Raw genomic sequence first — 144,179 nt, 5'->3', positions numbered from 1 at the left:
AGCTTCTTAGAGTATTTGATAGTTAGTAACGCATTCCATATGCAATCATTGAAGCAGTGATTCAACAACCCACTGTTGGAAAGAATCCATATTAATGCTTTGCACGAAAGAATCGTTAGTAGAGCGGAGTCCCTGTGATGCTAAAACCCAACATGCAGATGGAGTCAATAAAAGCTCACACCGGGCAGATTCAGCGTGGCATATACACTCTCATCATTTGCCTGGACAAAGACATGCTGGACTAAGTGTGTCAGCCACGTGTCTTGTGCTCAATAAGCGCATCAAGTGCATGAACAAGAGGCTTTCAATATTAGTGGGGGTTCCATTTAATGTCACAGATGACTATAGAAAATGCTTTTCAACCATATGCACTCGATTGTCTGAGGATGTCAGTATATCCAGATAGAACCAATTGAGTTTGTATAAATTAAAAAGATTGACTGGTTTGATCACCTTTTTTTGAGTGAAATAAAATAATTTAAAAATTGCATAAATGATTTAAGACAAAATATATATATATATAATAGATATATATAAATATTAGAAGAACCTCGAAAGTGGGTAAATGCCACTGTGTCCCACATTAGTGCAGGCTATACCACTGTACAGATATATAGCTACAAAAATACACAAAAATAATCCTGATGCATTATAATCACATGATGCATTACATCATGCTCCAAGGCGTGGTAGAGAAAACCAAATATAAATATTTTGTTTTCAGTGAATAACAAGAAACTATCACATTGTGATTTGGATAAGTGACCTCAATCTGTTCACTGGTTTGGTAATCTTAAGCCTAAACACATTAGAATAACTACAGATTATATGAGAGTAATGTGATACTTACCTGTGTCTTACCTGTACTTACCTGTGGACTGACATTAAATGCAAAAAAAAAAAAATCATAGATAAGCAATCAGCAACCCAAATACCAGGAACTAGTGATGGGTAGATGAAGTATTGTGAGACAGTATCGCAGGGTAGATGAAACCATGTGTCACGAACGCCCTCCGTCTTGTCTTATTGTTTTGAACTTCCTGTTCCCGCTTTCTTCTCTTCCTCTCTTCCAGGATTGTGCCTGCTCTTCATTGTTCCTCTCCCACAATCCTGTGGATCGTGCCTTGGACGCTGGTTTTTCCTTCCTTTTGGACACTTGTTTTATGTTCCTGGATAGTTTTATTTTATTTATTGGACTCTGTCTCCCTGTCGTGCAGAAGTCGAACGTTGCTTTGCTTGCGTTGTTTAGTATTTGATTTATGTTCATTGGACTCTGTCTCCCTCTTGAGTAGAGGTTGAGTTTTCGTTTGTTTTATAATGTCTTTAGTATTTTGTTTCTTTTTGTTATCTTGCCACTTTCTTGTGCAGAAGTCGAGTTTAATTCTGTTTGTTTAACTTGTTGGAACTTCTTTTGTTCGTTTGTCTCGTCCCTGCGGCATATGGGTCTCCCGTCTTAAATCGTTCCACCATGTGAACCTAATTCTCAGAGGCGGCTAGATGGCACTCTTGATTTAGAAAGCAAGGTTTCATTGAATTACTTGTTGAAGTCCAAACATTTTAAAGCAGACAATGCCGTCTGGTGGCCTCTGAATCTGTCGGATTTCTTCTCCAAATCTAGGGCTCTGATCGGCGATAACCAAACGTCACATCTTCTGAGACTGTGATGCACATGTGACTTTCAACCGTGACTCTAAATTGACTTTGCATCTTAGTCACATTGAACGCATGCATCATGTTCGGTGTGAAGGCATCTTTAGAAGCATTACTCTGCATGTGTGACCAATTTTTAGATTTAGGCAGTGGTTAGCTTGTCTCAGGCTAGGAACATGGCTCATAGCTTTGGCTACCAAAGCTATAAAAATGACTTATTGGTACAGTTTAAATGTATTGTTGGAAAATGTATAAATTGAGGTGTGAACCTTAGTCATGTGATCAGTGGCTGTGTGTGTGAGCATGACCAACATTTGAGACCAGAAGGCAACACGATGATCTTAGTGTGTGTCTCCAAATATTAAGTCCCGGTATGTGCACTGCCACAATTGTTATGAGCCAAAGAATTTCATTTATCAAGTGCGGGCTGGTGCTCCTGGAAGAGATCACTCACCAAACACACTGACATCTAATAATAACTACTGGAGGCTTATGAGGAAGTACAGCGGCTTTTGAGAAGTCCACTCTGAAGAGAGGACGTTGATCTGAGAGGCTGGTAGTGGCACAGGAAGCGGGTGAATGGAAAAGAAGTGACGAAGGGAAGGAATCCCAGGCCTCTGGTGCTTGTCTGTCCACACAAACTGTACTAGAAATAAGCAAGCTTGGCCTCTTTGAACATGCATGTGTTCCGAGTTCAGGGGCTGGTCAGGAGGAGGGCTGGGCAATCACAGCAAGGACAATAACACTGCAGTGGACTGTGGACACCTCTCAACTGGCAGCTAAGCAGGTCTGAGGGCAAACAAAGGGACTACAGGGCCAGAGCACACAGCTTTATTATGATTAAAACATGGTCAAGCTCTCTGTCAAGCTCTCATGGTCTGACCATGCTGCATTTCTCCTGTACATGGGGCAGTGAGATGTGTGTTCTGGGCTGGAAATGCTTTGACACTGAAGTTTGGGGCAAATGAATGTATCATATGTGAATGTTAATAAAGAAACCAGACAAGACTATCCCAAATTGGCAAAGTGGCTGAATGAGGAAACAATGATCTGAGTTAATCATTTTATGCAAAGAAAATAACAAAAAAAAATACAGGAAGGCATCAAAAAACAAAGAGAGGGTATGATAGAGATGATGGAAAAGTTTGCTACAGTAGGGAGGAGGTTTGGTCAACACAAGGGAACGCACCAAAATTGAGTCAGCAATTACACGGCCAAATGGAGTAAATTACTGAAAGGCCGAACAATATAACAGCAGAGCACTTGCCACAGAAAGATATAGTTCAGGAGCGAGGGATTAAAAAAAATTCATGCCTTAAGCCTCTGTGCTGTGTGAACAATTGACTCGATTAATTAATTTAAAGAGGAAATTTACACAAATAGAAGCCAAAATAAAAGCAAAGATATGACAGTATATTTTGTGCCAAAAGAAATGGCTGTAATTTTGGGAATTTAGAATAGTTTGATTCAATAACGAGGACAACCCGAAGGATCTGACTTTTGTGACAAAAGCATTTGTTTTCAAAAGTCTTTCGCTCCCATTATACTCTGTTTTAAAATGACTGCTTTGTAGATTGAATGTGACGTCACACTGCATAACACAGCCTCCAGCACAGCTCTAAACCTGCCCACCTTCTCATTCGGAGCCATGCTGAAGTGAAGCAGAGTCAAGTGTGTTTGAACGTGTGTGCCACGCACTACAGCCCTTCCATCCAACCATCCTCATCAGCTTATCCATCGCTGGGTTGCGAGGGCAGCTGCTTCAGAACGCCCTTCACCTTTGAAACATCCACCAGCTCTGACTGTGGGATCCCAAGACGCCACCAGGCCAGTGAAGAGACATAATACCCCCACTTAGTCCTCTGTCTCCTCACAGCTGGCCGTGCCTGAATCACCTCCAATGGGAGGTGTCCAGGAGGAATCCTCATGAGATGTCTGAACCACCACAACTGACTCCTCTCAACGCGAAGAAGCAGCAGCGCTACTCCAAGTCTCTCCCGAGTGGCAGGACTCCTCACTCTATCGCTAAGGGAAAACTCATTCCAGCCGGTTGAATCCGGAATCTCATTCTTTCAGTCATGACCCACATTTCATGACCATAGGTGAGGGTCGGGACAAAGTTTGATCAGTAAATAGAGAGCTTTGCCTTTTGGCTCAGCTCTTTCTTACACACAACAGTGCGGTAGAGCGACTACAAGACTGCACCTGCAGCGCCGATTCGCAGACCAATCTAAAACTCCCTTGCCCCCCCCACTCGAGAACAAGACCCCAAGATACCTGAACTTCTCCACTTGAGGCAAGGACTCCTGGAGAGAGCAATTCACCTTTTCTAGTTGAGAACCATGGCCCACTGGACCACTTTGAGGTGCTTGATCCTTGTTCCAGCCGCTTCACATTCAGATGCAAACCGATCCAGCGAGAGTTGAAGGACGCACTGTGATGAGGCCATGAGAAGCAAATCATCTGCAAATAGCAGTGACTGGATCCTCAGGTCACCAAACCGCAAAGCCTCCCCACCAGAGCTGCGCCTCAAATTCCTCTCCATGTAAACCAAAAACAGGATTGGAGACAAAGCACAACTCTGGCAGAGACCAACCCCCACCGGAAACACATCGGACCCAAGGATCCGGAACTCCTGCTTCTGGAGAGAGATTGAACTGCCCTCAATAGGCAGCCTCATCCCCCATACTCCCAAAGTGCCTCCCACAACTTGTCCCTGGACACCCGGTCATACCCAACTCTATAAAGCACATGTAGACTGCCAGATCATACACCTAGGCACCCTCGAGAACTGTTGAGAGACTAAAGAGTGGATCCGTAGTTCCACAGCCAGGACGGAACCCGCATCGCTCCTCTTGAATCTGAGGTTCGGATGATCGGACAGTCCTCTCCAGCACCCTAGAGTAGAACCTATCAGGGAGGCTGAGGAGTGTGATTCCTCTGTAGTTGGAACACTTTTTAAATCGGGAACCACCACCCTAGGCTGACACTGATCAGATACTGACCCAGACATCAATGCAATGAGGCGTGTCAGCCAAGACAGCCCCTCAACACCCAGCACCTTCAGTATTTCTGGACGAGTTCTTCAAATAGCTTTTTCCAACAGCCAATTACATACACAGTTGAAGTCAACAGTGTTCCATCTTTACTGTAAACAGCTTGGATATTCTGCTGTCTCCCCCTTCTGAGAGGCTTGACCGTTTTCCAGAAGCGTCTGACTAAATGTCTTCCTCCATGGATTCTCCAAACTCCTCCCACACCCACTGTTTAGCCACAGCAACAGCTGAAGAAGCAGCTCTTTGGGCCAACCGATACCTTGTAACGAGACACAAGGTCACGATAAGATTCCTTCTTCTGTCAGACGGCTTCCCTGACATCTGTCCACCAAGATGTCCTTGGGTTACCTCAACTTGAGGCACAGATGACCTTCATGCCACGACTCACCACTGAAGCTTCAGCCATGGCGGCCTTGAACATCGACCACTTGATGTCTCCAACCTCCACAGGGATGCAGGAGAAAGCTTCCCTGAGGTGTGAGGTGAAAACCTCTCTGACAGTTTCGTCCTCCACACATTCCCAGTTCGCCCTCACTACTCACTTACCTGGTCAGTTTAGAGGCTTCTCTTGCCATCACAGCCAACAGTTAACAGTTTTGCCCTTCACTTCACTGCAGTGACCATAACATATGGCCACAAGTCAGACGATACAATTACAAAATCGATCATTGACCTATAACCCTGGGAGCTCTGGTAACAAGTACACTTATGAGCTTCCCGATGTTTGAACATCGCACAGAAGTCCAACAACAAACAGCCACTCCGGTTCACATCAGGCAGACCGTTCTTCCCAACCACTCCTCTCCGTGTTGCCCTCGTGCATCGAAGTCTCTCAGGAGGAATCCTCCGGCGGGGCCCCACACAAGACCCCACCAAGGGCCTCCAAGAAGGTTGTATACTGCAAGCTATGCAGTACAGTTTGTACTTTATATTATCTCGGATTTACTGGACTACGGTGACATCACCAGCCCCCCTTTTTCTGTGAAAATTTTCCTTCAGAGTGCAAGTGATTGCAGAGAATGAGATTTCCCCTCTTCAGCTTTCGATGAGTGTAACTTCTAATGAACTTTTCTAATGTAAATATTTCATTAAAAAAGTGGTTTGTGCAAACAGACATGCACTTCTATGATCAAATATTATTTTTAGATTAACATTCTGGCGTCTGCTTCATGTCAGTTAAACTGCTTGTTATCGGTGATCAGGGAAAACAGCATCCAGCAGTGTTGTGCCCAACCACTCCTGAGTGAAGAGGGAAACAGGGAGTGTCCACGGACACTCAATAATAGGGGAGTTTTTTATAGTAATGTAGTGAGCCAGAGGTCTCCTTCTGTACCTTCTATTTGATAGAGTCAGCAGCGATCACACCATTCAACGAGAGAGCGATGTGTTTTGTTTTGCTGCAATGAATTGTGGGTCACAAAACCTATTTGTTCTTATTTATTATTTGTTATTTGTTCTTAATAATGCAGGTAGGGAATATCATATTGTCATAATATACATATATTGGTGGCATCTGGTCAATGATGATGATGATGTATCAAAATCATTTAGGCCACCCTAACGGGAGGTGATGGCTCAATGAGGTTGCATATACAGGTATAACTACTAATCCCAAATTCGTAACAAGTGAGATGAGCTTGGTAATATGTCATGAAAGACAGCCAGGCAGCAATGAACCGCCCCCTCATCCTGATGCGAACCACAGACTCCTGAAAAGGGATGGTTGTGGCTGGTACCAACTCGGAGGTGCTCATAGAATGGGCCATCACAGCCTTTCGTAACAACCAGTACACACAGGAGGAGCCTTCTGGCCCGTATGAATGCGTGATGTACCACTTACTCAATGAGATGACTGTGTCTGTATAGGGTGCACTGGAAAATGGAACAGGATTAATTAGTCATTCTTTCAACAAAGGTAGGTGGTGTTTTGTTTTTTATGTCAGTGTGTGTGTTTGACTATAATTAGAATTTGATATATATATATATATATATATATATATATATATATATATATATATATATATATATACTGTCTGGCCAAAAAAAAAATGGATTTAACTAAGCAATATATATACACACACGCATAAAGCAGGTGGGGGATTTCAAGTACTTCGGCTCAAATGTCCGGGATGATGGAGAGAGCGACAACAAAGAGGTGACAGCAGTGTTGTATAGTTTGGAAACAGTGGCACTGTGGAAAAGACAGGAGGCAGAGCTGGAAGTAGCAGAGATGAAGATGCTGAGGAGTGAGCAGGATGGATAGGATCAGGATCCAGTATGTCACAGGACAGCACATGTCAAGTGTTTAGGAGACAAAGTCAGAGAGGCTAGATTGAGATAGTTTGGACATGCACAGAGGAGAGATAGCCAGTACATTGGCAGGAAGATGTTGAGGTTGGAACTGCCAGGCAGTAGGTGGAGAGGAAGGCCAAAGAGGAGATTTATGGAGGTGGTGAAGGAGGACATGAGGTTTGTAGGTTTGAGAGACGAGGAATCAGAGGACAGGATGAGATGGAGGAAGATGATCTGCTGTGGCAACCCCTGAAGGGAGAAGCCGAAAGAAAAAGAAGATATATATTTGAAAGACATTTAGTTATTTAACGTTTCTATTCTTTGCTACATAATTCCATAGATATGTGTTTAACACCATGCAGTCTTCACTAGTCATGTGTTTAGTGATATTCTAAAACAATATTTGAGCTGCACAACTCCATTTTTTAAACACCACTAGACAACAGAAATGAGGACAATATGGCGGGCCCTGTTTCTTTAAAAATCAAAATTCTTCTTCAATGCACAAAGCCTGAAAGGATTATTAAGATGGTCATTTTTCATGTGGTCACATCCTCCACTCCTCCTCTAAAGAACAACACATGGCCTAAATTACACTCAAAAAATCTGAAGTAATAAATAAAATGCAGCAAAAATCTAATCTGAGTTTAAATATTTGGTGACCTGAGAGCGTAATCTCCCCCCAAGCACTCAGTCTTCCAATATTAATCCCACTCGTCTTCATCCTCATCTGCCTTTCTCATCTCCATCTTTAGGCCCAAAACACACAATCTACTAGATGGAAACAGGACGAGCACTGGCTCTAGAGCCATCAGGAACATCACTACAGTCAGAGGGTCTCACTTTGTGTCAGAGAAGGGCACTTCAGTGACATGATTCTGGGCATGATTGGAGATGTCTCTGCCAGACTTCCCCAATTGACTTGTGTCATTCAGAGGCGTTCCGGGAATGGAAAGCAACAATTTCTCAGCTCATTTTGGACCATCAGACTCGTCCAAGCAGGCTTAGATGGTCCTTGAGAGTCGCAAAGTGAGTTGCATTAAAGCAGTGTCCTTGATGCTAACCCAAGAATTAAGACAAAGAAATATTCCCCATTTTCTGCAGCAAAAAAATAAATCTTGACTTACATTAGTAAGAGGTCAAACGGGTTGCGTAGAGGCATAAAATCCCCAGTAAATTTCCATGGGAAGTAAAGATAGGGGATTTGGGAAATGATCCATATTGGAAACTTACGATGGGAATGAATGGGAATTTAGGGAAACTCACTTGGAATATATTATATTTAAACATAAATATCAACACAATAACAGTCATATGACAAGATCCATGCAAAAAGTGTTCCAACTGATTTATCTGAAAGACGAACAGAACACATTTGAATTACTTGAACAATGATGGATGAACAAGAACAGGAATATTAGGTTCAATATTACCAAGTGATGGGGAGACGAAGTATCATGAAACAGTGTTGCAGGGTTGATTACACAGTGTCGTAGTTTTCAGAGGCCACTAGATGGTGCGCTTGGTTTAGAAATTATGTGACATGATGTGTTTCATTGAATTAGTTGTTCAAGTCCAAACATTTTACAGCAGGCAGTGGCTTATGGGCCGAACAGCAGCGCAGACTACCCGGCCTTCTTGGAGTAACTGGGAGGGGTACTTGACAGTGCCCCAACTGGGGACTCCATTGTTCTACTGGGAGACTTCAACGCCCACCTAGGCAATGACAGCAAGACTTGGAGGGGCGTGATTGGGAAGAACGGCCTACCTGATCTTAACCTGACCGGTGTTCAACTACAGGCAGTGCTGGTAGCTGGTAGCCTCTGAAAATCAGGACATGATAAGTAACCAACCCTTGTGCTGTCATGATGGTGTCATCCGCAAACTTGATCAGCTTCACAGACTCGTGGCTGGCGGTGCAGCAATTGGTGTACAGGAAGAAGAGCCATGGAGAGAGTCCTGAGGAGACCCGATGTTGGGGCTCTGACTGTTAGAGACAGTCGTCCCCAGCCGCACGCACTGACTCCAGCTGGTCAGGAAGTCTGGAATCCACCTGCAGAGGGGGTCGGGCACGTTGAGCTGGCGAAGCTTGTCTTCAAGCAGAGCTGAAAAAAAATTTAAAAAGTGTTAAAAGCAGAGGTGAAGTACACCAAAAAAATCCCGACATAGGTTCCTGGGGAGTCCAGATGCTGCAGAATGAAATGAAGGGTCTGATTCACTGCATCGTCCACAGATCTGTTGGCTCTGTAGGCAAACTGCAATGAGTCCAGGTGAGAAGCAGTGATAGATTTCAGGTGAGAGAGAACCAGGCGCTCAAAGGACTTCATGACCACAGACGTCAGTGCCACCGGTCTGTAGTCATTCAGTCCTGTGATCCTGGCCTTCTTGGGAACAGGAATGATAGTGGAGGATTTAAAACAGGAAGGAACATGACAGGACACCAAGGAAGCATTTGATGTCCATGAGCACTGGAGCCAGCTCAGCAGCACAACGCTTCAGGATGGCAGGGGAAACTCTGTCCAGACCCGCAGCCATCTGAAGGTTCCTGAACCAAGTGAGCATGTCCTGCTCCATGATGTCAGGAGGAGGGGAAATGGGAAGGGGGTGGCTCATCAGTGACTGTGTTCGTCTTTGCTGTCTCAGTGACACCGTTCGTCTTAGTTGTGTCACTAAGAGACAGCATAGTCCTTTGTTGTACAGTGGAACATGGGAGAGGAGAGACCACAGAGGTCACCTTCACCCTCACCTTCTTTTGCCGCTTATCCGGGGTTGGGTCGCGGAGGCAGCTTCGGAGCACGGAAGCCCAAACTTCCCGCTCTGCACAAACCTCCTCCAGCTCATCCCGGGGGATCCCGGATTCCCAAACCAGATCCCCTCCGACCCCTGGCTGCGCCTAGAAATTCTGTCCATAAAAGTAATGAACAGAACCAGTGATAAAGGGCAGCCCTGGTGGAGGCCAAAATGCACTGGGAACAAGTCTGGTTTAGTGCCGGCAATGCGAACAATGCTCCTGCTCCAGTCATACAGGGACCGGACAGCCCCTAGCAGAGGGCCCCGTACCCCATATTCCCGGACCACCCCCCACAGGACACCACGAGGGACACGGTCGAACGCCTTCTCCAAATCCACATGACTAGTACCCTGGAATAGACCTTTCCTTATGAACAACCTTGGTGACTTTGGCCCGGGTGATGAAAGAGTCATCCGAGTCCTCATCCCCCGCTTCCTCAATGGAAAACGTGACAGCGGGATTGAAGAGACCCTCAAAGTATTCCTTCCACCAGGCCAGCAGTCTCCCCCCTGCACTGTAAACAGTGTTGGTGAAGCACTGCTGCGACGGACGGTTTGCCAGAATTTCTTCGAGGCCGACCAATAGTCCTCCTCCATGGCCTCTCCGAACTCCTCCCAGACCCGAGTTTTTGCCTCCATGGGAAGCGGCACGCTTGGCCTGCCGGTACACGTCAGCTGCCTCAGGAGTCCCACAGGCCAACAAGACCCGATAGGACTCCTTCTTCAGCCTGACGGCAACCCTTACTTTCGGTGTCCACCACCGGGTTCGGGGATTGCCACCACAACACGGACCGGAGACCCTGCGACCGCAACTACGCACAGCCACACTGACAATGGAGGAGGAGAACATGGACCACTCAGACTCCAGGTCGCCTACCTCCCTCGGGATCTGGGAGAAACTCTCCCAGAGGTGGGAGTTCAAGACTCCACTGACAGAGGGTTCCGCCAGGCGTTCCCTGCAGACCCTCACAATACGTTTGGGCCTACCCAGTTTGACCGGCTTCCTCCCCTGCCAGCGGATCACACTCACCACTAGGTGGTGATCGGTTGACATCTCTGCCCTCTCTTCACCCGACTGTCCGAGACACGCAGCAGAAGGTCAGATGACACGACCACAAAGTCAATCATAGACCTCCGGCCCAGGGTGTCCTGGTGCCATGTGCACTTATGGACACCCTTGTGCTGAAACATGGTGTTCGTTACGGACAAACTGTGGGTGGCACAGAAATCCAGTAGTTGAACCCGCGTCATCGGGTAGGCCGTTCTTCCCAATCACGCCCCTCCAAGTCTTGCTGTCATTACCTATGTGGGCGTTGAAGTCTCGCAGTAGAACAATTGAGTCCCCAGTTGGGGCACTATCAAGTATCCCTCCCAGTTACTCCAAGAAGGCCGGGTAGTCTGCACTGCTGTTCGGCCCATAAGCCGCGACCGCCGTGAGACTCCTGTCCCCGACCCGAAGGCCTAAGGACGCAACCCTCTCGTTCACTGGGGTAAACCCCAACACGAAGCTGCAGAGCTGCGGGGCTATGAGCAAGCCTACGCCAGCCCGCCGCCTCTCCCCACGGACATCTCCAGAAAAATAAAGAGTCCAGCCTCTCTCAAGGAGTTGGGTTCCAGAGCCCAGGCTGCGCGTGGAGGAGAGCCCGACTATATCTAGCCGGTACCTCTCAACCTCCCGCACAAGTGGTGGTGGGTCCGCAGGAGGGAAGACCACTGAGGTGTTGAGGCAAAACGTCAAAGTTGTTCAAGTCCTGTGCAAGAGCGAGGTTGTTCAGGGTGGGAGGGGCACGTGGATTGTAGTTTGGGACCGCCTTGAGCCCTCTCCACACTGCAGCCGAGTCATTGGCTGAGAACTGATTTTTGTCAGAGTAATACGGCCTTAGCTTTCTTCAGCTCCAATATAAATATATATATACAGAGGACTGTCTCAGAAAATTAGAATATTGTGATAAAGTTCATTATATTCTTTAATGCAATTAAAAAAAACAAAAATGCCATACATCATGGATTCATTACAAATCGACAGAAATATTGCAAGCCTTTTATTATTTTAATATTGCTGATTATGGCTTAGAGCTTGAGAAAACTCAAAAATCCTATCTCAAAAAATTAGAATATCAAGAAAACGTATACCAGTGGGCTAGTCAACCAATCACTTGAGTCGTCTAATTAACTCAAAACACCTGCAAGGGTTTCCTGAGCCTTTAAAAACACTCAGCTTGGTTCAGTAAACTAAATCACAAGTATGGGGAAGACTACTGATCTGACTGCTGTCCAGAGGACCATCATTGACACCCTCCATCAGGAGGGTAAGACACAAAAAGAAATTTGTCAAAAAGCAGGCTGTTCACAGAGTGCAGTTTCAAAGCACTTTCATAAAAAGTCTGTTGGAAGGGGGAAATGTGGCAGGAGACGCTGCACAACCAAGAGAGATGACCGCAGCCTTAACAGCATTGTGAAGAAGAGCCGCTTTACAATTTGGGGGAGCTTCAAAGACAGTGGGCTGAAGCTGGAGTCCAGGTATCAAAAGCCACTGTTCACAGACGTGTCCGGGAATTGGGCTACAATAGCCGTATTCCCATGGTCAAGCCACTTCTGAACTCAAAACAACGGAAGAAGCGTCTGACTTGGGCTATGGAAAAGAAGCACTGGACAGTTGCAGAATGGTCCAAAGTCCTCTTTTCAGACGAAAGCAAGTTTTGCATTTCATTTGGAAGTCAAGGCGCCAGAGTCTGGAGAAAGGCTGGAGAGGAGCAAAATCCAAGTTGCTTGAAATCCAGTGTGAAGTTCCCACAGTCTGCGATGGTTTGGGGAGCCATGTCAGCTGCTGGTGTTGGTACACTGTGTTTCATCAAGTCCAGAGTAAATGCTGCTGTGTACCAAGAGATTTTAGAGCACTACATGCTTCCGTCTGCTGAAAAGCTCGATGGCGATGATGATTTCATTTTCCAGCATGATCTGGCACCTGCCCACAGTGCCAAAACCACCAGTAACTGGTGTACTGACCATGGCATTACTGTCCTTGATTGGCGTGCCAATTCCCCTGATCTGAACCCCATTGAGAATTTGTGGAGTATTGTGAAGAAGAAGCTGAAAGACACCAGACCCAACAGTGCAATTGACCGCTATTGAAGCATCCTGGGCATCCATAACACCTCAGCAATGCCACAGGTTGATTGCCTCCATGCCACTCCGCATTGATGCAGTAATCCAGGCAAAAGGATTCCCAACCAAGTACTGAGTGCATTAATGGAGATTTTCAAATGTTTGATTTTGTTTTGCTGATTTGCTCAGAATGGGAAACACCTCACAAGGTGATGGAGAATAACCGAGCCAAGATCCTGTGGGACTTCCAGATACAGACCGATAAGATGGTAATGGCCAACCAACTGGACATTGTGATCATAGATAAACAGCAGAGAGAAGCCGTTGGTGGATGTAGCCATCCCGACCGATGGGAACATCAGGAAAAAGGAGCACGAGAAACTAGAGAAATAACAGGGGCTCAAAGAAGAGTTGGAGAAATCCTGGAAGGTGAAGGCAACAATTGTCCCTGTGGTGATTGGAGCACTCGGGGCAGTGACCACCCCACACTGGAGAAGTAGCTCCAACAGATCCCTGGAGAAACATCAGACTTCTCACTCCAGAAGAGTGCAGTCCTAGGAACAGCTAAGATACTACGCAGGACCCTCAATCTCCCAGGCCTCTGGTAGAGGACGTAATAGGAATAACAACAGCGAGGGAAGAGTATATATATATGTATATATATATATATGCGCACATTGTAATGTATAAAACCCAAAACCAGTGGAGTTGGGACGCAAATCCCATTCAATTTATATTCAATTGAATACACTTTGTTATTTTTTGCAAATATTAGCTCATTTGGAATTTGCAATCTGCAACATGTTTCAAAAAAGCTGGCACAAGTGGCAAAAAAGGCTTAAAAAGTTGAGGAATGCTCATTAAACACTTATTTGGAACATCCCACAGGTGAACAGGCCAATTGGGAACAGATGGGTGCCATGATTGGGTATAAAAGCAGCTTCCCTGAAGCGCTCAGTCATTCAGAAACAAGGATGGGGCGAGGGTCACCACTTTGTGGACAAATGCGTGAGCAAAATGTCGAACAGTTTAAGAACAACATTTCTCAACGAGCTATTGCAAGGAATTAAGGGATTTCATCATCAACAGTCCATAATACCATCAAAAGGTTCAGAGAATCTGGAGAAATTACTGCACGTAAGCGGCAAGGACGAAAACCAACATTGAATGGCCGTGACCTTCGATCCCTCGGGTGGTACTGCATCAAAAATCATCATCACTGTGTAAAGGACATCATCTATGAGGGTGGGAGGCAGTTCCAAACATCCAAACAGCAACTCTGGGAGGCTCTTCTGACATCCTGCAAAGACATTCAAGCAGAAACTGTCCATAAACTCATAAGTTCTATGGATGCAAAAATTGTGAAGCTGCTATCAAACAAGGGGTCCTATGTTAACATGTAACTTGACCTGTTAAGATGTTTTGGATTGTTTTTATTTTAGTAAACATGACCTTCTATTGCTGTAAATTCAACAAATTACTATTTTCAGTTCTTTACAAATTAGAAAATGTCTTGAAACTATGTTGTGCATAATAATTTGGAACAGTGCGTTTTAAGTTTTTTATTTATTTTTTAAATACTGTTTTCATTAGGAGTTTTGTTCAATAACATTTGAAATACATTTCGACAGCTAATGACTTGAAAGTTATGTTGATCGTCATTTGCATCAAGTATTTTGGAAAATCAAACAAAAACATAATTTGCATAATACTTTGGAATGCAATGTAGTTCAATCATTCCCTAAACTAAAGGTATGGCATGTGTTTCACCTATTATTCATTGTTGATCGTCGTGAGGTCCGTTTAATTCAGTAGAGTGAAGATGAGACGCTCCAGTCAGCAGCGTCGCTCACACACAATGTGCTTTAACATCCTTTTACTGCTGCTAAGTCACGTGACCAGCTGTTCATGTGAGCCTTACAACCCTACATTTTTGTAAGATGTGGCTCTTTTCAGCAACACAGCAAAACAATGTGGCTCTTAGCCGCTGACTGGTTAGCCTCTCCCGCTGTATATCCTTAAAGAACATGCTGCGCCGTACATAAGAAGACATTTTGGATCAGATCATTGCATTTTCCAAAACACAATGCTGCTGGAGCATGCATGGCATTCAAGTGTGCAAAAGTATATTTAGCTCAACTGCATTTTAGTTCGCTATCAAAAGCCAATCTTCAATTTTGAAAATTCCCAGTTCCCAAAAATTTTAAGTTACGCGTTACTCTTATATAATCACTACATGTAACCCAACACGTTGCTATTTCAAACCCAGAAATCAGATTAATGTTACTTATCTAAGTCGACATGCATTACTATTGTTGCAATTGTCAGGAAGCAAAATATTAACATTTGCTTTCTTGTGAATTAGTGTCTGCCACGGATGACAGAATAAACACTGCAGCGTCCATCAACGCGCAGAAATGACCGGTTAAAATGAACGAAAAAAGGAAACTTGCAAATGTTTTTTTTTTTTTTTTAGTCATTGCGATTGGTCAAGTTGAACGACACTCATGATAGATTTTTAGACTTTTCTGGATAATTTTTATTTTCCTTTGCAGAACGAAACTGTACAGATGAGATTTTCTGCTTTCTCTCGCAAGTCTTAAAAACAAAATGCTCCTCCAGCACCACAGCAGCCATCACTAAAGTGCAGCTACTGTCTCCAGGGCCGCAGTCGGTGCAGGTTTTTGTTCCAACCCAACAAGCTCACACAGCTTCTCCAATTGTGATCAGTTGATTGTCAGTCTGGTGTTGTTTGGTTCAGCTGACCCGTATTGGTTAAACTTGATTAGTTGGAACAAAAAACAGCACCCACTGCAGCCCTTTCTGGAACAGTTTGGACACCCCTGCATTAGAGAGTAATCAGTGGTAATTGATCACCTGACCTGGAATGAATTTTGTTGAGGCAAACAGTGGTTGATCGGGATTCTCCCAACATGGTTGTTCATCTGATGAAAGGATGACCGAGGATGAAAGAAGTTTCTTACATGTGGGACAATGGCAAGGTATGTGAAGGTCTGAGAAACCACCAGAGGTCAGGAAGCTTCGTGAGAGTTCTGGAGACCAAAAATGTGCAATGGTCCATAGTTGTTGTCCTTAGGCTTCTGCCTGGGGACTAACAGACTTTAGGCCTGAGAACTTCAAGTGGGATTAATCGATGTATAGCAGGTGCAAATCTGTTGAAAATCCATTCATGAACTGAGTCTGTTGCTGTATCACTGATGAAAATTCATGATGATGTTTTGATAATAAATGGGGTTTTTGTTTGTTTTTAATCTCATCACACAAATAAGAAATTAATGCAACAATATTGAAGGATTGGTGAGGTTTCATGAGACAGTGTCCTGATTTTCAGAGGCCACTACATGGCACTGTCCGCTGCTCACTGTCTACGCTTGAATAACTAATACAACGAAACCTCACATCATTTCTCAACCAAAAGCACCATCCTCTGTGTCATCAACCCTGCAATACTGTTTCATGATACAATATACCCATCGCTACATGTCAAATAGCTGTTTATGGCACAATAATACTTAAAAAATAAGTTAATAAAAATAAAAAAATAGAAAAATGAGCAAGTAGTAGTTCATAGTTACAATCCAGTAGGAGGACTGCAACTACTGTTGTTATCTTACTCAATAATTTATTACTACGATGCATCTAATTGTCCTCACTATGAGGCTCCACAGCACTAGGGAGTCAGCATTGACTGGAAGGTTGACTCATTGGACATTGGCAGGCACACAATGGACTGACTGTTTGTAGGATGTACCATGCCAGTCACATTTAAAGAGTCACTTGAGCCGCTCAACACCGAGAGCATTTGCATCCATCCATCCTAATCCGTTTTTACGTTGCCGGGTTGCAGGGGCAGCAGCTTCAGAAGTGTCCTTCTGCTGGGCAACATCCACCAGCTCCAACTGGGGGATCCCAAGACGCCGCCAGGCGTGTGAAGAGATACAATCCCTCGACATGGACCTAGATCGATCCTTCTGTCTCCTCCCAGCTGGCCGTGCCTGTAACAGCTCCAGAGGGAGGCATCCAGGGGGCGTCCTCATGAAATGCCCGAACCACCTCCACTCAACACGGTGAAGCAGCAGCTCTACACAGAGTCTCTCCCGAGTCACAGAACCCCTCACCCTATTTCTAAAGTCGAGGAATTCTGCCACCTGTCTGAGAAAATTCATTTGAGCCGCTTGTATCCAGGATCTTGTTCTTTGGTCGTGACCATAACTGAGAGTCTGGATGAAGGTTGGTCAGTAAATAGAGAGCTTTGCCGTTTGGCTCAGCTCTCTGACACACAACAGTGCAGTAGAGGGACTGCAATACCGCCCCTGCAGCGCCAATTCATCGACCAACCTCCAACTCCCTTATCCCCAGATCTAATCCACTTCTATGAAAGTCTAAAATAAACACAGTCAGGGCAAAAGGGGCATCGTTTATTTTGTTTTTATTCACAACAGAATACATGACAACAAGATGCCAACAGTTCTTTCCAAGTATGGTGAAGCATCGTGTTCTCTGTCCCATTGTTGAGGTCTAAAGAGGACACACGCTGCAGATCTTCTCTGATTTAATGCATCACCACTGCCGGTGGTCATTACAGAGTCTCGTTCAGAACTCAATCTACTTATGACTGTTTTTGACATTTCTTTTTTTTTCATACACTCCTTGAATCATTTTATTTAATTCACAATGACAATCTGGACAATCGTAATCCATCATGGGTTTAAACCTTTTCCCATACGCTCGACGGCACACCCCCGCCATCCCCCTTTAGCTAGCGTCAAATAATCACAATGATTTAGGACTTTGAGATGAGACTCAAGGGGGATAGAAAGAAAAGAGCAGCAAATGAAATAAGACTAACAAAAGAAGAGGGATGAGATGAAAGAGTGCCGGAGGAAAAGTGACAGATGAATTGTAGAAACACTTTTTCGGGGGGAAACTGTAATCAAGTGCAAGGAGTCAGACTGGAGTTTAATATTCACAAATGGCCCCAGAGCTACGGAACGCTACACACCCCGCCCCTACACATGTGTTTTTTTTTGAATGATAGTATTAGAAAAATGAAAATCTTCATATTAGAAAGATTGGAAAAATTGAATTAGTGTGATGGCCGAGTGGACAAGCAGGACAAATCTGAGATGGAGGAGGAGGGGCCGGCCCGGGTGAGCATGATGACAAATGAGACGGGCCACATTTGAGGGGTTTGTTGGGTAAAAAGGTCGGGATAAGAAGCTGGGGTCATCAGTTGAAGGCTTCTTTCAATACATCAATCATTTAATAATGCACACACTGTGAAGTCATCAGGAGTTAATTCACTAAAGATGCTGTTTCAATATTAAACCATAACAAATTGCACTTTTTGGAATGGTGGATTGAGCAATATGTGTCTCCAGACTTCTACAGACACTGCAAAACTCCACTACCAGACATTGCTAGTAGTTGTTAAACTACAATTCATGTTTATCACACATAATATTATGATTACCTTCATATTGGTTGAAAATGTATTTCCCTTCAACCTTCATGTGAATTCAAATGAACCATTTGTGGTCAGTCAATTCATATAAACAACTTTAACTCGAGATTGAAATAGTATATAGGATTGGTTGACCAGAATATTATCTACAAGTGTGATTTCCATTGAGTTCACTACTGACCAGCATAACAGGGTTGTTTTGTTTTTAAGAATTTAAGATCTGCTGAGTGGCGCACAAAAGTGAAGACATGCACATGATATTGATATTGCACATGTAGGAGTTTATTCTAATATTCACTCTGTCCGTTTCTCTGTTCACTTGGAAGAAGACTTTATCAATGTCTATGATTGTAGCTGTTCAATTAGCTGTTACTTATTATTATAGTTTTTTCATTAATTTTATAATACAATATAATTAAATCGTTTTTGCCTGCGCCTTCATCAAACTGTTGTTTTAAGAACAGCAGCAGCCTCTTGAGGGGAAATATTTGATTGCAGGGATTCGTGCCTCCATTTCATTTTTACATTGAAAACGCTTATGTTTCACATTACAAGATGAAAATGACACATTTTTATTTACAACCATTTACATACATATGGACCTTAACCTTAACCAGGTTAAATGATGCGTGTTAGACACCGTTGGCCACATAAATTACAAATGACAGTTGTTGTCGAACTGAAATCAACACGTCTTTAACTTTAACTGGTGAAGAGACGATATGTCAACTGTTCAGCTCCCGCAACGACGTCAGTTTGGCTGGAGAAGTGCTGAGCCGGGTAGGACAAAAAATTCTTAGGAGAGTGACGTTTAATTTAAGTGGTGGCTTTTTAAAGTTCTATAAATATTTATACTTTATCATGATGGTATCCCTCTCTACTGAGACCTGCTTTTGGTCCACTTCAGGCCACCGCAGATTGGGCTACTTGTGCAATCAGGCTAAAATAAATAATTACTTTTATACATGGCAGTCGCACGTTGCAGCTAGCGGTGCTTTTTATGTATTATTCCGCTCTCTTCGGTGAAACTCTGATCTAAATATCCGTGCTAATGTTGCGTTCAGGAGCATCTTGTTTTTCTATAATACTGAAAATAACCGGGGTTATGACGGTTTACAGGATTTCGCAAAAAGTGACGCTGATGCCACCTAGTGGTGAGCGAAATCAAATAACAGGCCAAATGTAAGGTCTGCCAGGGAGGTTTAGGCTGTCATTGACCAGAAGGATCCACAACCTCCTGGTTCTGGTCTGTGGAAATTGGGTCGGATCGGGCACATTCTATTCCTCCATTACTGAGGTGCCTTGAGTCAGATATAGCCAAGGCATGTGGGTGCCCAGGCTGTTTGGTTTAGGTTTGGTGAGACCATGGAGTAGAACCAATGGTTGGCCTCCAAGAGACCTCATGATCTCAGATTGAGAGTGAGATTATGGGTGTGTCTTCTTCTCCGTGTAACCGGTCCCCTCCTACTGACCGGTGCTCTGTGTTGTGTTCTGGCACGTAACCGATTGTCGATTTGTCTCCCAATTATTTTTTTTTTCTCTCTCTCAGCTCACAATACTGAAGTGATTGAGAAAATAAAATCAGTTCCGAAAGAAAAATAGAAAATCAACGATCCAGCAGCCATTTTGATGCACAGCAAGCAACAGACCCCCAAAACTCACTGAAACACTCATAACTCTCCACTCACAAATCCCACTGACACGTCTAAATAACAATAAATAATTAAATTCACGACATTTGACAATATTCATACTCTGTGACACAGATACGCACAGTAACCTTTCAGCTCACTGTACAGACTGAGTTGAAGACGGAGATGTCATCGTCAACCAGTAAAACGGAGTCAAAGTAAAAGTTTTACAAAGTAAAATAATTTTGGTGAAATTTATAACATGTGGCATATAGTCTTTTGATATTGACTATCTGCATCAGCAAAAGGATAATTGTGGTCTGGAGTAGATCAAAGCATACACACCTCCATATAATGTACTGTAACACGACTAGTCTCATCTGATATCACATTACAAAATTACACACTCATCAGAATACAAAACAAAACGTACAACAGAAATTCAGCTTCAAATAAATGTTAAATACAAAAATAATCACAATTCTCCATTATTATGGAGAATTGTGGTCAGGAGTAGATCAGGGCATGCGTACCTCCATATTGTGTACTTGCAAAGAAATATAGTAGACAAAACAAGTTCTTTAGTTCTTCATTTTACTTACACAGGAGCATCACGAATCCTGTCTGTGCCAGTGGCTCCTTTTTTGTGTCTTTCAATAGAGGGCGCTACAGTACAGCCTACTGTGTGTAGTGCAAGTGGAATTATATATAACCTGTTGTAAGTGGTTATAGGTTACAGATTCAGACTCTACACACTGCAAAAACTAAACAGGAAACATATTTTATAGTGCTCACTGTGTGTGTGTGTGTGTGTGTGTGTGTGTGTGTGTGTGTGTGTGTGTGTGTGTGTGTGTGTGTGTGTGTGTGTGTGTATTACGTACTCTTCTTTGTGTGGACAGTGCATCTGGATATTTTCATGTCACAGTGATGTCACAGCCCATCTGCCGCGGCTATCTCACCGAAAATGGCCGCTTTACAATGATACTGGCGAACAAGAGTGTAGGATCAATCCGCAATGACTGTTCAGGTTATTGTTAATGTCAACGCAATATCTTCAGCTAATCTGTCATTGTAATGAGAAGCAGCCGATCATTGTGATGCAGACGTGCGGTGGACATGTGAGCATCAGAGAACTATTTTGAGCTAACGTTTATTTACTCACACCATAACCAAATGCCATAACCTTATGGTACTGAAATCAACGCTGATTTCTCCCAATATGTCGCAAGCGTGAAGCAGGAGACCACTGCTGCTGAAAACACTCGAAACACACATCCTCTGTCGTGTCTCTGAAGACTTGAAGGTCAGTGTTCAGTAACTCTAATCAAGACTCCCCTTCAAGACAGCAGCTCACACAATCACAGACATGAAATGGTCACATGATACAGAAATCCATGCATTCAGCACCCTAGAATCTGTTGTGTAGGTGCATGACTTTTATTTCTTCTTCACTTGTCTAGTGTTTTATTTATTTATTTATTTTTGCCACCACTGGTCACAAGTAAGTAAAGAAACTCAAATGTAAAGTAAAGACATGTATTGTTTTGTGGTGGGTAGATGGTGTCATGTCACAGCATTAAAGGGTTGGTGATTCCTGAAACAGTGCCCTGATTTTCAGAGTCCACCACATGGTACTGTCTGCTGTATGTCAAAGGAGAAAGTACAGTATAGCATCGCACAACGCTGAAGTTGCGACACTGACGTCACATTAAGCAGTTTGTTTACTTCTGCTGCGTAGCTGAGGCTTGCTGCACAATACCCATTCCAGTCATAATACAGCTACAGGGCCACAAGTTAGCTTAGTCCAGCTATTTACCGCATTACCCAGGTCATGTAGTCCGACAAAGAGAAATTTCTCTTTTAACTTATGCAATAATTTGGTTTTCTGGGACATCATGTGACCATGTAAATTTGGACGAGGTCTATGCTAGCAACTACTTACAGAGTGAAGACCTCAAGGATCAATGAGAGGAGCAACTGAACACACGTGATGACACAACACAATAAAAAAAAAAATAATAAAAAAAAACAAGCATAACTTTGTCAGTTAAAAAGCATCACTTTTTATAATTTATTTATTGGAGTGTTAGTTGCAATCATTCAGCACTAATTTGCTTTAAAGGTTATTGTTCAACGAATATTTGACGCTTTTATGATGATCCACAGCCAGTCATGTCGATAATTACCGACTAGAATATGTTGTCGGAATTAATCTGAAATCATGACGAGAACAAAACGGGTTTTGAACTCAATGAAATGAATGGCCTGCAATGACACCTACCAGGTTATACCGCTAGGTGACGCCACTCACCTATTAATATTTTTAGAAATGCTTCACAAATCCCGAGGAAAATGCTCTCTCGCTCAGTCATTCCTTTTTCATTCAAAAATTGATGTAGGAGTGGCATAAACCAAGAATAAAGGCTTGACTAAATCATGTACCATAAACACAATCACGAAATATCTTCCTCTCTAGTAATGTCTGTTGGGTAAATGTGGGGATATGATGGATATTAAGTCAACATGGACTTACTTATAAGGCATAATATTTGTCTCATAAAAAATAAAAAAAAATAAAAAAAACTTCACCCACTCAGAATTGCTTCACTATTGATCTATTCTGATGCGATTCCTCAGTCACAGAGGTGCTCTTGTTCCCACACACTCTTCGAGTTGTTTTTACCGGTCTTAAGGCAATCCGTCATGTGGTCACCTGCATGGGTCACGAAAAAAACCCTTTTTTACGTTCCGAGGAACATGAAAAAAAATCGATGGGGCTCCAATTGTGGCTCATTCGTGTGCTACAATGTGGTACTGCTGCACTTTATTTGAGCTTCTCTGACCCCTGTTACAAAATTACATCGTATTTGTTGGATCAGCAAAATAAACATCATTATGCTGTCTTCTATTGAGATGAGAAAAATATTCAGGATGACAATTAATTATTTTGCTGGGTGAGAACAACCTAAAATTTAAGGTACTGCAAGTCAAGTGAGCCACCAGGGGTCCTCGTTGGTCAGCCTGGAGCTGAGACCTCAGCCTTGATAGTAAACAAGAGCCATTTCTGTATTTTGTCACGCAATGGCGACAATGATGTAACAAGCCAGTGTCTCCATCACATGACTGATTAATACGTCTCATAAGATTAATGACAGAAATTAGGGCTGTTTGCTTGAAGTGTACGTATGTTTGAAAAAGCTGAGCATCATATGTTCATTCATCTTCCCACCATTATTCAGCAGAACTCATCTGCGGTGGCACGCAGAAGCAGAGTGACAGATTAGAAAAGCTCATTCATTGTATCCCAAAGACAGATTGACAGGCTTTAGCTGTTGTGTAGCTGGCTTGTAGGACCAAATCCGCCCATGTCAACAATGTGAGTGGTTTCTGTCCTCTCATGGGGGAAGATGAAACAATAATTCTGACACTTATGTAATCCAGCAGACGCACGCACCAGTGCACGCAAGGATTTAAAAACCTGAGACGACCTCTCTATGTGTGTTACCCGAGACAGTTGACGGCAAGGGAGGTCTGCACTTCCTGCTGATTTCTGCTTTCAAATGACTTGCCCCCTGCAGGGTGTGGAAATGTAAACCCAGATAAATAGGTCATTAGGAATCCTCCAATCCTTTTCATCCAGAAAAAAAAAAAAAAAAAAAGATTTATGCTCCGATTCTCTCTTCTGCTCCCTTTGCCAATACTGCGGACAGACCTTGGGGGAGGGGCACATTGAGACGCGGGACATAATAAGTGACTAAACCAACTAGATATACTGGTAGCACCAAGCAAGTACTGTATGTGGCACTGCCCAATGACAGTTAAATACGACTTTGTCCAAAAGACACTTGTCTATTAAATAAAAACACATTGAAATTATAAGAAATTTTAATCAACCATTTAAATAGGGCATAATATCTGATTTGTTTAAATATGGACTCATGATCTTCCTCTCAGCTTCTGCTTCAGTCAGTAGCAGTCAGTCTTTGTCGGAGCATGATATCATGCGTGTGTAGGTACAGAATATAATATAAATAATGTTTTTAGAAAGCTTTAATGAGCCAGAGAAAATTGAAACGCATCGTGATTGTATTTGTCATTGCTTTCATTTGGTATCACAACAAAACCATAATCAAATCATTAGCTGACAATTTCAGACAATTCAGACAAAAAATTGCATCAATGAAGGGGTTATCATCCTTACCAAATTCTTCCTACCACTTCTGGGTTGGTTGACATACGGGGTACCCTTTCCTCCTTCATTGATGTGCAACATACCTCAGCTGTGCATAATTGTCTGCTTAAGAGTTCATTCAGCACTTCATTTTGGTGCGATAAACCCCATACATGTCAGCCAATCACAACGCACGGTCTGAGCACAGTCTCCAAACCCAGAAGGGGAAGGACCAATTTGCTATAGGTCAAAACTCCTCCATGGATGCACATTTTCCCCTGGCAAATGAATAAAACTATTTTCAGTATAGGTGTAGAACTGTCTGCTGATGAGTTGATATTTCTGTGTTCTGTGATACTGATAAAAGCAATTGCCAATACATGCCAGCCAATCACAACGCAGAGAAGAACAGACATACACTTCGCAAACGATGACAAACACAAGCTCCCTGACGTTGCAGTTGACCACTCTGTCATTCGGCCTGTTAGTTATCGTCACCAAACAAAGCGTTTGTTAAAGATGAAAAGCCATGTGATAAAAAATGTATTAAAACAAAGTAGAAAAATCTGAACAAGCACAAAACACAAAGCTCACCATGGAGATGGACGTTTTTGGTTTTCGCCGTGTTTTTAACGGAAATAATCATGATAGAAACACGAAACTAAATTGTTGTGACTTTTAGTCAAATAAAACCGGACTAACAAAAATGACATGGAAATGACTAAATATGACAAAGATGAAGAATTAACTTTGGCACAAGTATAAAAAGGGGCTTTTCGCGCAGTGGGTATCGTTGGGGCAGGGAAGACAGAGGGAGCAGGCTGGCCTCAGTTTGTGGTTCATTGAATAGAACAGGGACAGGGGCGCAGAAAGAAACGATAAAAACAAGTTCATAACACAGCTGAAAAGTTGACTCGTGACAACAAAGGGGTGGGTCAAGATCAGATTTTTCAGGACTCCATCAAAATCTTTTTTTTATCTTAATGTTGTTTCAGCAACAAGTGCTGGAGGAACTAACTGTGGTCTTGTTGGTGATCAGACCCACACTCTGGGATTGTCCTGTTTTGAAATCCTTTTGGACTGATGTAAAAGGAATATTGGATAATTAAAGTGAACTTTACTATGGATCTATTATTATTTCTACTGGACATTTTCCTGAAGGTATGTTCCATGACCAGAAATGTATATTGTATAATGTATAATGTATAGTACCTTCTCTGAGGACTCTGAGAAAGATGATAACAATGTTTCACATGAAGCCTGAACTTTCTACGGCTGGGCATTGGATTAAAAAAATTAAAGTTAGTTTAATGGAGCAGTTAACAGCAGTTGAAGACTCCAATCTCTGAGAGAAGATGGAGATCAATCTTGGAGAGTATATTTGAGCTCTGGTTGTCTTCTTTTCTTTTTTCTATTGAAATGTTTTACATCTTACATGTTTTATATAGTAGCATTTGGCCCAATCTCAGGAATAGTTTTTGTGATTGCATATTGTTTTTTATTTTCAATAAAACTTCACGCACACACACACACACACACACACACACACTCACACCCACACAGAATGTGTATGCTGTGTAATTCTGCAACATCTTCTCTGTCACATCACTGAGTGAGGCACTACTTAAAGTCTGTGTCTTGGGGATCTCAGTCTGCATGTTTAGTGGGAGATTACATAACAGAATTGGTCTGCAGGAGCCTGAGAAAGAACTCTCATTGTTTTCCACTATGCGAGAGGCGAGGAGACCTTGTGGCACGGAGTCAGAGGCCCGCTCAACAGGGGTGGCAACATGAGACCTGGACTTGTAATGAAGCACAAGACATTGTTAGACCAGCCTTAGTTTTGCTCATCAAGAAGAACTAAAAGTACACATTAGTTTTTCCACAAAATCTTCGATAGAAATTTGACCACATTATTCAATTAGCTGCATGCAGTATGTATATAATGTTTTTTTTAATATGCAAAGGAAGAATCCATCAGCAATAGTCAGTGAAATCCAGTGTATGAGTGAACTTCTTTAGTTCACTTCCACTGCAGTGGTTTGCTGCTCACTTTACAAGGGTCGTAAATGCCAGGAAGGGAGAGGCAAGAGTCAAATTTATGACTCGGTCAGTCTGCCCGAAACTAGCTAAATTGTCAGAGCTGCCTCGACTGGCTGAGCCTTTATCCCTGCCAACAAATCTCTGGCATTGAAACACTGTACTGAGGACTACACCAGGAGAAATCTGGAGGGTGGAGCTCAAAGAGAATCTCAACTTTGTTCTAATCACAAGAGAGTTTGGAAAAATCCATCCTCAAGTCTCCATTGATTCCAGGGCAAAAACATATGAAGCCAAAGTCTTCTCTTCTTCCTCTGGTTAAGTTGGTTACGCCGTTAGTCGTTCAACCTCTGAAGACCAAACAGCTTGGTAAATGAGGATCAGAAGTCTTCTTTTACTGAGCCAGATGTCAACCTTCTGGAGTCCAAGGCTCCTGTATAGGTTTTGCTGAGAAATAATTGGCCCTTTTCACACGCCTAGTTGAATATTTAGCAAGAGGTACTAAGTTGCACTGATGTCCGAATCAATCAACATACATATTAAGAGTTTGTTAATTTGAATATTTGCAATTGAAAAATTCAGTGATCTAGATCACACAATGAAACAAAACTAAACTTTCAAAAGGTTCAGTCTATTGGAAAAACAATTGAAAAACAATTCACAGATTCCAATGAAATTCTAAAGAAATGATGATCCCACTGTGGGACTCCTGAAGGCCATCTAAATCTAAATCTCAATGGGGCAAAGGAAACAGTGATTCAATTTAGGTGGTGCTCTGGAAGTTTCTGAAAGGGTTTATTGAGGAGAACTGGTGAAAGAGCATTTGTGGTCCAGTGGTTTGTTGTCCTGGTGAAACCACAAAGAAGGTGATCTGTGTTCCTCGTTTTTTTGTTTTTTTTGTTGTGTTGACAGTTTTGTTGCTTACAGCTTGCATAATGCTCTGTGTGTTACGGTGCACTGTTGTGGGAGGACTGTGAATTATTTCACAGGTAAGGTGGCCTTGAAAAATGGCCAGGTCTGATTGAAATGTAAGCAGAAAATTAAAGGGCTGTTTGATAGGCCAATTGCAGCTGATCGATAGCTATTGGGTGTGTGAAGAAAAAGATCTAGCTCAATAGATTGCCGCCACATTAAGAGATACTATGACGGCTGGTCCAGCTCAAATTGCCAGTGACTGTTGTGTATGGAGAAATTAAATAAAAAGCACTCAAACTTGACAGCAATTTGAAAATATTGAATTGTAAATAACATATTTAATAGGACATGCAAAGACTAGTTAAATGAGACACATTTTCTGAGATAAGAAAAATAACAACAAGTATATTTACTGTGATTTTACTTTTGGCATGTTGTATCATACAGATGGGAAATCTGTCCTTAAGAATGCTGAACAATAAGCTCAAATGGCAACAGAGCAACCCTACAATTATCTGGAAGACTCTGACGACAAAAAGTTTCAAGGTGATCTGCGTATTTATTATAAGATGTGAGCAACACAAGGCATGTGTTGGAATGGGAGGTGTCTTGCTGCAGCCATCATAGTTCTTGCACTGCCTGTTCCCATTGTGGAGATCTTTTGTTGAATTTGCCAGGCCTCTGCGACTAAGTCAAACTGCTCAGCACAGTTTTCAGTATAGTGTCTGGTGTCTGTCTTCTGCACAGTCAGGGCAAAACATTGAAGATGCCATTCTCGGTCTGTGACATCAACAACGTGTGCAGTGACACCAACGTAATTTGAGTTGCTTACGGAGGTCCAATGATCCCCAGTCAGAGCCACAAATTCGGCTTTCTGCAGTGCATCCAGCTTTGCTTGTTTTTCGGTTTCATAAAGCTGCTGAATTTTGCTCGAAATAGTCTTTCTGCAAGGCAGCTGAAAAGTTGGATAAGATGTTGCTATCTGTAGCACATTTTCTAAACCTTTATCTTCTACCACGGAAAGTGGTACAGAGCAATCCATTTCGCCATTGAATTTGTGAGTTTGTCAGACGTCGACTTACTCCAGTGTGAGTTGCCCACACTGCTTGCTTGTACTTGGTCCAGGATTTGCACAATGTGTACAAAACCACATTCTTCTCAAGGCTTCCATCAGGCAGTTTCTTAAAATGAAACTTGCCCCCCATAAGTCCAAGTTGTGTATTCTCAGCAAAATCCTTCATGTTTGTTGTCGTCATCATCCAAGCTCCGACGTGTCTTGTACATGAGTGTAATCAGTGGACCAGGAACTTGTGCACTTATAAACGTTCTGTGTTGTCGGAAGAGCAAACTGTTTAAAATAAATTAAGTTAAATTAAAACGATTAAATGCTTAAATATTTTAACACATTTTTTGTAATCAATTAATCGTCATTATAAATAAATTAACGTGTAAATAAAGTCCCACCCCTAGAAAGCACACCAGAGGCAGGACAACTAGATGGTGTGAGACCTTTAGATCCTCACCAGTCCGTGGCGTAGGCCCTGTTGGTGGCCGGTGCTCGGGCGCTCTGCACTGTTGAAATAATTGCATTTGACTGACCCATGTTAAGCAATTTCAACCTTTCGACATCCAAACCTTGAGAAGACGTCCTATCATCAGACGGGCTCGACATACTCCTCCAGCTTGGATCAGCGCTCTGGGAAAATCTGGGATTGGCCAGGGAGCCTCTTATGGAGGGGAGATGAGTCGCTGCCCTCGTCAGGATATGAACCAACAACTCCAGCAGGTTGATGTGAAGCAGCCCAAGAGGGATGCATCCTTGAAGACGTGCACGGATCGCTGGACGCAGCCCATACAGACCCCGGCCTTAAGGCACGTTCTGCAGTCCCAGAACGTAATCTCCTGGCGAGCTTGAATCGTCAGGTTTAATCATCTATTCTTGTCCTGGACCGGGTGGGAGACGACATGCAAACCAGCTCTGGACACGTCTCATGTGTAGCAGGCCCAGCTTCACCACTGGGTGTGCCACATTTTTGGATATTCTTGTTGTAGACTATCGTTATTTATTTTTTATTTTTCATATATTTTGTTAGTTTTAACAATATTTCAATTTGTTTCATTATGATGCAGATTTTTTATTTTTCAAGTGTTTTACTTTGCTTCAACGTTGTGTTGTTGCTTTGTCTTTAATGATCGTTTGTTTTTAGTTTGTCAGCAAACTGCCCTAACAACCAAAATTGCCAACTGTGCGAAGAATAAAGGCAATCTAATCTATTCCAAGAGAAAATGCCCCCTGTTTTCGAAATAAACAAAGGGGATATTATTGTAAAGGTGGTTCAGGGGACTAGACACAAGTGCTAAGATCGTTGGCGGGAAAACAGAGAAGTTGACCCAACGAGAGTAAGGAGTACAATACTTTAATATACAACAAACAAAAATCAAACACAAACAATAATCGAAGATGTCACCACCAAAACCTGGAGGGAGAAACACGCAGTGACAGGGAAAAAAACTGAAAACAGAAAATAGAGAGAACAAAATCGCACTTGGTAAAACTCACTAGGCAAAAAGAATTGAAAGCGTTCCATGTTGGAAATAAACATATGAGGGAGAAAAGCAGAGACACCAAAATGTGAGTAAACAAACACTCACCCAAGGAACACAGTAAAACAGCAAAGGAAAAACTAAGTGAAGAATAAAGTAAGAGGGCGGCAGAAAACTAGCATGCACGCACGACCCAATACTATCAATAAACATGAGAATAATAAGACGAGGCGATAACTTTGCTGAAAGAAGCGAAGTAACCGTCTGGAAGCATGGTGCAGAAGAAGGGAAAGTTCATCAGGAGAATTGGTTCCAGCCGTGTGCCTGAAAGACTGGGGCAGGGGTGACAAACACAAGACAACAAAAAAAACACAACCGGGGAACAACAAAATAAAAGCACTGGCACAGAGCATGACAATGCTGTCAGTAAGTACTTCATGAATATTTTATCTGGTGTGCTCAGCCATCTGGGAGTGCTCCTACTGATGGTGAACTTTACAGCTTTTTCTCACCAACCAGTCATTCATCTTCCATTCCTGCCAACATTCTCATCTGCCTTCTTGATTACATTATTGCAACATTCTTCAAGCAGATGGATTATTCAAATGTAATGAATTTTCTAAATGGATGTGTATTCCACCCCTTCATTCAATATTTTATGTAGCTTCAAGAGGAACAGCTCAGATTAAATTATTCTTTGATACTGTAAGCTTTTTGATGCGATCCACACCCACCTGGAATGCTAAGTCCTTTGAAACAGCTCCAAAAATTCCTGTCCCAAAATGAAACTACTCCTAAGTTAGCCAGTTTTGGGGTCAAGCTTGTGTCAATTTTCTCAGAATTCTTTTTATGACTGGTCCCATACAGTATCTCACCTGAACACCTTTATTCATCGCACTAATTGCTTGCGTGTGCGTTTGCGTCCTCCCCTACACAGCATGACAGTAATGTGGTTCACTGGAATTGTTGTGCAACATTGTGCAAATGGATGTTTTTATTGAGTAGAGATGTCAAGAGACTTCAGATTCAGCATCTCACGCAATTATTTATTCAGAAAGATGCTTGGAATTGAGTGATAAATGGCCCCTCACCTACTCTCATCAGGGTTTTGTTGTGTCAGCTGAAGTGTTGCTGGCAGCACTTTCGGACTTGAAGCACATAAAAAAGTTCCTGATGGATCAGAGCTTTGCAGCAGCAACACTGCCGCATGAGTCGGTGTCTGCAAGCCTCAGAGGAAATCTCCACTGCAGACAGACACTCCCTCACAACACACACCCTGCAGTAGAAAGAGAAAAGTGAGGTGGGGTCCGGAATTGATGAGAATCTGCAACAACTTCACCAGCAAATCTAAGGAATAAAAAATGTCCTATGAGTCAATGTCAAATCACCAGGAGCTGTTTGTGCAAATGTTTTGCCTCATCTGTCATCAGTGCTGCTGTTAAGGTACAAGTCCACAAATCCTGTGACGGATTGTTAAATCTCTTAATGTCCCAGCAGAGATTTGTCACTGCAGCAATCTGCTTGGGTTCCTCAGCCAGTCAATTAGTTAAATGGTTTAATTATTGTCTATTTATTTAAATAAAGTGGATATGTTTGTCAGTTTCAGAGCCTGTTGTCTGTTTTTTTGAAGATCTACTTCAAGAACAAGAATACACCAACATTTTCACAGGCACAATGAGAGCATCCGGCAGCCTCACATTTTGACATTTAGTCAAAACATTTTAGTCATTCTTTTCATTCCAGTTGACTTCTGTTCCACGGCTAAAATATTGACTGAAAATCTGGAATAAGCATCTAAACTGAATGAATGAATGAATTGTTAATGCAACATTGCTGTTAGTGTTGACTCAAATAATGATACACTTTTTTATATTTCAGAAGCAGAATCAAATTTATTGCCATGGTCAGTGGGGATCCCACCAACTAGGAAATTGTTTTGGAATAAAGTGCTGGAAAAAAAAAAAAAAAAAAAAAAAACATAGCCTCCTGCTAGAGGGAAAAGGAACAGTCCATGTCCAGGGTGAGAAGGGTCGGCTCTGATCCGACCTGCACGTCTCTGGGTCCTGGAGAAATACAGGTCCTGAAGAGGTGGCAGGCTGCAACCGATCACCTTCTCAGCAGAACGTACGATGCGCTGCAGTCTGCTCTTGTCCCTGGAGGATGTGAGGATGGACTGGATGATGGCTGGATGAACTCCACCAGCAACCTTGTCAGCAGTCATAGTGGAAGAACATTCTCTGCTGGGCCTTCCTGATGAGGGACCTGATGGTTGGCTCCCATTTGAGGTCCTCAGTGATGGTGGTTCCTAGGAAGCAGATGGAGTCCACAACAGGAATGGGTAAACCAGCCAACATGAGAGGAGACAGGGAAACTGTTACTCTCCTGAAGTCTATGACCGTCTCAACTGTCTTCTGGGCGTTCAGCTCCAGGTTGTTGTGGCTGCACCAGAACACCAGCCGCTCCACCTCCCTCCTGTAAGCCGACTCATCTCCATCTGAGATGAGCCCGATGATGGTGGTGTCATCCGCAAACCTGATCAGCTTCACGGACTCGTGGCTGGAGGTGCAGCAGTTAGTGTACAGAGAGAAGAGCCATGGAGAGAGAACACAGCCCTGAGGAGACCCGATGTTGAGGATCCGAGTAACTTTAGAGCTAGACTTTTGTAGTTCAGCATCAACGGGTTTAAAGAATATACAAACTTAAAATGTAGGGCTACCAGGATTTTTTAATCCTCCTCGAATAAATAAATACAACCTAAATGGAAAGCAGTCAATCAAGAAGTGAAGTGCTGTTTTTTAAAACATTTATTTATTTATTGAATTGATGACAACAATGACAGTAATTTTTAATCGTGACAAATAAATCTGGCTCCAGTCTGCAGCCGTCCTCACTGGTCCGTATCTTCATTTGTCCGGCTGGATGCATCACTTTAGTTCCATGAGCTACATTCCTGTCATTTAGTTAGGTTTCTTTCATATTCTTCTGCAAAATACATGCTAAAAATGACGACAATCATATTCAGATCCCTGATGCATTTATTGTCATGGGATAAAGGGGCGTTGACGAACATATTTCATCTCATCTGATGAAATTAGCATTATCGGACAGTTCAATGTTTGAGGGAAATGACATTAAGAAAACAAAGCAATGGAGTGCTGAGGCTAAGAAAACATTTCATGTAGGAAAAGTTGACTAGTTCATTGACAAACATCACAAATATGACCGACACATCCCAGGTATAGTGTCATCATGGGTGCACACGTGTTGACAAAGGTAGCATCCATCCCAAATCATCATTTAACTAGTAACTCACCTGTGACCAGCATCGAGAAGTGAAGCCGGGGCAATGAGTTCCGTTGTCCGTTGTGTTCCCGGGGTTCAGTGATATTCAATATTTTAGATTTTCCCTTTTCAACTGATTTCCCCTGAATTATGGATTGTGGTGTGTCATTGTTTGTTTTACAATATTGTATAATTATTTTTTGCAATACTCATGAAGCGATTGATGGACACTATTGTTAAATAACCAAATGTAAATTATATTATGTACGTCGCCCACAGGTGGGGCGGGTGAGGCTTTATAAGGAACCATTTTGAAACATGTAGAGGGAAGTTTCCTGTTGGAATTGAGAAGCGTCAATCTGTGGAGCACCAGAATTGTCTTGATTATGCTGGAAAAGGACTATATATACATTGAGTACTTTTGTCAAATAGGAAGTAGCTGTTAGCTTCAATATATATTTTTTGTCAATAAATCACGTGCACTGAATCTTCTGAACGTTGCCATTTTATGTGAGTTACAGGATTCTGGAAGAATGAACCTTTGACAGTTGTTGGGTTCTCCAGGACTGTCCAATAACACATTCAGCATGTGAACACAGGCTGAAGGTCAGACGTGCTTCTGAGCAAAACAAAATGCATGAGGGGGTGTGAAGTCATGTGACAGCAGTAAGTACGTGACTCAGCTGAATATTTCACTTTTCATTGCAGTCCAGCTCCTTGAAGGGGAGGGGCTTGGCACGTTTTGCTGTTCATTCAGCAACAGCACACACAGACTCTCCACATCCATCACTGTCTTGTCAAAGGAGGACGCTGTCTCCACTATCAGTGCTAGATACTGATGCGACAAAAGCTCATTTTTAACCTTCAACAAATGGCATTGTCTTATTCTACATGACACAGAGGACTGAATCAAATCGATTGTAGACAGTCAAGCTATGAATTATTTTCTCCGGTCCTAAAGCAGACAACATTGCCCAACATTGTTTTGCACAGCAAACATGATGATGATGGTGACAAAGTTCTCATCAATGTTCCAAGGCTTCAGAAAACTTTGGCCCCATCCAATTTCTCACCCTTCACACGAGCACTGGGCTCCGAGTACCCTCACGATGACGTGCCCTCCAACAATGAAGTGAGAAGTGATTGACCTCCCTAATAATTGGGATATCACTTCATGACTTTAAGCTTTACTTAAGTCACATGTCAAGACAACGTAAGCGTCAATGGCTGGCGTAGTTTGCTTTGTTTACTGTATATCAAGTGTTGGAGACATTTTGGAAATGACAACTCCAGCTTTTTTGAGAGCAGCTTTAGTGTGCCGTGAGTGACTATCAGGTGGGAACTGATCCATGTTCACCTCATATGTCCGGGGATTGTGGTGGACGATACGATGACATTAAATCATGAAAAAGTAGAACTTGTTGATGATCTACCAATGTGAGCACAATACATGGATTTGGTCACATTTCTATCTGCAAATAGCATCTCAATAGAGCCGAGTGTCAGTAGCTACAATTGTTCACAAATTAAAAGGAATTTTCTACGGGACTTTTGATGAAGCTCAGTTGCGCTTTGGCAAAGATTCCTTTGATTTTTCGATTTTTTTAAATGAACAAAGTTTGCTGCGGCAATTTTTTTTTTGAAAAACGCTGTCTTAGAAGTATGTTGACACTAGCATTAGCCTGCTAGCTGATTGTTGTTTGAAAAAGAAACAGTAAAATACTCCTTAAATTTGTTGGACACGGTAGACCCTTTAGTTCAGTAGCATGTGATACGAGGAGAAAGTCAACAAATGGAAGACAAGTCCTTGTTACTAAAATGTCCCCGTTGTTCTTAAGTCATGGTGTCAATTTGAATGTTGGTATCCTGGGAATCTATCTGCTTTTCATCTTCCCACTTCATATCAAGTCAGCTCCGGAGCCCCCTCGGTTTGAAAGGATCATTTCAAGAAATGAACAGCGAGTGCCCTCGTTCTTAAGAGTATTGGGACACCTGAACATGCAAAATCCAGTCTTAGACAGAGAATTGGGACAGGCCTTTTGCCTTCATTTTGTAACAAAGTTTTGTCTGCTGAAGTGCTAATGAATATTAATGTGTTTGGACAGTGACCTGATTATGTTTGTGTTCAATCATTTAAGGTAAGAAGAAGTGGCTGAAATCCTGAGGCCAGAAAACAAACGCAAGCAGATGAAAAGGAAGCAGGATGGAGAGGAAAGTCTGTGTGACCGATTGTGCCAATGTTATCTTGTTAGCTTGCTGTCTCCTCTCTGTTCACGGGGGAATTAATTAACTTCATCGGAGTGAACCACTTTCATACTCCTCCAAAATTCAGCATGGGCGGGCATGTGTGCTTCTAGTCTGGCTCGTTAGGAGAACGGCTCGGCTCCATGGCGCTTACTAAGAGTAAAAATAGACATCTGTGTTAGTTTTAGCTTTTTATTTATTTTTTTATTTATTTATTTTTCACATTTCTGCTGCTGAGTAAACAAAGCAACTTCTTTTATTGCCATCTGGGATGAGGTGGAGACAGATATTTTGGGAATTGTTCCACCCAGACGTGTGCATGGCTCGTGTCCTTGTTTGTGTGGGTCAAATTATTATCATAATGCTCTCTATATCGATAATGCAACTGTAACTAAAATAGGTCAAACAACCATGTCATACGAAGCTGGAGAATAGAATTTTTCATTCTTTCCTGTTTTCATTCAGGAGTGGTTATTTTTTGCGTTCCTCCCTTCTTTTTTCTCAGTGAAATGGCTCTAATGTTGTTGACCAACATGGTGCGGGCCGTGTCCTGACAAAATTAAGCCATGAAGGAAGTATATTGTGGTAACTGAAGCATCTTTGTCTTCTTCCCCCTCCACATTGCCATTGTTGACACAGCAACAGTGTTTTATCAAGATTAACACTCTCAATCAAAGTGTATTCGGAAAATACGAGACGTTAATGATCTACAGAGTGAACACTTTTTCTCAATGGCACTTAGCTGCCGCTTCTTCAGCTGATGATAGGGAGAATGAGAGAGCAGAGGAAGAGAGATGAAGCAAAGAGGAATTAATAATTCAAAAGGGTGAAATTTCTTTTTTTTTCTCAACATTCAAAACAGATCTGTGACCAGCACTGGACCAAGATTGAAGATAATTTCTTACTCAAGCAGCGCCGCTTCCTCTACCTCTCTGTTTCCCCCAATTACATCTCCATCTTCCTGCCCCTGTCCCTGGTTTCATTTCCCTCTGGCTCACTTTCATTCTGCTCATCCTGTGTTCACACCTGACTGCACTCCAGTTCCCCCAGTGGTCCAGTTTTCTCCAGCTTCAGCTCCGACTCCTCTCTCTCTCAATTAAGTCTTCCTTCTGTCTCTCCACTCGGAGCAAAGCGGTATTCATAAATGTAGCACATGTGAACCAAAATGGAAGATGCAGCAGCACCACAAATTGTGTGCGTGTGTGACAAAACACTACCCTTGTGAGGACTGTATGACTTTGTGGAGACATTTGGCTGGAGCCCACAAAGTTAAGCCTCAATTTGTGGATGAAGACTTCAAAATGGCTGGGTCATAATAACTGGGTTTCAGTTTGGTTCAGAGTCCTGGTTAAGGTTAGCCATGTTTTTTGGGGGGTTAGGTTTAAGGGGAGAGGCTGGGGAAAGGGTTATGGTAATGAGAAACCACCATCAGACACCACCACCATCACTGTCCGCGCAAACCAGAAGCCATGCCTGACAGGAGAGGTCCACTGGTGCGTTCTGAGAGACTGTGCTGCTGAACTCACAGATGTCTGTACAGACATCTTCATTACCTCACTGATCCAGGCAGTTGTCCCCATGTGCTTCAAAGTCACCACAATCATCCTGGTACCAACGTACTCAGCTCCCTCCTGGGTATTGTCAGCAATGCACCCCCCACCATTACACTATTCATAATTACATCAAGTGCAACTAGCATTAAGCTACTGCACTGTGCACAAGTAGCCTTCATACTGCACACTGTACTTTTCACTACGGTTGACCCCTCTGCTGCTATTTCTCATTTCTTTATTTGTCATATATGCTATTTATGTTGTATTTTAGGTTGTATGTGTCACCGGCGAGTAATGACATTTCAGTCCTCCGAATGTAATGCATATGGCAGAATTGACAATAAAGCATCCTAGAACCTAAAGTAGAAAACAATTATACTTTGTTAATATGTTGTCCCCTCTGTGACCAGACACCAAACAGACCCATCATGACTGACAGTCTGATCTCAGTCTGATCTCTGTTCCCAGGTGAGTCCCAGACTCTCCAGCTCTCTGTTTAATGCTCCCTTGGACTATGTAACTTTCTCTGTGTGAGCCGCCCGTAAGCATGTTCTGAGAGTGGCGTCACTGCCCCAAATCCACTCCCACCCCAACACTTTACGGCAGAATGGCAGAGCGATCTGAGCAGCCAGCTGAGGTCCTTTGTCTACATCATGACAGAAGAATGGAATGACAGAGCAGGATCTCGGACAAGTGTTAATATAGGAGATGCATTTACAGCCTGGCAATAACTGACCGCTACGAAAGGCTTTCTTCTGATCCTGAAGTGGCAATGTTTCTACTCGACTTGTAAGTCAATTTTGTGTTCACTGTTATTCGTTGTGTTACTATATTATTCAACAAAAGTGTACACGCTTGTTTGTATATAAGTGTAGTATATATGTTTGCAGACAAACATATGAACAGTGGTGCTAAAACAGGTGCTAGATATACTTTGTGTGTATTCATGTTCTAATACAATTATGGATGTCTGGTGTTTGCCATATTGTGCTGTTGAAGAGTACAGTGAACATAGTTGGCCTTAATAATCACAATTACGATAGTCAATATATTGTAGTCCACATATTGTAGCGAAAAACAGTGTTTGTACCGGACTTGTGTGGCATTATTTGTGTTTACCGCTGGTCTTGGGTGTGTTATCAAATGTGGGGAACTTATTTTTGAGATGCTAACAAATGTGTCAGCTTCCGTTACTCATTTTATTGTGTTTAGTGTAGATATATATAGATATATATAGTGTAGATATAACGAGCAAAATGGATTAGATCCGACATTAGCCACTAGTGGCTATCGTCCGCTAGCATTTATCAGACAGAAAAATAGTCGATTCACTGTCATTAGCAGTGTTTATGGTCCATCTGGTTTGGACAAGTGTAACATGGTATATCTTGTGTTTTATCTGTAGATGCTGCAACTGAGTTCTCTGTTCTGCAGACCTGCACGGAGCTGGAGACAGATGCGACCAGCGCCAAATTTCATCATCCCCGGCAATTGTGCTGAATTATTGTGCTGGAATTATTAAAGAATAGTTTCTAACTCTGACATCTGTGTCCAAAGTCAACTCAAAATACTCAACTCTGATCGCTGTATACTTGTTATTGAAACACGAGTTGAGTGATGATGTAATAAAGTGAGTGAGGACAAAAAAAAGAGTTACTGAACATAACTTCAGTTCTATGAATACGTGCGGAGCTTAAATGAGAGCTGCCAGCCCTTCAGAAAAAAATTATCTTTTATTGTAGATGTACTCTCAAGTGATAAAACGTATTTAAGCAAAGTGGAAACATCAAAACAATCAGATAGGACAAAACACATCATGTGGGTGGAGATGAACATGGTGGTTTTCGGCATGTTTCTCACAGAAGACTCCCACAATGACTGATGTCTGTTGCTTGCAGAACTCCACTTTAGCATTCCAGCCAGACATGTGAAGGAGACAGACCCGAGGTGACTGCTGCATCTTGTTGCACCTTATTTATTTCTCATAACTAAAAGAGTAGTTTGTTGTCACAAATTCAGTAGATGTCAAAACTTTCCCCTTTTCTTCTCTCTAAAACGTACAGTCGAAATGAAGTTTTATTATGTGGGTCCATCGGTCTTGCAGTTGCTTCAGCCACTCACTGGATCCTGGCTCTCCTCACTGGCTGAATCACGAAGTTTGGTTCCTGATGTTGAATGGTAGATGTTTCTGGAGTTCACTTTGCAAGTATAAGATTGACAGTGTTGTGTATATTGTCATCTGAGATTACATTTTTCGTTGTTTCGCCACGGTCTTTCCCCATAAACAAATAAATGTGGGATGGGGGCAGCACTGGACACCCAGCTGTACAACAGCTTGCAATTACACTCATTTACCAGCTGCACCACCAAAAGCAAATATTCTTAACTCCGTGGTGCCGCTTTGACAATTATTTGTGCGAATATAGAGCCTTAAAAATGTTCCTCCAGTCGACGCCGTCCACCTTCGCATACGGTTCGTAAGCATCGGCTGGAGTCTTGGCGGTCACCGGGGCCTCCATGTCCGTCTTTAAGAATCCCCACAACGACGGAATCTTCGGGCACGTTATCGAAGGCCTCCTCTTTGGCTTAGATTTGAGCTTGTGCACCGAACAAGTCAAGTCCTCTTCCGCAGGGGGCTCTGGCTCCTGCAGGGGTTTTAATCCCAACCGCTCCATTGCCGACGCAATGAGCTCCATTCATTAAATTAGTCAAATATACGATTGTAAAATAACAGAAACTGTGCGTCCACTGAACAAACCAACACGTCTTGACGCTATTAACCATCGTCCCATTAACATACATGCATATGAGCGAGTAATCTCCTGTCTTTGGTGACTTATTTTGCAGACATTCACATGTTCAGCGCATAAGAGACGTATCTAATGTTCTAGAGTCACCGGTGCTACATTGTGCTGTCCTTGGTTATTTGAATAAAACAGCGCAATATCATGACGTCACTGCCCAGAAGATTGCTATTCTCTGACTGGAAGGCTGAGGCTATCAATATCAAATAACTGGAACTCATGGTTGAATCTCAACAGAATGATTGAGAACTTCATGTAATTTTAGTGAGTCTCAATGAGTCTAATTTTAGACTCATTAAGCTTATTTAAATCTAAATAGTTTTGAAAGTTTTTTTATACATATATGTACCATCACAAAGTCTTAATATATTTCAACATGTAACAGTTGCAGCATTTTTGTCAGTTTGCATTTCATTTGCAATTGTATAATGCTTACAATACTTTGTGATTCTGTTATATTTTAATTGATTGTCTTTTTTTTTGCTGTTTTTCTTGTGCAGATTGATAGTGACGTCATCTCACTCATGGATGATGAAAGTCTTGCCAATTGCATCTCCTGTTATGGAGACCGAATTGCTCTCTTCTATTTTTGCAAGACAAAACAGCCCCCATTAAAAAGAAAAAACTGACTTTTGGAAAAACTCCGTAAAAAAATGAAACTCAGGAATGAAAGTGCGAAAGGGGACACTGCCTCAAAAACAAAAATACAACAGAATAAGAGGCAGAAAACCACAAGAAATGTAGCGACTGGATGGATACACAATGATGGAAAAATAGCAAGGTGAGGGAGAAGCAGGGAGGAGGTACCAGAAAGGTTAAAATGTCCACAGAAGCTGGGTTAAAGGACATTCTTGAGGAGGGAAAAAACCCTTTTTTTCCCTGGTGTAATTTTTCCTAAAGGATCTGAATTGGACTTCGAGTTTGAGGTGTGGGATTTCAAACAGAATTGCTTCACTGATGACACCTGCCAGTCCATTGGCAATATGTACGAGGCAGCAAAACTCACGTTGTTGCGTTTTTACATTGCAACAAGGCGAAAAGATGAGCAAGATGATACCAGCACAACGACAGGGGAAGTCTTGGCTTTGTCACACAATGGCAGTGAAAACAACTCTGCAGAAATTGAGGAGGTCAAAGTTGAATCAAGTGAAGTCTAGTCATCTTTGGACATTTCTGTTGATTCAGAAATTACTTTCGGTCCCACATATGATGCAGAGGAAGATACAGAGGTCACACTGATCTACGATGGTCCAGCTATGCCTCTCAGTCCACCTGATCCACCAGATGCGATGACAATAACTGTTCAGTACTCTGACACATTGAATGATATGATTACAGCTTTCTCTGATGACCACCATTTTGAACAAATCACTGAATGTGAAACACATACTACCAGATTATAGAGAAGAAGCAGGTGTTGGATGTGGAGTGCTGAGAGATGTTCTTAGCTGCTCCTGGCAAGAATTCTATGAACGATGCACCTTTGGTACAATAGTTAAAGTGCCATTCATCCGCCACCATTTTCCAGAGGAAAAGTGGAAAGCAGTTGGGAGAATCCTTGTTAAAGGTTACCAAGATTGTTGCTATTTCCCAAACAAACTTGCATTTCCCTTCCTCGAACAAGTTCTTTTCAACTGTGTTTACAGTGATCCGAAAGCCCATTTCTTGCAGTTTGTGGGCAGCCAGGAACGAGATGTGTTGATCGAAGCAATGAAGGACTTTTCTGAAGTGGACCTAGATGATCTTGTTGAAATACTTGACAGCTATGGATGTAGAAGGAGAATCACAGCTGAAACCTTTCCCACAATACTGCTGGAAATAGCACACAAAGAGCTGGTCCAAAAGCCCATGTTTGTTATCGACTGCTGGAGGGAGGTTACTCTTCAGCATATCTCCATCAGTCCTGAAGCATTGAACAAATTGTGCTCTGACTTGCAACCTCCAACTTCAAAAAAAGTCTGCCAACTGCTGAGATTTGCGACTAATTTAACCCCAAAGCAGAAAGAAGTGGCAAGTCATCTGAAAAGGTTCATCAGAGAGTTGGATGAAGTCAAGCTTCAGAAGTTTCTCCGGTTTTGCACTGGGTCTGATCTTGTTGTTACAGACACCATTCTTGTGGAATTCCAGGAAATGACAGAGTTCACTAGAAGACCCGTGGGGCACACCTGTGGGAAAGTTCTGCATATTGCTGAAAGCTATGAAAATTTCCCAGATTTCCGATCAGAATTCAATGCTGTTCCCGAAATCAATGTTTGGGTGATGGACATTGTTTAATTGTTTTGCACCCTTAACTAGAGGAATGTAACGATCTAAAAAGTTAATGGGCTTCATCTAAAAGAAAGCCTAAGATGTTATTCTTACTATGGCGAAGTTGTTTCAGCAGCTGCATTGTTTTATACGGATATATACCATGCTGCTACTATGAAGAGTAATATTTTATTGCATTCAATAAACTCACTCTTCCACAACTTTGTATTTCTGTCTTCACCTGAGTGCTTATTAAGTGTGTAAATATGAAGTGTCTCATAATGTTGTTCATATGTTTTCTAAAATGTATTTTGCAATTGATAGTACTTCATAAATATTTATGGAACCAATCGAAACAAAAAAACGACATTGTAGACAGCGAATTAATACACAGGAAAATATTTTCTGTCACTCATTTTGGTAGGTGAAGTTTTACATAGATTCATCACAACTCAGGTGAAATGTTTAATGCCCTTTTATTTATTTGTGACTTACAGAAAATACATTTAAAATGTCGTGTGAAAAATCACAATACATAAACTCAAAGGACAAAAAAGGTGTCGAATTCATTCTCAGTTAGATGCACAGTTAGATGCTGAAGTTTTAATAAATATTGCATCAATAGACTTGTCATACAATCTTCAATATTTCTCCCCTCAATGTAATGTACAAATCACTTGCATCTAATGGATCTAATGGAGCATGCCATTCATTTTCCTCCATGAGCAGACAACACAGCTCAAAAACAGTGTCATCACAAGGAAACTGGGCTTTTGGAGTGGACTCTTCCATACATACAATGACCTCTTCCATTTCAGCAGATTTCAGTCGATCCGCATCACTGTGAATGGCAGGGAATGAATACATGACGACTGCCCGACCTGAATCACCGGTCAACCTTGATCTTATTTTGTGGGAGTCCCATGTGTTCACCACTTCATCCAGCTCATCCTGCCCAAAAAGCAGAATAGCTAAGTATTGATAATATTGACATTTTGCCCAGCAACTTTATGAACATTCAATTTGCTTGAGTCATCCCATACAGTATGTACTATGCAAAATGGCAAAAGTATCTTTAGTACGTCTGACTGTCTTACTTCTAGTAATTCGGAATTACATTTTTACCATTGATTAATTTCAATGCAGAAAAAATAATATGGACAGACAAAGTCTTTTACCTGCATGAGATTGAGAAAGCAGAACTGGATGAGGCTTTTATCCAGAAAGTTTCCTGTGAAGTGACCATCATCCTGAAGAGTTTGAAATAAATTCATCCAGAATTGTGCACTCTGTTTACGGAGGGTGGTCCACCATCCTTCAATGCGCTGATTGGCGGTACTTCTTCCATAAAGGAAACTTTTGTCCCCTGCAAAGCTATCCGAGTGGTTTCTTCGCAAAAATATTTGCATCTGTTCAACAAGGCCATTTTGTGTTCCCCGGTCAGCACGGATCCTTTCTGGGCATCCACCAATGCGTGAAACTGTTTTAATAAAGTAACTTGCAAACACCTTTGTATCATTGTTTGTGGTGTAGGCCTCTGCCCATAATACATATCGGCTAAACCCATCAATGCAGCCATGGATGCCAATCCCATAGGGTTTCAATTTATCATAGCCATCCATGTGCCAAACAGCATTTGGTCCTCTGCAGCTGTATTGCCGTCTTCGTAGGCGTCGTGCTCTTCTTAATTCCACACCAACGGGGTCAACCATTTTTATAATTTGCCGTATTGTGTCTTGTGACACAACAAATCCTTTCTGAATTGCTCGTAGATGAAATAACTGCTTTACCTACACTAAGAGAAGAGGGAACAAACATTCCCTTTTGTTCCCTTTTCTCTTAGGGAACAAAGAGAAGAGCTTTGGGTCCTCCACAGGTCATTTCATTTCGGAGGAAGACTGTTTCCTTGCATGAAGAGAACAAGGAACAAGGAAGCCCAAACTTCCCGATCTGCACAAACCACCTCCAGCTCATCCCGGGGGATCCCGAGGTGTTCCCAGGTCAGACCGGAGACATAATCTCTCCAGCATATCCTGGGTCTTCCCTCGGGTCTCCTCCCGGTAGGACATGCCCTGAACACCTCCCCAAGAAGGCGTCAAGGGGCCATCCGGTTCAGATGCCCAAGCGACCTCAGCTGGTTCCCCTCGATGTGGAGGAGCAGCGGCTCCACCCCGAGCTCCTCCCGGATGACCAAACTCCTTACCCTATCTCTAAGGGTGCCCCCAGCCACCCTGCGGAGGAAACTCATCTCAGCCGCTTGTATCCGCGATCTCATCCTTTCGGTCATTACCTAAAGCTCGTGACCATAGGTGAGGGTGGGAACATAGAGGGATCGGTAAATCGAGAGCTTCGTCTTGTGACTCAGCTCCCTCTTCACCACGACGGTCCGATACAGGGACCGCATCACTGAGCCGCTGCACCAACCAGTCTATGAATCTCACGCTCCCCTTTTCCCTCACTCGAGAACAAGACCTCGAGATACTTAAACTCCACCACATGGGGCAAGAACTCTCCACTGACCCAGAGAGAGCAAGCCACCTTATTCCGGTCGAGAACCATGGCCTCAGACTTGGAGGTGCTGATCCTCATCCCGGCCGCTTCACACTCGGCCCCACCACCCAGTGCATGCTGAAGGTCCCGGTCCAATGAGGCCAGCAGAACAACATTGTCCACAAATAGCAGAGATGATATTCTGTGGTTCCCCTCTGACCCCTGGCTGCGCCTAGAAATTCTGTCCATAAAAGTAATGATCAGAACTGGGGCAGCCCTGGCGGAGGCCAACATGCACCGGGAACAAGTCTGATTTACTGCCAGCAAAGTGAACCATGCTCCTGCTCCGGTCATACAGGGACAGGACAGCCCCTAGAAAAGAGCCCCGTACCCCATATTCCCGGAGCACCCCCCACAGGACACCACGAGGGACATGGTCAAACGCCTTCTCCAAATCCACAAAGCACATGTGGACTGGTTGGGCGAACTCCCATGAACCCTCGAGTACCCAATGGAGAGTATAGAACTGGTCCAGTGTTCCACGACCGGGCTGAAAACCATACTGTTCCTCCTGAATCCGAGGTTCGACTATTGGCCGAAGTCTCCTCTCTGGTAGCCTGGAATAGACCTTTCCTGGGAGGCTGAGGAGTGTGATCCCCTGTAGTTGGAACACACCCTCCGGTCCCCCTTCTTAAACAGGGGGAACACCACCCCAGTCTGCCAAGCCAGAGATACTGTCCTTCGACTGCCACACAATGTTGCAGAGACGTGTCAGCCATAACAGCCCTACAACATCCAGGGATTTCCGATACTCAGGACGGATCTCATCCACCCCCGGGGCCTTACCACCGAGGAGCTTACGAACAACCTGGCTGACTTCGGCCCGGGTGATGAAAGAGTTGTCCGAGTCCTCAGCCCCCACAAAATATTTGCTCTTGCATATGTTATGACTTATTTGATTGCTCTTCCTCTACAGTCATAGGAACCGGAAGGTCTGAAGAGCTCTCTGTGCCACCCCTTAACCCCCTAAACTGGGAGAACATGACACAATTGGATTTGGCAGATTCTCTGCATGGTCCCGCAGTCAGTGTTGATAGATGTTTCCTCTGCAGGTTTTCTAGACTCTTCAGTCCAGGCAGATGTAGACGTAGTAGAGCCACAGATGCATCTCCATGGTGCAGTCTCTTGCTCTTTTTCTCTCACTCTCTGTCAGCTCCTCTTGGCATCACTGCTCCATCTCTGATGCTCCAGAACAGATGGCTATGAAAATAACAAGATCTATAACAAGAACAGGTGCCGCAGTGAGATCTCTTTCTCGATAGAATGTGTGCTTGCCTCTTCTGAAAGACTGACAAACCAGATCACACGCACCACCAACACACCTTTGTATCTCTATCCTTGTGGGGACCATTCATTGCCATAATGCCTTCCAGACCATAGCATCTCACACTAAACCTAATCATCCAAAAAAAGTGTTCATTTTAACCAATGCAAATTCAATCTGAGACCCGATAATAATTATTTAGTTGGTTTGAAGTTTTAAAACTCAAGCCAAAGCCTTAATCCTGCCAGGACCAGCAAAATGGTCCTAACTAAGCCAAATGACACCGCAAGGAGGTGTGTTTCCCAGAATTAATGCTCACAATCATAGATAAAATCCTCAAATTGAGGCTGAACCTAGTGGGATCCAGCCAAATGTCCCCACAAAGTGACACAGTCCTCACAAGGATGGATACGCCTAAACACACAGACACGCACATATTCAGAAGAGATAAGTATTGATTCTCTTTTGCACCACAATTTAGTTTCACATTTTCATCATCATGATAAAGACAAATGAAGCAGTTTCTGTTCATTATGATATGAAAACTACGGAAGTGAAGTTTGGATTACAAATCCTCTCATTAAGATGACAATGATGCAATTCATCCTCTGCCTCGCTCGCTCCACCACATGCCCTTCCCCCTTCCAGAATAACTGTCCTACTTTTTCAGCCACTAGAAATCATGCAAGAAATCATGTTTTCTGAGTTGTTTTAATGTTTAGCACCTAAATGCTATTTACATTTTTGATTGGCTGTACGTCATGCATAACAACCAATGCACACCGGTGTCTGATAGGACCAAAACAGGTCAGAAATTATATGTCATTTTGCATGGAAGAAAATGTAATTATCATTTCTCAACTTGAAGTTTAATGTGTAAAGCTTTTAGGAAAACATTGTGCACGATGATAAAAATTACTAACACAGCAGAGAAGCTTGTTGCTCAGGTGAGGCAACTTAATCAATAATTTTCTGAAGCCAGTCATGAAGATGGAAACAAGAAATTATGTGTAATAGTCTTAAAGCGCAGGGCCTTTGATGTTCATTTCCTTGATTGATTCATTCATTCATTCACTGAACTAGAACACAATGTAAAAAAAAGTCCCACTTCTTTCCTCCATCAGATTTTTGCTACACTCGCAGGGTTGCTCCAGAAATCTGTTTTGTTTGGGTCAGATCACTCTACAATCATTACATTTGCTCCTGGAGGGCTTCTAAAGTCAATTGGTTCTCTTGAAGTCAATGTTGCTGCTACAACATTGACTTCAAGAGAACCAATCACAGTACGTTTTCTTTTTAGATTTCAGAGAAAAACTGAGAGGTGGAAAATGATGTCTTTAAGGATGTGTTGCCTACTGTTACGAGCCCTTGGTCGTAATTTGATCCATCCCTGTCTTTTTTTTTGGAATTGTATTCTTCTCTTTTTTTTGTGCTGCTGCTCTCAGTGTTTGCAAAGTGAGCGTGACAGGTTCCTGTAAGCAGATGGGGGGATGGGGCTAGTTGTCCATTGTGCTGTCCTGTCGATCTGTTTTGGATTATAGGAACTGGTAAATGGTGTATTGTGGTTTTGAGTTGTGCCAGTTTGTTGTATATTTCCACAGCTGTTTTTTGTACCTGTGTTACTGAAGCCAAGAAGCCTTGTTATGAGTTTTGTTTGAGTTAGGGTATTTTCCTGTTCATTATATTATGCCAGTGTGTGCAAAGAGTTTTGAGAATTTTGAAAAGTTATTTTTGTTAATAATTGGTGCCAAAGAAACTCAAGCTGGCTTTATTTAGGTTGAATTGTTTGAATCATTGAGGCTGGAAAAAGGCCATTTGCCATGTGCTACACTGTCTTCACTTGGCACGTGACACGACTACATCATCATTTAAAGATGTATTTTAGAGATAGAATATACACTGATTAATTGCCATTAAGAAACAGAGGCAGACAAATTAATTGTATATATTCTAAAAAAAAACAACAGAACATTTCTCTAAATTTATAGTTCAGTGGTCACATCTCAGCTCTGATGGTAATTACTCAGCTGAACACTGTGTGAACCTTCACAGGAAGCAAAGTTAGTAGAAACAGAAGGTTCTTTGTCACTGAACTTCACAGGGCCACAGTGAACTTTTGTTTTGCTCCTGGGGCCTCTCTTGCATCGTAATTACTGGGGAACCTGAAAATCACACAGAATGAGTGAGAGAGTAGAAAAGAGTGTAACCAGGCGACAGACAAGACATGTGCCTCATAAAACAGTATAGCCAATTCAGAAGTTAATTCAATTTTATGAGCTTCAGAAATGCCTACAATTCCACTGAAAATGATACACCAAGTGTGATAAAAGTGAAGACAATTCCATCATCACACATGCATAATCTATCTGACCTGGATCCTGTGTGTGTGTGTCTGTATGTTCAAGATTCAAGATTTAAGACATTTATTTGTCACACATACAATTCTTTGTGTCCTTGCATCCAATAAAAGAAAAAGAAGTGTGCACACAGGATGCATACTATGATAAGAATAGTGAATTATAGAAACAGCAGTATGAAGCAACAGTGCAAAGTAAAAATAAAAATAAAGTCATAAGTGCATAGTGTATAACTCAAAATATGTAAAGTGACAGTATGACAACAGGTTATCCGGCTTCGTTGAGTAGCCAGATGGCCTGAGGGAAGTAGCTTCTTCTCATCCTCTCAGTGTTGGTCCTCAGCAGGCGGAACCGGTGTCCTGGTGGTAACAGAAGAGAGAAAGTCCAGGGTGGTGGGACTGACCGAGGATTCTCCGAGCTCTCGACCGGCATCGTTTGGTGTAGGTGTCCTGCAGGTCTGGAAGTGCTGTTCTTATTGTCCTCTCAGCCGAGCGGACTACTCACTTCAGAGCCAATAAGTCCTGTCCAGGTGGTGATGCTCCCAGTCATGACGCTTTCAATAGTGCAGATGTAGAAGTTCCTGAGCACCTTGACCAGGAGTTTGAAGTCTCTGAGGCGACGGAGGAAGAAGAGACGCTGCCTGGCCTTCCTCACGGTCTGGTTGATGTGGCGTGACCATGAGAGTTCTTGTGCAGCAGGAGGCTGATGGCATTGTCCGTGGACCTATTCTTACGATATGCGAACTGCAGGGGGTCCAGGTCTGGTGGCAGAGAGGGGGTGATGAAGGTCTTGACCAGTTTCTCAAAACATTTCATCGCCACGGGCGTGAGAACTATTCGTCGGTAGTCATTCAGGGTGCTGGGTTGAGTTGTCTTAGGGACATGGACCACCTCAGATTTTTTGAGACAGCTGGGAATCACACCCTGTGAGAGGGAGAGGTTGAATATTGTTGTGAAGACCGGCGCCAGTTGTTCTGCGCAGAGGACCTGAGGACCCGGCCGCTGATGCTGTATGGCCTGTATATGCACATGTGTGTGTGTCTGTGTGTGTGCATGTGTGTTTGTCCTACTCTGTGGGGACCAATTCTTGACAAAACATGAGCCTAGTGCCGACCATATGGCTTTGTGGGGACATCAGCTTGGACCCAACAAATCCAAGCCTCAATTTGAGGATGAAGACTTCAAAATAACCAGATCATTATAATTGGGTTCCAGTTTGATTCAGAGACCTGGTTAAGTCAAGCCATGTGTTTTGAATGGCTAGGTTTAGGGGTAGAGGTTGGGGAAAGCATAACTGTAATGAGAAACCTCACAATGTCACCACAAGGATAGCAATACAAGTGTGTTTGTGTGTGTCCTCGCTTGTGAGGATGAATTCTGGTAAACACACCTACTTGTGAGGACATTTGGCTGAGTTAGGACCGTTTTGTCTGTCCTAACAAATTTAACCCTGAATTTGAGGGAGAAGACTTCAGCATAACTAGGTCATTATATTTTGGTTTAATCCCATGGACCCATTACCTTTGGGAAACATCTCATGTGTCGGGTGCACTGTCATCTGGGTGACAGTGGAAGTGGGCTGCGTCTGCATACAGTGCATGGGCTGCATCAGCCAGCTCTGGGGATGTGATACGTCAGATCACTGTGAGGATGATTGATGGATGGATATAGTTTGGTTTACGTTTGGTTCAGAGTCCTGGTAAAGTATAGCTGTTTCTTTTGGATGGTTAGGTTATGAGTGTCGATTTCTCGGGCTGAAGTCGTTGTGGTAGTCATAAAGCTCCAAGAGTTGAGGATATATGTCCAGAAATGCTTTGGGCGCTGGGTGTTGAGGGCCTGTCTTGGCTGACGTGTCTCTTCAACATTGTGTGGATGTCTGGGTCAGTACCGGTCAAGTGGCAGACTGGGGTGGTGGTTCCCCTATTTAAAAAGGGGGACCAGAGGGTGTGTTCCAACTACAGAGGGATCACACTCCTCATCCTCCCTGGTAAGGTCTACTGTAAGGTGTTGGAGAGTGTCCGATCGATTGTTGAACCTCAGATTCAAGAGAAGCAATGCAGGTTTCGTCCTGTTTACTCTCTCAAAAGTTCTCAAGGATGCCTGGGAGTATGACGTGTAGTGATGTGTCGTTCGCTAACAAAGCCGGCTCTTTGAAGTGAACGAAGGGAGCCGGCTTCCCACCAATCAGGAGCCAGCTCCCTTCGAGATGATTTTTTTCTCTCGCTCACGTTTTTTCTCTTGAAGGCACACGTGATTGGTCAATATGCGTGGTGCCTTCTCTGTGTGCTGCTTAGTGCGCTGAGCAGAGGGGGGAGGGGCAGCAGCCTGGTCCACACACAGACAGGAGCAGCACAGTGAGCACAGGAACGGGTCAAGATAGGAGAGAGAGTGCAATACGGAGGACGAAAAGAAAGAAAGTAAGTAAAAAAGAAATTCGTCAAAGCAGGAAAAGGAGCCACATTTGGACCCATTTTAATTATATTGATGGCTCCAAAGCACAGTGCAGCAAGACCAAAATTTCATATAGCGCCGGCTCAACCAACAACCTCCACAGGCACCTGAGAACTGTCCACCCAACAGTTCCAGTGGAGATGTGACCAGTTGAACCTGGTATGAATGAAGGTGCCAGTGTGTCATCTGTAAGTCTAAATTGGTAAAAAGTTGAATTGTAAATAGTTAAAAGTTCTTGTATTTCATAGTTTATTCATATCACGGAAGAGTTAATATTTTTAATTTATATTTTGTTTTGCATTTTTTCAGTGATTCTGTGTTGTTGTTTGACTTTAAATTTGTTGAGAGTATAAAAAACTAAAATTGTTTTGTATTTTATAATTTATTTTTTGTGGATCTGTTTTTATTTTTAATTTATATTTTGTGTGTTTTTTAGGGGTCCTGTGTTTCACTTTAAATTTGTTATGTATAAAAAAGCTAAAAGTTTATTCTTGTATTTCATAGTTTGTTGTTGCACTGAAAAGTAAATATTTTTAACTTACATTTTGTTGTGTCGTGTGTTTTTCAGGGATTCTGTGTTACTTTGCTTAGTATAGTGACTTGGTATAAAAAAGTTAAGTTTAAATTAGTTACTTAGTTCACTGAGGAGTGAAAAAATAAAGGGCTGGTTCTCTAAAAAGAGCCAGAATTCCCATCACGAATGACCTGCCAGCTTTGTGGACTTGGAGAAGGCGTATGACCTCGTGCTCAGGGACAAGTTGTGGGAGGTGCTTCGGGAGTATGGGGTGCGAGGCTGCCTATTGAGGGCCATTCAATCTCTGTATTCCACGAGCGGAAATTGTGTCCGGATCCTTGGGTGCAAGTCTGATGTGTTTCCGGTGGGGGTTGGTCTCCACCAGGGATGTGCTTTGTCTCCAATCCTGTTTTTGGTTTACATGGACAGGATCTTGAGGCACAGCTGTGGTGGGGAGGGTTTGCAGATTGCTATCAGAATCAGAATCAGAATCAAATTTATTGCCATGGTCAGTGGGGAGCCCACTGACTAGGAAAGTGCCTTGGAATAAAGTGCAACAAAAAACAAATAAAATAAAATAAAATAAAATAAATAGAATAACATAACAACACGAACTGTTCACGAATTTAACAGTCTGACCGCCGAGGGAAAGAAGCTGTTCCTGTGACGGGAGGTTCTGGTCTGGATGGACCGTAGCCTCCTGCCAGAGGGAAGAGGAACAAACAGTCTATGTCCAGGGTGAGAAGGGTCGGCTCTGATCCGACCTGCACGTCTCTGGGTCCTAGAGGCATACAGGTCCTGAAGAGGTGGCAGGCTGCAACCGATCACCTTCTCAGCAGAACGTACGATGCGCTGCAGTCTGCTCTTGTCCCTGGAGGTGGCACTGTTGTACCAGACGGTGATAGAGGAGGTGAGGATGGACTGGATGATGGCCGTGTAGAACTCCACCAGCAACTTCGTCGGCAGTCGTAGTTTCCGTAGCTGCCTCAGAAAGAACATTCTCTGCTGGGCCTTCCTGATGAGGGACCTGATGGTTGGCTCCCATTTGAGGTCCTCAGTGATGGTGGTTCCCAGGAAGCAGAAGGAGTCCACAATAGGAGTGGATAAACCAGCCAACATTAGAGGGGACAGAGAAACTGTTACTCTCCTGAAGTCTATGACCATCTCCACTGTCTTCTGAGCGTTGAGCTCCAGGTTGTTGTGGCTGCACCAGGACACCAGCCGCTCCACCTCCTTCCTGTAAGCAGACTCATCTCCATCTGAGATGAGCCCGATGATGGTGGTGTCGTCCGCAAACTTGATCAGCTTCACGGACTCGTGGCTGGAGGTGCAGCAGTTAGTGTACAGAGAGAAGAGCCATGGAGAGAGAACACAGCCCTGAGGAGACCCAATGTTGAGGGTCCGAGTGTCAGAGACAGTCGTCCCCAGCCGCACACGCTGACTTCGGCTGGTCAGGAAGTCTGTAATCCATCTGCAGAGGGAGTCAGGCACGTCCAGCTGGCTAAGCTTGTCTTCAAGCAGAGCTGGAAGAATTGTATTAAAGGCAGAGCTGAAGTCCACAAACAGGATCCTGGCATAGGTTCCTGGGCAGTCCAGATGCTCCAGAACGAAATGAAGGGCCTGGTTCACTGCATCATCCACAGATCTGTTGGCTCTCTAGGCAAACTGCAATGAGTCCAGGTGAGAAGCAGTGATGGACTTCAGGTGAGAGAGAACCAGGCAAAGGACTTCATGACCACAGACGTCAGTGCCACCGGTCTGTAGTCATTCAGTCCTGTGATCCTGGCCTTCTTGGGAACAGGGATGATAGTGGAGGACTTAAAGCAGGCAGGTACATGACAGGACACCAAGGAAGCATTGAAGATGTCAGTGAACACTGGAGCCAGCTCAGCAGCACAATGATTCAGGATGGCAGGGGAAACTCTGTCCGGACCTGCCGCCTTCCGAAGGTTCAGCCTCCTGAACTGAGTGCGCACGTCTTGCTCCATGATGTCAAGAGAAAGAGGGGGGAGGTGAGGGGGTGGCTCATCAAAAGTGACTGTGATCTTTGCTGTCTGAGTGACATCGTTCGTCTTAGTTGTGTCACTAAGAGACAGCATAGTCCTTTGTCGTAAAGTGTAACATGGGGCTGGAGAGACCACAGAGGTGTTGGTGCAAAATGGCTGCTCAAAGCGACAATAGAAGTTGTTAAGGTCCTGTGCAAGAGCGAGGTTGTTCAGACTGTGGGGGGCACGTGGCTTGTAGTTAGTGAGCACCTTGAGCCCTCTCCACACCGCAGCCAAGTCATTGGCTGAGAACTGCTGCGTGAGTTTGTCAGAGTATGCGGCCTTAGCTTTCTTCAGCTCCCTCTGAAACCGATACTTCAGCTCTTTGTAGCAGCTCCTGTGCCCACTCTTGCGAGCTGCCTCCTTCTCCCGTCTAATCTGGCTGAGTTTAGTTGTGAACCAAGGTTTGTCATTTGCATAACTCACCTTGGTGCACGTTGGAACTATGCACTCTTCACAGTAGCTGATCCATGAAGTCACAGTGTCTGTATATTCATCCAGATTATTGGTCGCAGCCCTGAACACCTCCCAGTCTGTGGTCTCCATACAAGCCTGCAGCTCCTCTTTAGCGAACTCACGTGGGGAGTAAAACGGCTTACAGTTCACGATCAGACATTCCAGAGAGGGAGAGCAGTGCTGGAAGATCACCGTCACGTCCGTACACCAGCGATTGTTGATGTATAAACACAGTCCTCCGCCTTTGGTTTTGCCGGTGAGCTCCGGAACCCGGTCCGTGCGGTGAAGCTGGAAACCCTCCAGATGAAGCGCAGTGTCCGGGATGAGATCGCTCAACCACGTCTCCGTGAAACACAAAACACAAGAGGAGGAGAAGTCTCTGTTCCGTCTCAACATCAGCGCCAGTTCATCCATCTTATTGCTGAGCGAGCGGACGTTGGAGAGGATTATCCCGGGAAGTGGAGTGCGCGATCCTCTTCAATGAAGGAGAACGAGCGCACCGGCACGTTTCCCTCTCCTCCTCAGTTTCTTCTGCCCAGCCAAAAGATGAACTAACTCCGCAACTGACACCAAAAATACTGGTAGTAAGTCAGACGGAGTCATAGCCCTGATGTTCATCAACTGATCTCGTGTGTAAGAACACGCAGATGCTCCATCAAAACACAAAAATAAACAAAATAACATGCACGGTAATTCCAGGCCAGCCTTCGTCGGCGCCATCTTGAAAATATATTGCTAGCTTGAGGATTCAGTCACTGCTATTTGCAGATTATTTGGTTCTCATGGCCTCATCATGGTGCAACCAACTCTTTCTGGATCTGTTTGCATCTCAGTGTAAAGTGGCTGGAATGAAGATCAGCACCTCTAAGTCCTGCTCTCAGCCTGAAGCCACACATATCACTTGTACATCTATGTCAGGTAATGTTCGTGAGAGTGCTCAGTTATCCGGGTCATTGCACAGCAAAGGTTTGAATCAGGTCAACCGGACAGTAATAGTCGAAGAAAACGTTTGGCCTCCTTACCAGGAGGCTTCATTAGTTCTAATGAGCTGGGTTGGAGTTCAAGCTTATATTAGGCCAGTTGAAAGGGCAAGGTAGGCAAGGCAGGTGTTAATGGAGAGGAGTAGAACCAATCCAGTATGATGGTTGACAAAGGGTCAGCATTATGCTAATAGCGATGTGTTTATAGGTCCCTGCCCATTGGGGATGGGTATTAGTGTGCCATGCTGAATGTAGCCCAGGTGGCAATTGGGGCTATTCAGATGTTGATGCCACACTGTACAGGTGTGCAAGACCAGCCCAAGCCTAGATCAGTGGCTAAATCTGCCTAGGGAGGGTGTTCAGGACAGCATCGTATGAGGATGAACGATGGTGTCTCAGTCATCCTCCTCTGTTTAGAGAGGGTTTTTCCACTTTGACAAAAAAAGGCCTCTTTTACCCCTCTTTCAAACCATCGGTCTTCTTTTGCCAAAATGTGGACATTGCTGTCTTCAAAAGAGCGTTTGAGGTAACTAAGAGTCAGTGGATCTCAGCTTTAATCTCATCAAACGACCTCAACACACACAGACACTCTCTCTCTCTTCTGACTCTCATCCCGCGTGTGACGGTTTGATGATTCAAACACGCACCGGCCCTCAACGGACAAACAATGTTCCCCTTTTAGAGCATGGCACACTTTAATTTGCCCTTGCACCTGAACCCAGTGAACTCACCTGGAGACACCAGATGACCAAACGGTCACTGAAGTGTGTATTTTGATCATCAAGCAACGCATTTGGAATGCATGGAGAGGCATATCTAATATTTAAACCAGCCTTAAAGCTTTTGACCCTTCAGTTTCATGGTCATCATTTTAACTAAAGCTTTACTAGGTCTGTTCTTTGTCTGTTACCACAATTTCCGGACTACAGGGCTTCTGACATCACTACATCCACAATGGGGCGAACAGCAACTAGAAGAGCTGCCATTTCAAGTGAACTATTGGAGCTGGCTGATGTTTAAGAGCTGATTCCTCTTAAAGACACTTGTGATTGATCAAAATGTGTGCATGCACTGAGCCAATTGGGTGGCGGAGTTACGCACAGGAGAGAGAAACGAGAGAGAATCATCGCTCAACTTGGTCCAGGTGACCGCTCAGAGACTTTGTGTGTTTGCTCAGAGACATTTTTTTTGAGGGAACATTGGCGATATGGACAAAAAAAAGAATATTACGATAAATGTAATTCCAGGGTAACGAAAATTGTCATGATAAATTCTTATAAAATAAAATAAAAATAAAAATAATAAAATAATTTCTTTGTATTCTATGTGTTGGACTCTCTTGAAACGGTTTTATGATCAAACCAATTAGTGGAGTTTGTCTCCAACATCATTTGTTTGTGTTCAAATACAATAGTTAACTATGAGTAGAGATGAGAAATTCAATGTTTCACGTCTCTGGTAGAACCCACTCATGTCTGACAGACTGCTCTGCCAGCTTTTGTCTGTGTCATGACTGCTAATCTAAGGTTGACCCAAGAGCAGATGATTCTGAACTCAGGACTCGGACAAGCAAGGTTAACAGTTAACCAAGTTTAATACAAATAACAAATACACGAACAATAAGGAGAACAGAAGTCGACGACACCAGAAGCGGAGCACAACACACGAAGGAGAGGGAAAAACCTAAAACAGATGTGAGATACACAGCGCTGCAAACGGGGACAACAAAACTATGCACTTGGATATAACTCTGACGAGGCTATTACAAAACTAAAGACGCTCGGTAAAGAAAAACACTAACAGAGGAAATAAGTAGCACAAAGGCTGAACTAAAGTAGCCAGTAACAAACACTCGAAGAAGCTAACACGGAGCTAATGACAGGGAGCAAGCGATGGGAGAGCTAGATAGAGTGAGAAGAGAGACAAAGGTGACAGAACAAGGAGATGAATGTAGAGCAAAACGGACAGATAAACAGGGTTACAAGCGAACAGAGCAATCAAGAGAGAACGTACCATAAGAACAAAAGACGATCTGGCAGCACATGCTGGTTCTCCAGGTGTATAAATCTCTGCAGAGGCAATCAGTGGAATGAGAACCATCTGCGCTGCCATGAAGCTGGAGGGGTTGAGAAAGCAAACAGGAAAACAAAGAACTGGAACACAGGAAGTGACAAAGTAAAAGCACGAACCACAACAGTAATCCCCCACCCCTTAAAGAACACATCACCCGGTCAACTGGAATTAAGACTGTGGAAGTCACTGAGGAGCCTCTGATCCACAAGGGAGCCTGGAAGCCAAGAGCTTCCTTCACAGCCAAAACCTTCCCAACTGACCAGGTACTGGAAATCCTCACCGTGCCGTCTGACGTCGAGAATACTTTGCTGTCTGATGGACGGATCGTCGAAGACGAAGGGAGGAGGAGGCTTGTTCGAGGGACTGAAAGAGCCTGACTTCTGTGGCTTGGATGGCACGGTGGAGTCTTTGGGGAGTGCTGGCTCAGACTGGAAAGACACGCTGGAGTCCTCGGGAGACGGCGGCTGGGAAGGCACGCAGGAGCCCTCGGGAGGTGGCGGCTGTGATGGAGGTGGTGGCTCGGACTGGAAACCAGGGCTCTGAGGCTTGGAAGGGGCTCCTGACAGGTCTGCCTTGGATGGTGAGCTGGGGTTCCGGAGCACTTCTGGCTTTGACGGCGCTCTGGAAAGCACCATGGTAGCCTGACCGGAAACCCCTGAGATGAGTGACCTACGGCCCCAACCTGGGTCTGAGTCACAGGAAGAGAACAAGGAGTCTTGGGACATGTAGGACAGGTCCCAAGAACGTGACCAGCCACCCCACAGTAGAAGCACAAGCCATGAGCTAACCGGTATATCTATCTATTGAGCTTCATGGGTTTCCCAGGTTCCGGTGAGTGACCAGAGGAATGGAACTGTTGTTTCTTGTGTTGAGAAAGCGAAATGTAACCGACCTGAGTAGCAGTCACAGGAGAAGAGCGAGGGTTCTTGGAACGTACAGGACAGGTTCTCAGGAAGTGACCCACTACACCACAATATAGACACAAACTTTGAGCTAACCGGTATTGACACTGCTCTGGAGTCAGTCTCGTCATCCCCGCCTGCATGGGCTCAGGAGGATCAGTGTAGGTAGGAGAGTCGAGCTGGGAACTAATTGCAGGTGGAGAGAACAGAACTGGCAGCACCACATGACGAGTGGACCGTCTCTCTGGGGCATGCTCTCTAATTCAGGCGCCGACGCGAGTGGCAGCCTCTCCAGCAGCTCCGTGTGCTTTATACTCTTTTTTTGTATTTTTCCTCTGCTTTCTGAGTTCTTTGGAACGAATTATTGTATCCTATGGATATGGACCATTCCTTACTGATAGCATACCAGATGCTAACATGGAGCCACCGGACTTCAGTGCAGTCAGAGCGGACAGAGACACTAACGCCTGTGGGAAGCATGAAGGAGGAGGACTCGCACTGTATGTGAACAAAGGATGGTGCAATCCTGGGCATGTGAGCATTAAAATCTACACCTGCTGCAGGGATATCGAACTCATGGCTGTGAGTTTTCGTCCCTACTACCTACCCAGGGAGTTCAGCCATGGCATTGTACTCATTGTCTACATTCCCCCGCGAGCCGACTCGGACGCTGCGTGCGACGTCATCCACAGCGCTGGTGAACTGAACGACTTCAGGCCGGTCGCCCTGACGTCACACGTGATGAAGACCTTGGAACGGCTACTGGAGTACATTTTTGGACTTCTCCAGGGCCTTTAACACAATCCAGCCACTGCTGCTCAGGGACAAACTGACAGAGATGGGAGTTGAAACACACCTAGTAGCATGGATCACTGATTACCTGACCAACAGACCTCAGTATGTGAGGCTGGGGGACAGCAGATCTGACACTGTGGCCAGCAGCACAGGAGCACCGCAGGGAACTGTACTCTCTCCGGTCCTGTTCACCCTGTACACCTCCGACTTCCAGTCCAACAAGGAGCTCTGCCATGTGCAAGTTCGCAGACGACACGGCCATCGTGGGGTGCATCAGGAGTGGACAAGAGGATGAGCACGGGAAACTGATCCAGGACTTCGTCACATGGTGCCACTCCAACCACCTGCGCCTCAACACCACCAAGACCAGAGAGATTGTGGTGGACTTTAGGAGACCCAGGCCGCATCCAGAACCAGTCACCATCAAAGGAGATTGTGTGGAGGTGGTCCACACTTACAAATACCTGGGAGTGCAGTTGGATGACAAACTGGACTGGACTGCCAACACTCATGCTCTTCAGAAGGCTGGCATCCTTCAACATCTGCAAGAAGCTGCTACAGATCTTCTACCAGTCTGTGGTAGCGAGCGCCCTCACGTATGCAGTAGTGTGCTGGGGGAGCAGCTTGAAGAAGAAGGAAGCTGCACGCCTGGACAAACTGGTGAGGAAGGCAGGCTCTGTTGTTGGCACAGAGCTGGACAGCCTAACATCAGTGGCAGAGCGACGGACATTGAAGCGGCTTCTGTACATCATTGACAATCCTAGTCATTCTCTGCACAACACCATCTCCAGACAGAGGAGCAGTTTCAGTGACGGACTGCTGTCATTGTCCTGCTCCACAGACAGACTGAGGAGATCATTCCTCCCTCGCGCCATTCGGCTCTTCAACATCTCTCGGGGAGGACGATAAAATGGACAAATACTCTCTGGACTCACTACACACTCACACCAAAGACACACATGCACTTTAGTTCGTGACACACACACATTCACATGCTGGACTGTTGTTTTTTGTTTTTCTTATCTTATTTGTAGCATTGTTTTTTACTTGCTCTTATGTTTCCACCTGTCATGCTGCTGGAAATGGGAATTTCTCTTCGGAGATCAATAAAGTATCTAATTCTGTTGTCCATTTTAACAGCAAGAAAAATAAGCTCCTCCAGAGAGTTAGGCTCGTCATGGAAAGACAGCAGGTCTTGGATATTTGGAGCAGAGCCGTTAGAAAAGATGGACATTAGAGCAGGTTCATTCCACCCGGCCTCAGCAGCAAAAATACAAAAACGAATGGAAAATTCAGAGTCCTGAGTGATAGAAGCCAAGCACCTGGAAGCGATTGGGCAGATCTTAAAAGGAGCATCAAACACTCGTCGCATCTCAGTGGAGAAAGACTGATAGTTGCTCAAGATTGGAGAGTCTGATTCCCAAAGAGAGACCGCCCACTGACTGGCCTTGTCGCGGAGGAGGTTTATACAGAATGCAATCTTGGCTCGGTCGGTCTGAAAAAGGAACGGTTGAGAGTCAAAAACAAGTGTACATTGGAGAAGAATTTTTTTACACAAGCCAGCTTTACCTGTATAAACCTGCGGCGTGGGGATGATCGGTTCTCGGACGCTGGGAACAGGATGGACTGAGGCTGAGGCAGTTGCAGAAACCGTAGCTGGAGCTGACAACAGAATCAGCTCTAGCGGATGGAGTCAAAAAGCGCTTGAGGATGGGTGAAAAATTCTGCAACTGCTCCAGGACACTGAATCGCTCTCAATGGTCACAATTATTGAGCCTACAGTCTTCTGCAAGTTCAAAATCATTGCTGAGTCAGCTACAAGACCAGATGATTGTAATGACTGCTCATCTAACGTTGACCCAAGAGCAGATGATTCTGAACTCAGAGGACTCGGACAAGCGAGGTTAACAGTTAACCAAGTTTAATACAAATAATACAAACAATAAGGAGAACAGAAGTCGACGACACCAGAAGCGGAGCGCGGAGGACAACAGACGAAGGAGAGGGAAAAACCTAAAACAGAAAACAGGCGTGATACACAGCGCTGCAAACGGGGACAATAGAAAACTATGCACTCTGACATAACTGACGAGGCTAATACAAAACTAAAGACGCTTGGTAGAGGTGAAAACAAAACTCTAATCGAGGAATTAAGTAGCACAAAGGCTGAACTAAAGTAGCGAGTAACAAACACTCAAGGAAACTAACACGGAGCTAAAGACAGGGAGCAATTGATAGGAGAGCTAGATAGAGTCAGAAGAGAGACAAAGGTGACAGAACTAGGAGATAAACGCAGAGCAAAACGGAGAGATAAACAGGGTCACAAGTGAACAGAGCAATCAAGAGAGAACGTACCATAAGAACAAAAGACGATCATCTGGCAGCACACGCTGGTTCTCCAGGTGTTTAAATCTCTGCAGAGGCAATCAGCGGAATGAGAACCATCTGCGCTGCCATGAAGCTGGTGGGGGTGAGAAAGCAAACAGGAAAACAAAGAACCGGAACACAGGAAGTGACAAAGTAAAAGCACGAACCATAACAGTCTGTCTCCTGTGTCTCACATCTCTTAACAGCTTACTTTAACTATGGACCAGTCCGGACACATTTCCTAGACGCTGTTGAAGAAATATCAGAAATAATGTGAACAAATGATCATATGAACATATTCTATTCTCGAAATCATGATACAACTGTCAGTCCTTCGTATTTTGTGATGAAAAACCTTTTCAGAATTCTCTCTCCTAAATTGGTTGTTTTCCATTGGCTTATTGAAGATTTCATTAATACTTTGATGATTGCTTCAGAATTTGTTGGTGTCTAACTGATGCCGGGTCGTAACATTAGTGTGCCTGTGACATAGTGTGGGTGATCAGTGATCCCAAATCGGGGACGAGGAAGAAGACGCTGCCACCAATACTGGAGCGGATGTTCGTCCAATATCCGACAATTTTCACCATGGTGTTTTGCCGAGGAGCAGCGGGAGACCTGCATGTGTTGATGTGAACCAAGGGTGACGGCCGCGTCAGCGGACCACTCGAGCCAATAAAATAAACACGGATCCAGAGACCCAGAGTCGACCAATGACATTATCAGAGGTTCCCTGTATTAAAAAAATGTTTAAAACTACGATGGTGAACCAAAGTCTGCCACAGTCTCCACATCTGTCACACGCCGCAGAGCTTGAGAACATGACATGCTGTCATGGCCTCATCATGTTCATGAAAGTCCAATGCAGTGTGAGATACAGAATCGTGGAGATTCTGTTTGGCAGTATATTGTATCGGATAAGTTATTGTCCATCCCGAGTTGACACTTATCCGCTAATTCTGGGAGATGATATACCTGGCTTGACACAGACTTGGACAGATCTTCCCAGAATCCTGTCTGCATGAGAGCTGAAAACACCCACCATGGTCTTCAGCAGTGGCGCTCCAGTCCGCCAAGTAGCCGCCTCATAATTCAAATGGATTGAGAATAAGAAAAGCACCTGGTGTCATTTGGTGGCGAGGTTGTTCTCCATCATTGTCTGGAGTGTGAATGAGAAGATTAATTTTTTAAAATATATTTGAGGGCGTGTGACTCCAGGGGATCCTGTGCAAGACTAACCAAGTTAGCTCTAGCATCTCTGCAGTGACGCACTTGTTGGATTATATTTTGACACCAACTCATACTATTCATCTAGTGAACTGAAAAGACCTCAAAGCTAGAAATATTTTATAATGTCACATTAGACACTTCTTTTTCAACCTGTTTTAAGGTATGTTACACTTGGTTCATTTGAGGCACAGCACCAAAGGAACCTCAGCCAAAATCCTGCAGAACATTTTAGTTTGTGAAAATATGTGTTACAATTTTATCACAATCTCACCTGTTGTGACAAACCTGCAGGTTTCTGGTCAATGTCAGTCCTAAAGGAAAAAAACGAATTTGAGGTCAAATAACTTTATTGTGGTTTGGGGAATTTGTAGAAAAATCTGAAGGAGATTAGTGATTGTGGACAGAGATAGACATGGGAAGGACTTACAGCAAGTTAGGGTGATCAAGGATAGAGAGGTAAATGTCTTGACTGATAACAGAAATGTGTTGGGAAGATGGAAGGAGTATTTTGAAGAGCTGATGAATGAGGAAAATGAGAGAGAACAAAGAGCAGAAGGAGTGACCATCGTATATCAGGACATGGCAAAGATTAGTAAGGCTGAAGTGAGAAGGGCATTGAAGAAGATGAAGAATAGAAAGGCAGTGGGTCCTGATGATATACCTGTGGAGGTCTGGAAGTGTTTAGGAGAGGTGGCCGTAGACTTTTTGACTAGAACATTTAACAAGGTCTTTGTGGGTGAGAGGATTACTGAGGAAGGGAGCGGAAGTGTGCTGATGCCCATCTTCAAGACCAATGGTGATGTCCAGTGTTGTGGCAACTATAGAGGGATAAAGATGATGAGCCACACAATGAGGTTGTGGGAAAGAGTAGAGGAAAGTACACTAAGGGCAGAAGGTAGTATGGCTTCATGCCAAAAAAGAGCACCACAGATGCAGTGTTTGCCTTGAGGATGTTCATTGAAAAGTACAGAGAAGGTCAGAAGGAGCGCCATTGTGCCTTTGTGGACCTGGAGAAAGTGTACAACAAAGTGCCAAGAGAAGAGTTGTGGCATTGTACGAGGAAGTCTGCAGTTTCAGAGAAGTATGTTTGAGTGGTGCAGGACATGTATGCCAGGTGTAAGACAGTGGTGAGGTGTGCTGCAGGTGTAACAGAGGAGTTCTAGGTGGAGGTGGGACTGCACCAAGCTCTGAGCCCCTTCTTGTTTGCCATGGTGATGGACAGGTTGACAAGAAGCCCCTTGGACGATGGCATTGTTATCTGTGGTGAAAGCAGGGAGCAAGTGGAAGATAAGCTTTAGAGGTGGAGGTATGCCTTAGAGAGGAGAGGAATGAAGTGCTGTAAGATGGAATGTGTGTGTGAATGAGAGGGACCCAAGAGAACAGGTGAAGTTACAGGATGTAGAGATAAAGAAGGTGGAGGATGGAATAATTGGAAAAAAAAGTGCCAGGTGTGATGTGTGACAAAAGGGTGTTCGCAAGGATAACAAGGAAAGTGTATGATTTACATGATTTCCCGTATTTTCCGGACTATAGAGCGCACTGGAATATTAGCCAGAAAATAGATCTTTTTTGTACATAAGCCACACCGGTCCATAAGCCGTGGGTGCACTGATGCTGTCAGTGCCGCAGAAAATGCATGAGGATCACTTCTGGCGTTCATGTATTTTCCCCTAGTTCTAGTTTTTTCTATCCCCTAGTTCTAGTTTTGAAAATGGGATCCAGCATCGAGACTGACTCATGAAACAGTCTTGGCAATGTTCTGAACTTGAATCATGAACTCCTCACATCTGACATTTAAAGTGTTCAAAATGCACCGTTTTCACTCTCCAGTAGATCATCTCTGTTGGTAGAGTTTCAGACATGGGGGTGAAAACAGCACATTTTGAGTGCTTTAAAGGTAAATAAAACACCCTTGATGTCATCGGTTTGATGTGACGAGGCTCAGTATTTTTGCCACCATGACACTCTTTAGACTGTAAAAATTAGGGATGTCCCGAGAGACCGGGAGGGCACTCAGCAGAAGCAGCTGTCTTCAACCTGTTTTATGAAAGTTCCCACTCTGGACGTTTGCAGAAGTTTCCGATTCATTTTCAGTTTTTCAGATTCATTTGACACACAAAAACAGTAGCAGATTCGGTCGATTCCGTCTTAAAACGACACCCCAGAAAGGCAGGCCGTCTGACACCGTGAAATTAATGATTATTTCTTGGGAAAAATGCTTTTCCCCTCAGACCGGTGAGTGTCTGAGAGTGACTGCTTATTACTGCAGAGGTTCATGAGCATGGAAAACTCTCTAGCTCTGTCAAGTGATGTTTTAAATATTGTGTTTTATTTGTGGTGTTGACGGCTTTTAACGAGCACTGATCACGCCGAGATCAGCCTTTCATGATCAGTGGCCAATCGATTGGAGAATCCCTAGTGAAAATCATACATTAGCCGCGTCGTATATAAGTCGCAGGGTTAAGAACACGAGAAAAAAGTAGTGGCTTGTAGTCTGGGAAATACGGTAATGTTATACCATCAGAACTAAGTAACACAGACCTCATGTCACCTAGTTCAATGGTGTGTGTGGCTAAACGTGTTGTGCACAAGCTTCCAAATTTCTCTTATATCAGAAGTTCACGTCCTAAAGAGGTTGATGCCCTTTGATCAAAATTGCTAAATCAACTGAAGAGCAGTTTTCACTCTGCAAACTGCTGCAGCCCTTCTGCTTTTTCCATCGACTTGTTAATCAGAAACATTTGTGAGAGTTGATGGAAATGATGAAAATACTGCTGTGCTAGGGTGAAGTTCATGTCAGGTCATCCTGAAACAGCAGAGAACAAACGACAGGAAACGTGTGTGGGACCTGACTCGAGCGCATTTTTATTGAATGTTTAGAACTGTTAAAAACATGTAGAAAATTAGTCCTGTTTCAGAAACAAGGCACGCATAGTCATGTCGTTGTTCACGTCACCTTCGTCATCAGCATGTTCCATCGCATTATTGGCCTAATAGTAGTGTCAAGCATTCACTAATAAAAAAAAAAAAATTAAAAAAAAAACAAAGTTCCAATTTTTTTTTTCTTGTTGTCACAGAGGTTAAAATTTTATTCCGAGCAGCAAGACAATATTCATGCAAAGACGGGAGTGGAGAACAGGATGCAGCCAATCGGCCCGACGTGCTGGCAGGGCTCTAATAGTAAGTCTCGCGTTCCACCCAACCTGGACATAGAAGGTGAGACATTACAAGAGCATGTTAGAGTTTTTATGCAATGATTAGCATTTGACAAGTGACTGATGATTTCTCTTTGTTCAACGTGTTGTGAGAGCAGCATGGTTAAATCAAGACAGTCCGTGTTACGCAGCCCGTTTCCGCTAACTCTTCCATGCTTACTTATGGCTGTCAAACACCACATTGATAAATCGTAGCGTTAAGACGAAATAAGGTGGTCAAGCAGAGGGCTGTAAATAGGTTCGGCCTCAGGACCCTAGCGTCGGGCGGCTGATGAAATTCTGAAAGTGCTTCAGTATTTCTAAGGACATCATACCAGTGAAGACAAGTGTGACTACAAACCTGGAGACTTTGATGTTTCATGCTAAAATGTTCTGCTCCTCTCCACTCTAACCAGCCTGATTGCCAACACTGAATTCCTTTTTTTTTTTTTTTTTTTGTCAAATCATGCATTGCTTGAAGCTCATTTTATGAAAAACGACAGACCTTGGTTGTGATCTTTTTTTAGGGCCACAGAGGATAGTGCGGCTACATTTTAAGCTTCAAACAGAGTTTCTCCGCCAAAGTTGGGGGAGCTATAAGCTGTTGAAATTGTGGCTTTTTTTGGTCGTTCTCCCAATCACTTTCAATGGGATAATTGTGTCCAAGTTTAGAGCACCAGTCTCATCACTATCAACTTTGCGTCTTGTGAGGAAGACATGGAAAAGGGATCTGAATGAGTGGGGAGCAGGATAACAAACAAGGATTGTGAGCTCACCTCCTGGGCTGCGTCTGAGGATAAGCTTACGGATTTCATCATAGATAAAGATGAGCAGGGAGTAGGGAAAGGCGCAGAACCACCAGTTGGGCCTGGAATAAAACAACCAAAAATTAAGAACCTGATCTTCCATGCCCTTGTGAGGAGGGTGAGAGCAGCATTACAGCTTCACATCCACACATGAAGGAGATTATTGACAACAAGAGGTGGAGATGGACTCACTTGAGAGGGTACATCCTGAGGGCCACATCCATGCCCGGGCAGTAGGAGAGGAAAGCTGCTAGGGCTGTCTCCTCAAACAGTCCAAAGATTAGGATCTTGTTCCTGGAGGACAAGACAAGAAGGGATTTGCTTTAAAGAAGCTTGGTGTTCAGCAAGTTCCCACTGCAGAAAGTACAGAATGAACACAGATGACTTGTTAAGAGAAGAAAGAGTTAGCTGGAGAGTAAAAGAACAGAAGAGTTGTACATGTACGAGATTTTTAATGCAGTCAAACAATTAAAATGTTCCATCTGATTAATGACACATCAAAAAGTCGTGCCATTTTCTAGGTGGAGAGATGACCATGGCATATTCACAAGAAGTTACCTGCCACAAGAATTGGATAATCTATATACTGAGGTTAGTAAGTACCCGGGGGCAACATGTTAGCAAGCGGCACCAAGAGCAATTGAACAATTTTCTTTTTTTTTTTTTATTCCACTGAGTAAATGTACTAGAACCATGAGTCCAGAAAATAACAATTGAAAATCAAAACTCCATGATTCAAACTGGAAAATTTCATTTAAAACTAATGTGTTCTTTCAACAGTGAGAGGTGCAGTAAATTAAAGAAGTATTTATTGTGCTAGAGTTGCAACAGTATTCCGTATTTACTTTGCAACGTTTCTCGTAGCCAGCTCTGAGGTGGTTGGCCTGATTAGTGTAACCAGCATGATCATGCTGCAGCTGGAAACATACGAGGCTTGTGCATCCACTCCAGAAGCAGACCAGAGCTCTGCCATGGTGCAGCAAAGCAGCTAAATGTGTTGAATTTTTTAATCACTAAAATCATGATGATGGATCAGTTTGACAGCCCTCTTTATTATATTGGCATAAACACACACAAATTATCTTCTTGCTACCTTATATAACTTCTGCTTCCAGAAATACTTACTTAAATGTTAAATTCACACACAATGCCTTCAACCTTTTTGGTTAGACCGCTCTCATATCCATTTAACAGATTCAGTTCCATTTTTAATGGCATTGACTTTAACACTGACATTAATTTTATGATTTTGATTGGGTGAACATGCCAACATTCGAACCCAGATTTACTGATAAATGTGATCAAGATCCATCGTGGATAAGCACAGGAGGAGAACATGAAGGCCTGTATCGACAACAGCACACAGCTGTGATTCAACTACAGCACTCTGATGAGGACTCACTTCATGCCCTGTTGGAAGACAGAGTTCCTCCTCGTCTTACAGATGATCAGATCGGCCCACTGCACGATGACAATGCTGACGAAGAATGCGGTGTGGCAGGTGAACTCCACGATTTTCCTCTGCTCGTAGGTCTGTTTAGACACAGATGCTGGATTAGTAGTGAGCCTGAACTAGATCTCCTGCATAAATCATCATTAGAATTACTGACCCATTGCTGCCCATAGCTGTCCTCCAGGTCATTGATGTACTTGTTGTCCCAGCTGACACGAATCCCCAGCAGTGTTGACGGCAGGAAGCCATTTTCAGCCAGAATCACAAAGTAGGTGAAGAAACCGGCCAGTGCTTGGATCATGCCTGCAGCCAAGAGATTGATCATCTGGTCAGAATAATGATTTTTGCCGATTGTTTGTCAAATATACAAAAGTCGTGTGTTTATTATTATTTTTAAAATATTATTTACACGAACCTACTTAACAACATTACTAAACAACAGCAGAGACAGCATTTTAAAGCAAAAACATCAATAATAAAAATGGCAAAGTGCTTAATGTAAAATAAATACCTTTTATTCTCCTTTCAATGAACAGATCAAACTCACAATGTGAACTTTACTAATCACTTGTTAAATAGCAGAATGTTGCCTTATAACCTGACAGACCACTCCTCTTTTCATCGACTACATGTCCAGGGAGTATCTGGAGTCCATGTGCCCTATTAGCTGCTGATTACACACCTCTGGCCTTCAACAACAGAACTCGGCTGCTCGTCCAAAACAAACTCCACGAGCATTGGTTTAGCAGTTAATTTTCCTAAAGGGCCACATTAGAAACTGTAACGGCTGTGAGGGGCCATCATGCCAAAAGAAAGACAGTGATTACTACAAAACATGATGGAAAAATATCAAATATATACAAGGACAAAATGAACCTAAAAAGATGAAATGTAATTAAGGATAATTATTAATATGCCATGAAACTTATTGAAATATTTCATTTTATATGCACTTAATTTGAATATAAATCAAATATGAACATTCAAGATAAAAAGGCAATTTATTTCCTGATATATTTTTAGTATTACTTCCATGTATTTGAATATGTTTTTCATGTACAAGAAAAACACAGAAATGGCCAACAAAAAGAGGAAAATTTTAGTTTTAAAACAAGAACATGCTATATTTACTGCTGAAGTGGTGGTGGTGATTAAAAGAGAAAGAACAAAAAAAGGCAGAAAAATTAGGACATATTAGTTGTAGCTTTAGTCTGACGTCAAACGGGCCACGATAATAGAGGCATTGGGCCCCCATATGGCCCTCAGGCCGCACTTAGTTTGTTAGCCTCTTGGTAGTGCCTGAATTCAACGTGGTGATTTGAGACCAAGCGTCTTGTTTTAATGCTGCGACCTAGTCCGTGGTTGCACACGTTGCAAACAGCAATTCGACTGTCATTTTCCACAGTATTGACCACCCAGAACACAAGCTGCCTTTGTAGATATTGGGACGTACCGATCTGTCCGTAGGCGATGCTGATGAGCCTCTCATTCACAAGCTTGTCTGTCTTGGGGTTTCGGGGCTGTCTCTTCATGATGTCGCTCTCAGCTGCTTCATAAGCTAGAGAGATAGCAGGCACCTGGATTGTGAAAAGCAAAAATCAGAACCACTAAGGATCAACATTATGTACATCCAACAAGCGTACCATGTCAGTGCCCAGGTCGATGCAGAGGATGGTGACGGTCCCCAGAGGCAGGGGGATGTTGGCGATGATGAAGAGCAGGAAGGGGGTGATCTCTGGAATGTTGCTGGTTAGAGTGTAGGCAATTGATTTTTTCAAGTTGTCAAAGATCAGACGCCCTGATGAGACAAATTGAGCGGAATTGCTTCATTTAGCCAATTATCTCAGCAGTTAAGCCGATGAAGTGTTTGCAGTACCCTCTTCCACTCCGGTGACGATGGAGGCGAAGTTGTCATCCAGCAGAATCATGTCAGCGGCCTGTTTGGATACGTCAGAGCCAGCAATCCCCATGGCGACGCCAATGTCGGCCTTCTTCAGAGCCGGCGAGTCATTTACGCCATCACCTGTCACAGCTACGATCGCACCCTACAGGAGGACACAGCTTCACGTGAGTGTCTGCTAATTAGGTGGTAACAAAAGAGGACAATTCATATTAGCTGGTGAATTGAAACAATACATTCTGCCATGATTTATCAAAATAACTTCACATTAACAGTCTCAAATGTAAAAGCACTGGTGAGTTTCTTTTCCCTGAGAGACTGTCCATCTTGAAAGCTATTGATGACAGATATAATTCAGTCCTTGGTTTGGTTCAGTCCTTGTTTTGATGGCAAACAATATACCAATTAAACACAAGGCATGGGCAGAAGAAAACATCATGTCCAATTTACACTTGGAAGGGAAGCCAGTCAGGCAATGAAATGTGAATAACATGTTATGAACAATCTCCATCTAACTCCAGGAAGCAGATGGGACACGGTGGACTAACAATGTTTGTTACTTCTGCCACTTCCAGACATCCATCAGCTATAATTGGATCAATAGTGGCAGCACAACAGACAGGAAACTAATGAGGTGTATTTTCATCTGAGACTCAGAGATTATTAGACTGAACATAGAGATCTGAGTCAAGCGTCTACCTGTCGCTGGCAGCCCTCCACAATAATAAGCTTCTGCTGCGGCGATGTGCGGGCGAACACAATCTCTGTGTGGTGCTTCAGGATATCGTCCAGCTGTTCCGAGGTTAGATCCTTCAGATCGCCGCCATGAACCACACAGGCCTTAGCATCTCTGGAAGCAGATATTCATTTAAATGCCAGATGCATTATGAACTCAAAACAGGCCTAATTTACAAAACATGAAGTGTTGAAGGCGAGGCATCTCTCCATTTGGTCACCTTGGGTTGACTTCATTGACCGGAATGTTTAGACGGGCTGCAATGTCCTCAACAGTCTCATTGCCTTCGGAGATTATGCCAACACCTTTGGCAATGGCCTTGGCAGTGATGGGGTGATCGCCAGTCACCATGATGACCTGCAGACACGCCATTGAGTATAGTCACGGCGGCTCAGAAGACCAATTGCGTGAAAACAGCTGAGTCCGATTACTGGAGAGAAATTGGAATTCCTCTCTGTCGGACTACACGACCTGGCTAATGCAGTTAATAGCTGGACTAAACGAGCAAGTGGCTGATTCGCTGGACTACGACCGGTCTGATGTGCGGCTGCGCGAGCTTCAGCTTTGCAGCGGAAGTAAACAAACTCCTTGACTAATCACGGTCCAATGATGCCAATTTTTCTTCTATACAAACATGACGCAATCAGACTTGACAGCTTAATCGAGCTATTGACTTAGTTGGGCTACTCTCTGCATGGAACACAGTCATTTACATTTTTCTGATGTAATGATCCAAAACGGATTTATCTTTTACCTTGATTCCGGCGCTCCGGCATTTTCCAACGGCATCTGGCACAGCAGCACGAGGAGGATCGATCATGGACATGAGGCCAATGAAGCAAAGGTTCTCCGTCGGGAAGTTAACCTCGTCTGTGTCAAAAGCGAAGCCATCTGGGAATTGGTCATCAGGCAAGTTGTAGTGGCAGAAACCTAAATGGCAGGGGAAAAAAAACCTTTAGGGACACAAACACACCAACAACATTGCTTTTCAAATCAATCATTACCAAGCACTCTCTCCCCAAGTCCGCCCAGTTCCAGGTAAGCATTTTGGAAAGAATCCTTCATCTCATCATCCAGGGGTTGCTCTTTACCCTGCATCATTATAGAAGAGCATCTGTCCAAAATCCTTTCAGGGGCTCCTTTCATGACCAGCAGGTGTTTGGTCTCTCCTTGAGCAGGGTTTTTATGAATGGAAAGCTGATGGATTAAAACAAGACTTATTTTGAGATCAATTAATTAATAACAGTTTGAAATATGCAATATTGTGGATCATTTAAATGTGATTAAAAGCAGCTAATTAGTATTTTTGAATTCTCTACCAGCCGTGTACACAATGAAGCTGCCAAAAAAAAAATTATTAATAAAATGAATGTCCCAAGACCGTTTGTTTGTCTTTTGACTTCATTCATTATTTGCACCTTGGTGACTAAGAGAAAACATCTAATTTATATACAGTACATCAAAAAGCCCAGTATTCCAGCCTGTCAACAATACCTGATACTTGTTGGTGGAGTTAAACGGAATCTCTGCAATTTTGGGTGTTTTCTCTCTCATTTCCTGGACTGAACCGCAGCAAAGCTCAATGCACTTCAGAAGAGCGGACTCGGAGGCGTCGCCAGCCACATCTCTCTGAAGGAAGAAAGGGACACGAAATCTTTCTCGATGAATTGGTAAAAGAAAACGTCTGAAAGTAAGCCGCACCATCCCCTTCATCATGAAACAAAGGATAATCAGTGAATGAATGTGCACTTAAAAGAATGTAATTGGAGCAGCAAAACATTTGCAGCTGATGAACACATGAGGACACTCCAAACAAGCTTATGCATATGGTAGAAACTGGGCTCAAAGGAAATCCTGGGAGTCAAGGGAGATAAATGTGTGTAGTTAAGAAGAAGCAACATGTGTGTTCCCACCCAAGGGAAAGTTACGAGAAAAACAACAATACTGCCGATACTGCTTGGGGACAGAATGTCACGTTCTAAGGGACACTTATTTGAGAGCATATAAAACACGCTTGCTCTTCCAATTACTGTTCAACCACAGGTATCTTCATTATTAAAATATTAATATAATGAAATGTCCATATTTTCACTTGCAATCCAATGTAATCAGAGATTTAACAGCACTGGTAAGGAATATTACAATTAAACTATGACTAAACTGACACTTGAGAAAATAATTTTATAAGTCAAAAAAAGGAATATTTGCTCCAACGTTGGTGACAGACTGGTCCAGGTAAAAGTAAAACATAGAGTAAAGCAAAAGAATGTACCTTGAGGATAGGAACGTTGTTCTGCTCAGCAAGGAAGACTGCTCGATTGCAGAGTCCAGCAATTCTGGCCAAGGAAGCCCAGGTGGCAGAGCTCCTGTCAAAGGAGGTTCCGCTTTGGTTCTCAGTGGTGTCTGCCTCATGGATCTGATTGTCAAACCACATGTGGGCCACGGTCATTCTGTTCTGGGTCAAAGTGCCAGTCTTGTCCGAGCAGATGGTAGAGGTGGAGCCCAAAGTTTCCACAGCTTCCAGGTTTTTCACCAGGCAGTTCTTCTTGGCCATACGCTTGGCAGTCAGTGTCAGACACACCTGCAGACAGAACAACAAAGGTCGCAGGAGACACATTCAAAAATGCTGGGATGGGAAGTGGAAGAACTTACAGTGACAGTAGCCAGGAGACCCTCAGGCACGTTAGCCACAATGATACCGATAAGGAAGATGACAGCTTCAAGCCAGGAATAGCCAAGGATGAGGGAGAGAATGAAGAAGGACACGCCCAGGAAGACAGCCACACCGGTGATGATGTGGATGAAGTGCTCAATCTCAATAGAAATGGGTGTGCGTCCGACTTCCAGTCCGGAGGCAAGAGTGGCAATACGACCCATGACTGTTCGGTCACCAGTGCTGATAACGATACCACGAGCAGTTCCTAAAGAAATGTCAGGTATTGAAAGTTACTCTCCATGAATTTTGCACCATTTTTGTGCCCCCCCCGCTACATTTCTAGTGAGTAACATTTTCTGGAAGAAACCAGGGCACCGTCCCACCAGCTGGCTGCCGTCATACCTTCAACACAGTTTGTGGAGAAGAAAGCGATATTTCTGGTCTCTAGTGGGTTCTCGTTGGAGAAGTCTGGAGTACGAGTTTGAGGCTCAGATTCACCAGTCAGAGATGAGTTGTCCACCTAAACATGAGACAGAAAACAACACAGCTTACTATCCATATGAAGTGAGAAATCCAAGTGAAAACCAAATTCATCTCCATAAAATCATCTTGATTATTGAAAACTCAGTTGTAAAACGAGGATTTTTTACCTTGCATCCATGAGCAGAGATTATTCTCAGATCAGCAGGGATTCTGTCTCCTCCCTTCACTTCCACCAGATCTCCCACCACCACCTCCTCAGCATTTAAGCTCTTTTTTTCACCGTCACGAACCACCAGGGCTTGCTAGCAGACATGCAAGCAAAGCAGAATCATTTAATATTACTTTGCAGAGATGCGATAGATTAGAAATGGCAGTACCTGTGGCACCAGGTTCTTGAAGGAATCCATAATCTTGGAGCTTTTGGCTTCTTGGTAGTACGAGAAGCAACCAGTGATGATGACGACAGCCGAAAGTACAACACCAAGGTACAACTGCCAAGGAAGAAAGGAAGAGGTAATGTTCAGAAGACCATATAAGTGAGAAAGCCAAACAACAAAATTTGAATCCTTGCATTATCATTTGCTGGCTCATCCTCCATTGCAGCCTGAATACCATAAGCCAGGAAGCAAAGGATGGCTCCAGTCCACAGCAACATGGAGAAGCCTCCAAACATCTGTGGGAATTAAATACAGGTGGCTTGAAGGTTTAAATTCATGTTAGAATAAAATGCATGTAAGCAGTCGTAATTAGTTAGAATTTCATAAGATGAAAAAGATTTACAAAATAAGTTTTATCAGTAACAATACAAACTTAAGTAATAGATGACACAAATCACTACAATTTTTTTTTTACGTATTTTCTTTTTACCTTTTCAATCCCCGCAACCCTGAATAGGACTAAGCAGTGGTTAACTTGAGGACCATATGAATGCATATGGTATGGTTGATGGTATGATGTGATGGTCTGTTACGTTTCATGTCAATTTCAGGACTTAATACAGAATTATGGCATGAAGAAAAATATGAGTGTTGGGTGCTCAAACTAAGCAGTAACGAGTTAACAATTCAATCAAAGGTTTTTTGGCCAGAATTTTGCTGAACTTTATCAACATGTGCAAATACCTGTTTACAAAACTTGACCCACTCTGGAGTGGTGGGAGGAGGGGTGAGGGCGTTGGGTCCATCACGGGCCAAGATCTCTGCAGCTTTGGCGCTTGTCAAACCCTTAAATAGACAAAGTGGAGATTCAGCTATTAAGCCTGTGTTTGGCAAAACATATTGTAAACAGAACCATTTTACATGCCAACTTAGTTATTCAGACATCTAAGTCCATGTTTCTAGTTTCCCAGGAACAATTGGTCAACAGAAAGCCCAATCATTCATTGGCTTGTACGTGAGAGAAGCCAATCAGAGGAGGAGAAATAGGATGATAGGAAATCAGGACACTCTGCAGCTAATAAATGATTTAAAAAATGCTGCACATGCAAGCGCACACCCAGCCTGGAGTTTAAAGGCATTAATTAAGGATTCTCCTTGATGCTTCATTCATGACCTGGGGAACATTTGTATGTATTGAGGGGTGAGTGGAGGAGTAAAGTGCTCTGATGGCATCTTCAGCACACAATGATTCAATAATTTGATCACTTAAAAATGCAATGACATCTCAGAACACAACACAACGTGGTTAATAGCTGAGGCTCTGACTCACACAGTCGGGAGGAAACATCAGCATTAACAGTGTCGGCACAAGGAAGCATTGGCTTTAATTAACTATTAACTATTTAGCAAGAATGACGAAAATGAGCTGGATGAAAAACATACAAGCTGAAACAAAGATGATAGTTTCAAAAGTAGGTTTTCGGGTGAAAGCATTGGGATGAAGAAGAAGCAAGGGTGTGTGATCTCTGTACCTTGCTCCTTTATATCCTTAGCCTTAATCAGTTCATCACAAAGCAAGAGCACAGATTATACAGAGGATTTTGCTTATGTGGCCAAACCTTTACACTGTTTCACCACCCATTTGAGCAATCGATTACAGATATTCACATCTTTACTCACATTGGTGAGATCTGTTCCATACTTGCGATTGAGCTCATCCAGAGTCAGCTTGTGATCATCCTGGAAGACAGAAAGAGATCAAAAGATGGAATCATTCCAGTGGTTCAACCCAATTTGTGTCCATAACTGGGACAACTGACTTTTATGCCGCATTGTGCGCTGACCTTTTGTGTGCCTGCAACTCGCTGACACACACAAACTGTACTTGAGTAGCTACTGTATTTCTCAGAGAGACACAGGGAGAGTGTGGTAGAGCTCACCATATCCACTTCCTTTTTCAGCTCATCCATGTCCTTCTCCTTCTTTTTCCCCTTCCCTTTCTTTTTACCCCCCTGCTCAGAGGTTGCAGCCAGCTCATACTGCTCACGTCCTTCCTGGAAACAGAACAAGATGCAAAAACGTTAACATAATTTTCAGAAGTAAGAGAGATGTAATGTGTACAAATACTCGTTTAAATGCACCACCACAAACAGAAATGTCATCCTGTGCATGAAAAATGCGATGACTCGCTTTGATTTGACAGAATTTCTACAATGCAAGCAAGTTTGGCAGGCAGCTCAAAGTGCGCTAATTAATCACTTTAGCACAATATAATTTTCATAAGTGACAAAGAAAACACAATCAAGCACAATTAGGGTTTCTGTTCAGAGGGTGCACGTCAGGCTGTAAATGGACTGTTTTGTCAACTAATGACATGTTCACCTAGATCAACTTTGGAAAGGAGGAAACACAAATCTGTTTTAAATTGAGGTGTAAATCACCGGCTTCATCACAAGCCAAGCCATATGAAGAAGAAGTGGACCTTTGTTTTCAATTGCATTGCTGTGATTCTACGATCAATGTTATTCAACAACCCTGATTTTATATATGATCAATCTAAACTATGGAAATAAGATATTTTCAGTTCATTACGTACACTGGACATTTTTTCTTCTTTAACAAATGGGATTGCTTCTTCCCAGTGATGGTGTTTCAGCAATAATTTTCTAACACCAAAACACAGGCTTTTAGCTAGGACTTTGAAACGGGGCGTCGACGCTTTGGCTGTTTGACGCTGATTAGTAAAGGAAAAGTCAGGTAAGTTCAAAACTTAAAATAATTGTTTACAAAACTAACAAAGTCTTTTAATTGGACGAGCCACGTGGTGACAGCGCTGCATGGACTCCCCAGCACAGTTCTCACACAGCTAGAATGCGCTGGGGAGTTCGCAGTGTTAGGCGAACAACGTATGAACAATTTGTACATATTTTATAGCGAAATATTTACAGTTGTTGCAGTCCTTTTTCATGTATTGGCTATAAAACATTTTCCAAACCAAATCTTTGTGTGAAAAATGAAAAACACAAGACAGACAACGCTCAGCGTCTTCCCGAGATAAAACGGGTCAAAATTGTTTTGTTTGAATGTTTAAATGTGTGAAAGTTAAGAAAACCATCACAGATTCACAGCTGATACAACTCTGTGCTTGTCTTGCATCACTATATGAAAGAAGTTGAACAAAACTGTTGACGAGATGAAGTAAGGGATATAATTATTGTTTTAATTAATCAGGGTCAGAAGGAGCGAGTCCCATCCCTTCATCAGACCATGAGAGCGTGGAAGAGGCTCCATCATCACAAAATAAGAAGTGGATTGCTGATTTTGACTTTGCTGCTGCTCGAGAAATATAGCTCCAGACCCCCAGGCATTTTCTGCATTATGAATTTGTTATTGTGACAACATTTATGATATTTGGTTAAATATGTTTGGTTTTATAAAGTCATAAGTTAAGCAGGAGCATGGTTCGCATCGCCGGCAGTAAATCATACTTGTTCCCGGTGCATGTTGGCCTCCACCAGGGCTGCCCTTTGTCACCAGTTCTGTTCCTTACTTATATGGACATAATTTGTAGGCGCAGCCAGAGGTCAGAGGGGATCTGGTTCGGGAACCACAGAATTTCATCTCTGCTATTTGGGGGCAGGACCTTCAGCATGCACTGGGGCGGTTTGCAGCCGAGTGTGAAGTGGCCGGGATGAGGATCAGCACCTCCAAGTCTGAGGCCATGGTTCTCGACCGGAATAAGGTGGTTTGCTCTGTCCGGGTCGGTGGAGAGTTCTTGCCCCAAGTGGTGGAGTTTAAGTATCTCGGGGTCTTGTTCTTGAGTGAGGGAAAAGGGGAGCATGAGATTCATAGACGGGTTGGTGCAGCGGCAGCAGTGATGCGGTCGCTGTATCGGACCGTCGTGGTGAAGAGGGAGCTGAGTCACAAGACGAAGCTCTCGATTTACCGATCGATCTACGTTCCCACCCTCACCTATGGTCACGAGCTTTGGGTAATGACCGAAAGGATGAGATCGCGGATACAAGCGGCTGAGATGAGTTTCCTCCGCAGGGTGGCTGGGCTTGCTCCGAATGCTGCCTCCGCGACCCGACCCCAGATAAGCGGCAGAAGAAGGTGAAAGGTGAAGGTGAAGTTATGTTACTTTTGTACAAATATACTGTATGTTTACAGCGTCTTTTTATATTTTTATTTTTTTACACAGCAAGTTATGCTAATGGACAACATTTGTCCTGGTGTGTCGTGCAGGGGAATGGGCTGAGGGTGGAGTTATGGAATGGGGGACATGGCGGCGGGGCTATGGACGCCCCGTTTCAAAATCCTAGCGAAAAGCCTCCTTGTCATCGAGTTTGTTCGTCTTTGTTGTGTCATGAAGAAACACCACAGTCCTTTGATGTGAAGTGCAAGGAGGGGCTGGTGAGTCCATGGACGTGTTGAGACAAAATGGCTGCTCAAAACGACAGTAAAAGTTGTTCAAGTCCAATAGCTCAAAAAAATATTCAACGTTTGGTAGTCAGGCAAGTATTTAAAATTTTATTAGGCTTTGGCCACATTCTTTAATTTTCCCAATTCGGTGCACACACCATGCACTCCTGGTTTGTGAAGACCAGAAATTTGTATATTTTTCAGGTAGTTGGTACAACATCAATTGGAAATTAGGGTTTATTCATTATTCACAGCTGGATCAGTGGCGTTAGCAAGCCCGCTGTTTCTTTAGAACCTAGTATTATTGAGCTATTGAGCTACAATATTGTCAATGTACAGAAGCACAACAAAAAAAATGAATAATAGGACCTTAACAACTGCAATCCAAGCAAATCAGCACGTCTTGCACTCTGCCTCGGTTGTGAAAATGTGCAAACTAATATTTTCTCATGCGCTCAACTGCATGGATTTCCCACAGAGTCACTGGAGCAAGAGTGTGTGATCGTAGCACATGTTGTTTTTCTAGCTAAAGACCCCTGCTCAGCTAAGCTGGAAAAACAGAGTCTGGTTTGGGAAAACTACACACAAATCTGTAGTTAGTGGACCCTGTGAGTCTCATGGGTCCATATGGCTTCAGGCAACCATTTCAAATACAGACCTCTATCTTGTATGTCATTTCCCACAAAAACTTGGACAAACAAGTCCCCATGCTAAGAGAGGACATCAAAACATTTCGGCCTATTGGGAATATGGAGTGCTGTTATAAATTCTCAACCGATGTTTCGCTTCTTACATGAACTGCATATTAGAAGTGGGAATCTTTTACAGTCTCATGATTCAATCCTGATTTTTATTGGCAACATTCCACCACAAAAACAATAGATATCCAAAACATGAAGTCTGCGAACCATTTGGCATCGCTGGTTCCTTGTAGCGAGCATATTACGCCTCAGCTAGAACGCATTGGCTTGAAAGTTCACCTCACGTGTGGACTGAAACTGACTGCAATACCCACGGTTTTCAAAGGTAAACAAACAGGAATGTCTCCAAAGCATAGCATCCTCACTCCCATGTTGTAATAAACTGACTTTTGAGAAGTGGACTGTTAGGTCCTACACTGGCAAAGGCATGTTGATACATAAAGTTTTCAATTGAAGCATGTGTTGTGCCTTCTGCAGCATATCCTGACACCATAGACACCGCGTCATGTAAGAGAAAGACAGGTGTTGAGGTAAGGTCAGCCATGGGATGGCACTCCTTTTGTTCTACATGTAACAATGTTTCAACCTCTATTTAAAGCCTCAATTGGTCATGCGTTTCAGTGACTTTGTAATGGCGCTGTCAGTGAGAATGAAAAAGACGTAAGCATTAATTAATGTGTTCACCTTTGTCTTGATTGGAGAATAATGGATGCTGGTCGGGTGTGAAGGGAGTATAAAATTTAATCAAAGAACAGTTTGGCGGAAGTAAGCAGCAGTGTAAAGCATGACTGAGAAAGAAAATAGGGAGGGGTAGACCCCCTGGCCATAAACTTTTCTGAAGAGGTGGGTTGCTTCCACCAGCCAGGCACATTTGAATGAGTAGCTATTGAGGCTGGTGGCCTGGTTGTCTTTCAAAGGAAGTGCAGTCTGGGAAGTGTACACTGTGCTGCAAGTCAGGTGAAAACATTAACATAATTGAGCTTTCAAATACCTGTATCCTTATTTTGATTCATATCATAATCATGATTATTAAACAATTTAAGATTTTGCTGTCATTGAACTGTCAAACTTCATTCAACAATGAACTACAATTGGACAATGCATAAAATATAAATAACAACTGAACACTTGCATTTAAAATTAGTGTATGTAAACAAAAAGGACTTACTCTTCCGAGTTATTTCACATTTCCAATTTTACCAGGTCCTGTTGATGCTCAATCTTAAGGTATATTCCACACTAGTCAGCATTAATTCTATTGTGTGTGTTGATACTGAGATGGAACAGTATTCTGTGCAAAACGTAATTTATAAGCATGTTCTTGACTTATAGCACACTATCAATGAAAGTTGCTCAACTTGAGCTTTGAGAGGGCAGTGTGAAGAAAACCAGAGAGGGAGGTACACCCTGCATAGAGAGTGTTCCGAGTGATGTGTCACAGGCAAAGGGGTGGCGTTGTGACAAAAGCTTGAGCTAATACACAATGACTGGCAAGTGGAAAGAATTTTTAATCCAGGGAGCAGAGAGTGAACAGGTACTAACAGAACAAGAGGGAAGCAGACTGTGAGGAATGCATATGAAGGTTGAGATGGGGCATCACTTTTTGGCTTGGATCAAAAACACTCAGTGGAGGAGGGGTATGGACTCATCACATGGGTATCCCAAATAAATAGAGCCACTTCGAATTTGATCCCAGTTGAGCTATTTTGCTCGCATTCGGCAAGCACCCTGTGATCCTGCACTACGCACCACAGTTTGCTGCATGGCACTGAGGAGCGGGAGGAAAACGCCAAAAAACTCTAATCTATGAGTAAGTTTTGTAAATGATAGTTTCAAGTTTGCAACTTAATTTCCTCCTGTCACTAGCGGCAGATATCCCATCAATCGCAGTGAGGCGTGGATATCCGCGAGATTGCGCAGGTAAACAAATATGGCGACGGCGATGGCCAAGCTACAGCTGCAAAAGAAACACGCCTTTCATGGAAACCAGTGTGATGACACTATGAGGACGGCATTAAACAGGCACTAATAATCAGAAATGCTTAGAAAAACTGGCCATCCATTTTTTCATGTTTTGCAGTTCAAACGCCCAGACACCCAACAAAAAGCCTGGTCTCAACATCATCCATGATACACAATGGAAATCAGATCAGTTTTTCACTGGTCTGGAAACTGCAGGTTTGCAGATGCATGCATTGACCTGAGAAAATCGTTCTGACAAGGTCCAGCATCGAGGCTGGTGATGAAAACCAAGAGCAGAGTTGAGTCTAGTAATGTCGATGAAAAGCCAATAATCTTGTTGGTTTAATGTGACAGTGCTCAATCTTAACATCGTTTGCCCGTATCCATCCATAGTGCACTGATAAAACTTATTGGTCAACAGTGCCACAGAACATCATGGGACGTCAACATAACTGAGTTTATTGTTGAGTGATGGAATCTCACATGCTGTGTTAACTTGTGAAGCAACGATTCCACCTCCCATTCACATTGGTAGCACTATTACTGACTCGCTCCCATCTCTTGACCCCCCATGCTGGTAGTATCAGCGATGGGCGGGGAAATCACCATCAGACTTCCATGTAACTAGCACGGAGGTAGAAGTCTCGCAAAGTGATGAAATCCCACGGACCGCCTTAGTCTTGTGGGAGAGAAGATGAAGAAAACAAAATCAAAATCTGCCTTAGCCATATGTGACATTAATAAAATATTGATCAAATCTAACCATGATATTTCGACCTGCACTTTACAATACAATTGTTTATTCATAAGCACCAATGTTTGAAATCCATTATATTGTTAGATGTTAAATTGGAACAGACAAATGTATTCATACAGCAGGTCATTCACTGTTTTTGATGAACCACTGAAATTGGCACGAACGCCTTGGCCAAAACAATTCTGCAAGTGGGAAGTTGATACTCAGACTAACTGCAAACTGCATTTAGCTAGTTAGCTGCACTCAATTTGCATTTGATTTAAAAACTGTTCACACCCAAAAGAAGAAACTGACAAATCAATTTTATAAGTCCTTTACAAGTGTCAAGTGAATTGACAGTTACATTTCAATAGTAGGCTGAAATGCATTGCTATTGTGCCTTACCCCATTTCAGATTCAGCAAACCCTCTGAAACAACTCATCACCAGGCCAGAATGGGCAACGCACGTGATGATATCAAGTCCATGATCCAGCTGCAATCTCCCTCACTATTACAGATTAGCTGCGAGAGTCTCAGTGATCTGATAATGCAGAAATGACGTGTTACTAATGTCCACGCTCAACAGCTGCCGATGCCGTCACAGCCCAGAGAAAAAGCTTCATCTGCATTTCCACAACAAAAATCTACACAGATGTCCACGCTTTCCAGTAATGATGGGACCACATTTGTGATATTTAAATGCTGAGTGAGGTCCATCCAAACCCTAACCCTTACCCTAAGGGTAAAAAAAAGACATTGATGCACTGAAGTTTTTCTGTTCATACAGAAGTGTTGCAGCTGATTTTTTTTTTATATGTGAGGTGACATAACTATGACCACTATCAACAGGCACTACTTCTTATCAAATGCATATCAAAGCCCTTGAATTAGAATAGAAACTGAATCGAAACACAAGCTACTGAAATGAAATTGAATCGTGATTACAGGAGAGGACTCTGCAAGGGATGAGTCTCCAGAGTCTCCATGAGAAAATTGATGTGAAATATATGGAATAATTTCGGATTTTTAAAAAATCATGTCAACCAACAGAGCACACTCTGCTGACAGTGCCACGCTGTGCCACATGTTTTCAGTAGCCCGAGTTACCATCAGGGGGCAATATGACAACACAAATACACTTTAAGGAACATATGGTAATTCAGGATGCCTTTCCAGCAGTTACAAAAGTCCAGAAGTACAGACAGTGATGGTTACTGGTATAAATGGTTAGCCTCTATAAAATCCACGACTTTGGGGAAAAAAGGAATTAAACAGTTTTTATCACAGAGATAATTTTAAATGCCTTAAAAAAGCCATGACTAATTTAATCTTGTGAATACATATCACAGGCTTTTAGCTGGGAGGGCGTCTGGGCCTCCTGTGGCAAGACCAATATTATTGCTGCCTGTATAATGCTCGAGTCGTAGTGTCATCACATTGGTTTCCATGAAAAGGGTGTTTTTTCCGCCAAATTTGTTTACCATCGTAATCTCATAGTTATCCGCATTTTGCAAGTTGCGACACTCGCAGTATGGAACTGCACTGTGATTGATGGGTTGTCTGGCGCTGACAACAGGGGGAACCCGAAGATAAGTTCCAAACTTTAAACAATTGCCTACATTTGGAAGCGTACAAGTTCAAAAAACAGATACACAACTGATACAACTGTATGCTTATCTTCATAAATATATAAAAGAAGATGAACAAAACTGTAGACATTCAGCTTGAAAACAACCATTATATATATCAGGGTAATTTTTCATAATCTATTGCACAGCAAAGCACTTCCCTCAACACACACGCAGAGCTGCTGCAGACATCTATTCATTCAAGTCTACGACAAATAGTAAACAACGATTGTATGCTGAGCCCAAATATATAGGGCTCAACAGATCTGATTACTGAGCTAGCTCATCCTCGATTACTGGTCTCTTCAACGACATCAAGTATCACACAATCCAGCTGTCATTGCGTGACTGAGTGGGGAACTGCTGCGCTGCTCAGCTTCTGGTCAAAATCGAGAACTCTGCTGTAGTATGCTGGAGCAACACTGTATCTTTTGCCGCTGCCATGTTATCACTATGACAGGTGCCGCATATGACATCAACTAGAGCAATGAACAGAGTTTAAATGCCAGGATCGGCTCCGAACTCACCTGCAAATTTTCACTGATCCCACTTTCGGAGGCTGGATCGTTTGATTTCAACTAGTCATTGTGCTTTCCCATTTAAACATACATGGTTTGGGCACCTACGTAAGAGCCCCCGTGGTTACCTGTTTCTGACAGGTTTCAAATAACTCTGAACAAGATCATACATGACACAAGAGGTCAAGATGCTAGTGATTCCCTCTGGACAGCACAAGATTTTGTGCGAATCAACTGAAACTTGATGATGACATTTCAAATTTTTCGACCCACCAAACTAAAACAAAGTCAGAATGAGATTGCACTGTATTTGTCAACTGTAATTAGTCAACTAATCGCGAATAACTTTGTTTGGACCCATTTTTAATTTCTGTTTAACCTAAAGTTGCTTAAATCATCTCATTGTGATACTCAGACACCATACATTATTAAACAAGTATATCGAAATAACACATAATCCAGGAACATGTATGGATAACATGTAAGCATGAAGCATAAAACAGTTGACAGAGAGCTCCAGTTCTTTAAAACTGAGGTCTTCATTAGTCCTTGAGAAGAATTTAAAATCATCACGATACACATATGTATCCTATATAAAATATCTGATCAACATCCACATCAAAAGGTCTTATTTGAACTAGACACTGCTGTTTGAATAAACAACTCGTGAATGCGCCCGGCGCCACCGCCATGCACATGCTGTCATTGGAGGCCTGCAGCTACAGTTGAAGTTTTGAACAGTGTCTCTAGCTCAAAAGATGGCCGAGCTATGGCCTGGACTGTGTGGATGCACTCTTTGCAGCCCAGTGACCTTTCCCCTACTCTGCAACACACACACACACACACACACACACACACACACACACACACACACACACACACACACACACACACACACACACACACACACACACACACACACACCTTCAAATTTATTGCCATGGTCAGTGGGTATCCCACCAACTACTTTCAGAATAAAGTGCTGTCAATAACATAAAATAGAAATAAATAAAAAATATGAAATAAAATAAAATGACCCACAAACAACAAAGGCTGATCTCGAATTCAACAGTCTGACGGCTGAGTTTCATACTCTCCGAACAAACGGCCGTATCTCGTAAACCATAACAGATAGAGAACAACCAAGCACGCTTCAATGGAGGCGAATGTTGCGGTTGCCGTGCTTCCGCAGCTCTCGCGCAAATTCAGAAAGTGCTGTGGTAATTCTGAACACATTTTACAAGAGACGACAAGTGTGACCACAAAACTGGTAACTTTCATGTTTCTTCGTTGGGTCACAATTGCAATTCAGATACGCAAAAACAACTTTTTTCTCCCCTGCTCAACTCTAACCTGCTTAATTGCTCTAACTTTTGGATTTTTGCCAAATCTCTACTTCTTTGAGCCCGATTTCTGGGCAAACGATACGACATGGCTCTGATCTTTTTTTAGAGGGATAGCGGACGAGTGCGGCTGCGTTTTGAGCTTTTTGCGGACTCTCTAGCTAAGCTCATTTCTGCTTTTTTCTTTCTGGTCCCATTCATCTTCAATGGGAAAAAATTCCCACGAAACCTGGAAAATCCTGGGAATGCTGGCACCTTGGTCCGAGAAAAGTAATAGCAGTGGATTCCCGGTAACCGATTAATAATTAATAATCTAAAACGATGTGTTCAATGTAACTCCCTGGTTCGGTTCTGTTTTTCTAATAAAAAACAGAACCGAACCAGGGAGTTCAGTTGACACAGAGCCTGGGAAGCACAGCAACACAAGAACAAAATCACTCTGGTTGCGCAGACGTGACGTGTGTGACATCATTAAAAACAAATCAATCTCCTCTTACAAGTTTGCTCCGTGCCAAACGACATGCTAGCTGTTAGCTCAAGGGTATGTGGTGTCACAGACCAAACACGGAACACTGTTTCATCATTCCACCGTGGTGTCAAAGGGGTTTGCTCATCCTTTTAGACGCATTATCTTCGCAAACAAAACCACACTTCTGAACACTACGACCCGTGGCCTTTGAACTCCTCCGTGACTGTGACTGAGACGGTCAGTCGGAGGTGGTGATGCAGACACTGGGAAGCACAGCAATGGAAGCCAGTTTGAGTCGGACCTCAGTCAGGAACCAATTAAAGGAACAGAAATTAAAATATCTTAATGATTGCAGAGAATGTGATATTTTCTCAATGCTTCTGTATAACAACCAGTTCTCGGTGCCCATCCTGCGGCCCGTGTGTGTTTACAACAACAGCAACATGACACAACAGCAACGCACAGATTCTGACGTCGACAAATTTTTGTTGTCTACGTTATTGTTAACATCAACTAATCATTGCAGCCCAATTGCAGGGGCTGACTTCAGAAGCCAGCCAAAAGAATGGCAGTCTTCCCTTGCTTTCATATCCTCATCACCTTAAATGAACCAGCTGTTGGGTTTTTCAGTTTGTATCAAAGGCAATTTTACATCGCAGATAAGAAGCTTTTGGCCAGTGTCAACCAGTTGAAGTCAAAAATATACAGTAAAGCCGAGTAAGGCTATGAAATATTCTATTTTCTCATTCTCCATCAGAGTAACGCAAAGCAGCAGGCAGGCAGATGCTTCCTCAGAAATTTCGATGGGGTGAATATAAAACACAATGTAAGCATGGGGTACATCCCTTCATAACAGACTTCACCATTTCTTTATTCTGCGACATTAAATTGCTTGCACAGAATCTGGCTTAACACAAGCAGAAGTGTAATCTGCCTAAAATGTGAAGAGGCAGACGAAGGAAGACAACACCAACATAACAGGAGAAAAGAGTAAAAGAAATGGAGATGAAAAGAGGAGGGAAGAAGGAGAAGAGAATGGGGGATGTTGGGTTTGGTGGGGGCAGGGCTTTCTCTCACAGTGGGAAAAGCAGCCAAGAAACCCACTCAGAGACCTTCAGAATTCAAATCTCTCTCTCTCTCTCTCTCTCTCTCTCTCTCTCTCTCTCTCTCTCTCTCTCTCTGTCTCTCTCTCTCTCTCGCTCGCTCTCTCTCTCTCTCCCTCTCTCTCTCTCTGGGTGTGGCAAACCCTTAAATTCCCAATCGGATAAACATGCCCCCAATAAAAATTATCAATTGGGTGTAGAAAACACACCCACAGAAAAATGCAGGACATACATTCATATAGACACTGAACCATTTCAAAACTAACTCGACCAACGAGACCAAGGGCAGTTGAAATTCCATGTGAAATGAATATTAAGCAACATATTAAGCAACGTTCTTGCACATAAATAATTGCACACAATGTTGAACACATATTTCGCATAATGAGGTCATCGCCTTTCTATCGAGAGATCACTGGCAGCTGGTCCAGAAGTGTTTGACTTGGATCCGAATATACAGCTAAACCGTACGTGTTTAGCAGCTTCCCCACGTGCCGATGGCTTTCGATAGATACCCAAGAATGCGCCTCTTGCTCGCCCACGACTCACTTCAAACGGCTTTTTACCCCAAAATGCAACGCGGATTAAGTCTAGCTTTGACAGCGATGGAGAACAACCCGTTATGTAACGAGACACCGCAGCATCTTGGCGACATAGGAAAGTTCTCTGGGAGTTGAGTTAATCGTGCGATTGTCATGAATTGAACTTAATACACGTCAAAGTGGCTAGCGGTGCGTTCAAGTACCAGCAGCAGACGTCTCAGACAAGAAAAGAGGCTTCGTTTGACCACATGTGAACATCCTCCCTCTCTGTTCAGTGACAACGTCAGTAAGGCACTTATTTGCCAGTGTTTAACACCCCCGTCGGTACGTTAACAGAATCATTAAGGAAAAGATGGCTGTATTTTTACTTACTCCTCTCCCCATGTTGACGAAAACGTCGAGTTCAAGTAAAATTCGGAGAACAAAAATGCACCTTAAAAATATTTACAGTACAAAAATACTAAAATGTCTTTAACACCCTTGGTGGAACAGCCTGCTTTATATTTCTGTCTTTTTCAGTGTCCCTCCGCCTCCGCACGTGTCACTTGTCCAACAATTTCATCCGCGCTCTAGAGAAGCACATCCTCCAATACTTATATAGGCGTTTCTTTTCGCGTGACGTCACAAACTTTGCCATGGTAACTACACGAATGGAGGCGCGGCCTTTTCAATTAGGAGAGTTTACCTCAGTTTGCCATGCTTGCCATTTGAGCAGGATTGTTCACGAAACAACTATATATATTGCCATTTTTCTTTCTCCAGCAGCTGAGTGAAACCTCCCCCTGCTGCTTTTTCAGGGCTTTGTTGTGGTAGAAAACTTTTGATCCCAAGATGCACTTATGATTCAGTGTTCTGGTGTTCTGAAATCTGAAGGTTCTACATCAATAACGGTCCTGATTTGAGGAACCCAGTCTTCTCTGAGGTACCAGAGGCCCTGTTCATTGTCCTTTTCTTCTTTGTTTCTGCTCTGCAGGATGCTCCTTGACCCTGCAGAGATAGAGGCAGAGGCTGCCATCGATTACCACATCCTGAGTTTTGCTGCACTCTGCTGATCATTTGCGTCTGTTCCAGGGAGCCCTTAAACCCTTTTCACCCAACAACACAAACCAGAGATTTAATCTCTTACATGAGCCAACAACACGTGTTGTGTGCTGAAAGCAGAAAAAATGACACTGAATGAGTAAAATCAAACCCAGACTCATCAATGAATTAATTCCCCTCCATTATTCTCAGGTCTAAGTTACATCCAGCAGCAATAATGAGATATAATAGCTTCACCTTTTCAACTAACAGGCAGGTCGAAGCAGATATGGGAGTCAAACATTACCCTGAAGAGGTCACCTGTCACTCACTATCCTGCTGCTCATGTATGTATTCCTGTGGCTCTCATTAGAGACACTTGACATCAACAACCTGTTACACTGAAAAAATAATCTGAGTGGAAATATTCATCAACTGTTGGTCTTTGTCTTCTAATGTTGGACAGAGGACACCCCAGGTGGACTACAATCTCAGAATGACAGTGTACATGCATATCTGTACTTCTGTACACAGTGAGTTTTGTTTTGACGGTTACATCCGTCCATGTGTGATCAGTGTCGCTCGCGTGTTTGCTCTATAAATAGAAAAGATTTTATTTAGATGTGGGGGGAGGGCGCTCTCAATGAGTTGCTATAGCAACAGGCACGTTCTGGGAATGGAGAATGAAGGCACCATAATGCCTGCCTCTTTTCGTTTTCCCGCCGCAGGCCTGATCTCCACTGAATTGCTTGATAATTCATCAGATTACCAAAACAGTGATCATTCAGATCATATTCTAATTAATAATTATGTGCTGAAGATCAACCATGAGAAGTATATTTTATTACTGCAGCTTTGTTTCTGCTCACAAATGAAACACAATCAACATCTAATGTTGATCGTGTTTCATTTGCTCTCCTGCTTTTATACCCTCATTCCACTTGTCCTAAAGTCTGTTAAAAAAAACAAAAAAAAAAACATTGTGATATTTCAAAGAACTTGTGGGATCTTAATGCGGTACAAACACACGTGTATATGCACACACAAAAAATGGAGTATAAGGATCTGTTAATAATGAGGAGGGTAAACACAGAGCAGATAGCAGCCGAGTGGTCACAGCTAATTTTCACTGAGAGCCTCTGCGTTTGTGACCAATTGAGCAAATGAAACACCTGAATGTCACTGGGGCCCTTCACATAATGTATGCGCGTCCACACACATGCAAATATACACAGACAAACACGCATTTGTTTGGCTCTTTTTGTGAGGACTTCTCATTGCCATAACCCTTTCCCAGCCTCTCAACCTAAACCTACATCTGAAACACATGGCTAACCTTAACCAGGACTCTGAACCAAACTAAAAGCCATTCTAATAAACTACCATCACTGTCACTGTAACTCTCTAAACCTTGTGAGGACAGGCCAAAATATCCTCACAAAGCAAAATGTCCTCATAAGAAGGAGGCTTTCCTCCACACACACAAAGATGTTTGATCTTAGACATCATGGATAACTATAAAATCTCTAGACTAAATGGATTAAGTCAGTGAATTAGCTAGTATATATATATATATATATATATATATATATATATATATATATATATATATATATATATATATATATATATATATATATATATATATATATATATATATATATATATATATATATATATATATATATATATATATATATATATATATATATATATATATATACAATGGTGGATGTTCATGCTCAGAAGTCTAAAACTTAGTCCTCCGGTAACAGCAGTGTCCACGTCATAATTCCACCTTAATTTCTGTCTGAACTCGATGGATTCAACTCCAAATTGGAGCACAACAGTTGATGCGGATAATCCTGCTCCACGTGAACCAGATCTGACTCACCGTGCCCTGCGTTAGATCAACTACAGTGTCACATGCAGAACAAAACCACTCGTCCACTGACATGTACAATGGTGTATGCTCATGTTTTTTTTTTTATTGTGAATGACATTTACATCAAGATATCTTTAATTTATCCATGCTCTGAGTTTTTTTGGAGGTCTGGCTGAGCAGACAAAAATGTAACATGGCAGTAAATAACACCAAAACACTAGGGCTGCCTCCATGCTGTCTCAGTAGTACGTCTCCTGCTCCACCCAACCTAAAAATGAAAGAAGACAGGATGAGAAACTCAGTTTAGGAGAAGCGTCAGGCCATATAAGGAAACAGTGCGGACGTCTGAGCAACTCTGTGGTATTTCAGTTTTGCTCTGTTGCCACAGGATGGGCCATCCATGCAGGATCATCCGTCACACTGACCGACACTGATTCAGATAAATAAGACTGAACTGTGGAAGCCAAACATGCTGGAACGATCCCATTAAAAGCCTGTCCTAGGGGGACATGGATGTTGTGGTATTTGTCTCATGAGATGATCATATCATTCTTGAAGCACGGGAGCTCTATAATTGTAATCAAGATGAAATTATCCTTTTTGAAACGACTCTGTGTTGAGAGTCGACTCACCACAGTGTTAACTAGACACACAAATCTTTGGGGCTAAAAAAGCGGGACAGCACCAGTCCAAAGACTACACGGGATGTAAACCCATCAGAATAGTGGATACTGTGGGCTGTTAGACAGTCATCCACCAGATGTCACTATATTTTGCCAATAGAATGTTTATTACCTTAATTGTGTTTTTTTGCAGCAGATAAAAATTAAAACATTTTGGTGCTCACAAAAGGTGTACAAGTAGCATGTGTTTGCAGAGTGGATAGCATAGTATATTGTACACTGTAGCTCACTGGAGATGGAGACAAAATTGTAAAGAAGTACATAGAAAGGTGGAATTGGATGAGAAGGACCTACACTTGGAATTAGCTACAGAGGTGTTATACTAAAACATGTTAAAAGTATAGATGTATAACAGAAATTTTACATGAGTAAAAAAGCGAAAAATGGTTTATAAAAACCACAAGTTTAAGACTTTTTTCTCTACAAGAAAATGAGCAAAAGATGAATACATAAAACTGTATAAAGCTCAGTATTTTTTTAAATTTTTTTTTCTGTCCACTGACAGCTGGATGCTGTTGACTGTGGATGCTAGGTGAAATGCCCAGTCATGCATGCAAATAACTGGAGCACACACATATTTATATATTCAGTGGCAGCCCTGCATGCATGTTTTCTTGGCTTAGTGGGTGGAACGAGACATTAACAATGGCCTGGGGGTTGAGGGTTCAAATCCCACTGGGCTTTGCCATCCGTCACGGTTCAATGGTCTGTGTGGAGACAGCGATAACGGACTGACACAGAAAAATATGCACAGCTCGACACACCAGTGATTCATCCTTACACTCACACATCAAACACACACTTCTGGCTCTGGTTTACTGCAAGAGGCAACAAGTTGAACAACCGTCATAATCACACTCTTTTTTTTGGATGGAAGTGAAACAATCATATTAAAGCTTTGTCCACATTCAGAAGGCCTGGTTGCAAGAAAGTACTGAATCTTACCGCCTGGGTTGCGTCTGAGAATATATCTCCTGGCTTCATCATAGAGGAAGATGAGGAGGGAGTAGGGGAAGGCACAGAACCACCAGGAAGGCCTGAGAGAACACAGATGGATCATTGTAAATTAATGGGAGATATAGACAAAGACAGATGATGGCGCGGTGAAGGATCTAGCATTATTAAACGAACAGTGTTGCAGCACCACCACTGACACATAGATCAACAGAAAACAACATGCTTGTTTTTGACTCTGAATTCCTGTCCTCAGTTGAAGCTATTTGTTTTTGTTGTTGTCATGAGAATTCTATGTAAATATATCCAGATATTTGGTCAAAAGCATTTTCATTGTATTATTATATTACTAAACATAAACATTGTCATTATCTATATGAATACACATTCAGTAGATGGGTCTCCAAATCAGAATTGATACATAGTGTATGTCTCCATCATTGGTTAAGTATAAAATGAAACATGTTCAGCGACTCACTTCAGTGGGAACATTCTGAGGGCCACGTCCATGCCAGGGCAGTAGGACAAGAAAGCAGCCAAAGCAGTTTCCTCAAACAGCCCAAATATCAGGATGCGATTTCTAAAGTGGATTAAATGAAAAAGTGAAACAAGAATAATCAGTCAATCAAGCAAGCAGTTTGTGCACTTCTTTACTCCTCCCTCTCTCTCTCTCACTCTCTCTGTGCTTTCTTTTTATTTGAATTGCCTTCCGGTTATGTACAGTACATTCTATTTTCAAACTCTTCTGATTTGAAACTGTCTGACTGTGGAGACTTTCTTTTTACACCCGGAATCTGTGATGGGGGTCTCGAATCTAGTGAATTCAATCTAGATCAGGGACTGTGACTTGCTTGACAACCATTGGTAAATGACTGGACATGACTTTGATTTGCTATTCATGACTTGAAACTTGATTTGGACTTGCATGCAGTGACTTGACGAGTCATTGCTTTCTTCGTTATTATGGGAATTATTAGAAACATATTCTGCATTGGCATTTTTCCGTTTATATATGCATGATAGCCAACCTGGCAACCTGTATGTATGATCATGCGAGGCAAGCATCACACTTCCAGTCTGGCAACCACAGGAGAACTGAACTATGGAAGCTGCAGGAGGCTCTAGCGTTCCACACATCATTCAATTTGGCTTTAAAGACTATGGGTCAGACAGCATAAAACAAATCGCTGTATGTACAATCTGTGGTCCAAGCACATTGTTTGAATTTAATGGCTTGACTGTCCGACCTGTCCGTAGACGATGCTGATGAGCCTCTCGTTCGCAAGCCAGGCTATGACTTGACTTGACCCTCCCAAAAAAATGACTCGACTTGCTTGAGACTTGCACGTGTGACTTACTCCCACCTCTGCTTGGTATTATGATTAACCTCATCTTATTCTAGGGGTCTCAAATGGTCCTTAAAGAAAATACAAATAAAGAAAGACAACACCATTTCTTCAATCTCTTGTCTGAAGACAGTTGATCAGGGAGGTGCTGCCTGTTTCAGCTGACACTTGATTGGTCCACCGATGTGGGCTTGGTTGGAATTGTTCCAACCCCACACTCACCGCAGCCCTTTTGTGGCTCAGTTAGGCCTTAAGTTTTCTAAGTCCTCATTATCTTTCTTTTGTTGGTACTCTAATTGTGGTTGTCTGCGTATGTCTTATTCTATGACTTATTATTACCTGTTGATATCTATTAGGTTTTTTCAATTCACACTTCATTCCCTTTAATCATTGATACAAAAGTCTCTCATTCTTTTTTCATTCATTTCCCCGGTACGTACTTCATTCCCTGCTGCAGAATGGAGTTCCTTCTAGTCTTACAGATGATCAGATCGGCCCACTGCACAATCACGATGCTTACGAAGAAGGCTGTATGGCAGGTGAACTCTACGATCTTTCTTCGCTCGTATGTCTGGAGAAGGAAGACAGTTGAGTTCAGGATTGTTCTTCAATGATGTTTCCAACTGTTTTCCAACTCATAAACACTTTACTGACCCACTGCTGACCATAGCTGTCTTCCAGGTCATTCATGTACTTGTCATCCCAGAAAACTCTGATTCCAAACAGGTCGTTTGGTAAGAAGCCATTCTCAGCCAGGATCACAAAGTATGTGAAGAAACCTGCCGTAGCCTGCATCATACCTGAGGAGAAGGTTTGTTAATATGTTTGGCTCTCAATGGATCCACGCTTCTAAACAGCCGGTCAGTTACCGATCTGCCCGTAGGCGATGCTGATGAGCCTCTCATTCACAAGCTTGTCTGTCTTGGGGTTTCGGGGCTGTCTTTTCATGATGTCGCTCTCAGCTGCTTCATAAGCCAGAGAGATAGCAGGTACCTGATGAAGAAGTGTATTAAGAAGGCATTCAATGAAGTGGTAAACGTACAGCACATGGACCAGTTAACGAGGAATTACAACAAATCACAGATTCCTTTGTACATGTTCTTAGAGAAATTGCATTTTCTAAAAGGGGCCACACACAAGGATTTTCAGAATCTTAAGTATTTTTTTTAACTGTCAGACACACAGATGAAGATAAAAAGTCAGCCGTTGATCATTATATATGTGGGGTGCACCAATAGTCCCATTGCCGCTCACGTGACCCAGGACATAAATCTTGCAAGATTACGTGTAATAAAACGAAGTGGAACCACAACAAGCAGGACAAATTCACTCTTAACACGCTCCAGACGCAAGGATTCTCTTGTCAGACAATCATCCTTGGTCAGGAGGGGGCAGCATCAAGCGCAAATCAGGACTAAAACAGATCGGTTATCGTTGTGAATGTGGCCCCCTTAAAGGCCGTGATTCCTCCTATCAGGGAGAAATGTGCCAGTACACACATTATATCAAAGAAATCTTTCTTCACTACCAAAAATAAAAACATTCACTTATTTACTCATTTTATATTTACTGCATTTTCTTCACATTATGGTAACCCATTTCTCCGCCAGCAGAGATGTTCTAAAGATGCATTGTCTTGCTGAATTCCATCCAAACTTTCTCATACTCAACAATACATTTTTTTTAAATCCTACCAAGTTCTCCCAAAAATAACAATTATCAAGCAAAATTATTCAGCTTTTCTCCAAATATGTCACCACTGTGTTTCAACACACTCATCAATGATAAATTTTGAGAAGGATGTTTCAGTAGTTGGCCACGTTTCACTTTGAAAATAATCATTTGCCAGGGTCCATTGAAAGCCTTGTTATTATTAGCCATCTGAGAAACTGTGGATGATATCTTTCTATCTATCTTCTTTCTTCTATATATTTCTATCTGTTGAATCTTGGTGAATCAGCATCAGAGTGTGTGATAAGTCACTCGCTAGTTTGAAGTCAGTCAATGTGTGAGCAGCCCTGTTCCTCCTACTGTGCACCCACTTAACTTATCTTGACTAGATCCCCTTATCGGGTTGTTGTTTATCTAGGTTCTCACCATGTCGGTTCCCAGGTCAATACAGAGGATGGTAACAGTCCCCAGGGGCAGAGGGATGTTGGCGATGATGAAGAGGAGGAAGGGTGAGATTTCAGGGATGTTGCTGGTCAATGTGTAAGCGATGGACTTCTTCAAGTTGTCAAAGATCAGTCGGCCTTCTTCTACTCCGGTGACAATGGAGGCAAAGTTGTCGTCCAGCAGAATCATGTCAGCGGCCTGTTTAGATACGTCAGAGCCAGCGATGCCCATGGCAACACCAATGTCAGCCTTCTTCAGAGCTGGAGAGTCGTTCACACCATCGCCTGTCACAGCCACAATCGCACCCTGCAGGAGGATACAGGTTCACGTTGGTGTGAGAACTATTTTTAAACATAGAGATTCTGGACCAGAGTTCTGCTGACCTGTCTCTGGCAACCTTCCACAATAATCAGCTTCTGCTGAGGTGAAGTTCTGGCAAAAACAATCTCAGTGTGGTGTTTCAAAATGTCGTCCAGCTGCTCGGTGGACATGTCTTTCAGCTCGCCACCATGGACCACACAAGCCTTGGCGTCTCTGTCGAAGACCAGCACCAATAATTTGAATTTTAAACAGCATAAAACAAATAACTTACTGTCTAAGCCATAACAAACAGGTTTGGAATGTTTTCTAGAAACATTTTAACATACTGTTTTTGAAGAAACATATATTTTTGCTCCCACTGAGGAATCAAAAGTTCTCATTTGACCCCTTAATATATTTCTTTTTTTAAACAAAAATGATAAATTCTCCCTTTGGACCACTAGGAGGCGCACAGTAAACTTTAGAAACAGCCAATCAATCGCTCTAACACTAACACAAAAACAAAACATGGTATTATAAATACACCGTACAGTAGTGCAAGCACACTTCCCAATCATTTTAACCCACCCCTTCAAAATGAATGGATGAATATATACATGTCAAATTTGTCCGTCACACTCTTTGCTTTCAATGCAAAGAACCATGAAAAAAGTTACCTCAATGACGTTTCAGAGGTTTTGAAACTTTGTCGAGGGCTCGCACTCAGTTGAAAGTGCAGTTCAAAGCGCAATTGATGTTAAAACATTAAACATCCTCTGACACTGGCCCATTCGTACTGAGGGTGTAGACAGCATGACTCTAGACTATATCTGAGGCAAAAATAAGTTGAGTGAATAAGAATCTGCCCACAGCAGCAGGATAGTGAAAACTCTTAGCTACAGCATTGGCCGTTGGCAAAGAGCACATGCTGACGATCTGTGTCTGTGCACTGAATGGAAGGAAAAACATTTTTGATTGATTAGGCTGCAGTTGCTGTAAATTCAACTTGGCCCCAGCCCCTGCATTGGACACTTTTATTAATGAAGAAGTGACTTGCAGAATTGTATAATAAGTTAGGATTCGAACCTTGGGTTGACTTCTGAGACTGGAACATTCAGGCGGGCAGCAATGTCCTCAACGGTTTCGTTGCCCTCAGAGATGATGCCAACACCCTTAGCAATGGCTTTGGCTGTGATTGGATGATCTCCAGTGACCATTATAACCTTTTCAGGCAGGAAAACAGAAATACTTTGTCAATCCTTTGTAAAAACAACGGTACTAATTTGTGTGTTGCCGCTGTGTTGTTACTGTGAACAATTACGCACTTTGATTCCGGCACTTCTGCATTTTCCAACGGCATCGGGCACAGCAGCACGAGGAGGATCAATCATGGACATAAGGCCGACAAAGCAAAGGTTCTCTGTGGGGAAGTTCACCTCATCGGTGTCGAAAGCAAATCCTTCAGGGAACTGGTCGTCAGACAGACTGTAGTGGCAGAAACCTGAAATAAACAACACCTTTTGTAACCACAGCAACAAGAGTTTTGGAGTGTTTCTGATCATACCCAGGACTCTCTCTCCAAGGCCGCCCAACTCCACGTAAGCATTCTGGAAGGCATCTTTCATTTCATCATCCAGTGGTTGCTCTCTGCCCTGGATCACGATGGTGGAGCATCGGTCCAGAATCCTTTCTGGTGCTCCCTTCATCACCAGCAGGTGTTTGGTTTCCCCTGGAGTGTTGTTGCGGTGGATAGAAAGCTGATTGTGTAGAATGTGTATTAGGTGGCGCATCTTTTTTTCCCAACAAATGGGAGTTCAAAACAAAGGCTGCTTGAGTATGATGAGATTTCAGTAGTCGTACCTGGTACTTGTTAGTGGAGTTGAAGGGAATTTCTGCAACCTTTGTGTACTTGTCTCTCATTTCTTTGACGGAGCCGCAGCACAACTCAATACACTTGAGCAAGGCAGCTTCAGATGCATCGCCAGCAACATCTCTCTGTAAGATTCAGATCAGTGGCAGGTCACAAACCACAACATTTAAACTAAAAAATCTGATCTAGTAAAAGCAGTTGGGGCTCACACAAAGTAAATCGAACCTGCATTGAGAAACTTGTTGTTGGAGGTGTCTATAGCTGTGTTACTACGTGGTGGTCGAATTAAGCAAAACATGCCAAGCAAAGCCTAGATGAATCACTAAATCTTAATTTCTTTTGTAAAAGGAGTTCATTCTAGTTGCGCCATTGTGTGCATCATTCATAAGTTAGGATGAGCTAACAGTTAAGCATTTAAAGCTAGGTCTGGTGATGGTAATAGTTTGGGTTGGTGTAGATAAACCTCGGTTCATTGTATAACCTTCAGTAGGTGATATTTTGGCAAACACAAGGTCAGAGTTCAGAATTGGACATTAATTGCAACTACTTGAGAGTTTTGTTGCTGTTACATCAAGTACACTTCTTCCATATGTGAGGTCCATTTATTTCATCTTTGTTTGTGATGATTAGAAAATTGATATTCTGTGGGTTAATTGTACTTAACTTTGATAACATTGTTCATTCAAAGAATTTCTATAATGTAAAATTCTAAACTTTATGCTACTATATTTGCGGTACTTTAGCAGTACCATGCAGCTGATTCTTACTGTTCTTACTGTTGCCTGAAATGCCCCTTAAAGTAAGATTAAGTTAGACGCAATTACGGCAGTGGTTCTCACACCATTTTCTGTTAGACTGTTAAAGAGTTATACTTTGATAAGGATTGATTGCGCCACAACCACTTTAATATTAATTATATCTTCTTCCACAGGTTAATTATTTAGACTCTGTTGTTGTTCTTGTCTAGAGGAAGTGAAGCAAAGCATTTAGGGATGAACACAAATTTATTAACTAATTAACTGATGAGTTTGTACCTTCAGGATGGGAACGTTGTTCTGCTCAGCAAGGAAGACTGCTCGGTTACAGAGTCCAGCAATTCTGGCCAAGGAAGCCCAGGTGGCAGAGCTCCTGTCGAAGGAGGTTCCGCTTTGGTTCTCAGTGGTGTCTGCCTCATGGATCTGATTGTCAAACCACATGTGGGCCACGGTCATTCTGTTCTGGGTCAAAGTGCCAGTCTTGTCCGAGCAGATGGTAGAGGTGGAGCCCAGAGTCTCCACAGCTTCCAGGTTCTTCACCAGGCAGTTTTTCTTGGCCATACGCTTGGCAGTCAATGTCAGACACACCTGCAGACAGAGCGACAAAGGTCACAAGAGACAGATTCAAAACTGTTGGGATGGGAAGTGGAAGGACTTACAGTGACAGTAGCCAGGAGACCCTCAGGCACGTTAGCCACAATGATACCAATAAGGAAGATGACGGCCTCGAGCCAGCCATACCCGAGGATGAGGGAGAGGATGAAGAACGAGACACCCAGGAAGACAGCCACACCAGTGATGATGTGGATGAAGTGCTCTATTTCTTTGGCAATGGGGGTCTTGCCACCTTCCAAACTGGAAGCCAAAGTTGCAATACGACCCATGACAGTGCGGTCTCCGGTGTTGATGACAACACCACGGGCAGTTCCTACGTACACAGATCAGACTTAAATATGTCACTTGACAAAATAATGAATGGGTTTCCAACACTCTCACTGATGCAAAATAAAAGAAAAACAGACAATAAATGTTTCTAATCTTGGATCAAGAAAGTACACTACCGCTCCATTTGAAATACCTGCTTTAATAGCAAATCAACCACCTCAAAGAATCAAAGAAAAACAGATGTGAGGTTTCATTGAATCAAGTTGTTGAAGGCCAAACATTTTACAGCAGACCGTGCCATCTGGTGGTCTCTGAAAATCAAGACACTGTTTCGTGAAGGCTCATCAACCCTTCAATACTGTCATGAAACCACATCTACCCATCACTTGCATGACTCATTGAAAAACACTTGCTTAGAATAACATTGAAGTGGTAGTCATTTGGTGGAATAAGTGAATACTCCATCAGCCCAGTATTTTCACATGACATGACTTTGAGACAAACTGGTATGTTGACTATATTGATGGCCACGACAGCAACTGACTTCACTATTGAGTTATAGCAATCAGTTTGTAAGAAGTCTGAATGTACAAGTGTCCCTCATGTGTCTCATAAAAGAATAAGCTGCCACCAGATAACTAATGAGTCACATAAATCAACTCTCACTGAACATGGTTACCAGCTGAGAATTAGGTTTCACAAACCTTCTACGCAATTTGTGGAGAAGAAAGCAATGTTCCTGGTCTCCAGTGGGTTGTCATTGGAGAAGTCAGGGGTACGAGTCTGAGGCTCCGATTCACCAGTCAGAGAAGAGTTGTCCACCTGCAATCACATTTGAACAAATGTTTTGTGATTTGAGAATAGATCTGTTGTCAAAGCACAGTAAAATCCAAATATGTACTGTTTGATTTTGGATGAGAAATTACCTTGCAACCGTGAGCTGAGATGATTCTTAGATCAGCAGGAATTCTGTCTCCTCCCTTAACCTCCACAAGATCTCCTACCACCACATCCTCTGCATTAATGCTATTCTTCTCACCATCACGGATGACCAGGGCTTGCTAACAGAACAAAGGTGTAAACATACCTTTGTATATTATCGGACAATAGAGGTTTCATGACAATTTAAAAGGAGTGACACTTTTGAACTGGTAGAAATCGTCCTTCTCTCACCTGTGGGACGAGGTTCTTGAAGGAATCCATGATTTTGGAGCTCTTGGCTTCTTGGTAGTATGAGAAACAACCAGTGATGATGACGACAGCTGACAGCACAACACCAAGGTACAACTACAGGACAGTAGGAACAAGTAAATAAATAAATAAGTATATTTTGTACGTTGTTTGTTGTTTATTTAGTTACAAAGTAAGGCTTATTGTTTTTTGTAATTATAGTCTAAAGTGGACCCTCAGTTCAGTAAGACAAGAAAAGCTAAATTATGAAACCATCTGAAAATAATCTACATTTTTATCTTTTATTTCATCTTTTCTTATCTTTGCTTATCTTAGCTGTTTGTCTGTCTGTAGTCATAACTCCTGCATGTCATACAACATTGAAAAGATCCTTACGTTGTCATTTGCAGGTTCATCTTCAGATGCTGCCTGGATACCGTAGGCCAGGAAACAGAGGATGGCACCGATCCACAACAACATTGAAAAACCCCCAAACAGCTGAGAATGAAACAGTAAAATTGTTCCGTCATAGTGCTACCATACACACTGCAATAGTCATTTGCCACCTACATCAAACTGCATGAAAGGGCCTCTGAAATATTTTGCATATATGAGGGCATTCATGAGCATGACCTTTAAGATGTATTTTAATACTCTTGATTTAGTTTTCTTAATTTGAAAGAACTGTAATTAATTTAATTTGATTTTCTTCATTAAAAATAAAGTGGATATTAGTTCCAACATTTGTTTTCACATTGACCATGACTAACCATTCCCAAATCCAATTTTCACAAAATAATCCACAGGTATGTTAGTTGCTGTTACAATGTAGTTTTAACTGTGTAGCGTAAGTAATATATTTCACAAAATAAAAACCTAAGATGTTTTCAGTTGCAGTCAGTGTTGTAAAAAAACACAATTATATTTACGCTTCAACAATACCAGAAAATTCAAATTTTATAATTTTCAAATCAACACTTATGAAAATGAAATCTTCAGTTTAAAACTAACCCAACCCTGACACAGCTGAATGTTCAGAAATGTATAAATATACCCACCAACATTCCTAAAATGTTCAGCCTGTTCTGACACATCACCAGTAGCATTAGAACAGATGTCACCTCTGATCCGACCTGCACGTCTCTTCCCCTCGGCCGTCAGATTGATGAATTTGTGATCGGCCCTTGTTGTTTGTGGGTTATTTTATTTTATTATTATTATTACCGATTCTGGTGTCCACAGGCACAAGGTAGCCCGCAGAGACCAAAGGAGTAGCCCATGAGCTGTTATTACAATAAAATAATTATTTAAATTTTCAAGTCATAACCATCTTATTATGTTTGATTTTCTGATTCCTTTTTTGTGACACCACTGGTAATTATTGTGAAAACTTGTCATCATTTCTCATCCATTGTTTATCATGATTTCAGATGTGTTTACTGAACCAATGATAGCCCTTCAGACACAGTGCCCTTGGAGTAGCTCACGGTTGCTAAAAGGTTGGTGACTCCTCCATTAGAAAAATGCTGGCTGATATAAACAATGGAACTTGTTTAACTCAATTTAATAAATCATAGGGTTGACTGTACCTGCTTGCAGAACTTGACCCACTCAGGGGTTGTGGGAGGAGGGGTAAGAGCGTTGGGGCCATCACGAGCAAGGATTTCTTTGGCTCTGGAGTTGGACAGACCCTGAAGACATAAAAAAAAAACGTTGTTATAGTGGAAGACTGTAAGGTGCATCAACTGTTGTTATTAGTGCTTCAGTTTTATTCTGGCATAATACAGGTTTGGGGTTGGCTTGGCTTGATGAAAACAAGTCATGTCAACAAAGGACAAATGATTTCATAATTTCTGAAAGTTTTAATTTGTTTTATTTTGCCAACTGGTGGACTGCAATTTCATAGGAATGTGTTGGATGAATGTGTGACATCATTAGAAAGGAGAAAGAGGGGTAGTTCATGGGAAAGTTACCACTGATCCCTCTATTACTGTTAGTTTGTTTGTGTAATTAGTGTGTGGTAAAGCCATCATGCGAATGGAGCCAGGGCCTGTTAGTGCTATCACAGAAGGGAACATTCTTTCACACAATCAAGGTGACTTTTGTCCTGACTCAGGAGTAGAGGCTCTCATAGTTGGGTCAGCGTGACCAAGCTACTGAGTGAAGACTTTGTTTAAGAGCAGACATATCCGATTTCAGTTGATTATCAGGAGCAGTGGAGCTCTTGGACACTGAATGTGTTGTGTAATGATAATGTGTGTGCGCTGTTTGTGTATGTAGTTGATAAGTAACGAGAGATAGCATGTCACAATTCTTCTCTGAACGATGAACTGTATGACGAAAACATTTTTTGAAAATTTTGTAAAAGTGAAAGTTAATTTTATCTCTCTTGTATGTTTAATCAGGAATATTGGCAGAAAGGGATATCACAGGAACTTTATCACCGACAAAGTTATTTGAAGATAGCTTACTTTGATAGCCATGAGAGGCAATAGTAACAGTGTGAAAAAATTGCTTAGCATTTGTAGTAGCAATATTTGTTGCAAGTTGTAGCTGTGGCTGAAGTTGTGTAGTCAGTGGGAGGAGTGTGGCAACACGTCTAGTAATAGTAGTTGCAATACTAACATATACAACTTGATGAGAGGCTACAGATGTACTGCAGAGACAGTACAAAGGATTTGTACAAATGGTGATAATTGTAGGATCAACGTTATATTACAGTGTAGCGGTATGAGCTCCAGCAGCCAGTGCTAGTGCCAATAGTAGAACTGATAGCAGACAGAAACATAATGCAGTAGTTAAAACAACTAGCAGCACTCTCAGTTTTAATTGGTTCAGCATAAATATTGGTTAAAGAAGTTGTGTAGCGGCGTGGAAAAATAATTGAAATTGAACTGAAGAATCTTAGTAAATTTTTACAAATATATCAAGAGATTTAAAAGGTGTGAGAGTAAATACAGTGGCTGCAATGTGTGTGGAAGTAGTGGTTAGAATAAACATTTTGTCAGTAAATGAAAGGAGCTGTAACAGCCATCGTTGTGGAAGTCTTTATGACACTAATAGAAGCAGTAACAGTGGGAAGACAATAACTCAAACCAATTGTAGTAGTTGTTGCAGGTGGTGACAAAGGTATTGGCGTTGCTAGTCTTTCATGACGGTCTGACAGGGCTACTTCGGACAACGTTTGGATGGTTGATGTGAATGTACAGACTGGGACAAACAAGGCAGGCTGCTCACCCTTGTCAAGTCAGTTCCATATTTACGGTGAAGTTCATCCAGGGTCAACTTGTGATCATCCTATAGTTAGAGAAAGAAGGAGAAAAGAACACTTGTTATCAAGATGAGTGTTGCATTCACATCAGTATTATCTAATTGAGGGCTTATAAAATGCTGACAAGCCCAGATCTTTGCCACGGCAGCAGTCGTGTTTTCATGGCCGGAGGCTACATGTCAGCTTTGATGGATTTTATATTTAAACTTTCTACTTTTTCGGTGAGCATTCTTCATGCTTGACGAGGCTTGTATCCATTTGCAATCTGCATGTTTCTCATCATTAAATTCAGGAGAGCGCTGACATATCCCTACACCAAACAACGCCTACTCAGGGTGAACACTGTTCAAAGGAATAAAAACGAAAGTATTACTCACACTTCATCATTGTGCAACCAAATAATTGCATTCCAGACCAAATTTCTGCCATTTATTTTGGCATAGCAAGCACTTTCATGCGCAAACACAGGTCTATTGTGCTCTGTTTTAATTAATTACAAGAAACGTAATAATTGTTCAATCCTATTGTCGATGCTGATGATTGCAATGAGTAACCTTGTCTTTGTAATACATTGACAGCCTTTTCGCAATTCACACCTGCGTCACTTTATGACCTACGGTGGTCTATTACATCCAATTTTGTCACATTTCCTTTGAACAGCTTGATGTTGCCATAGTGATTGTCTGCTGTGTTGGACTTTGGTGCTTAATTGCATGATGCTGCAAAGAGCATAGAGCAATAATCATTAGCACTGCAACTTGGTTTCACTACAGCTTACGCTCATGCTCCGTGACAGTTTAATAATTGCTAGAAGCGCTATATGTTAACAGTGGACAAGTGAGACATGAAAGCCGTCAGACTGCAGCACTTTGAGATCTCGTCACAGAGGACCGTCATCATTAATATGCCACCTGAATGGATATTTTTTAACTTCATTTGTTCACTTGTGAACAGCAGTGGGAGATAAATTTCAGCTGGATTGTTGATGACGCTCAGATAGCATTGATCATTTGCTTTGAATCAAACTGCGTTTCATGTTTTTTAACTACTACAATGAGCAACAAGGAAATTAAAGCAAATCATTTGTTGAATTGTGGTGCACTCTTGCATCAACACTGATAATAAATGAATAATGGTCAATGTTTTCCATACATTTGGCAGGCTCTTAAGCAATGCAAGTAATCATTAACCCTGAAAGAATGGAAAACTGCAATGTGGTTGACCAATGACTGACACGGCAGCAGGACTTTGAGATGTAGAGTTGTTTCTATCGTTGATACTGTATGAAACCACAATCAATTTGTGATTGCCCAATAACCCTGACCAATGAGGCGTCAGCCAAACCTGTGATGTTAAATCATTCTAATTAAATAAGTCACATCCTGTTTTTCATGACATATAATTACACACAATATCCAAACTTTTGATGATTGAGAGGCTTAGTTTTAAATGGCTTTGTATCTCGCAAAATATTAGATTCAATATGAAGGTCAAACTGGGAAAGTTAGTCGTGACAGTTTCACCTCAGTGCAAGGCAGCTTCTTACATATATGACTTCTGTGAGCTAAGTTTGAAGGCACAAATGATAATAATGGAGACAAGACTTTTAGTCGATATGGGGCACGCAAGTCGCATTACCCATCTACAGAATTTGTAAACATTATCCAACAAGTCATAAAGGATGTTTATGTAAAGTTACCTTTTGAGAGTGGCACGTGAAGTTGAACGACACGGTTAAAGGTCATTTTGAAGACAAACTTTTATCATGCAATATTGGCCAAATAAAATCACAAGGTCTTCAGCAAGGGTTAATAGTGCTTGAATAATTATTGGGATCTTGAGCTCATTCTTGCTAAAACCTGTTGTTTATCAATGTAATCATGCGATATGATGTGCACATGATGCAAATCAAAGCTTGCCACACAATGATGTTTTTTATCAAATTAAAATGTTAATATTTCCCTGCTAAGAGAAGATATCCAATTTTCCCTGAATTGTATTTTTAAGATCTAAGATGAAATCTAAACAATCATGTGTGGTATAGGCAAAATTATTTCAAATGTTGATGAGGTCAGTGACAACATTCCGTTCAAGAAAATATCTGTACATATATTTTTTCAGACACATATATATTTTCTAACTAACTATCTACAATTTCTAATACAATTTTATGTGCTAACTTTTTCATCAGAATTATACAGAACTCCTTTTGATCACTAATAACAATCTGATCCCCAAAGTGTATGTCATTTTGAGCAATCACACTCTAAAGGATGGCTACGGTATATTTCTTGACAATTGCTTTATTCCTATGAAAAGCTACAGTCATGATTTATTTGCTATGTCGTCTCCATCTTAGCCAAGACACAGTCTTGCGGTTAATAATGAAACAATTTATTACTGCTCGATGACCAGACCTTGGCTTTTAGTTACAAGGCTTTCCTTGTGCACATTTGCTATCTTGGAATGGCAGATAATATTTACGAGATACAGCTCTCCCTCTGACATGGCGGCAGGACTTTGAGATCCAGCTCTGACTCATAATAATCAATGTGTTACTAAGCATGCTTTTTATTGCCTTTGAACTCACTACACTAAAAGGAAGCTAAGTGAAACTAGATTAGCTTCTTTTGGCTATTTTTCATTGTTTTCATTGTTGAAACATTGTTATTATAACATCTTTTTTCTCAAAAGCTACAGATTTTTCAGTTAGAAGGCTTCTGGGGCGTCGAAGTAAAACAGTTAATCATTATGTATTCACGCTTGGATTAGGCCAGCAAAGCCAGTTATTCATGCCTCTAGAAGACAATGAAAACTGCTACTGCAAAGGTAATTAATTACCCTTTAGTGAGGCAAAGACTATTAGGTGTGAATTAAATTCCATAACCTGTGAAGACAATAATCTCCATGAAAGAGTGAAACGTGGAGCACTTAGGTAGAAAGTAAGTGGACCTAACTGTCACTGTTACACATCATATTATAAATGATCATTAAGTAATACTACGTTTGACGTTGGTATTAAGAACAACTTGTTTTCAGACGAGTTTAGGATATTCGCTTCTGGGCGCAGCTCTTAATGAAACAATAATTCTTCTCTACTAAATGCATCTAACAATATCAATGGTGGAGAGATGACCTTGAGAGAGGACCTTGACCTATACGTAATGAGAAAAACGCTGACGCAAGCGGAAAGTTTAATTCTTGGACCTTTTAACATGCAAACTTTGCAACTTTCCAAATGCTTCTTTTCCTCTCTCTTGAGCGTCAGAAGTGAACGTCACTTTAAGCACATAAGACAACAGAGGCCAGTGTAAACAGGCATGACTTACTAGTTAAATACCACTCTGAGCTACTTAATAACATGTGACAATGCGGTAACAAGCAGATCTATATGAAATTAAGGTGCAGACAGTTGCAACTCGTGACCCACTGTCTGGCGCAATTCCTGTGACCAATCATGGTTGACCGAAGACAGGAAGTGCAGCGGATGAGACGTCATTATCAGATAGCACACTCACCAGATCTACTTCTTTCTTCAAGTCATCCATGTCCTTCTTCTCCTTTGACTTCTTCGATTTCTTGTCCCCGCCATCTGAGGTGGCCGCCAGCTTATACTCATCCTTTCCTCTCTGTGAGCAAACGAAGTGGGACACAGAAGCACACTTTAAAAATGAAAACACTTAGACGGAAGCAGCTTCAACTACTTCAGCTGTCAGAGGTTAAGAAGAAAAAAGAGACACAACTGCGTCAACCTTGCTGTTCAAACACACAGGAAAACATGTTAATCATTACACTGCTATTGCTCATGAGAAGAGGTGATAATTCAAAAAGTTCCCAATACAAAAAAACACATTATCGGAAGTTCCAGAACCCCCCAAGCAACCACATTAAGTGTTCACATGTGACTCAGCAAAGTTGCTCTAAGCCCCCCAAAACACTTCTAATCCGAAACTAAATCTTAAGAAACATGTGACAGAGTTCCAGTACTTACTCCCAGCCCCATGGTTGCAGTGTGAGAACAGTCAATCCAATTGTCTTTTTAAATTGCAACTTTCCTACTCCGCCTCTCTCGCTCTCACTCTCTCTCTCTCTCTCTCTCTCTCACTCACTCTATCTCTCTTCCCCAACACACACTCTCTCTCTTCTGCTCACTCAGCCCTGGCGACTCTTGTCGTCCTCACTGCGCAGAGCAGAGATAATGTGACCTGACATTTGCATACCTTTATAGAAAACACACTATCACCTGCCCTGGGAGGAGGAGCTGAGGGGGAGGAGAGGTGAAACTGAACAGGTGAGTGGGACTCCATGGTGGGGGTGGAGTTCCCTCAGGCAGGGTGGCGACAGCCTACAGGAAGAACGGGGGAGGTGTAAAACCCGCTCAACTTCCCTGCTTTGTTCTAAAAACTACCCGACACTCATCTGTCCTCCACATGCACATAATTCATTCATTCATTTGAATGTGAAGGACGTCGGTGTGAATTTACACTGCAAACACTGAACCAAAGTGGTAAGTCCAGTTCTGCAGCTTCCAAACCATCAACTCTCTGAATTAGAGGGCAGATCTTCTTTCCTCAACAAGACTAAAAAGAAGGGAAACATGCAGTCAGAACAGACTATGTGGATCAGCATGATGTCTCATTTGGCTTCTGCAAGAGTGACTGAGCTTCAACAGAAAAGCAGCCATTGAGCAGCTGAAGGACATGGATTAACAACTCCTAAAATATAGCGATAAAAATGTACTATAGTTTGGGTTGTTGTGAGAGGCCTTCTCAGCTCTCTTAAGCTAATCCTCCAACCCAACATTTGCAAATGATTTTTGAATGTGATTTATTTAAAATGCACGCAAAATTTGGCGCAAATGTCTGGGTCTCTATCTTCAATATAAAACCCTGAGTATGGTGTGTTAAAATGCAAAGAGCCACAATATATAGAGTTATTTAAAAAAAATAATTTTTCGTCACATTTGTCTGAAATAAATGAATGTTTACATTGTTGGTCATAAATTACCCGAGGGAAAACAAAAACAACTACTTAAACTGGTAGTGAGATTAATAACGGCCCTCTGTTGCGGACAAGCCCCAAATCGAACAACTTAATTGCATATTCCAGTGTATTTTAGGGGTAATGAGGGCGACTCAAGTTTCCACTTGGAGCCACTTCTCAACAGGAACTTGGTGTTCTATCTCTAAATCACTGTTTTATGAGTCACAGTAGTAAAAGGATCTTTGATGTGGAACTCAGGACACAAATAGAAGCACAAGACTGTACAAACTGTCTCGCTTCACATCAAAACATAGTCACCCATCAGATAACTGTTCTTGCCAACAAAGACAAGCATCAACCGTCTTTTACTACATACAATATATTCTGCTGAAAATAGTTATTTCTAAAAGTTATAGGTATCATAATCTGGGTGGTGTAGTTCGGAATGAATGGGGTGTTCATGCAGAGTGCTGGGAACTGCATCATTCAACAGTGTGTGAAGTGAAGGAGTGGAACTAACTAGGATGGATCTGACCTGTCAAAGTCGGAATTTGGATCCAACAGATGGTCTCAATCAATTTGCTCCAATAAAACATGATGAACATTTTGAATAGATGTCCACAATCACAACGTCTTCATATTGCCAAAAGTCATGTATGAAACTGTTCACGTCTAAGTTTTAACTGGAGATAAATGATTTGCAAAGTCAGTCCTGGGATACACTGGGACATGCTTGACCTCAAATAGTTTTTAGCCAAAGATTTCTTGAGACCAGCAACTGTCACAGACAGCACACAAAGACATACCGACGGCAGAAAATATTTTGCAAGATATGACAATCCAAGAGAGAACAAGAGAGTCTGACTTCATCTGTGATTCAGTGGGGTGAGGGGAGGGGCTCTAGCTCTGCCTCTCAAGGAAAGAAAATTAATTGAGCCAAAACACCATTTATTGGAAAGTGCCATTCATCATTCATTCATATTTTCTTTCCTCCTTTGACTTTAATCATGCTCACAACAATACCAAGATATTTTTGGCCTTTGTATTTAGGAATGAGAAGGTTCCACTGAGGCTAAAAATAGGGCTTGTGCCATATGTTGTCACCTCTTTTGAAATACCATGGTTTTAGTAATATCTCATAAGTCTGTCGGACTTTTAGGTCGCCTTTATTCTAAATGAGTCAGGATGATGGCAATGCTGATGACATCAGCGGAAATTAAGTTGTTTTGATTACTTTTAAGTAAATTTGAAATCGTCAGTGGAGGCAATTTTCTTTGCCACCGTATACAGCTACATCAAGGTGTCTTGCCGTCAATGCAGAATTTCTTCTGATCATAGAGTTCTCCTCCTGAACAGCAGTTAAGTTTTATTTAGTTCACAGAGTCTCTGTTTTACTTCAAACCTCTACTGTGCACGGCATTAAACTTGAGACTTGTCAAGCACAAAAGTAAACTTTATCACAGCATTGGCAGTTTGTAAGATGTCTTAGGTTTGTAAGGACGTTTCTATTGTGATCCACATTCTGTCTATGACTAATGTATGAGTGGAAAATATCTCCCATTTTGTCCTCCAAAGTTTAAACAAATCTTCGTGTGCTGACTGCATAATCTCATAGAACGCCAGAAGGAAATCATTTATTATTGCACTGCAAGCAAGTATCACCCCATTTTTGGAGCTAAGCTGTGCTGTTTTTCCACTTCAAGTGGGACATTTATGAGCTAAAAGCAGGATCGAAGCAGGGTCAAAAGAAACACTGCAAAGCCAAAAGCACTAATTTGTGCTCTGATGGACCTTAATATGAACCTAAATGTGAATGCCAGAGGTCTTTGATCAGCACTAGTGACTGTTTTCGTACATAATTACACTTCAGTAATTAGCTAAATTAGATTAGAATATATGTATTTAAATGAAAATTAAGCTGGCCCATTCTTCTATGGCAATCTTAGGTGAAAGAAGCACCTGGGAAACCGTTTTGTATTTGTTGATCAATCTTTTGGGTTTTCTTTTGAACATGGAATTTTTTTGTCATTACACAATATAATGATTATAAATATAAATTATGTCAATATAATTATTGACATTAATTATACATTAATTGGAGAACTTATGTAAGCATTTATGTACTTGCAATACAATTACATTATGACTAGCGGTAAAACAATATTTTAAACATAAGGTATTTTTGAATAGCAAGGTGCTGTATGTCAAAGAAGTAGGGGTGCGCCAATCGAACGGCCACCGATCAGTGAATGCCGTCACCACCTGGTATTGGCGATCACAAAAAGCAAGCATGTGTGACAGCTGACATTCTGATGAAGCGCCGCGGGTTGTGACGCTTGCCTATCTATCATTTAAAGTTTGCATCCTGCAGCACACGCACGGGATAATGCTCTGCAGGGAAGCACATTAAAAGGCTCCAGCCATTTAAAGCACCAGCACTTGATGGAGCACAATGAGTTTTGGGGGCTCCTGAAATTGAGACCACTGGTTCCTCAGCAACAGGCTGTTATAATTTATTTTACCGTGAAATCATTAACAATTAGAATGTGTTGATCAGCAACCAACGTGAGGAGATTATATGGATTCGCTCACATTTTTTCTAAAACCTGATGCGCCTCTAATTTGATGACACACTTTCATGACAGAACGATGGAGTGTTCCTTGTCAGACCCGCAAGGCTAAAACTGCCAGCGCTAACAGAGCTAATGGCTAATGTGACATCTCACTTCAAAACTTTATTGATACAATTGAACAAGTTGCTAAGGATTTGTCTGAAAACTCAAAACAACAATAAAATCATGCAAAAGAGAAGTGATAAAATCAAAACAGTTATTTAAAGTAAATAAATAATCATGATATATATATTGACATACTGCCCACCCCTTTCTGTAGAAGTGTCATTACTCTTACTCAATGAAGGGTACTCGTGCATGACGGTATGTATTTATACACTGGCACTTATTTTGGAACGATTGCCTCATGGAATTTCTGCAAAACTTTTCCATTTATGTTGCTACAAGTCGGGCAACTTAATAACTCTCTAAAGCAGGATGTGGTAACAATTACCCCTCAAGCTGATTACATTGAACAAGAGGATTTGTGGTAAAGTTTAACAAGGAGTTGGTGAATGAGTGATTCATTATGTTCCTTCAGGAGATGTTTTGTGGAGCAGAAGGTTGCAAATGTAACACAAGCTTAAATAGGTCACAAAATGTAATTGTAATTTAATGGAAACTGAGGTCGAGACTTTTATTGACCCTGAAAGTTCCTTAGAAACCAAACTCTCACCCCTTATCGTCGAAACTGAACGGGGGAGGAACGGACGTCCTTGTTGACCCGAATTCTTTGTGGGGGTTGTTGTGTGTTTGTAGTAAACTTCCAACTGTTTATAGTCACCAAACTATGCAGGGGGGTGGGTGTTCCAGAGACACTGAAGGGAAAGATCTAGCATGACCAGAATATAAGAACAGAGCTTTATCAAAGCCAGGAAAAAATAAAAATTAAAAAGCTTTGAGGCTTAACTGAAATCAATTAAAATTTGAATTGCCTTTTATTTCAAAGAGCTCAGATAAGAGAGTGTTTTGTGCCCCTAACGTCTTTGAGGTAATACAACTACCTCTGTCTTCTTAAAGATCAGCAACCTCACCCAGTTTCTTTGGCAGCAGGAATGAGTGGATTAACACTGAGGAAATCCCAGTCTGCTCAGAGATCCCTCGCAGATTTACAAAACAGAACATGTGGTCGAGACATTTGTTTTGCCCAAAACATTCCCATAATGCCTAAATAATTTGGGTGCGTAAGCACACATGCAGAACGTGACCTTTTTAATGACAGTGAATACCATGGCAGTCAACCCTGAAATACCACAAACTACTGTACCTGACAGTGTAATGTTGAAGGTGCCAACATGCAGGACAAGACAGAGGTTTCTCATGACAATGGTGGAAACTATATTTGTGCTCAATCATCAGCCTTTTTTGTTAAATGTTAACATCTGTGAAGTCAACCGTAATGTTTCCCAACCACCACCACAAACAAAATTAAATTTGCTTTTGCAATTCCCCCGACATCTACTCTGCAATATCACGTCATACCCAACATCTCAAGGTCTAAGTGATAATATACTTAAAACTTGCATATGACCTTGCATTAAATATCCATTGCATATCACCTTAAAACCAAGAAACAGATCTCAAATTCAATGTGTCTCAATATACAGCTATAGAGATTCAATACAGTGTTTTCCAACCGGTGTGCCATGGGAAAGTGTCAGAAGTGCTGTGGGAACAATTGGAATGTGTTGACGATCTACCAACATGAGAAGATTACATGGAGTCAATCAGATTCTTTCAATACAGGATAGAAAATCGCTCCAAAATGCGAAGAGATAAAGAATAATTGGAGTTATGAAGGAAGATAAGGCAAAGAATGTTACACTTTCGTCTGGTAATTTTATAAACTAGAAGTACTTGGGTCTAAATTGTCAGAAACCTGCAAGTTAGACATAAAAATACTTGTGAGATTAGATTAAATTAATAAATCATGGTATATTTTGTCATATTGCCCGCCCCTTTCTGTAGAAAACTATAAAAGTATTTTCTGCAATTGGTTTCTGCAAATAGTCAGCAGTGTGTCAGCAGCCAAAGAGTCTCACAAATTAAGAAAAAGGTTAGACTGTTTGGTTCCTTTGGTGGTGTGCCTCATGATTTTTTCAATGAACCAAATGTGCCCAGTCTTAAAAAAGATGTGTGAAGGTGTGAAAGTAAATGCAATATTTTTCCTGGTGAGCTGTTTCAGACTGGATTCACAAATTTAACTACCCAAAACGTACACATGCTCGGCCTGTAGATGACAGTGCACTGTACTAACCCGAACCCTAACCCTGACAATGATGGCACAAGTCTTTATGCATATGAGACTTGCTTTATTGCTTTGCTAGCTAAGTAGCATAATAAACAGCGCTTCGAAGCTAAAATTGCTAGGAACTGAGGACAAGGATGGCAAAGAGACAGAGAAACGATAAAAAAAATCATCAGATCCAGTGAGTGAAAACGCCAGTTTAGAGTAGTTGAAAGGCCTATCCAACACATCAGGTAGATCAGGGATACTGCAAACAAAAAAAACCTTTTACTTAATATACTAAATAGTTTTATGTTCATAACTAGTCCCTAGTTCAAGTACAACTTTCTAATTAGCTCGCACTCTTAAAGTTTGTTGTTGAGCTACCAACTAAAGTGAATTATTATGTTATGACACCGCAATCAGTTTGACTGTTTATTTTCTATGTATGGAATAGTTTCCACGTTTTTTAATGATGGGCCATTGACATGCTTCATATATAAATGGTGTCCAATTATGTTTTAATGAAACAATGTTCTGCTGTAAATGTTTTCCTCTGTGTTTGCTTTAAAAATGTTTAATAGTCAAACCGATGGCAACTATTTTACTGACTGGCGGAAGCTGGACACTTATTGATGCCCTCACAGTCTGACAAGAAAGACTCCTTGTGTGTGAGATTCCAAACTGGGATACTGATTTCAAACATCTTGTTTTTCCCCCCGTCACACCGGATGCAGTACCAATCTAATTGGAAATACAAAAAATTGAACTAAATGCACGACTATTTCAACACTGTTCTGTATAGTCAAGTCACTTAACTAATCATCATAGAACACATTTGTTTATGGCTAAAGTTACATGAAGACAATTGATAAATACAGCTTTTCATTTTCCTTCTATTCCTAATGATCCTTGACTTTGTTTAAAGCTATAATCAGTTGGACTTCCCTTATCTTTCTTCTGTTCAACAAAAAATAGAACATAGTGTCTCTCATGTGACAAAGATAATGTGCAGGGAGAATGTGCGTCAACTCGTTCCTTCTACTACTGTGGTGGTGCAAAGCACAAGCACTCTGTGTGTGTGAATTCAAATGACTATCATTCATATTCTCAATTAAATCTACTTCACCTATTTTATACACAAAATATTTTGAGGATTAAAAAAAGTGAAGATCATTTGCAGTGTTATTCACTTCATGATACGTTATGATTCATCTTCCTTTTTCCCTAATTATGCATCTTGTACAGCTCACAGGGACAGTGTTCTGAGCATGTGGAGCATAGAGTTTGCCCTGTCTTTGTTGCCGCTGGTTGTCAGTGTAGCTACAAAGATTGGATTATTTTAGCATTTCCACCATATTTAGATGCCATAAGCCCACTTCATGGCTGAAATGATCATGGAACTACTGTCGTATGTGACTGTACCTCAGCGGTCACCAACCATATAGCAACCGCAAGTTACTCCAAGAGCTGCCATTGGTTCAGTACACACTTCTGAAATCATAATGAACAATGGATGATAAATGACATTCCTCTCAAATACTTGTCTCATTGCTGAGTTTTCACATTACTAATGGTGTAACCAAAAAAAAAAAAAACAAATCACAAAATCGAATAAGATGGCAATCACATTTTAATTATTATTTTTATTTTTTTTTACGGCCCATGGTCTACTCCCTTGGTCTCTACCGTCTACCATGTTAGTAACCCCTGCTCTACATCTAGACTATAGATACAGTATATATTCCTTCCCTCTGCCTCTGGTTAGCGTTAGGACCAGGTGAACCTGCAACCAGCCAAATTTTTCCAATTTGCCCTCTGTCGTGATTTGGAGTGCAAGTTCTATCTTTACGCCTTCCCCGCTGAACTGGTCATTCCTGTCTTCCAGGCTTTTCATCACCACTTCGGCTCGATCCAGCCGCTGATGGGGTACTCTTGCTACAATTTGCTCACGTGGAAGTAGCTGCCAGTGTCGTGTAATCTTGTGACCCACCCTCTCAACATGCATGTAAGCAAGGTCTTGTCTAATGCAGTGTTTTTCAACCTTTTTTACGCTACGTCACACATTGTTCATTGAAAAAATCCTGAGGCACACCTCAGACGCGATTGAGCTTATCAGTCAATTTGAGAAAATATTTTAGCAATTGACACAAATGGCAGAAAAAATATTCCTATAAAATGTCTCCAGAAAGGAATGGGCAATGTATATTATATTTAATATTTATTTTGAATAAATGTTTTGATTTTTATCACAATCTCATATTTATTTTTGAGACGAACTTGCAAGCTTCTTTTCAATTTAGGCCAAAGACATCCTAGTTTGGAGAATTTCGAGACAAATCTTTTACATTTGTTGCGTCTGCTTGCTTCATAACTACAATTATTCGATCTCACTTGGAACAAATTGTGCCCATTCTATGTTGTTTTGATGGTTTTTGTGGTGAATGCTTCACACTTAGTTCATGTAAAAGGGGTGATGTTGTCCATGCAGTCACCAGGCACCGACCGGTCTGCAGAGTTTGTCAACATTTGAAAGACTTTTGCATCCTACATTGACGCCAAAGCCAGCCTGAAGCTTTGAATCTTGATGCATTAGGTTTTCAATTGAAGCACATGGTCTGTCGTCTGCGGCATATCCTGACGCTATGGGCAGTTGGTAGCATGCACCTAGCATGCTAAATCCATACTGGTGGTAGGTAAACCATGGGATGATGGTTCTTTCACTCTGTATGAAACAATGTGTAAATTGCTATTTAAAACCCCTCAAAAGCTTTGTGTCTTGAGTCACTGTGACTTTCTTTTCAGTAAGGAGGACAGCCACATAAGGAGTTATAAACACCAACTGACATCTAATGCAATTCAGTGAAGAGAGTCCAGAATGTGAATCTTCAGCAACAACAGCGGATTACTCCTTGTGTAAATACTCCACAAAACTCCGTGGACAGCAGAGTTCACATCGACAGTGACTACAAATCCTTGCTGAAAGACATGTGACTTTAATGAAGCCTGGCAATCAAGACATTACAATACATTATATATATACATAAATGCTATAATTCAGAATCGCTTAGAGCTCAAGAACACTCAACACTTCTCACACAAGGGCACCAAATTCCGTACAGAGGTGTTTGTATGAGACTGAAGGTCATCAAGTGGAACAAAGGTTCTTTCATCAATATACAGGTACATGAAGTGTTTTCAAAAGTAGTGTTCTTCTTCAGAAAGATGAAGCTGCAAAATATCATTTGCTCACGAAAAGCATTATGTGCTGCTTGCAAACCAATGACACTTATTACACTGCACTTTCAAACACTTAATGAAGACACAAACACTGCTTCCTCTGTAGTAAAAATGAGGGCGTATCCTTGTTTTCGTGGCAAGCTAAAGATGGATCTGAATCTCAGATTCATGCTCCATAAGATGAGGCTTGGATTATGCGAGATTTAATGAAGGATCAAACTAAGCAGGCAATATTTTTGTGTGTATGGGTACACTAAACACTCACCTCTTAAGGTCTTTGAAAAATATCATTGCCATGTAGAAAAACTGCTCAGACAGTTCTCATAAGAAAAAGTAGGGGTACCAAAAAGTGCACGTCTATTCTTGAAAGCTAGTAGTAATTCAGCCGTCATGATATCAGGTGATCAAAGGCTATAATTTGCTTTATCACTTTTTAAAATGTACTTTATTTAAATTGATTATTGTGACATTTTTAACTATATTTAAAATGATATTCACAAAAGATACCTACATGAACTTGGGTTGGTGGATTGGAAACCTGCATCCATGCACATGATTTTAAGGCAATGTTAAATGTATTTTTTTCAGTGTATAATCAATAACTGACCAGTCAACAACTCAGTGAAAGAAGGGTAGTTTCGTTAATAGTTGTATCCAAATGCAGGTCTTGTATCAAACAGAAACACTTGCTGATGGTAGATGTGTGTGACATGAAGGGATTGACATCAACATTTTAGTAATACAGTAAAGCTATCAGCAGTAATGTTGTGACCTGCATCTCTTATCTTTCAAGGTCCAACCGCATTTAAAATCCAGATAACCATGAAGACGGACTGCAAAACAACACACTTGTATTAGAAAATGAACTTGATAAGCAAAGTTACAAAACTGAAGCATGGTATCACAGCAGAGTCGATATTAAACTCCTCTCTGCGTCAGAACAGCGATTGTGCAGCTGATTGATGAAGCCAGTGGATTCCAGCCAAGTTAGGCACAAGTGACACAAGTTTCTCAGCCAGATTAGATTCATTCCTCTACATTGAGCACTGTCAATTGGATTTGGATTACTGGCAGTTTCAAAGCTTGTCACCATGTCTAGGCTGGAGGAAACGGTGTGATCCATGTAGCATTCGGACTGAGCACACACACACAGTCAGAGACCTGGTGTGTCCCTCTAATCTGTTGGTGGATTACTGTAGCAATTATTGGAATGAGAAAGAGATGTGAGTTGGTGTCACTTTTCCCATGGAAATTGGTGTTCCATCTAGCAAACAATCAGATGACACACCAACAACATGAATACAAGTTTCTTATTTGCGATCATCATCTCATCATCTTGGCTGATGTTGGTTCTCAGCATATGAGATCATGGACAAGTGATATTTATACGTGGGGGACTATTGATAAAGATGCTGAATACCAGCACGCTCTGTACTCGGTACTGTTCTCTTTCGGTTGTTTTTGACTTTTTCATCCAGGAGGAACTCTTGAACGAGACCTCATCAGCCTGTGGACCGAAAGGAGCTTGTGGTGGACTGGCTCTGCTCTTAGCCTGGCCTCAACAATCTTCATGATGAACATCATCCACTGAACAGTTTAATCCTTCACTTTGTAAATAAAGGATTGAAGTGAGACGTAACGTAAGCTCTGTTGGCTCTGCAGGGCAAAAGTCTTCGGCATCACCGGTCAGACAAGGAACGCGCCATTGTTTTGCTGAGGTGTGTGGTTAAGACAGAGATGCATTTGGTTTAAAAAAAACAACTCAAAGTTGCGCTTTTAGCAGCTTGTTTGCTCTGTATGTGGTATCACAAAGTGCAATTGTGTACAATCTAAACGTCATACATTGTAATCGTTCGGAATCGTCAAGTGGTCATATCACACTCTAGCTCCAGACCAATGAGGTGAACTTGCATAATTTCCTACGACACACCTGACCATTTCTTACAGCACACTGGTTGAAGAACACTGGTCCAGTTGAAAGTCTGGGATGTTGTCAAGGCCAGCTGCCTTCCCATTGGCATCCTCTGAAGAGCTGCAATCACTTCCACCGTGCTATTTTCCATGAACTTATGGTGATAAATGGTGAATTTCTGAGATGACTGCGATGTTAAATAGAAATGCTATTTCAGTCAGTGACCAAGTGGGCTTAATACGGTTGACAAACAATGTCGACATTTTCAAATTACCCTAAAATCATGGGATTTAACAACCGCTTCAATGACATCACATCATTTTTAAACGGAACACCACCTACACAGCTCTGAAAATTAAGACACTGCTTCAAGAAGCCTCATAAGTCTAGCACCAGCGTTATTCACCCAACTTTTGAGCAATTTCATCACAGAGTTTGTCGAAACCACCCATCCTACTTTTAGAGTCAGACTGATGAAACAAGAGGAGAATATCTGTCTGACTACAGGAGCTTACATCTGGTTGGTGCAGGGCACAGCAGTTTTGTGCGTGACAGACGGCCTGAGCAGACACAGAAGCTCTTTGTTGATCCACTGGCTGGCAGTGCTGTGACTCTCTCATTATTTCGTCTTCCCGCCTCCTGCCAGCTCGCCTTGTCACCTCTCCACTCAGCTTAAGTAAACATTACCGGAATCGGCTGGTTTTGTTGACAATTGTAACTGATAAAGATCTATGATGCACAACCACCAATATATTGTTGCAAAGCGACAAATTAGAACCGGTTAAACCTCTACATACACGCCTCCTGTTTCAGCAGCAAGTGGAGCAAGATGTAGAGTGTTGAGAACGCATACATTTACTGTTACCCTGGCAATTAGTGTGTTAATGTGTGACAATAAGGTTTGTCCCAAATCCATAGCCTTTTCTGAAACTTTAGACTGTCTTTTTCTGTCTAACACTATGCACAAATTTTAAAAGAGAGAAAATAAAAGAACAAGGTGCCTGTACAAGTGGCGCCACTTTGGCAGCTCCTGCTATAGCTGAGCTTTCTGTGTTGTTTAGTTTTGTCTGCTGCTGTGTGTGACATGCCGGACCCAACAATGGCAATACCCATGTGTCCAGGCACTGCTCATTGCTAGTGTGCCATTGTTCGCACTCCAGATGAAAGTTAACCCAGCATGCTAAATCCATACTGGTGATAGGACCCTCAGTGCTGAGCTGCAACCCTTTGTGGAAGTCATTTCCTACACCTGATCCTGACTGAGGAGATGCCTGATAGTAGCAGGAAACATGTTACTGTACCAACTTAGGAACAAGGGTGATGGTCATAGTGACAGTAAACTGTATAGGAATAGCATAGTGGTGAAGAGTGCAATGGAAGAACATGATGGACGTGGTTAACGAGAAGCGGACGATTGCTCTCTCCATAGAGAGAAGAGGAATGAAGGTTAGTGGAAGCATGGCAGGATACACGTGTAAAAAAGGAAAACGTGCAGGAAGGCCATGATGTCATAGCTCTGACACAGTGATTGTGATCACATGATGGCCCAGAAAACCAAATTATTGCCTTAGTCCGGCTAAGTTCGGCCTTTTAAAATGCATGTAAATAGCTTAGTCCAACTACTGGAGAGAAATTGGAACGTCTCAACACGACCTGGATGGTTAGTAGCTGGACTAAGCTAGCATGTAGCTGAGTGGCTAGCTGGACTATAACTGGACCGGGTGAAGTTTGGCTGTGTGAGCTTCAGCGGTGGAAGTAAACAAGCTCATAGACTAATCACAGTCTAATGATTTCTAATAACCTTGTTTACAATCGAGAAGTTGTGTCTGTACCCTAATGCTGTATGTATGTTCCTCAGTCTAAGCTGATGTCTGCGGTGAACACATGACAAACCTGATATCAGCTGTGTTTTGAAACTCACCACAACGATGATCTGCAGATTTGTCTTCAACTTCTTTCACTCAGGTCGTTTTGATTGTTAGTTGCCACAAGAAAAAAGAAGATGTGATTTGTTGGTTTAAGGAGACAACATTACCACCACGTTAGCAACCGCTAGCATGGTTGCTGAGTAAGTCGAGGCCCACACCGGTGATCTAAAATGTGACTCTGTACATCGATCATTGTTGAATACAAAGACAACACAATCTTCAATCTCCATTCCCAAAACTTGCCGAAGGAAACGTGTTGACGATGAAGACAACTCCCTGATGGTGAATCTGATTCTGAACCTGTAAAGTTAAACTAGTTAATCAGTCAGCAGAGTCGACAGAGTTCAATACAGCAGTCTGTACCGACTCCTTGCTTTTCCTCTACGGTCATAGGAACCCAGAAGGACTGAAGAGCTGAAGTGGCGGCCGTCATGGAAGTGCATTACCTACAATTCCACCTATATGCACTGCATGTATACCGGCTGACCATGAAGCAATCGGACTCAGCGGGTTAATCGAGCTATTGCCTTAGTCAAGCTATGCTCAGCATGGAACCACAGCCAGTGAAGGAGAAGCAGAGCTACAAGTGTCAGAGTTGAAGATACTCATGTTTTTATTGCGAGTGGCTATGAAGGGCAGCTCATGCAGAAAGGTTCTCCAAGGTGTGGAGGTGGATCCAGCACAAGGATCACAACACAATGCATTTTTAACCGGAAGAATCTTGAGAAAAAGAAGAAAAATCATCATAATTAAATGATACAGGGCAACACAGCAGCCTAGTGGTTAGCACCTCCCCGTGTTCTCCCGGGTCTCTGGTTTCCTCCCACAACCCAAAGACATGCTCACTGGGTGAATTGGACTTAAATAGCTCTTAGATGTGCATGTGTGAATGGTGTGTGTGTGCCCTGCGATGGACTGGACAGGGTGCATTCTCGCCTCTCGCCCAGTGACTGCTGGGATAAGCTCCCGTACTCCCCGCAACCCTGAACAGGACTAAGCAGTGGGTACTTGACAATGTATGCATATAAATGACAGGATCACATTTAAACACGTTTGCTGCATTGTGTGCTCACTGATCAGGGGAGTGTGGATACATGAAAACGTTGATAATTCTCTGAAAACACTTTAGTTTTTCGTACTGAATTGACCAGGAAGAATCTTTTTCATGTAGTGGCAGGTGGGTTGCGGACCTAAAATGCGCTTGATCAGACAAGGTCAGTACTGCTGCAGATTGGAGCAATATTTACGTAAGCTTAATTCAATGAATCCCAAAACTTTGCTTCATTGTTTGTCTGTTAGATCGCTTCTTAATGGGCTCCATTCTGAATCACACTTCGGGATCGGCAGTCACACTACACAAGATGCTTGGTCTTAAATACTGAGATAATTATCAGGACAAAGTCACTGTCAACACACCACAGATATAAGGATTCTCTCGTCAGATAATCTTCTAAGAGTTGCGATAATTAGGTATTTATTTATAATTCCTGTCCCTTACTGCTGCATTGTTTCACTGATTTCTGAACAGTGTTTTAGAACCTCAATAGTGAATGAAATGGCAAGACTAACCACGCTAAAGTTTCCACTGTTTTTAGGTTTCTATTTCCTGCTGATTGAAGCAGGTTTCAAGATGTGCCGTGGTGTCATGGTAAATGGGCAACACCAACTACAATTTAGCAAAATGTATCCATTTGTCCTCACAATGTTCAAGGAAAATTACATGATTCAAATCCGGATGGACTAAATACATATTTAAAGCACACAGCTGTAATGCCATATGTAGAGACACAACCAAACACAAAGGGCCTTCTTTTACAGGACAACAGATGAAGCAGCTAAAAAATGACTTCCATAGGTCATCTGGTGGAAACAGCTCATTCAGTGTTAACGTGAAAGAAAGGAAATTACTGTTTCCTTCACTAGAACCCTGAAGCCCTTTATTTCCACCAAAATGTTTCAACCAAATCGTCAGTGTAGCCATTTCCTATTTTTCAATAGGAAAAATAGGAAATTATTCCTCACAAATGCAGGGCAGTGTCAATCAAATACTAAAAGCTATGCAGGTCCATGAACAAAAATGTGAAGATAAGAAGGGAAATTGTGACACTGATATCCAAAATCAACAAGTGAGTTCAGCAACCGAAATAACATTGCAACAGTCAGAAGTTTACCACGTGTTTCCGCATGCACAACTGAACATCCACATTATGAAACTACACAATAAGTCACTTCCTCTTTTAACGTCTTCACTCTGGTGCGCCGGTCTCATCTGAGCACAATGGTCTAGTAAACTGCCCACCCTGATACACCCCGCTTGACTGCAGCAGTCAAACCTGAGCTGCTTTTTCACATTTCCGGCCCCTGACAGATAACAGAAAGCTCTCGCAAAGCGTTAAAGGTCACTGGTAATCTTTAGGCAGAGAAGGAGGAAAGACGCTCTCGATGTTAGAATGAATTAAAAAAAGTGCTTCAGTTGCATACAAAGTTTTTCAGTTTTAACCCTCGACCAGTCTTTGAAAGTGACCTTTTCTGTCTCATTGCGTTCAGATGCTGAGAGCACAGAACAATGGAGTTCAAAGATGTCTGCTTATGTAAACGACATAAACAGCTCTGGTTAATGTGCAACTGATATCTTTTAGTCTGTGAATTAATAGAGATAATAATAGCTAATGAATAATTAATGGAACAATTGCAATGGGTATTTCACCTGTTGAGTCATGTGATTGTTCATGAATGTCCTTGCCATTTTATTTATATTTATATACTATAAGAGCTAGTGTGTCTACAAATCATGTCAACGTTAGTCTTCATTAAAAGTCTGAACCACTTATACACTTGTGTATTTCTGCGTGTCGGGTCACTCTGTACTGTAATCACCACTACTCACCAAGATGTGTGAGATTTGACAACTCCTTCTCTACTCATGTGTCACTTCTTAAAAAAAAAAACATTTTCGATCTGGATACCTGTATATTATCTTTCAAAGGTCAAATGACTTTACTGTCATGAGTGTTTACCAAGTTCAGAATAAGAATGGGACATTTGTCTTAACAAGTGAAAGAATCACTGAACAATTCTGGAACCAAAATCATCAAACTTGTAGATATCTGGCTGTTTATGACACTTCATGGTGACAGATGAGAAAACAGGATGAGAATCTGACATTTTAAAATATGCTTCAGTATGTCATGAGCTTGTTTTCTGTTTTTCACATCACTGACTAACAATCCTGTTTAAGCAGCTGGACACTCTTGTCCTTTGCAGCTATCATTCAAAACTTCGTCTTGCTGTTAACAACCCCCTCCAAAGGAGATGATCATGGCACAGTTGATATTTTTCAGGACATTTATGTTAGTTTTCCTGTGTTACTCTTATCATTTGTGACATTTTTTCTTTGAACCTACAAGAATCCGAGTAAGCTTTATCTTTACAAACTCCTATACATCTGGCACCATACAACACACATGGAGTACAATAGTAACAGAAGTTAAAATCTTTGCCTAAATATGAAGCATAATTCAAGACAAAACTATAAAAAAAATTAAACAGTATGTTCAAGTATTTTATCATCATAAACAGTGATAATATTTGATCCTATAACATGAAGGTTGCAATGGGCTCCATAGTGCACAGACGACGGCTTCCCCCATGCAGTTTTTCAGAGAGAATTCCAGTCAGAACGTTCTCTTTGACACGATGGTTTGCCCTTGTAGAGTGCAGCTGGTATTTACAAGTCAACTTCCCACTGTCTGGCAGTACCTACCCTAGCTACTGAGAAACCTGTTTCTCAAGAGTGGACTGGACTTCTGCACCAGCGGTCACCTTCAGAGTCAAGGTATAAGTAAGTCTAGAGTGGAGTATAAAATGTTCTCCTGCTGTGACACATTAACTTAGTAGATAAAACTGTGGTTAGTGCTGCCCTCACACATCCAAGTAAAAGGGCAGTAAAGTTGATAAATTCAAGTACTGATCCTTGTTGAATGCGTGGATCAATCTTAATCTCTGGAGGAGAACTTCAGAGTTTGTCAGTGGTTTGTAGACAGACCAGAAGAGATAGCCATGTGAATTTAAGACCGACAGCCATGTGCAACACCACAAGAGCTCATTTTATTAGTTTGTTGTTGATTCGTATGACACAAAACGATTAATATCCACGTGCTTCTGTTGCTGAGTCATGACAAGTCAATGTGATTTTATGAGAATGGAAAGAATGGGAGAAGTCAGCTCTTCTCTGGGCAGAGCAGGGAAGCCAAATCCTATTGAATGAAAGGCAACTTCTGTTGAAAATGCTGACATTTTCCCATTCATATTTGAACACAGTAAGAGAAAAAAAGTTTTCCAGAAAGTCACACAGAGGAGAAGTGGGGGCTGGACGGAGAGGTGGAGCCTTCTCACATGATGGTGGCCACATGTCTGCTTGTCCTTGGAAAGGACGCCGGCTACTCAAAAACAACCAAGCTCTTTGTCTCCCCTCTTGCCTTGCTTCTCGTGCACATCCACTTCCTGCTTACTTTTCCTTCATCCTGCCTGTTGCCTTCCATAAAACCACTGATGGAAAGTAGCACAGCAACACTTGTCCATTTTATTGAGTCTCCTTTTAAACATTCGCCGCCTATCTAAACAACACAGAGAAACCTGAAGGCTACTCCATTTCTGTGTCTCACACACACACACACACTTTCTACATTCCTTGGCAGACTCCTCCCATCTGTGAAGACTTTCCCCCGCTGGGCCCTCACAAACCGCCCTCATGGAAAACTACCAGCCCACGCACGCAAACGAACACAAAACACCATCTGTCATCGTCTTGGAGCACATTTTTCAAAATAAACTCATATGCAGTATATGCAGAGCCAAGAAACATTCATTTAAACCACACATGCAAGCAGAGCGAGCAATATTTGACACACACACTGTTCTCCACTGATGAGGGCAACACCACCTCCTAATGGACTAATCCTCCATCCACCCAGCTCAGGCAGTCGGCCGTCTATTAACTAGTCATTCGTTTAATGTGTTGTTATAGACTTCACAAATCTGTTGGACTATTCTCGAGCCTTTTAGTTTGCAGCGATTAGAGGTGATTACAGCTGTTATCTGGCTGCTGATGAAGGCTGCTGTCGTTAAGAAAAAAACAGAGAGATTATCGGTTAAGTCTTGGCCTTCTTTTGCCTTGTGGATGAAGGAGATGATGTCGCTTTGGTGTTTCCTGCTTGACATGGTAATAAACAGTGAACAAAATTGAAGTGTTACAGACTACAGGTCATTTCCACCGTAGCAGTTTTATTGATGGCCAAAATATTTTGAGCAAAATGCGACTCAAAGTACTCAACTGGTCTTCCTTAAAAGGGTTCTTCAGATCAAGTTTGTCTTCTGAAGTGATCACTAATCACATACTAATAGAGTAGCTTCACATGAAAATCAATTTTAAAAGTTTGTAATTTCATCGTAAAAATGTTTGCAAAAATGACTGTCTTGCACAAAATGTTATGTTTATGTTGAATCACCAACAAGGACTGCAAAGAACACAAATGGGACAATGCGCTGTGTCCCGTCAGGTTTCAACTCAATATCAGTGACTGAAGCATTTAAAGTTTAAACAACCATGCTTGTTCATTATAACAAAAATGACTCGCGTCATCTTGGCAAGATTTTGTTGATGTATTTCAACACAAAAGTTAAAGTAACAGCGAACCTATGTGACACCCCACAAGCCCAGACTGATCTGAGGAGCACTGTCTATGTTTTTTAGTGATGGGTAGATTAGGTATCATGAAACAGCGTTGCGGGTTTGAAGAAACATGGTTCTAGTTAGTTAGTTGTTTAATTCCAAACATTTTACAGCAGCCAACTAGTGGCCTCTGAAAATCAGGACACTGTTTCATGAAACCTCATATATCCTTCAAAACTGTGCCATGAATCCTCATCTACCCTTCAATACTGTGTCATGAAACATCATCTTCCCAACACTACTGTTTATGTGTGACCCAAGATGAATGTACTGGTGTTTTAGTGTATTTAGTATTTTAACATGAAGTGAAATCTCATTATTCACCTCAGTGACAGCAGCTCCAGTGAAGAGATTCACAGATTCTGACATCCAAGTTCAGATCCAGGATGGGTCTCTGAAAAAGCTGAGTGTGCAGTAGTAATTTGATCCCTCAGCTCAAGTTTCTATGAAAGAGTTGTATGTACTGTATGTTTGATGTAGGATTCAAATACATTTACTAATTTAAAAATACTAGTTTAAAAGGAGGGATGACCACGAGACTTTGGCCCGAGGTTCTGGCGGCACATACACACCAAGTTGTTAAGCAAACTGAAAGGCATGTGATTAAATTCAAACTGAAAGGAGTACAAAAAACTATTTGGCGTGTCTAACTCAGTGACAGGAACCTAGTTGTTCTGCTGGACTGCTCACCAGGTCCAGAGTTAAGATCAAACGGGTGATCTGTTCAATTCAGGGCCGAGTAATTTCATCCTTCCTGGTCTTGCTATTGAGAAGCGTATAGTTGTCACACAACCACATACACAGGTTCAAGTAAAGCATCCTGATGTGGAAGTCACTCCGTTATGTGCCAGCCACTACTTTCATGACTCCTGATATTTGCAGCAGCCGTTTCGCCCACACACCGAACCACACCAGTAGAACTGACGACTGAGACACAACTGGGGAGCTAATGAGACCTGTCCCAAAATGTTCCGGTGAGTGATTTTGATCCCCCATCGAACCATAACACCAATGACCAAAACTTTTCCCAGCTTTGTGCCCACCAGGTAAACATTCTCTTTCCCACTTAATTGCCACACTTCGTAGTCCCAATGGGCTAACATTTGGCTGAACCACTTCTTTTAGGTACCAAATAGAACTGTCCTTGACATAAAGAGGGCGTCTGCAGCAGACAGGTGGAGAGCACGAGGCCAGGCTTGTCCCTCCTCTAACCATTCAGCAATTTCGATACCTGACTTGTCATTGAACAGTGGACACCTCGGTACAATCAGTAATTGCTCTGTGACATTAGTGCTGGCGCCAGTCGACTGTACCTGCCCAGTCGATTCACTGGATGAAGGTGCGCCCCCAAATGAAGTCACCTGCTCACGTAGATGTCGCTCGTTGTCCGCTTTAAGCTGCAACACCAGGTCCCTGAGCTGCAGCACCTCCTCCTCCAGACCAACAGGGAGTGTGCGCTCCCCAAGCCTCTTAAAATGATCATTGAAACAGAAAAAAGATATCAAAAAACTACAGCTACTGCTTTCACCCTCAATACACGCAGTGAACAATTCAAACACACGACACAACCTGACAAAAAGATCTAAAAATAATAACAACCACTACACTTTTTTCTTTGTTCACTTGTCGCAATGCATATACCGTATTATTTTTACAATTAAGTCAAGGAACATGTCTCCATCCTACCAACAACGGCAATAGCAACCAATGCGTCAGCATGCAAGGCTGCTTTTGGCATCAGTGTAGGATGCAAAAGTCCACTTTCCTCACATCAACATGCCGCCATGGGAGAGAGGATGAGTTGAATGAGGATCTGCTGTATCAACCTCCACAAATGATGCCCAGTCGGCCCTGGCATGGAGACAGACCAAGTGCAACACAGCAAAATGAAATATGCTGGCCAAAACAGCAGCTTTGCTGCAAATTATTTCCACTCCACAACGACCACCAGCTATGCACCATCCACCCACACGTTCTTCAGTGTCCTTGGTACCTGAGGTACTAGGCTGGGGGCTCAGGCTCACCCCACTAAACAGCGTCAGCACACGACTCAAATCCATATCATACACACAGTCCGCGAACCTGCACCAGCGAAGATGAGAGAGAGTTAACCTGGCAATATACCAGCATGCCCACCCACCAACCAATAGATGACAGCAATCAATCAGCAGAGCAGCTGAGGCCACGCCTCCAGCCAAACCAAGACGACACATGAGTCAGTTTGCTGCTCAAAATGCTTGTGATTGGTATCCGTTGAAACTAGATTGGCACTTCATCCATTTTTGTAGTCCATTTAACTTGACATAATTTTGGAAGCGCAAACATTTAACATTGTATTTGGATGTGACCTTACTCAGTTAGCATGTTAGATTTTATTAAAAAAGAATACTGTGCGATAGAGCCCTTGGAGGAAGGTGACTTGGAGGTCAGATGTGTCAGGCAACAGATTCTTTTTTGCCTTTTAACATTTCAAAGCACCATTCTACCTTAAAGAAACACTGTACATTAAACACAAATTCCAGTTCTTCAAATGGCCCTATGGTTGCTGGACCAAAAAAGAAAGAGTCGTCTTTTGTCTGATTTGAAGAACTCACCGGCATTTTGAATTGCAGTTGCTTTTATCACTTTGAAATGTTTTACTGAATTCAAACCCTGCGAGCACCTGCGAGAAAACTGACGACTTTGAGGAATGTGAAGCTTGATATTTTCATCACAACAAACAAACAAAGGCACTAAAGGCAAAAATAAGAATAAAGGGCATTGCTTTTTTTTCTTTTTTCCCTAGACCAAGAAATCCTATTGTGGTGCTGGTTCACCCTTTTCGAACATTTATTTATTTTATGGATGTCTAAGGTCAATGCTATTGGGAGCTGCCCAAAATGCTGTTTTTTATTTTTGATTCCTTAATGGATTGGCAGTTGCTCTACACTTTCATCCTAATATCCAGATGTGCAGACATCTGGCACATTGACCTTCACCTGAAGATTAACAGCGGGATTAAGCACAATAGTCATCGTGGTTGTACTTAATACATATTATATTGTATCAGCTCCCTGAAACAACTAACTGTATGTAACAGTGCGTCTCGACAAGCATATAGATCACCGGTGCATCTCATCCTGTGCCTTATGAACAGTACAGTTGAATTACTATGATTAGCACCCATATCAACATGGGTATGATGTATTTGCAGGAGAGGCCAAACAGAGGCTAAGAGCCACCTTTACTGTGTTGCTGCAAAGAGGCACATCCTACAAATATGTAGACATGGTAAACTAGGTCATGGCTCACCAGAACAGCTAATCACATGACTTCATGGCAATATAGTGGTAAAAGCACATCTCTGTGTTTCACAAGGTTGCCTATGTCACTTGTGCATTGCAAGGCAATTCATTCATGCTGTCACAAACATTTAATCTATAGCATCATGAATGGGGGCACAAAAAACAAATGAATGGGTGTGTGCCTCATTCCGTTCCTGCAAGTATGTTAAGTTTGATTTGATAGTCATTCGTTATTTCCGGGTTTTATTTTGAAAGTATTGTCACGTCGTCCGTTGTGTCTGCCTTGTCGCGTTTCACCCTAGTCCCATTATTTTTTCCTCTTGTGTTATTGCTTTGTTCCCCTTAAGTGTTCACCCTTCCTTGTGTGTGATTGTGAGTGCGTACTGTCAAGAGGAGTCAAGCCGAGCTTTGTGGAATTGACTTGGTTTCTGGCTTAGTCATCTCTCTCTCTCAAGCTCAAGACAGGACTGAATGATTACATCACATGTCTTGGGAGCTGTCTGTTGGCCTATTGAGGAGCAAGTCATCCGAGCCAATGGAAAGAACCAGACGCTCTGTGACTGTCCACCTGATCGACTTCATGTCCTAGCAGAACTACATCCTGAGGTGATTCAGTGGGCACGCACCTTGATGCTAACCTGCCACCCAGGGGTCAAGAGAACCACATACATTTTACAGCATAGGTTCTGGTGGCCATCGCTCATCAGAGATGTGAAGGAGTATGTGGCGCCCTGTCCTGTCTACGCCCAGAATAAACCCCCTTTTTCCTCTCTTGCTTTATTACATCATGACTGTGGTGTGTTTCAATAAGGAGCAGACAAACAGCGATCTGAGCGTAAGCATCAAGACGTCCGTTCACATGTTTATTTCGAGTTGACTGTGGACACACGTCAGAGTTAGAGACTATTTTTCTTCAATTATTTCCAGAACAATTGCCAGGGATGATGAAATGTGGCACTGGTCGAGCCTGTTACCAGCTCCGAGCAGGTCTGCAGATCAGAGGCAACGGCAGCAGGTACAGAAATAATATGTCCATATAACCTTGTCTAAACCAGATGGACCATGAACATTGAATCAACTATTTTTCTGTCTGATAAATGCTACCGGACGCTAGCCGCTAGCGGCCAATGTCAGAGATAATCCGTTTTGCTGGCTATATCTACACCATACTGTGATAAACACAATAAAATGAGTAATACACGTTTGTTATCATCTCAAAAATAAGCTCCCCACATTTTATAACACACCTAAAACCCGCAGTAAACACAAAGCACGGTTTTTCGCTACAATATATTAACTAACATGACTAGCCCAATTATTTGCATCGTGGCTAATCGGTTTGGTCAGCTATACTGTATGTTCACTGTACGCTTTGACAGTGCAATACGACAAACAGCAGACATCCATAATTGTGTTCGAACATGAACAAGTCATTCATTGAATAACTATTTTCGCCATACACAAAGTATATCTAGCTCTGTTTTAGCTCCGCAGTTCATCTGTTTTGCTACTTATGTACAAACTACAAGCATATAGACATTTGTTTAATGATTTGGCAACACAACAGAGACAGCAGTGAACACAAAATTGACTTAGAAGTCGGGTAGAAATATCGCCACTTCAGGATCAGAAGAAGCCTATTGCTCATTGCTGAGCTCATAAGCTCAGATATTGCCAGGCTGTAAATGCATCTCCCATCACTTGTCCAGGATGTTGCTTCTTGCTTCTGCCGTAAAGTGTTGCATTGGGGGTGGAGTTGGTGCTGTGACATCACTCTCAGAACACGCCTACGGGCAGCTCGCCCAAAGGAAGTTACGTAGTCCAAGGGAGTGTTTAAGGGCGCTTTCACACTAGGGGTTCTGTCTTGGGTGGGTCTGAGTCCAACTCGCCCTTCACTGCGCAGCCTCTGCACCTCTGCGCCTCCGGCTGGCGGCGCTTTTTTCTCCTCAGCTGGCGGAGCTCTACGAATAATAGCTGGTTTGTGACCCACGATAAAGCAAAACTCAAGGAAGTTGTCGTCAGCCGCGTGACAACCACCACCGGCTTAACCTCCTTTTTTCTCTGTCTGTTCTTAACATTATGAGCCGTCCTCACCTCAGAACTGAACTGATGACGGAGCCACGGCTGTAACAGAATGTGGCGTTTCAAAAAACATGAAAGAATCTTGTCATGTTCGTTTTACAAGGAATTAGCGGAAACAAGCTGCATAATACGAAGCATCTTGACTGATCCACGCTGCTCTCACAACATGTTGAACACAGTGAGAGAGTTTACTGACGATCTAGAAGGTTTCAATTAGTGAAGTTCCGACGCCAGAAATGATCAATGAATAGTCAGGTGATCTTCAGTAACTTGGGAAAAATTGGGAAAAAAATTATGCAGACAGCTGCGCTGCAGCGAGATTAGCAGTGAGAATAGCTACTGTAGACCGCGGCATTATTCATTTAAGCAAATCTGTCTGTCAATAAAATCAGATGTTTATCTGCCTAATAAAGGTGAGTTACCAAACATCCGCACATAACGTGAGTCCCGGACCTCCCCGCGGAGCGCAATTTTCCTGCAGCGCCCGGCTGCACACCTCAGTGTTCTGGGAGTTTGAGAAGTTGTTTTTGAACGATGTTGTCCACCTAGACTGCGATCAGAACCTTTACTGCCTGGCATTTATCATGTTTGTGTGGAGTCGCGCTGTTCACATAGTTTCTGGCGTCTAGTGCCTAGTCGCCAGAGGTGAGAAGCTCACCACCCACTTAGCAACCCGCTGAGAGTTTCCCGAGACGAGGTGCAGCTCTCCAGCGGGGATCAGGTCCGCGGCCAAAACCCGACTCGCTTGTGTTCACATCTCGGACTTCTGAGCCAAAAGAGCTTTGTCGCGAGACAGAAACCGCAGTGTGTAAGCGCTCTAACAGAGAGCTGAATCTGACTCTGGGATTTTGGGCTGCTCAAACTGAAACCTGTCATCTCAAGAAATATGAAAATAATCTTTTTATGTCTAAATGTTATGTACTGATGCCTATGTGAAAACCTTTCTTTGTGAAGCACTTATTGTTATTAATTAGTGAGTTCAAGTTGGACCGTTTTTCTCTTCGTCGTGAAGTATTTTGGGATTTATATCTCTGTTGTGGAGCTCCTTTTTTCGACATTAATTATATCGAATCATTGTTTGAGTACAGCGATCCTCTGCCTCTTCCCCTGCATGTGGGTCTGAGCAATGGGTAAACATAACAACATCTGCAATTTATTTGTGCTTGTCCGACCACTTTTACAACATTACAGCCACAAAAGTTATTAATTTCAGCACCTGGGTTTGATTTTGGTTCTTTATTCACAGACTCCCAATCCAGAGTGCTCTGAACTCTCCAATGAATCAGTAACAACACAGACTGGAAACAAACTTCACATTTTTTGCACGGATGTTTCCTGACAACTTCACAGAGCAAAACGAGTGCAGACTCATAATATGTATATGGTTTTTATTGGTTTAAATTTGACACATCACATCACACATCACATTTTTTGGAAATAAATGAAACGTATTCGCCGTGTATGGATGTGCGCGCACACACACATGGTCAACTCATTTTTAAAAAGCCATTGTCGTAGGCTACTAAAGTGCTATGCGTCGCTTCAAGGACCATAGTTTGTAGTATTTCAGTGAACCCTGAAATACTACAACATCCATGTAATCACTGATGGTGATTATCTGGACGAGTGAACGTAATTCTCACCAGGTAAGTTGTGCGGCCTCGATGTTAATTTAAATTATTTTGGCACTCTGGTGCAATTGTTTAGCTTTCTATTTGTATCATGTAGTTTTACTGTAAGCTGTGATGAACTCTGGTTTAGGTTTCCTCTAGTGCCAGTTAAGCATTATGAGTCTTTTTTTTTAACCAATTTGCAACCTTTTTGCAAACTGAAGTCATTTTGGCCGTGCTCATTTCTTCAACACTTATTTTGAAGTGAAATAACTAGAACTAGGTTATTATAATTAGATTTTAGCAGGATTAGCCAGGAGGTTAGCCTTTTGTTTGGGATGGTTAAGTAAAGGATAAGAGGCTGGGGGAAGCATTATGTCATTGACGGTCCTCACTCAAATAGAAAGATTAACGTGTTTGTGTTTCTACATCGTCTCGTTCATTGTTTTTCAACCTTTTTCAAGCCACAGCACACTTGGTTCATTGAAAAAATCCCGAGGCACACCACCAAAGGAACTTAAAGACCAATAGAAAATCCCTATTAATTAGTGAAATTTATTTATAAATGAATGTTATGTTTGTTTCTTTCGTGGGTTCGCGGGTATGACAAGGAACACTCCATCGCTCTGCCGTGAAGGTGTGTGGTCAAATTAGAGGTTGATGCACCTCTAAGTTGTGCATTTGACCGGCATCTTTGCTGTAAGTGTCAGGCAAGAGAAGCGCTGTGCACTGTGGATGTTTATAGCAAGGTACAGAGAAGGTCAGGAGTTAACCTGGACAACTGCGGTCAGTATGGACACTGAATCAGACACCATCCGCATGCTCCACAGAATCAACTACAGGAAATGTGGAGACCACCTCCAAGAGGAGGAGCTGAACGTGGCAGAAGGGGACCTCCATGAGCCTGAAGGGGAAGCCCGAGAACCGCCACCCCGGAGAACAGGACGTCTTTCAGCATACCCACACGCACCCATCCAGTTTCTCAATGAAACAGAAGGGGATGACAGGGAGATGGACTGCTATTATGCCCAGCACTGAGAGATGGACTGGTTCCCAAATGGACACACTATGAACTGCAGTTTCTGAGGAGACTCTCAGTCCTGGAACCTGGTGACAGGAGAGGCTCAAGGGACCTATGCTTATGTATACTGGGTCTGAATAGTGCCACAAGCAAAAGGGGAGGAGGAGTCTTCTCAACCTACCTACAGTGGAAATCCTAGATCGACCCATAGGCCTCCAACAGCCCTCCGGTAGACCCATTGCACCTCACATTGTTTTATCACAGAGAACATGACCTGCATTATCTAGAGGCATTTGAGGAAATTGAGGGACTGACATTGTAGCTCACAATTACCTGCATTTATGTAGGGAAGCAAGGTGTGGCAGCAGCGACCAAATTGACGCAAGATCAAGTTGAGTGGTACATGATGTCTCAGCCGTGCCACATATCTCTCTAGCACTAGCACACAGGCCTGAAGCTGAGGAGCGGGAACTAATGGTCAAACATTTCCAGGGAGTTGAAGACTGGCAACAAGGTCAAGTAACTAACATTTTTTACTCATCAAGTGAAAAAGCTTTTTTTGCATTCAGTGTAAAATCCCAGGCTGGCAACGCACTGACTTTTTCTATAATTGTCTGAATATCAACTGTGCACAACTTGCACGGATATACAGTTTTTTTTATACTATTCATTCTAAACAGGTTCCTCACATTATAAGTTTTCCTCTACTATTAGAATTCTGTTATTAGAATTCTACATAGAGAATTTACGTACATTTATTACTAAAATGAGTTAAAGCAAGTCTGTTATTGTCGCAAAAATGTTGTTTCTAAAGCGCTGACGAATTACTGCATATTATTGGCAGTAAATTTGACTTGGATGCTTATTGAACAGCAACATATTTTTCACATTTGTAAAACAATGTTTGTTTTGTCAGGAATTTGCAGTACGCCCACCTTATCTGAGTATGATCCCCACACCCTCGTGCTGGCAGAGACGGAGGGGGGCAGAGGGGTTGGTACAGGTAGAAGATGGGGGTGAGGGAGATGTAGAGAGTGGGGGAAGGAAGAAGTAGGAAACCAGAGGATTTGAACCCAGAGACTCAGCAGAGGGCTCAGCATCTACAGGAACGAAGAATCGCAGGCCACAATACAACACTGGACCATAATCAAACGCGTGCTTACAAAGGGTCCTCACAAGGCTTCCTCAGAAAACCAGAAAAACTTTATTAATCCCAAGGGGTATTGTATTCGTAACATGCTCTGTACTCAGCATATCACATTAAATTAAAAAGAACTAATATTATAAAATGCAAAAAAGCTATACTAAAGCTATACTTCACAAGATCCAGTGGCCCATGTCTGCTGGTTACAAACATGATGTATAACGGCATGCCACTTTATCTAGAGATTTACAAATCATTTGAAATCATGTGTCACAATGAAACTATACTTCCATCAATTTAGTTGAAGTTGAAGAGAAATCTGCAGATAACCATCATGGCAAGTTCCATTACATAGCTGATATCAGGTTTGTTAGGTGTTCACTGCAGACATCAGCAGACATCAGACAAGGTGCCGTTTCAGACTGTTATATTAAACTCTGCAGACAGTGATCATGCAAATCAATTACCTAGTTTAACTTCAGAGATCCAGAATCAGTGCGTCAGATCGATGGTTCAAAGTCATCCGCATCATGGAGCTGTCCTCGTCATTGCACTTTCTTTTGCAGATTTTGGATTTAAACTCACAAGTTTGTGATTAAAATTAAATTCCTAGGATTGTGTTGTCTATGTATTTCAAGAATGATAGATGTGGAGTATCTAAAGCCCAGCATTGCAAATATGTTTGTTATAGAAAAGCCTAATCAGCAGCAGAACCAGGTGCAAGTCATGTTCATCAAATTTACACAAAAAAAAAAAAACTTGATGCAAACTGTTGAGAAAATTGGAAAAACGGAATACAATTCTGAATAAAATAAATAATGAAACCATGTCTGAATATCATAAAATAATAATTTATTGAAACGCTGAGAAAGATATAAGTAGTGTGTAGTGTAAATGAAAGTATCGCTATAAAATGTTCTAATTAATTTTCAAAACAGCTTCATCGGGTGCTTACGTGAGCAGTTTGTACTGTTGGGGGTGGGGGCCTCACTTTATCATTTTTTAGGAACTTCTCCATAGTTAACTATCACAGATTTGCAGCTGTCGAGTCAATTCAGTGACACACTACTGCCACCATACGTGGCTTATGTATTAAAACTGCAGGTCTCACGGCCCAAAGGTGTAAAACAAAAAAAACTTTTAGCGGCCCCGGCCCTAAGGTTAAGAATCACTGGTCTAGTTGAAGCACCTTTCTATAACTCATGCAAACTTTGTGTGGAGAGGGACAGGTCCAGGACTACCTCAGGACATGCGTAGAACATTGGCCTGTGGTGTTTACACTGGATGTTTTTAGCAAGGGAAAGAGAAGGTCAGGAGTTATACTGGTCTTTGTAGTTCAAGAGGAAGCTTCGCAGAGTTCCCAAGAGAAGAAACATGTGAAGACCACTATGAAGGCAGAAAGTGGTGAGGTATGCAGCAGGAGTTAGGGAAGGTTTCAAGTGGTTCAAGTGGTGTCAGGCCTGGTGAAGGTGAGGGAGCAGAAGAAGTGAAAAGTTAAGGTTTTAGAGAGCAGTCATCGAGATTGATGGACAGATTAAAAGAGGTAAATAGGAAAGTGCAGGCAGGTTGGACCAGGTGAGTACCGTTGATTCAGTGATCTGATTAGGAGTAGCAGCAGTTCATTTTTAAATATTCACTACTTATGTTTTTCTCTTTATTTCTCAGGTGGATGCAGCAGTGAAACAGATCTTCGGTCCAAGATGACCTGCTGAGGTGATATCACATGTGACTTCAGGAGAGATCTGCTAATTGTCATCCCAGAGTGTAAAGAAAGGATTTTCTTTTCTGGTCTTATGATAAAATCATGAATTAGAAAATTCTGGAAAAGTGGTATTGAGTGGCAGGACTGAAAACTGTTCTTCTCCCTGCTCCTTTTCAATCTCTGAAAAACATAAGTTGGAAGAAACAGTGGCTGAATTGTAAGTAATGTCATGAGAATGAAGTCATGTTATGTCATGGTTTTACAATTTGTCCTGTAAGACATTTACAATGTGTTAGAGGAGATTGAAATGAACATTCATTCGTTTGTGATGATACTTCATGAAAACAGACAAAGTTGTTCATGACTAGTAATTACTGCATGTCTTGGTACATCAACAGTGTGTTCATGTATTTTGGTTTCACTCTGAATAAAACACTTCAAGCTTCCCTGGATGTGTTATTGAGTGTAAAAACATTGGTCAGTTTCTTCAAGTGTTTATCAACAAGTTGCATCACACCACTGTTTCAAGACTGAATCCTGTTTCGGGCTCCTGTTGTACGTGTCCGCAACGAGCTGACATTATATCCATAGCCTCCAGCCACTTTATTGTGGCTGTAATGTTGTAATAAGGGTCGGAGAAGCTCAAATAAATTGCAGCAGTACGACGTTATAGCGTATGAATGAGCTGCAATTGGAGCCCCATTCATTTTTTTTCATAACCCCATGCACGATTCAATAGATTAAATATTCGGGACCACATAAACAAATTGCCTTGAGACCAGGTTGGGACAGCGGCCAAGACTGAGGAACTCACATACAGCATCAGGTTACACACAGGACATTTCCATTGTATAGAAGGTTATTAGACATCATTAGACTGTGATTAGTCTAGTAGTTTCTTTAATTCCGCTGCGTAGCCGAAGCTTGGGCAGCCGCAAATCACCCAGTCCGGTCATAGTCCAGCTACATACTAGCTTAGTCCAACTATTAACTTCATTATCTAGGTTGTGTAGTCCAACTTAGAGAAATTCCAATTTCTGTCCAGTAGTCCGACTAAGCTGTTTACATGCATTTTAAAAGTCTGAATTTGCCCAGACTAATGCAAGAGTTTGTTTTCTGGGCCGTTGTGACCATGCTAAATGGGTAAATTGGTGGGACCCTGGGAGTACCACACATTTTTTAAAATTATACTTCCCATCTTTTGTTTAGTTTTACCATGTATTCACAAAGTGAAAAGAATCCTTTTATTAGTACCAATTACTAGTACTATTAGTACTAAGTCTACTAATTTTATTAATTAGTAGATTAATGTTAATTGACTTTTTTTTTTAATCCTGTCATTCAGAATTATAATTCCAGGCGTGATATTGAGGAAAGCTGTAGTAATTGGAGGTAGTAGTAGTAGAATCCTCCTAGTGGCTCTCCCGTACACACATAGCAACATTCTGTCACTGGCCAGTGTTGCCAGGCAACAAGGTCTCACCCAGGTCTGGAGGTGTACTGTGCACACTGCTGCACCGAATGAGTGCGAGTCTGATGTAGAGAGACAGAAATCATAATGAGGACATGATTAGTGTGCGCGTCACTGAACTTTCATCATATGGACATTTTGACGCTGATTTGAACGTCTACAAGATCACTGTTATTACAATCACCTCTAAGACAAAAGAGAAGAGTTGTACAGAACGACCTCGCACTTGTTCTATCCTGTTCTCTTCATAAAAACAAAGTCTGTCATTTGTTTAAATTAGTGAAATGTGAGATCATAATGGACTTCAGTCAGGTTGGTGGAACTTGTGTGCGAAACCCCCTCACCAAACAATGCAGAAATCAAATTTGGAGCAGATAGGGGTCAGAGCTGCAGCACACACACATTAATTCACTTGATGATGCTTACAAATGTATGTGTGTGTGGCCTGTTTATACTGCCTCGTGGGGACCAATTCTTGACAAAACACTATTCTTGTGGGAACCTTATGTCTTTTTGGGGACCACAGGTCCCCATAGGTTCAAAGCTCAATTTGAGGATGATGACTTCAAAATAACAAGGTTATGATAATTGCGTCTCAGTTTGGTTCCGACTCTTGGTTAAGGTTAGCCATATATATTGGAGGGTTTAGGCTGAGAGGATGGGGAAAGCATTATGGCCATGAGAAACCTCACAATGTCCCCACAGAGATAGCAATACAAACATGTGTGTGGGCAGGATTACAGGCATCCATATGACTGTGGGATTTGTGCAGATGAGCAAGCAAACATTCCAGCATCTGCCATGGTTCTCCACACTTCCATCCACCTATTAGCCACATTTAGATTGATTTCCATAGTTTTCTGCCTAAACCAAAACAGTGTTCAGATACTGTTACTGAGATGTGTTCTCCTAGAAATAAACAACTTTCAATTGCTTCAGCCCCTATTGAATCTGAGAAAAACGTGACTTTATTTTGTGGATTAAAGTGTGTTCAGCTGTTTCCCGAAAAGCCGTATTTTTGGAAGTCATTTGACGTAATCGGCGCAGGCTAAGCTCTGGATATGCTCACTAACTTGAAAGCCCAAAGCCTAAAGATGAAGACGTGTCCACTGATCTGTTTGTCTGCTGGTCACCCTTCTGGCTGCAGGATTGAGCAACGATACACACTCTCACACTGTGGCATAGACTGCGCACAGTCTGGTCCGGATGGAATCACACTCAAGATCTTGCATGCTAGCTTCATCAGAGAGATTTTTCTTGTGGACTAGATCCAGCGCGCGTGTGTAGGGGATAACATAATGATTGATTCCCTGCACTTTTTCACCATTTATTTTGCCGTGTGTGGAATGACTGCAAGCTGCTGTATTTAGTGAAGCATGCACGTGCTGTGTTGACTTATGCAACTGTCAAATCAAGTGTTGTGAATTTCATTGGCTCTGATGAGGGTAAAACTACAAAACTCATTATGTACTGAAATTTCCACCTGTTAACTAACAATTTTATGTCCCTCTTGTTAACTATTCATTACTAGTTCCACTTCAAATTTGCCCTGTGACAAAAAACATACTGTCCCTCTAATTATTATCAATAAATCATGTAATTGTCAACATTACTTGATCTAGTTTGACTAAATTATAATAGGTCATAATGAACACTGTTTCAAATGCAAATCCCTTCACTTCTTACCTTATAGTTTTTACATTTGTAATAGAAAAGTCAACTTTAGCATCATCTTGTTAATTTTCATTTAATTGATTTGTTGATAATTGTCTCTTCCTTAAAATAATTTTAAATTTAAAATATATTGATATATAAATATATTTTTATTTTGTCCTTACTATTGTTATTGTGTATTGTTTTGTTATGTTTAGTCAGGCTGAGGTGCTTTGTCTTGTTAGTTCCAATTTTGTTGTTCAATCAATTCCTTTTTCATTTTGGTGAGGTTTTGTTTCGTCTGCCTGCGTGCATCTACTCTATTCGCCACGTCATGTCAAGATAAGCCCAGGTAATTAGTCAGCAAAGTTGTGTGTAAAATCTTTCTGTGTGAAGAACTATTTGTTGTTGTTGTTTTGTGGTGTTTTAGTGGTTGCAACCCATCCTCACTTCCATGGGGTCATATGGTAATGTTGGGAAAGTTGCCTTTTGCGTCCTACACTGACGAAAGTCATGGTGACTTTCGACTGAGCCACGTAAGGGGTTATAAATAGCAACTGACATCATATGTCTACTGTGATGCTCCCCATGCTCGCATGTTGTTTTAGTTGAACTGAGTTCATATTATTTTCTTTTGTGGCGTAGCCGTTGTTTAACTTTTTTTTTCGTCATTTTTTCATTTTGCATTTTTTTTTGTTGACCTCTCACTCTATCGCTTGCATTTGGGTCCTCGCATAGTTGACATCTTTCATGTTTTATCTTTCTTCATCTTACTGTTCTTGTTACTTAAGTACATATATTTTCCCCTAACAGCAGTTACAGTACATAATGTAGGACGATGTGAAGCTGAGATTAATGATTTGTTGGAAGGGCAGGAAAGTCGTTGCTTGACTAAAAGGGGAAGCAAATGGTTTGGTCATTGCAAGTATTTACTTATTTACATTTGATGGAGTTTCTACTGAGTTCTCGGAGCTGAATTGGCCAGGTTAACTAGCAAGGATTCAAGTGTCTCTCTTGGTATGAGCTGACTCATCTTGCCCTGGGGAAATTGGTTCAGTCACATTGACTCAAACCTGGATACTTGCCAAAAACACACCCACTAAAAAGGTAACACTGACTCTCTCTTAGGCTCCACTTAATTTGGCTGCTCCTGGGAATAATAGCCAGATAATATCAGTATACCCTCTTCTATACCACTCACTTTTTTTTGTTCTGTCATTATCCCCATTGTGTTTGCTTACACCTATAAAACATTTATTTTATAACTGAAAATGGCTTGTTAAAATTAACTTTTTAAGACAATTCCCATGAATGCCCATGGACAACCCCAACCTTCTCTAAGGACTGATATATTCACCTTTGACTGTTTATATGAAGGCAAATTTAACTCATCATATCAAGAACCTAAAACACACAAGAGAAAACAGTGAGTTGCTGTTAAACAATCACTTTCAGTTAGGTTGTTGTCCCAAGCAGAGAGAAATCGTTATTTGATGAGAGAATTCTGAGTGGGCCAAGTTTGACATTTTGAGCAATTAGTTTCCTGACACTAAACCAAAGATATATTTTGCTAATGTAAAATTGCCCTTGAATTGAATAGCAATGAGGGCACACAGCAAATGCAAAACATTTTTGTTCAAGCTAAAAACAATTCAAAAGTGAGATGTTTTTTTCAAGGCGGATGTCCCTGTTCATAGGCATCCTGCAATGAATATGCAAGTTAATGCTACAGTTGGCATGTCCTGGAGGAGAAAGCAAAATTAATTCATCCATTGATATTAGAATGAACAAGTATGAGCAACAACGCTCAAAGAAATTACATGTTTTTAATATCTGTCCAATGTAGGCACAAACAGTGGTGAAGTGTACAAATAGATGCAGTATGTAGTGACAAACCATCAATTACTTTTTTAAATCTATATTTTATGTATATCTGTAAATTTGAATCAATAAAGTGCTTCATTCCTTCAGGGATGCATTAAAATTTACCCATCATCACAAACGCTAAACTTAAAACCATGAGTGATTAGTGGCTTACAGTGAACATCTTTTAAATGTTATTGTACTTTATCAGGTGATGTAAACCATCCAGCCGTGCAGTAGTCTGAACTCACCATCACGTGATGTCCCGTCAGCCATGGTGCGATGTTAAGCAAAACGTTTTTCCACCGCCATCAACTCCAGCAGATTGACATGAGACGTGGTACCGGACCAAACCCCGGCATGCTTTCGTCATGTAGGGTGCCATCCCCAGCCCAGGAGGGATGCATCCATGAAGAAGCCCATAGGCACTCCTGCCAAAAGACGTGCTCTGGAGCCTGAGTCAACAGGCTCAACCACCTGTTCCTGTGAAGACGGTGACGCGCAAACCAGCACTGAAGCCGACTCACGTGTAACAGTTCCAGTTTCACAACTGGATGCGCCCCTGACGTGAGACAAGTGTACCATCACCTCGCTGGCAACACCTGAACAATCAAGAGTCAATTTGAGTGTTCAACCTCCAGAGATCCAGGATTGGTCTCAACTTTCCTGATCTCTTTGGGACAAGGAAATACACAGAGTAAAACCCCACCCTGCACTCCTTCGGCAGGACACTTGAAACTGCCTGCTAAGGAGAAAAGTTTATCTCTTGTTCTAAGCGCACCCGTTCTTGATGAGAGCGAGCCACAGTATTGTGGACCCCGTCAAACATGAGTGGTTGAAGACAAAACTGAGGCACAACCTGCGTGTAACGTTCTGTCTATCTGCAGAGAAAGAGGATCACACAGGTCTCTCCACATTGGGAGAAACTCTTCCTTCAACAACAGTCATGTCATGACGAAAGAACCATGCTGCTTGTGGAGCATGCACAGTAGCACCCAACAGAGCTTGTGTGTGATCACACCCAGAGCTCCCAGGTGTGCAAAACAAAAATGCTTCCGGGTGTTCACTGAGATGTCTCACCGAAAGCGCATGGCGCAGACGGCTAGGTATTAGCCCAGCTCTTTTGACTCGAGACACAGGTCTCTTGACCGTCAGGACCATGAGCGAGATAATGTTCTGTCCATCCATAAAGAAAAAGGTCCATGCAAGTCTTGTTGAAGAATAGTAGGATAAAGGTAGAAAGTCTGACCGAGACAGAGTTGAGATAGAGTCGGAGATAACTGGCCCTCCCGCAAGCTTCAGATGCAGTGTTTGCAGAGGAATTTCTTGACTTCAATAGAGAGAGAATGGTTTAACAAAAAATAATGAGGCAGCCTTCACCAGTAATGTTCTAACAGTGTCAGTGACTTTCCATTAGACTTATCCATTTATTACAAATGAATAAAATAAAAATAATATAAAAATATATTTCTATGGTTAAATGATAAACATTACTGATTATAAGATTAAATGTATGATAATATATGTGATTAAATGATAATAATAAATGTAAGTAAAATATAAAAGTACATTTTGAAAAATGGATAATGCAAATATTAAAGTAAAATATAAAAGTAAAAACTCAGAATAACATCAGAAAAACCAAGCCCCATAGGGTTTAAGGTAAACCATCATACAAGAGAAGTTTGAATAACAATGGCATTACATTTTAAACCAAAATAACAGGAAAACTATTGAGCTCAATCTCAACTGGCAGAGTGACATCATCAACCTGGAGAATATTGAGTCCAATCTATTGGCAAAGAGTGGTCACCCTCTTTCATATCCATAAGCAGTGAATTCAGTTGATCAATTGTGTGTGATACTACCAGAAACCTCAGAAATGACAGTGCAACCTGGTAGATCTTATCGTGAAAGTTGAACGCCCGCTCAGTTTTGTTTTTAGTTGACACGTCCTAATTACAGAATGAGTAGTGCCGGAGTCGACCATGTAATTGATATTCACACCGTTGACGTTGCATGTTACCATTGGCAGTTGCAGAAAAGCGCGTGATTCAAAAAGAGAATAAGTGCCAACAGATGTTTGTGAAGACATTTCTAATTTCCTGATCTTTCCTTCCACTAAAGCAAGCAGTGAATCAGTTGCAAGCAGCTCTTTATTGCAATGAGCATTTTCATGGGTGTTGGATGCAAGTGTGGTGTGTTATGTTTCTCTTATCTGGTTATGGGCAGCGCTGCGGTCCTTAGAGCGTCAGTCTGAGTGAGGGTGGGGTGACTGCGGATTGTTGTCATCATAGCGTCATCCTCTGGATGGATTAACATGTCCATGTCCACGACCCTTTCGTTTATCACAGTCTCTGGCCCACTGTCCCGGCCCCTTCGAGTGGAGTTTTGGACCATAATGAGGTTGGCGTTGAGTTTGGCTGTCTGGGCCAGCAGTACAGAGTTGGACTCTTGATGCACCTTCTCGGCATGCTTGGCGTGTCGCATGATGTCTGGAACCCGTTTCTCTCTCCGTCCACCCACTAGGCTGGAATTCATCTGTTCGCAGATATCAGCATGGAGGTAATCATGCGACGCCATTTTCAGAATCGTTTCAATCATTGACTCATCACCAGCATAGGTTTGTGGCTTTTCTTG

General features: G+C 42.2%; 2 protein-coding genes across 3 annotated transcripts; both read right to left on the bottom strand.

Moving 5' to 3' along the window:
• Nucleotides 1-64,634: 64,634 nt before the first annotated feature.
• LOC128750550 (sodium/potassium-transporting ATPase subunit alpha-1) lies at nucleotides 64,635-87,407 on the bottom strand. The gene is made up of 23 exons (XM_053850748.1): nucleotides 87,195-87,407; nucleotides 75,338-75,451; nucleotides 75,078-75,137; nucleotides 74,142-74,243; nucleotides 73,592-73,693; nucleotides 73,398-73,511; nucleotides 73,188-73,322; nucleotides 72,940-73,057; nucleotides 72,534-72,802; nucleotides 72,154-72,462; nucleotides 71,376-71,510; nucleotides 70,886-71,078; nucleotides 70,636-70,811; nucleotides 70,102-70,238; nucleotides 69,845-69,995; nucleotides 69,122-69,290; nucleotides 68,889-69,043; nucleotides 68,699-68,822; nucleotides 67,403-67,548; nucleotides 67,195-67,325; nucleotides 65,985-66,086; nucleotides 65,763-65,854; nucleotides 64,635-64,995 (listed from the first exon to the last, which is right to left on the bottom strand). The coding sequence occupies exons 1-23, from the start codon at nucleotides 87,204-87,206 to the stop codon at nucleotides 64,967-64,969; spliced, it is 3,075 nt and encodes a 1,024-aa protein (XP_053706723.1). The 5' UTR covers nucleotides 87,207-87,407; the 3' UTR covers nucleotides 64,635-64,966.
• A 2,393-nt stretch (nucleotides 87,408-89,800) lies between these two features.
• On the bottom strand, nucleotides 89,801-128,324 carry LOC128752588 (sodium/potassium-transporting ATPase subunit alpha-1). 2 transcript variants are annotated; one of them, XM_053853958.1, is made up of 23 exons: nucleotides 128,304-128,324; nucleotides 127,071-127,178; nucleotides 106,595-106,705; nucleotides 103,043-103,102; nucleotides 101,395-101,496; nucleotides 100,202-100,303; nucleotides 99,809-99,922; nucleotides 99,562-99,696; nucleotides 99,340-99,457; nucleotides 98,410-98,678; nucleotides 98,030-98,338; nucleotides 96,986-97,120; nucleotides 96,690-96,882; nucleotides 96,451-96,626; nucleotides 96,212-96,348; nucleotides 95,209-95,359; nucleotides 94,808-95,131; nucleotides 93,580-93,703; nucleotides 93,365-93,510; nucleotides 93,151-93,281; nucleotides 91,843-91,944; nucleotides 91,356-91,447; nucleotides 89,801-89,995 (listed from the first exon to the last, which is right to left on the bottom strand). In XM_053853958.1, exons 1-23 carry the CDS (start codon nucleotides 128,307-128,309, stop codon nucleotides 89,967-89,969), a joined length of 3,174 nt encoding a protein of 1,057 aa, XP_053709933.1. In that variant the 5' UTR covers nucleotides 128,310-128,324; the 3' UTR covers nucleotides 89,801-89,966. The 2 variants fall into 2 exon arrangements, with proteins under 2 accessions (XP_053709933.1, XP_053709934.1); XM_053853959.1 differs by lacking the exons at nucleotides 127,071-127,178; nucleotides 128,304-128,324 and adding an exon at nucleotides 107,068-107,255.
• Nucleotides 128,325-144,179: the final 15,855 nt, after the last annotated feature.

Source organism: Synchiropus splendidus, chromosome 1 (assembly GCF_027744825.2).
Source record: "Synchiropus splendidus isolate RoL2022-P1 chromosome 1, RoL_Sspl_1.0, whole genome shotgun sequence".
NCBI classification, from domain to species: domain Eukaryota; kingdom Metazoa; phylum Chordata; class Actinopteri; order Syngnathiformes; family Callionymidae; genus Synchiropus; species Synchiropus splendidus.
Note: the sequence above shows the minus strand (reverse complement) of the source record. Positions and strands in the feature narration are given on the sequence as shown.

What these genes read in the sequence shown, in the direction of transcription:
- LOC128750550 (XM_053850748.1), bottom strand. An exon ending in TGAAAAAGGAAGTGGATATG is followed by an intron (nt 75,138 to 75,337) that starts GTGAGCTCTACC and finishes TCTGTCTTCCAG; the next exon opens with GATGATCACAAGCTGACTCT. An exon ending in ATGGAACAGATCTCACCAAT is followed by an intron (nt 74,244 to 75,077) that starts GTGAGTAAAGAT and finishes TGTCTATTTAAG; the next exon opens with GGTTTGACAAGCGCCAAAGC.
- LOC128752588 (XM_053853958.1), bottom strand. An exon ending in GGGTCAAGTTCTGCAAGCAG is followed by an intron (nt 100,304 to 101,394) that starts GTACAGTCAACC and finishes TTTCATTCTCAG; the next exon opens with CTGTTTGGGGGTTTTTCAAT. An exon ending in TGGAAGGTTGCCAGAGACAG is followed by an intron (nt 95,132 to 95,208) that starts GTCAGCAGAACT and finishes ATCCTCCTGCAG; the next exon opens with GGTGCGATTGTGGCTGTGAC.